This window comes from Eulemur rufifrons, chromosome 23 (assembly GCF_041146395.1).
Source record: "Eulemur rufifrons isolate Redbay chromosome 23, OSU_ERuf_1, whole genome shotgun sequence".
NCBI lineage: Eukaryota > Metazoa > Chordata > Mammalia > Primates > Lemuridae > Eulemur > Eulemur rufifrons.
This window is the reverse complement of record NC_091005.1, coordinates 28,817,478-28,961,656: the sequence shown is the minus strand read 5'-3', so window position 1 is coordinate 28,961,656 and position 144,179 is coordinate 28,817,478. Positions and strand designations below refer to the sequence as shown.

Sequence of the window (144,179 nt, the reverse complement as noted above, 5' to 3'; positions counted from 1 at the left end):
GACAATCCTATCAAGAAACTGCTTCCCGCCTCTCTGTGGTGGCTGCACTCTCAGGCAGGCTCCCTCTCCCCTCCTCTGGATTGTCCCTCCTCAGTCCCAGCTCTAGGATGACATCCTAACGGAAACGGGAAACGGTGCACCTGCCTGGTTCCCAGGAAATTCTAGCTTCAAAGTCCCGAGGCGAGCTCTCATTGGACCAGCTGGAGTCACAGCCCCATCCCTGAACCAATCAGCAAGGCCAAGCCAATGGGATATGCTAATTGGCCGGGCCCATGTCACATGACCACCTGTGTAGCCCTAGGCTGGAGAAGTCAGTGCTTTGGGCTGAGAGCTGGGAAAAGGTGGTTCTCCAAAGGGATACCAACGCGCTGTGCGCAGAAGATCTCTGCAGACGAAAATAAGAGATGTTTCTTGCAAAAGGTGGTGTTTTTGTTATCCTCAGGTTGCTTTGTGTTTGTCTGTTTTGGTTCTCTCATGTCTATGAGTTGCTATTTTATGCCAAACACAGAAAAAAGGGGTAGCACCAGTTTGGCAGCCCGAGGACTGAGGCCCCTGGCACTGGCTGCTTGGACAAGGTCCCAGGGTGGGACTCAGCCACCACTGAGTCCACAGTCCCAGGACACCAGGCTTTTGCCTCACGTAGATCTGGGGCTGCCCAGACACCCCCCAGCTCCCTGCACAGCCGGGGTCTTAGGACTGGCGCCCAGGCCCTGGCACCCTGGGGCTGCAAAGCCAACACAGCTGCATCTTCTGCTCCAAGAATTAGTTCAGGTGCACTGTGCTTTTAGGAAAAAGAATAATCTAAGATGCATACTTTCTCACATGACATTTTAAGGTATACTAAATTAGAATGTTTTACAATTATTGTGCATCTTTCATGGCGTGATAGTTCTTTTTCTCTTCTCAGTCCCTTCCTACCCACCAATGAAATCTCTGATTAGGTAGATGAGATCTTAGCAGCAAAGAAGTAGGGTATAATTTAAAAAATAAAAAAAAAACCCTAATGGTTCTGGTTGTAGAAAATCCAAAAGAATTGACAAAAAAACAAAAACAACAACAAAAAAAAAAACCCAAAATAAAAAACCCTGGAATTAATAAGCAATTATAGGAAGGTTTCAGGGTACAAAGTTAATATACAAAAGTGAGTCACTTTCTTATATACCTGCAATGAACAAGTGGAATTGAAAATTAAAAAACTCAATAGCATGTATTAGCACCCAAAGAAATGAGGTAATGAATTATAAATCTAACAAAATATGTATAAAATTTATATAAGGAAAACTAAGAAACTAAAGAAATCAGAGAAGGACTAAATAGGTGGGAAGATATTCCCTGCTTACGGATAGGAAGCCTCAATGTTGTTCAGATGTCGGTCTTCTCAAAGTCTACAGATTCAATGCAATCCCCACCAAAACTCCAGCAAGTTATTTTGTGAATTTCAACAAACTGATTCTAAAGTTTTTATGGAAAGGTAGAAGACCCAGAATAGCCAACATTAATATTGAGAGAGAACGAAGTCAGAGGACTGACGCCACCCAATTTCGATACTTAGGTTTAAAGCTACACTAATGAAGACAGTGTGGTATTAGTGAAAGAACAGACAATGAGATCAATGGAACAAAATAGCCCAGAAATAGACCCACATAAATAGTCAATTGGTCTTTGACAAAGGAGCACAGGCAATACAACGCAGGAAAGACAGTCTTTTCAACAAATGGTGCTGGAACAACGGGACATCCACATGCAAAACAACCGACTCTAGACATAGACCTCACAGCCTTCACAAAAATTAACTCAAAATAGATCAGGGATCTAAACGTAAAATGCAAAACAATAAAATGCCTAGAAGATAACATAGGAGAAAATTTAGATGACCTTGGGTTTGGCAGTGACTTTTAAAATGCAACATCAAAGGCACGATCCATGAAAGAAATAATTGATAAGCTGGACTTCATTAAAATTAAAAACTTCTGCTCCATGAAAGACACTGTCAAGATAATGAGAAGACAAGTCAGAGACTGGGAGAAAATATTTGTAAAACACCTATGTGATAAAGGATTGTTATCAAAATAAAAAAAGAACTCTTAAAACTCAGCAATAAGAAAACAAACAACCTGATTAAAAACTGGGCAAAAGACCTAAACTGACACCTCACGGAAGAAGGTATACAAATGGCAAATAAGCATATGAAAAGATGCTCAATATCACATTTCATTAGGGAAATGGAAATTAAAACAACAACGAGATACCACTACGCACATATAAAGGCCCAAATCCGGAACACTGATGCCAAGTGCTGGTGACGGTGTGTAGCGACAGGAGCCTCATTCTCTGCTGGCAGAAACGCGGAGTGGTTCTGTCACTTTGGAGAACAGTTTGACAGCTTCTTACAAAACTAAGCATTACCACGTGATCCAGCAATTGCACTCCCTGGTATTTACCCAAATGAGTTGAAAATTTGTGTCCAGACCAAAACCTGCACATGGACGTTTATAGCAGCTTTATTCACAATTGCCAAAACTTGGAAGCAACTGAGATGTCCTTCAGCAGGTGAGTGGATAAACCAACTGTGGTACGTCCAGACAGTGGATTATCATTCAGTGCTTAAAAGAAATGAACTGTCAGCCACGAAAGGACATGGAGGAACCTTAAACTCGTATCACTAAGTAAAGAAGCCAATGGTGAAAGGATATATACATATTAGATGATGCTACCTATTATTAATACGTGACATTCTGGGAAAGGCACAACTACAGACACAGTGCAAGGATCAGTGGTTGCCAGGGCGTGCGGTCAGGGTGGGGGAGGAATGAACAGGCAGAGCAGGATTTTTAGGGCGGTGAAGCTCTGCGTGATACAATAGTGGGGGATACAGGTCATTACCTATTTGTCCAAACTCATACAACGTACACCAGGAGTGAACCCTAATGTGAGCCATGGACTCTGGTGATAATGACGTGTCATTACATGGCCATCACCTGTATCGAAGGTACCAGTCTGGTGGATGATGTTGACAACAGGGGAGGCTATGCTTGTGCAGGAACTGGAAGTATATATATACTTCCATTATATGTATGGAAAATCCGTATCTTCTGCTCAATTTTACTGTGTACCTAAAACTACTGTTAAAAATAAAGCCTATTTAAAAAAAAAAAGAGAAACTGAACATTCTGACTTTCTACTGCAGCATAACGAACCACTGAAAAGTTAGTGGGTTAAAACAACAACTGTTTTTGTTGCCTGTCATGGTGCTGGGGCCTGACTGGGCCCAGCGGGGCGGTCCTCACTTGGGCAGTGTCCCATGTGCAGTCGGGTGGTGACGGGGGCTGGAGTCATGGCAAAGGTTCCCTCACGCACATTTAATGCCCTAGGTCCACTGGGACCTCAGCAGGGGCTGTCAGCCCACACACCCACACGTGGCCTCCCACGTGGCCTGGGCGCCCTTGAAGCATGGCAGAGGTTCCAAGAGGAAGGGAGGGGAGGGAGGAGGAGGGAGAGGAGCTGGCTTACGACCGACCTCAGAAGCCGCGAGAGTTGCAAGCTCACATCGCAGGAGAACACGAAGGGTGGGAGGCAGTCATAGCTCCCTTTAGAAAATAAAATCTGCCATACTGATCCACCTTCCGCTACGGCTGAGGTCAAGGTGCCGGCTGAGCGGGTCACAGGTTTGTTTCCCGGCCTCCTCCCGGAAACTGCGCACCTACTGTCTACCTGACTCCAGCCCAGGTGCCCTGAGCCCCGTGAGACTCCCCAGGGAGAGGAGGAAGAATCCCCTTTTCCAGATGAAGTCTCATCACTCGGGCCTGACTGCGCCACAACGGGAAATCTGGGTCCCTAGGCGTGAGGCCACCTCCCTTCTAACTGCCGTGCTGCTCCCCTGCCCTCCCCCTCTGGCCACCCCCCTGGAGCTGCCTCCCTGTGCCCTTGTCAGCTCTTTCCTTGGGTGCCCCCCACCCCCACTCCACCCTTCCCGGCACCCATGGGCACCCCGGTAACCACAGCACCTCGCTCAGGGCCTGGGAGGCAGCGCGCAGCGACTGCCCACATTCCCTCTCATGCCAAGCGTGGGCGCGTCCCCAGCTCATGTGGCGAGGCCCCCCTGGCCCTCCCTCAGAGTGAGCTGCCGCGTCCTCATGGCGTCTGGGCTTCCTCCCAAAGCCTCCTCTGCCAATGACTGCGCACCGGCCAGGCCCACGGTCCGCGGAAGCCATCTGTGTGCATGTGCGGCCACATGCGGGACGGTGGGCTTCCGGGGGACGCGGGCATGCCTGGTTTCCTTCCACATCCTCCGGCACTCAGAGACTCGCCCCCTGAAGGAGCGAGGGCCTGACTGAATGGGTGGGCACACGAGCACACGAGGCCTCACGCCTGAGCCTCGGTCTGCCCAGGGAACTCCGAATCCCTCCCGGCCCCGCCACACCTTCCGGTTTGCTTCCAACTGGGCCGAGACCTGCTTGCAGCTTTCAAGGTTCAGAACTGCGGACTTGGCAGAGCCGTCTCCCCCTCCCCTCGGCCAACCCCCACCGTTTCCGCCCACCCCCCACTCTGGTCCCCACCTGGCTACAGCAAAGCCACATGCTGGTCAAGTGCGAGTCATTTTGCAGCTCGGGTTTTTAAAATTAATGTTTGTTTCTTAGGTATGCCTAAATAGGTACTATAAAATTTTAAAGAAAAGAAAAGAAAAAGATTACAGAATAAAATTCACCCATATCGTTATAATTACCATGAACATTTCTGCATATTTTCTTTCAGCATTTTTCAAAGCATAAATATATTTTACACAGTTGAAATCATCCTGCCTATGTACTTTGTAACCCACATTTCAACACATGCTAACATAAATCCTAGCATTAAATTGTCTCCCTAAATTTAATTCTAACATATGCTCTAATGGCTGCGTAATACTCCGCCTTAGGAATGGGCCGTGATTTAAGCCACTCTCCCCTTTTTCACGTGATGCGGGGAGGGGGTCGTGGGCTTCAGCAGCCTTCGCCTGTCCACAGCCACTCTTTTTTTGGCAGGAGCAATACCCACCCCCCCCTCTCCCGTCACCGCCGAGTCCCCCTGCCTCACAGCGTGGGGACGACCTGGTTCCCGGGCCCTGGGAAAGGGCATGCGACCGAGGCCTGACCAAGCCACTTATTCCATCCCTCTGGCCACAGCAACTGAGTCAGGGTGAGCGATGGCCCAACCCAGGCCAGAGCCTCGGGGTGCCCTCGCTTAAGAGTCAGGCCTGGAGCCGCTGGCAGGCGCCTCGCCACCAAGAGTGCATGCAGTGTGCCGAAGGGCAGATACTCCTAGACACTTTTTTTGTCACATGAGCTAATAAATTCCCAGGTTTGCTGCAGTTTGAGTTGGGGTGCTGACCTTCAAGCCTGTGACAGATTTGTCAGACACATTTTTGTCCACAGTTCAAGTCCTTCATTTCCTTAAGAGATGTACCCAGAAGTGGAAATCATGGATCAAAGCAGAATGTTCTTAAGGCTCCTACTATGTACTGATAGATTGTTTTCCAGGAAGTCTCTGCAATTGACCCTCCTGACTCAGTAGGAAGAGAAGCCCCTGCCAGGCACGACTGGACTGTGCTCCCCGCGTGTCCTCTGCACGTTCAGAAACCAGCACACGGGGATGCGGTTGCCGTAGGTGACCAGCACACGGGGATGCGGTTGCCGTAGGTGACCAGCACACGGGGATGTGGTTGCCGTAGGTGACCAGCACACGGGGATGCGGTTGCCGTAGGAGACCAGCACACGGGGATGCGGTTGCCGTAGGTGACCAGCACACGGGGATGCGGTTGCCGTAGGTGACCAGCACATGGGGATGCGGTTGCCGTAGGTGACCAACACAAGGGGATGTGGTTGCTGTAGGTGACACAGTGTAGGGCGGGCATGTGGGGGCTGAGGAGGGCCCGGGGCAGCCTGAGGCCACCTCCATGGGACCCTGAAGCCACGTCTGGCCCATGGGTGGACTGAGGGAGACGGACAGGCAGGCGGGCAGATGGGGCGGGGCACAGGAAGTGACAGCTCCCAGAAACCACTTACCAAGTCACTCTGCGCTGACAACCACACATTGCAGCCCCCCAAAATGGTTATTTCTCCTTTTCTACTAATTCCTCCTGCTCGACTTTTTGGAGTGATCCAAAATCCTTTCCCCCCCCCCAGAACTGAGAGCCTAAAATGCATTCTTAACGAGTGAGGACGTATACTTCTAGGGAAATTCTAGAGGCAGTATCGTTGGCCAGGGAAAGGCTGCCAGGTCGCAATGTGATTCAGAAACATCAGAACAACCCACCTGAATCAGAGTGCGGAGCCGGCCCACTTTTCTGCCTGCATTGAATGGAAGGGCCTGGACGTGGGTGCCTGCTGGTTCTGCAGCCCGGGGCCAGAAGCAGGAGGGTCCTCACCGCTGTGTCCCATCAGGTGCCCGCCTGTCTGTGTAGCTGCACCCCTCCCCCAAAGGACAGGCAGCAAGCCCAGCAAGATCCGCGTTGTTTCCTGCTTGCCTGCTCTGCGCCTTGGGAGTGAATGCATTGCCCAGTGCCATTCCTGGGGGGCGCAGTGTAGGAGCAGACACGGGGGGCTGGGTGGGAGCGACTGGGTGGCTCCCAGGTTCTGGCAATGGCTGCCCTCCTCTGCTGAAGGCCACAGGCTCCAGGCAACCCTCCTCCCCCTGCTCCAACATGCACCGGGCGCCGGGAAGTCCACTCCCTGCCCTTGACCCCCCAGGCCTAGTGGTGGTCACAGCTTTGCCTTGTCCCTCGTCCCTGGTCCCTGAGTGCTTCATCATATGTGCTGGGTTCCCATACTTTTATAACTTGTCCTTCCATTATTTCTTCTTCTGTCAAAACCTTTTGAATGTACCACGTGTCCCCTAACATCAGAGTAGCTCCAACATCCCAGGATTCCAGCACACGGCCCTCTGAAAGTCCCAGAGATGACAGAAATCCTTTCTCATTGTTCACATGGGAAAACTGAGGCCCAGGGGAGAAGGGATTTGCCCATGGTCACACAGCGTGGTTTGTTCCCCTTCTGAGTCGCCCTGCTGATGGGACAGGGGTTAAACTCTAGGGTTTGCCTCCTCCCCCAAGTCTTGTCGGTGACTGTGAACTCCGTGAGGTCGGGGACCACGGTCCCAGCAGAGCCCAGGTCGCCTGCTGAAGACTCTGCACATGGTGGAGAGGAGGACACAGAGGGGGCGACCCTGGGGCTGGAGGGAGCCGTTACGTATTTGTCGCAGCCCTCGGGGCTCCAGGCGCTGTTCCAGGAGCGGGGATACAGTGACGGGGGAGACAGAGGCCTTGGCCTCAAAAAAAAATAAATAAACAAAACAAAACAAAAACACAACCTGTTCTGTGCTTTGCTTTTTTCGCATACCAGCATAACATGGCTTTCGTTTTTCTTAACCTGTCTGAAGGACTTGGGCATCAATGCCCTTCCGTGGTGAATGAGCTTGTGACAAAGTGACCGACCGGAAGCGCCTCCCGTCACGTGTAGGGCAGTTTTCTGTCCAGCCGCCAGGCCTCTCTGAAAGGCGTCTCTAAAACAAGACCTCTCCAAAAGGGCCCATCATTTAACGCAAACCCAACCTGCCGCAGGACCCTGAGGCAGGGTCTCACTCTGTGTCCCGGGCGGGGCGCAGTGGGGCAGTCACAGCTCACTGCAGCCTCACACGCCGGGCCCAGGGAGCCGCCGGCCTCAGCCTCCCCGAGTGCCAGGATGACAGATGGGAGCCACTGCAGCCGGCCTAGAACGGCGTTTTAATACTCTTATTCCTGGAAAACCAGTGGGGACACAGCTGTATATTTGTACAGGGGAATTTCTAGAGGAAAACAAAATGCTGCTAACAGTGGTCGCCTCTGGAAGGAAGACTAGGGTCTTGGGGAGGAGAGAGATTTACTTTTCGTTCTAATTTTTTTTAATCATTAGCAAGTTTTCCCATGAATTGCTTTTCCAATTAAAATATTATAAAGGGTAGAGAAAATTAAGACAAAACAATCAAAAACAGTAAACAGTAAACAGTAAACTAAACAATTCCTTTTTGGATTTAGATAATTTCTCTTCTCAAAAGCCCCTATATTATGTGTCCTACAAAAGAGGCAGAGATGGTAGCAGCTAAGAGGAGGTTTCGGAATTGCTGTTGTTGCTGTGCGTTTGGTCTGGGCCACGTGGGGGCAGCTCCTCACACAGCTGACGGAGCCTCGGCCGACAGCAGAGTCTCCGTTCTCAACTGTTTCCACAGTTCCACGTAGGCCCGGTCACAGGACGAAGCCGCTCCTCCAGGCGCAACACTTAGACACAGTCACAATAAAACAGTGGCTCCACTTTCAAGTAGGCCTGGTAACTCCTCTATCTGAAGACACAATCTAGAAATATGTATATGTATCCAAAGGCCATTAAAAATGGGCCCATCAATCTCCACTCCAGGAATTTATCGTAAGAAGAAAACTAGTGAGAGGCATAAGATTGGCACAAAAATTAAAAGTGAAAAAAAATTAAGGCACATTCTTATAACAGAATACTATACAGCCGTTAAAAAGATTAACTGGATCCATATTCATGGATGTGTAAAGAGCAAGCTGTTAAGTGGAAAAGTAGAGATAAAATAATAGTAAATACTTATACGGCCCTTGCTGTGTGCCAGGGCTATCCTAAGCTCTTCACATAGTAAATTATTACATTTTTATTATCACTTTATGAGGTAGGTTCTTTTATTGTCCCCATTTTGTAGATGAGGACACTGAGGCATTAAAGTGGCTTGCCAAGGTCATGTAACTGGCATGTGCTGGACGGGGACCAGGACCCAGACAGTGCGGCTCAGGTTTGTGTTCTTAACCACCGCTTCCCAGCAGGAACAATATGATCCCATCCACAGGAAGCTTAGAGGACAGTCACCCAGCTATTCACATTGCTTCCAGATTGTAGGGCTGGAGATTAAGTTTCAATTTTCTACATGAATGACATTAATCTATTCTTAGTTTGGTTTTTAGAAAAAGCGTGCATTCCCTTTGATTCAAAAACTCTGTTTCTCATAATTTATCCTCAGGAACTTATAAAAGAGATGCCAGCAAAGATGCGTGAATGAAGACGCTTATTGCAGGATAACTGCAGTAGCAAAACACTGCAGCCAAACTAAGTGTTCCGTAAGGGATTGATTGAACGTGGTACCTACGTATGGTAAAAGAATAAATACTGATGGTGAGATGTTTGTGCTCTATTGATGAGTGAAAGAAACAGTAAGCTACGTTAAGAAATAGAGCCATATATGTGCTGAGGAAAAGCGTAGAAGGAAACAGAAGAAAGAGGCGTTAGCAGCTACCCCAGAGTGTTAGGATTGTGTCTTCATTTGTGATATTTCTGGATCTTCCACGTTTCTGCCTTGAGTGATATTACTCCTCTAATAGCGGGAAGATGTTATTTTTACAAAACAGCTGTCACTATTACCCTTCTCCAGTACAAGATCTTAGACAACAGAATCCCTAAGGGTTGCGCTGTCCTTCATTGATTCTCGGGAAAGACCATGACGGGTTCTATTAGCAAAAGAAGAAAAAGCACTTCACATTAAAATAATTTCTACCTAAAAAGACAGGCCCTGCCAGATGCCAGAGGAGTACGAGAAACAGGCAGACCCAGACGCAGGAGCCGCTAAGGCGCCATCTTGAGCCAGCAGCTTTGTCTCTCCTGCCACAGCCAAGGCCACCAGGCAGCCCTGCGCCAGCCCAGCGTGCCGACGCGTGCAAAAGGTTGATCAAATAAGGATGCGCAATTCAAATATTTACTTTTCAAACATCTTTGGAAAGTTTATCATACACAAACAAGCACAGGAGAGAGAAGGTTCAAGTTCAAGCCAACTCATTTGCACAGCGGCTCCAGGGAACGCAGGCATCATACAGTGAGTCGGCCACAAAGGGCCACGGGGGTGGTTCCCTTTGGCAGCCAAAGAGCGTGGCTGGCAGGAGGCAGTGGCTTGGCTGTGAAGAATACCGTGGAACGCGTATAACCACAGTCAGCACGAGAAAGGTTACGATGCCAAGTGAACACAAGAGCATCCTGCACTGGGAAAATAACTCAAGAAAAACCTCAGTGTGTCCAGAATAGTCCACAAGAAGCTCATGCAATGTATTTTGACAAACGCTCTGATATCATATCCAAGTGAGGCAAAATTTTAAGGAAAAACTGCAAAATAATATGCCAGCAATGCATCTTTGGAATCTTAATCAAAAATTCTGATTTTTTTTTTTTTTTTTTTAGTAAGACAGTTCCCATAAAAGAAGAAATTGGAGTCATTGGAAGTTTTCTTGCTGATTTGCTTGAGTTCTTTGTAGAGTCTGGTCTTCAGCGCGTTATTGGATATGTAGCATGTGACAACCGACCCTGTAGGTTGTCTGTGCGCTCTGTTGACTGTCTCCTTGGCTGAGCAGAAGCTTTTTAATTTAATCAGGTCCCATTTATTTATTTTTGTTGTTGCTGTGATTGCCTTTGGGATCTTCTTCATAAATTCTTCGCCTAGGCCGATACCTATAAGAGTTTTTCCAACCTCTTCTAGAATTCTTACAGTTTCATGCCTTAGTTTTAAGTCTATTATCCATCATGAATTAATTTAACAACCCCATTAAAAAGTGGGCAAAAGACATGAACAGAAGCTTTTCAAAAGAAGATAAACCAATGACCAATAAACATATGAAAAAAATGCTCAATGTCTCTGATCATCAGGGAAATGCAAATCAAAACCACAGTGAGATATCACCTACCTCCAGTGAGAATGGCTTTTATCAAAAAGTGCCAAAACAGCAGAGGCTGGCATGGATGCAGAGATAAAGGAGCACTTATACACTGTTGGTGGGACTGCAAACTAGTTCAGCCTCTATGAAAAATAGTATAGAGGTTCCTCAAAGAACTAAAAGTAGACCTACCATTTGATCCAGCAATCCCACTACTGGATATTTACCCAAAGGAAAAAATTTAGACATTTTATGAAAAAGACACTTGCACTTAAATGTTTATAGCAGCACAATTCACAATCGTAGAGAGGTGGAAACAGCCCAAGTGCTCATTAATACATGAGTGGATTAATAAAATGTGGTACATGTATACTATGAAGTATTACTCAGCCATAAAAAAAATCATGAACTAATGTCTTTTGTAAGAACCTGGATGGAACTGGAGATTGCCTCCTAAGTGAAGTATCGCAAGAATGGAAAAACAAACACCACATGTACTCACCATTAAATTGGAACTAAACGATCAACACTCATGTGTACATATGGTAGTAGAATTCAACAGAAATCAAGCAGGTGGGAAAGGGGAGGAGGGGTGGGGAAATTCACACCTAAAGGGTACGATGCACACTATCTGGGTGATGCATACGTAACTTTGACTCGAACTGTACAAAAGTAATTCATGTAACCAAAATGTTTGTACTCCCATAAAATTCTGAAAAAAAGAAGAAATTGATCTGACAGGGTTGAACAGAGAAATCATGCAATGTTATCCGAGACAGACAGTCAACCACAGCGCAAATCTCCCAGCTCCCTGAGACGCAGGGGCCGAGGCTGTCACGGGAAGAGAGCTCCAAGGGTATCTGGTGCAACCGCAAACTCCCAGTCCTCAGCAAAACATGCGACACGTGTGTATCAGGCACCTGTCGGATTCCAGGCTCTGGGCTAGGTGTTGGGAATACAAAAAGGCAGACAGCATAGTCCTGTCCCCTGGGGGCTCACGGTCTGCTGGGGAGACAGAGAGGTGGACCCTTGATGACATCCATGAGATGCTGTCACCGAGGGCATTGCAGGAACTACAGAAACTCAGGGGGAAACGTCCACCTCTGGGAAGTCTGAGCCACCCTCAGAGAGGACCGGCCGAGCCTGGACAGGTGGAAAGGATGCGTTAAAGGGTGTGGGGGCAGGGAGGATCCACACGGACAGGGCTTAGACTGTCCATGGAGAGGTGACCATGCCCCTGAGCAGGGCGGCCCCTGTAAGCCGGGCTCAGGGATGTGGCTGTAGCCGTGGGCCAGTGCTTCTCAACCTGCATACACACGCGTACACACAAATGTGTCCCCAGCCCAAACATGAGAAAAACACTGCATGACCGGTTAAAACTCTACCACTTTGGATGTGCTCCTGGCCCCAAAGCAAACCCAACAGCAATGCGGACACTGAAATCGCACAACAGGTTCTGCTATCAAGTAGTGATTCTGATAATCCAGCATAAGCTTTCGTTAAAAATGTCTCAAAGCTTATCATTGAAACTGAAACACAAAATTAAAAGATCCTTACAGAACACACGTTCACCTTGGTACACGTCTGAAGACCCCCGGGGGCTGTGTCTCTAATTTGAAAAACACTTCTATAGGCGGTAAAAGGTTTTCAGTGTGTGGGGTGCGGCAAAGCACGGGGGTGACTGGATCAGATGCACACCGTTTCCAGAACACTGAGTCGGTGGCATAAAACGACGCCACGGCAGTCACTGGGGCCTGGAGTGCCGGCACCGGTGACATCAGGCAAACGGTGACGCAGGCCTGAGGGGAGGCAGCGTGGGGACAGGCTGCAGTTTGGGGACACCATCCGTGCTCAAGGCCAGAGCTTCAGTGCAGACGCTGAGGAATGAGAGTGCGTCCCTGCCCGCCTGGGACTTGGAGCCTACTTGGAGACCTAAGACACGAACCTCACCAAAGAAAAGACTGAATAAATCATTCAAAAAAACTCTTGCGAGAAAAAGCAGCATTCTATTTAGGCAGGCGGTGGCGGGCAGCCAGCCGGCCTGCTCCCAAGGGAAGGAAAGGCTTCACGGCGAGGTGGAACTTCAGCAAGACTGGAAGCCCGGAGGACAGAGGCGAGAGGGGCAGCAAAGGACACAATTGACAGAACGAAGAGACAACACAGACTGGGAGAAAATACTTACAAACCACGTATCCGGTAAGGGGTTAGTATTCAGAACCATAAGAAACAAATAAAGTAACCCAATTAAAAGATGGGCAAAGGACCTGACTAGACATTCCTCAAAAGAAGACATACAAATGGCCAACGAATATATGGAAAAATGCTCAGCATTGCTAATTATCAGGGAACTGCAAATTAAAACTACAATGAGATGTCACCTCACACCCTTTAGAATGGTTACTATCAAAAAGACAGAGATAACAAGTGTTGGTGAGGATAGAGAAGGAAACTCTTGCGCAAGGCTGGTGGGAATGTAAATTAGTACAGCCATTATGGAAACCAGCATGCAGCTTCCTCAAAAAACTAAAAATACAACTACCATATGATCCAGCAATCCCACTACTGGGTATATATCCAAAGAAAAGGAAATCAGTATGTCAAAGAGATATTTGCACTCCCGCGTTTAATGCAGCACTATTCACAATAGCCAAGATATGGAATCAACACAAGTGTCCATCAACACACGAATGGGTAAAGAAATTGTGGTGTATAGACACAAACAGAATACAATTCAGCCACAAAAAAAATAATGAAATCCTGTCATTCACAGCAACATGGATGAGCCTGGAGGTCATTATGTTAAGTGGAATAAACCAGGCACAGAAAGATAAACACTGCATGTTCTCACTCATATGTGGAAGCTAAGTAAGTCGATCCTATAGAGGAAGCCGGAGTAGAACCGTGGTGGAATCCAAGCATAGAAGCAGAGAGCAGCATGTGGGTTACCAGGGGCTTGGCGAGGGGGGATGTTGGTTGCAGGACACAAAATTAAGTTAGACAGGAGGAATAAGTTTAAGAGATTTACTGTACCATGGTGACTATAGTTAATTGTTTATTGTATTCTTGAAAATCCCTGAGAGTAGATTTTAAATGTTCTCACCATCAAAAATGGTATGTGGGTAATGCATACATTAATTAGCTCCATGTAGCCATTCCACAATGTATACCTACTTCAAAACATCATGTTGTACATCATAAATATATATCATGTTTTTTAAAAAGACCACCTGCATGGGTGGGCCTGGTCTAATCGGTTTAGCTCTTTAAAGGGTGAAGCATCAGAGACTCCACTGGCCCGGAAGAAAGCGCACTGCCCCGCTGGAAGAGAAGGGGGCCACTCGCAAGGCCCGAAATGGCCCCTAGGGGCTGGGCGGGGTCTCCAGCCAACAGCTAGAGAGAATACGGGGACCTCAGTCATCTGACTGAGGAAATTAATTGTCAACAACGGGTGAGCATCTCAGTCCCTGCTGACACACTGATTTTCAGTCTGGTGACACCGAGGACTCAGCTAATCTGTACCTAGGCTCTGGACCATGGACGCTGTGAGATGATAAATGTTGGATGTTTTAAGCGTTAAGTGTGCAGTAATTTGTCACACGGCAACAGGAAACTAAAATACCTGCGTATCAAAAGACCCTGAGTGATCTGGACAAAGGTTCCAGCCAGGCTCCCACAGCTAAAACCGGCTTTGTCCCCAGAGGGATCTGAAAGAAATCAGAGGCTAAAGTGGAAAATGAAAATATATTTTGTGGACTAGAGAAATCCAGTAAACTCTTTCTTGTCCCAAATCCATACAGGATAAATCAGAGTCTATTACATTAACAATACCCCAAATTTTCTATGCCTTGGACCTCCTTTCCAAATGTTAGCCTCATCTACTAATTTACAGCCTGAAGACTAGCAAGAGTGTTTTGCCAAAGTTGTAAGATACTTTCATTTGTAAAATTCATACCATGGGTTAGTTGTCTTTTTATTTCCATCTAACAGCAGAAACCCAATTTCATTCTTTCTTTCTTCTTTCTTCTTTTTTTTTAAGGGTCTCGCTCTGTTGCCCAGGCTGAAGTGTAGTGGCATCATCACAGCTCACTGCAGCCTCCAACTCCTGGGCTCAAGTGATCCTCCTGCCTCAGGCCCCTGAGTAGCTAAGACTATAGGTGTGCATCCCCACACCCAGCTAATTTTTAAATTTTTTGTAGAGATGGGGTCTCACTATGTTGCCCAGGCTGATGTTAATTATTTTTTCTTTCTTTCTTTTTTTTTTTTTGAGACAGAGTCTCACTCTGTCGCCCTGGCTAGAGTGCAGTGGTGTCATAGCTCACTGCAACCTCAAACTCCTGGGCTCAAGCAATCCTCTTGCTTCAGCCTCCTGAGTAGCTGGGACTACAGGCACATGCCACAGCACCCAGCTAATTTTTCTATTTTTAATAGAGACAAGGTCTCACTCTTGCTCAGGCTGGTCTTGAACTCCTGAGTTCAAGCGATCCTCCCACCTCGGCCTCCCAGAGTGCTAGGATTACAGGCTTCAGCCACCTCACCTGGCCCTGATGTTATTTCTAATTGAGTAACAATTAGGAATGACTGAAACTGGCCCTAAACCTTATTGCTCTGTAACTGAAAAACAAAACCAACTTACATCAAAATAAACTCCCTTTTGCTTAAACAGCAAAAGATTAGAAATGACCTAAAATGTCCATCAATAAAGACACGATAAAGAAAATTATGGCACATTTAATACTCTGGAATAATTTGCAATCATTAAAAAGAGGCAATGATATATCTGATGTACAACCATTTCCAAGATATAGCAGAAAACTATATAAAGAGGTAGACTAGTGTTCATGGTATGTGATCATCTGTGTATGAGTTACATACACTTGCACGTGGACAAATATCTAGAGAAAGATGCAAATGTTAAGCTAAGAAACATAAGTGGAAGAATTACTTTTTACTGTTCAATTTTGTTTCTTTTGAATTGTGTACCGTGTGCATGCATGTATAACCTATTTTTTAAAATATGAATTTTTAAGAAAGAAACAAGCCAACATCAGGAAAATCTATGCTTTTAAAAAATATACAAACTGTCTTCAAAACCTTAAACATAAGTTACAAATCTTGTTCTACTAAATTATTTAGATGACTATAAGAAAATAAAAAGTCTCTCCTGTAGATGCTAGTGATTCATCCAAAAACTCTGGGTGTCTCCGGAAAGTGAATGTGCATTTATGTGCAAGGGAGGGCTCAGGAGCCCCTCAGGAAGTCTCTGCAGGACAGCAGAAGGGCTTGGGGACTAACACCCAGCTGACACTGGCACCTGGGGCCAGACTGCAGGACAAGACGCAAGGGCTCTGCTGGAGTGAGCTTCTCAACCTCCTGGCCCTCTGTCACCTGGTTTGTGGTCACTGACTGGGAGTTCCACCATGCCACATGTCACCCATGTCATAGGATAACAGGACACTAAATTAAATGTCAACAGAGCAAGCCGAAAAGCCCCCAGGCCAGATGAAAGATGTCACAGAGTAAAGGAAAAGACCTAGAGTTCATGTAACCTAAGGAGACACTTTGAGCCAAAGGGCAGAAAATTTCTTTTGGAAGTTGTAGAAAGACATCCATCCCAAGATTTATATCCTCATATAAAATATTCTATAAGGCCGGGCGCAGTGGCTCACGCCTGTAATCCTAGCACTCTGGGAGGCCGAGGCGGGCAGATCGCTCGAGGTCAGGAGTTCGAGACCAGCCTGAGCAAGAGCGAGACCCCGTCTCTACTAAAAATAGAGAGAAATTATCTGGCCAACTAAAAATATATATAGAAAAAAATTAGCCGGGCATGGTGGCGCATGCCTGTGGTCCCAGCTACTCGGGAGGCTGAGGCAGTAGGATCGCTTGAGCCCAGGAGTTTGAGGTTCCTGTGAGCTAGGCTGACGCCACGGCACTCTAGCCCGGGTAACAGAGCGAGACTCTGTCTCAAAAAAAAAAAAAATTCTATAAAACATTCTTAGTAGCCCTCCATAATCCCCAAATGAAAAGATAAATTAATTCATTTCCTTATTACTGAGTGTTACGGGTTGAACTGTAGTCCCCCCAAAAGATATGTTGAAGTCCTAGCCCCTGTACCTCAGAATATGCCTTATTTGGAAATGGGGTCACTGCAGATGTAACTAGTTAAGATGAGGTCATACTGGAGTAAGGGCCCCGAATCCGATGGCTGATGTCCTTAAAAGCAGAGGAAAATTTGGACGAAGACGCATGCACAGAAGAAGGGTGACGTGAAGACACCAGGAAGACGGCCTGTGATGATGGAGGCAGAGACCGGAGTGGTGAATCTCCAAGCCAAGGACCAAATGCCAGGCTATAAGTGTATGCAGACACCAGAAGCTGGAAGGGTCCTCTATAGGTTTTGGAGGGAGCACAGGCCTGCTGACACTTGATCTTGCACTTCCCAGCCTCCAGAGCAGGGAGCCAATGAATTCCTCTTGTTAAGCCACTCACTTTGGAGCACTTTGTTGCAGCAGCTGGAAGAAACTAATACACTGACAAAGAAGTCTTTGTAAGTCTTCCCTAACCCATTGCTTAAACAGATAAACAATGAAAATGAAAAAGGTACTCAACTTCATTAGTGGTCAGAGAAATGCAAATTAAAACAATGAGACACTCGAAAGGCTAAAATCCAACAATGACAACACCAAAGTGGGCGAGGGCACAGGGCACCCGGAGCTCAGACACAGCTGGTGGCTGTGTGACAAGGTAGAGCCACCTAGGCGATTCTCACTAAAGTAAGTCCACATCCGCCTGGTGACCCAGCATTCCACTCTAGGAATTTACCCAAGAAGTGAAAATATACTCAAAAGATGATCTGTCTTTTAAAAAAAAGAAAAAGAAAGACATACATCCACAAAAGGACACATACAAGAAGGTTCACAGCAATCCTACAATAGCCAAGAAGCAGAAACAACCACACAACCCGAAAGTCCACCATCAGGAGAGCGGCCACGCAGACCGCGGCGTATCCACACACTAACTTCACTTATGCAAAAGAAGCCAGTCTCAACAAAACATATACCGCACGACTCCACATAAACAAATTATAGGAACAGACAACACCAAGGTGATGGAAGTCAGGGAAGGGGGGGCGGGGTGGTCAGTGCCTGGAGAGGGACACAAGGGGGCGCTATGAAGGGAGGGAAACATCTGTACCTTGTTTTGGGTGCAGGTTACAAGGATATAGTTTTCAAAACTCACTGAGATGAACATTTAAGCTGTTCTACCTCAATTAAAAGGGAGGGAAGGTCCAATATAACAACTGAGTGAGGCAAAAATCATCAATGGACACAATTATGTAAAAGTAGGCAGGGAACAGGACAATTGCTTGACGCCAGGGAAAAACCTACCTGTACCGGGCAGTCACCACCTCACCCAAGGGACTGACCATAAGGATTCTCCCAGAGGACGACAGGTGCCTTCTGACACGATGCAACAGGGACGGGCAGCACCTCCCACGAAACAGCCTTGCCCCAAACCATCTGGGCCTGAATCTAACCCAGCCTCTGGACCGCACTTCCCGCGTACAGAACATACAGGGACCAGAGGAACAGTCAAGTGATACTGAGAAAAAAATCAGATAAATCCAGACGTAGGATATCCTACAAGGCTTAGACTCAAAGTCAGCATCATGAGGGGAAAAAAAGAGGTAAGAAGACAGTTTTAAATTAAAAGAAGTTAAAGATACATAAAAACCAAATGCAATGCACAAACTTTAATTATAATAAATTCTGGTTCAAAAAGAAAAAGCACCAGGTGCGGCGGTGCGTGCCTGTGGTCCCAGCTACCGAGGGGGCTGAGGCAGGAGGATCCCCTGAGCCCAGGAGTTTGAAGCCAGCCCGGCCAACATAACGAGATCCTGCCGCTTTCAAAAAAAGCAGGCAATAAAAGCATTCTGGGGACAACTGGAGAAATTCAAATATTAAAACTAGATATTAGATATTATAGAATTATTATTAATTTTTAAGGTATGATAATGATATCATAATTATGTAGAGTGTTCCTATTCTTAAGAGATGCATGCTAAGGTATTTAAAAGTAAGATATCATGAACTCTACAACTTATCTTCAGGGTAAGATTAGTAAAACATTATATTTATACCGACACATGTATAAATTTAAAAAAAAGCAAAATGTTAATTGTGGAATCTAGATACAGGATATATGTGTGTTTACTGTACTACTTCAAATTTCTTTATATTTAAAATGTTTCATAATAAAAAAAGAAACTAGAACATGGCCAGGTGCGGTGGCTCCTGCCTGTAATCCTAGCAGTCTGGGAGGCTGAGAAGGGAGGATTGCTTAAGGTCAGGAGTTTGAGACCAGTCTGAACAAGAGTGAGACCCTGTCTCTACCAAAAAATAGAAAAAATTAGCCGGGCATGGTGATGCACACCTGTAGTACCAGCTACTTGGGAGGCTGAAGCAGGAGGATCACTTGAGCCTCTGTCTGGAGTTTGAGGTTGCTGTGAGCTATGATGACGCCACTGCACTCTAGCCAGGACAACAGAGCAAAATTCTGTCTCCAAAAGAAAACAAACCAAACAACAACAAAAAAAAAACCCCACAAAAAAACTAGAACTTAATAAAGTAAAAAGGGACCTAAATGCAATGTGGTACCCAGAATAGGATCCCAGAAAAGAAAAATGACATTAGTGGGAAAACTGGTGAAATCCAAATAAAGCCTGTGGTATAGTTAATATTACTGCATCAACATTAATTTCCTAGTTTTGACAAAGGTACCATGGGTATGGAAGATGTTAACATTCAGGGGAAGCTGGATGAAGGGAGCCCCCTGCACTATCTCTGCAAATTTTCTGTAAATCTAAAATTATTTTAAAATAAAAAGTTTTTTTAAAAAGGGGAAACCAGTATGTAAAAACTAGAAGTTTTTATTGTATTTTAATATGCATATAACTGAACAACTTCAAGGCTCAATGTCCACAACAATGACTTTCTACAAATGTCTGGTTTGGCACAGACTCCAAAGTGAAAAGGTTTCCATGGGACCGTGTATCAGACCGAGGGGAGTCACATTTGTACCCATGGCTTGGACATCAGTGCTGCAGGCCAGGGAGGAGCCGTGGTCCTTGGAGGAGGGTGAAGTCACCATCTGGGCAGCAGCCACCTTGCTCTCCGGGCTCAGCGGAGTTTAGTTCAGCAGAGACACGGGTAGAGCTGCCCACTTGGGTGGCACCGACTGCAATGGAACTGCCAAGAGGAGGAACACGGCAGTGTTAATTCATGTCCAAGTACCGGGCTTGACCCGCGTCCCGTAGCCACACCAGCCAGCTCTCGCACGCAGGAGTGGGTTAACCACGTTGCAGCACCAGCAGACAGACTTCTCTGCAGTTCTTGGGGAGTGCACAAGATTTCATTTGTATTATCTCATTTAATCCTGGTGACAGCCCTTATTTTACAGAAGAGGAATATGGGACATCTACCTCACTCCCACTTCAACGAGTCTTAAACACTCGTTACTTGAGACAGTCCTTCTACAAAAGCAGATCATGGTGCCTCTCCCCTCCAGGTACCCAAATACTCGACTTCCTCCAAGGCCAGATCTTCCATTAGGCTTCTGTGACTTCACCCAGACCCACACTAACTGCAATCACTCCTTCCTGCTGAATTTCTGCAGCCCTTACACTGCAATGAATCAGAACAGGTGAGTGATGTGAAAATGTTTTTGACCTTTGGTCAAAGGCAAGCTGTGGATGAGAGGACATGGTTGAAATCCAAGCAAAAATCTAAGTTTTTTTTTTTTTGAAAGCAACATCAACTTTATAACATTTATGTGCCACTGGGACTGTGTGGTGGTTAAGAGCACAGGCTGTGGGGTCACACGGCCAGTGGGCAGTCTCGGTTCCACCAGGCACTACCGCGTGACCTTGGGCAGGTTAATACTCTCTGTGCCTTAGTGACTCATCGAGACAGCGGAGGTGCTGGCAGTACCTAGCTCGCAGGGTTGTTACAAGGACTGACTGAAACACTCTCAATGCCTGGCCACAATGAGAACTCAACACACGCTATTATCGGTGCACCTTGCACAGCAATGCTTCTTGTTTCCTTTTTGGTTTTTTAAAAAAAGTTTCTCCCAAATATTATTTCTAGAATTGGGCGGCTGAGAGGGTCCTCAGAAACCAGGGAGGCCCATCTTAGGGGTAAGGAAAGTTCTTCAAATTTCCCAAAAGGTGGTTATTTCACTCCAGTCTGTTAGATGAGGCTCTTCAGAAACAGACAGATTATCTGGGTCCCCGGGAGAGCGCCAGTCGCTGACCTATGTTTGTTTCATGTCTTGCCGCCATTTTGTAAAGGTACTTTCTTTATCCACAACCACAGCAATGTATACCTCGCAGAAGCATGTTTGACTAAAAATAGAGGGCTAAAACTTTAAAATGGCATTAAGTATCATGAAAAATGTCACTTGCATGAAGAACAGAGAGGGGACAAAGGGCCACTTTCCTAACAGGTGGGGCTTTAGCCTCAAATCTCAAAACAAAACTCAAGGGAACTAAGACAAACCCTGGGCAGTATCCTTACCTAGGCTTAGTGGGCCCGAATGACTAGAAATCACTGACTAGAAGCCAGCACAATGCCCACCCGGTCACGTTCCACCCCAAGTCAGAATGCAGCCCCAGCTGTGACCCATCGCCCTGGGAGAACAGCCAAGGGTGGTCTGCTCTTGTGCCTTAGAGTGTGGGGGCAGCCAGGAAGCCGCTGGCCTCATCTGCCCCAGCCATCCAAGAGGGAGGCAGTATCTGAGAAGGTAAGAGCTGGCCGGGTCTGCAACGGGAAGGAAGACAGAGAGCCTCTATTCCTGCGCAAGCTCTGACCGAAGGCTGGGTGTCAGACCAGACCCCCGTCCTCCTCCCAGGCAGGGAAGGAGCTGCGTGCCTCCCTGAGCCAAGCGGAAATGGAGCACGCACTTCTCCAAAGCATTGGAGATTCACAGGCACACGATTAAATGACATTCAACCTCGTCAGAAGACACTCCCTTTGCCAGCCTCCTGCAATCCTCCTGAATAAGTACAGGGGAGAATTTCTAGTGTGTTGGCAAGACATTAACGCCTCCTTGATCCTTAGTAATCCTCATTTTTAACCACGAGAGAAAACCTTAAGGTTTAGGCTTAAGAGACTGAGGCAGGCAATAGTGTCTGGCAGAAATTTCGTAACACTGTTTTGTGTTCTCTTTTTTTTCATGGTTACCTTTTATTTTAGAACAAATGACAAAGATATCCATTTATGAAAGAGATATAATATTTCTTCTTTTTTTTTTTTAAGAGACACTGTCTCACTCTGTCATCTAGGCTGGAGTGCAGTGGCGCAATCATAGCTCACTATAACCTCAAACTCCTGGGCTCAAGTGATCTTCCTGCCTCGGCCTTCCAAAGTGCTAGGATTACAGGTGCATGCCACTGCACCCAGCCAATATTTCCTTTTTTAAGTGCATATGTGACTTTACAAAGAGGAGGGAGGGGAGAAAAAAACTAAGAAATAACAGATTCCTACTTGGTAAAAACATAGCATACCTCCCTACCTATTGCCACAGCTTCTTAATACCCCCAACACCCTAGAACTGTGCTGTCCATTATGGTAGCCACTATCCACGTGACTATGGTCATTTAAATTAAATAAAATTAAAAATCCAGTTCCTCGGTCATATTCACCGCATTTTAAGTGCTCAATAGCCATATGTAGCTAATGGCTACTCACTGGACAGCACAACTATAGAACATTTCCATCATCATAGAAAGTTCTATCGGACATGAGTAGCCTAGAATGTCACTCACAGCTCTCCTGGCCACTCACCTGGTGGTGGTGCTAAAAGGCCTGGCTTCTCCCCCGGCAGTGGATGCCTGGCAGGCTTGGGAGGGGCCATCCCAAAGAAGTCAGCCTCTTGGAAGGGTCTGCTAGAAGCAGAGGGAGGAGGAAACAGACCTTTGGGGTTGACCAATCCTGTAGAGAACCAAAACCAAAACACACACAGAAAGACACATGATGAACCCAGCTCTAGCTGTTCTCCCCAAAGGGCTCTGTCTTCATCTTTAGAGGGAGCTGAGCAGGGAGTAACCTGCCTCTCCTAGCAGGCTCAACCTTAGCTCCAGAAAGCTCTACCAAGGCTTCTTTGGACCCAGATAGTTCCTCAGTGGTCCAGGGAGAAAATGAGAGGCTGGAGACCAAATCAGTCCTGTCTGGTTAGGCCTCCCAGCTAAGAATGGTTTTCTCATTTTTAAATGGTTACCTTTTAAACAGTTATATAAATACGTACATAATATCCTTGATTTTGCTTCTTGGCCACAAAAATCCTAAAATATTTACTCTCTGGCTGTTCAAAATGTTTTAAAACATTGCAACCCCCTTGTCTATCTGAGCCTGTCCTAATGTCCTTGTTCCCCCTGCTTCTTACAAGTGGGTTTTGTGCTAAACGTCCCGTTTTGAAGCTATTTTGACACTTGGGAAACATATTCTCGCCAGCCAAAGCAGTGGGGTTCCCAGACGGGTCATAAGGGCTGACCCATAACATACTGTCCATCCACTGCCCAGCACCCTGTCATGTCCCCCTTGGACAGGCAGGCTGTCCTGCACAGGACATCTCCTCACAGTTCTTGCCAAGGCCCCGAAGCAAGCACCGAGCCCTTGGTGAAAGTCTGAAAGAGTTTTGCTCTTAAACTAATGGAAGGATGGGAAGCAAATCAGAGCAAAGATTTCTTCCTGAACCTTCTCCATTGACTTGTCACAGGAAAAGACCAGGTGGTCACCTGGGTCTGTGGGCAAACCCAGAAGGGGCCTATAGAAGCAGACAGACCCAGTCACGGGGCTCTGGGGCCTGTTGGAGTTGGGGGGCTGGACCCCGAGGCCCGGGGAGGGAGGGTGAGCACATCAGGAGGGGGAGGAACCAAGGCCAGGCAGCAAGGAAGCACAGGCTGGGGTGGGAACAGAGAAGACGCAGAACTCGACTCTCACCCCAAAAGTCAACAGGTCAAGACGGGAGTGGGGCACAAAAATGCTCACCCCTAAAGCTGTGGATCTTTACTCCAGACTGACCTTGATGATCAAAGACAAACAATGACATGTACACGTGTGGCTACCAAAGCAACAGGGCCCATTCCCTCCATGTTGGTCCACAGTAAAATTCAAGGTAGAAATGTTGTGCTCATAAGAAAGATTTCTGGCTAAAATAATCCCTGCTCACATAAAAGGTCAAAATAATATTTGACTCCTATGACAAAGACATCCCCAGGTCTACCTTTTATTTAGGGTCCAATGAAAGCCACCTTTCCACAAAGACTTCACTGGCAACTGCCTTGTGAACGTGGCAGATTGAAAACATGCTCACCTAGTTCCTTCCCCTTCCCACTGCCAGGACACAGAAGATAGGAGAGGGATGAGAGTACAGCAGAGATGCCAGCAAAGATTAGGAGGAGGAAGACGAGGGGGAAGATCGACTAAGTGAAGGGAGCTGCATCCTAGGTGCCTCCAAAGGGGCTAAAACTCTTTACCCCAAAGCCGGGACAAGCTCAGACAGTGGGTGCAGCAGGCCCCACAGAGGCATGAGTAAGGCACGGGGCTGAACACCGGACTTAGAGTGCACATATCTGCACCTAAGTGCTTAGACTCCCCCAGGCCTCCCACAGGTGAGAGATGGAGTTCTGATGACCCCACAGGAGCAAAGGATCCATGAAACCCAGTTAGTTAATGCCTGGAATTCCCAGTTACACCAGCCAAACTAGTCTCTCTCTTGTTTAAGGTAACCTGAGTTGGGTCCCTGAACTTACAATAGAATAAATCCACAGCAATTATACAACCTCATTTTAGGCCAATGTTGCTACTCTGAAAGAAAGCCTCAAAAACACTACTGAATTCAGAATGCTTATTATGGGAACTCAGTTTAAGTGGCTCCAACTGTGGCCACAAACCTTGGGCCACAGTTTGAGAATTGCTCTCAAACCCTCCCTGCAATAAAGCAGGCAGCTCATTCAAGAGGAACAGCGCCTACTGAAACCTGAAGTGTCTCTTCTGGTGTCCTGAAATCTCAGCATTCATCGCCAACATGACAACACACGCTGCCGTTGCCCTAACCCGCCCCACTCCCAGGGCAGCTCTCGGAGAAGCGGCAGGGCCACACGTCCCTCTTGCTCCCAGGGGGAAGCACTGACCTGGCGGCGGAAGGAGACCTCCTGGCCTGTCGCCTAACAGAGGGGACCTGCCAGGAATGGGGGTAGGAGCACCTGAAAAGAGCCTCTTGCCAGTGGGTGGAAGAAGGGGAGGCGGCTTGCCCACGACGGGGGTGTTCCTGCCTTGAAGTGAGGCGTGCTCGCTGCTGGCTCAAGGGTTCAGCATCTCCAAGCCTGGAAAATGGAGAAAACAAACAGTCAGCAGAAGCCGCAGACAGGCCAGCAAGCTGCGTAAAGAACTCAGGCTAGCCGAGAAAGACCTTCACTTCTACTGACTTACAGCTTCCTGTAATCAAAAACAAGACTGGTGTGTTTCAAATGTATGGGTTCTGGCATCCTGAGAAAGTGAGTGTAATAAAATCATACAAAAAATAAAATTCTATATTTTATAAGACGAACAATTTCTTTAAAGCTTTAACATGGTCCTATAACATAAGCAGCTACTTTTTCCTATAAGGGACAAGTAATTATTATTTTCTTCTTACCTACTTGAAACAAGCAAACTAAAAAGTCACTACTTTAAGGAGTCTGACTTGTCACTGGAATGCTCTTTAAAATCTTTAAGATTAGGAACTGCGTCCTCACATTTACCACGTACTTGAAGGTCTTCTTACAAATGTCTCAATTAACAAAAACTGAAACCTCAAATCAGGAAAATGAACTGTCAGGGAGGGAGCGATTTCCTACGTGCCCATCTATATAGAGAGGTCATTCTATTTATATACTAAAAATCTGGTTTAGGAGCATAGATTCAGGGCAACTTGAATCTATGTTCCAGGGCTTAAAAATTTTTCAAATAAAATAAAATGTAAAAATCTGGTTCAAAAGAAAATTTAGCTTCAGAAGAAGCATTTTAGTCTATAAAGGTTAAACATTAAAATAGTGTATTCCTACGTGAAACATGTTCAAATCAGCTATCTTTGTACTATATACATATTACTCTCTCACTGAATGAAAATTTTCTAGCTTGCTTTCGTACGTGCATTTGCAGGAGCAAGACTCTCTGGGGTTTGAAACGGGGAAGGAGAAGGGACAGTGCCAAATACCTTCCGGTTGTCCTCTCCTGACGTTCAGGTCGTCAATGAGCAGGCTCAGCTCCTCCCTGTACAGATGTCTTCCCTCGTTTAACAGGAGGAGAAGGTGCCGGATGCCGGAAGGCACGGAATAGCCGGCGAGGCGCCCCGGTGCCAGGACGCCCCCCGCCAGCCCTCTGACAGCCACCGGCGCATTCCTGCCACTCCCGCTTAGCGAGAACCCTCTTGAATTCTTCAGCCACCAGCCCCAGCGCCTTCTCCAGGGGCATATGACGACGTACTCGGGACAGGAAAGAGCCTACCATCACACAGGCGCCCTGATTTCTCAAAAGACACATTTACAAAAAGATGAGAAAAAACAATCAGAAAACATAGCTAATCTAACTTCAAGTTGTGCAGACTGTCACAGCTTTTGGTACAGATGTGACTGTCTACTGATTCGAGTGCCTGGGACCCTCAACAGCAGGTACCCCATCAGATTTCAACATCAAACATTATGTTCTGTTTCAAAATTATAACACGCTGCAGCTGGGCTTCCCGTTTCCACGTGAGCCCCCGTTTCGATCCTTGCGTCTAAATAAACCTGGCCTTAAAAAAGGACGCATGCTGCTGGCTACTCGAAGAGTACAAGCAAACAAACAACCTCTAAAGGCAAAGATGTTTTATTTGGTTGCGGCATCGGGGTACACGACTGAGATGAGCGTGATTCGCAGAAGGAACGACCAGGAGCAGAGAACGGCAGAGCCTTTGGAGAGTACAGTGGGCTGAGATAAGAGCGCAGCAAGGGACTGCTGCTTTCAGCATAAACCCTGTAGTGCTCATTTCTCTTCTTTGTACAGGCAATACATTAACAAAAGGCAGACAGACAGACAGACAGACATGCTGGTGCCAGGCTTCCCAGCACTGTCACTGCAGTGTGTGAGCAACCCGCGTCATCTGCATGGGTCTGCTGTCTTTGACTCAGCCCTGTGGCATCTTGCACCACGTGAAAAGCCCTTCCAGGTCAGGTCAGCAGAGCTCCAGGCTCTAAATGTTATGCATAAAATAAACGCTAGGTACCAAGAATGGCTTCCCCATAAGGTAGTGGTTATAGTCAAGGCACAGATGTCTTCTAATCTCTCCCAGGTTTATCTGCTGAGAATACGACTTACTGAAAGTTTAATCTCAGATGGGCGCCCCTGACCCTGTCTTCCCATGTGTCACTGGGTTCTGAACAAATTTGGCACCCAAGGGGCACTGCAGAGCTGCAGGAGAGATTGCAGTATTTGGCTAAATCTTAAACTGTGCTTATGAAGGTTACATCTAGGAAGAAATATGAATATATATTTGCCTTCAGGCTCTGAAGTTTCATTGTTTGACGATTTTAAATGTTCGTCTCAGCACAGAAGCAGCACCACGCATCTCTGCGTAACGGCTGCACGCAAAGTGTGAAACAGACTGTTAGCTACAAAGCACCGTGCAAGAGAGTCCAGCTAAGACCAATGGTACTAAAAGAGATGTAGCTTTAGGAGAAAACAAATGTTCTTTTTATTTATTATTTGAGTTCAGTAATTAAATTCATGGACGACAAACGAAGTATGTTCCTATTAATACCATTCCGGACATGATGAAACTATTTTCTGAATTTGTAACATGTTAAAAATAGATTATATACTTTTTGAAGTAGTACTCATTTTTTGAAAAGTATTTTGGTATCCAACAAAGTATTCAACCCATTTACTTTAGTGATAATTTCCTAAATGACCTTGCATAAATGTGAACACTTAAGTAACGAGATGTAATTAGTCCTTTTCACAATCAGTTCAAATTAAACTATTCCCCATTCCCACCCCAGGAGATTGGGATTTGTATTATATTTACTGAAAGTATGTGTTCTTTTGCATTTTCAAAACTTATGCATGATATAAATGTGGGTTAGATTTATAAATTAGCCACTTATTGGCTTGGAAAAACCATAATTTCACATTCTCGAACACAGTACTGAGCAAGAGCTGGCCTGCTGGGTCTGGGTGTCCCTGTAGAAGCCAAGCAAATGGAACAGTCAGAGTAAAAGATGTCCTGGCGTCCCTGAGATGACGGGAAGCAAGTGTTCTTTACTGTTCTCTTTTCAGACCCAACATTATGGCTGGGATGTGTGATATGTGTGAAGAACACTAATCTTATATTCACTTCTCTGCAGGCCCTGGAAGCTATAGGTATGATATAAATCTCTCCCTATGCTTAAGGGAAAAGTCTCCCAACTTAGCAATGACAACCCAGCACTGCTAAGAATACATGAACCGGGACGGATGACCCAGGGACTGTCGGAGAAGCCTGTCTGACCCGGGCAGAGAAAGGAAGCAGGGTTGGCCTGACATCTTGCACAGTGCCTGGCATACAGAAGGCACTTCGTATGTCTGGACTGAGTAGAATAGTACCAGGAACTTCTGCAAACCAGAGAGGACTGGGAAACCCATGCTTGTCTGGGTATGACCATAGGTGAACTATAAAGGTGGCCCTCCACAAGGCAGCCCTCTTTCCTCTTCAAGGGGAGAGGTAAGTGCCTGCAGCAGGGAAGAATACCATTCCCAGTGTCCATCTATTGCCCAGGGCAGGGGATGGGGCGAGGACAAGATGGAAGCAGCAGATCTGACCAGGAGAGAGAAGAAGGTTGGTCCAGGCCGTGCATCTTCCTAAGTCTACATATTCTAGGGAGGAAAAGGGAGCTAATTTGTGTGTATTCTCCTGAGTCTAAGAACAATGAAATGGATGAGATATCACAGAAAAGGCGAAGTTGGTAATAAAGGGAGTCTCAGAGAATGTGGGGATCACTCAGGATAGAAAAGCTAGTGATGAGAGTTGGTCAAAAATTCTACATGAGAGAACTGAATCAGTTACATAATATTTTGGATAAGATGCTTTGGATTCTTAAGAAGCAATAAAGATAAAACTTAAGTTTCAATCATCAGTAATACACAGAAGAGTGTTTTGTGACACCTACTCAAATCTTTCGTTCCTCAACTAGGTTCAATTTAGTTACTGACCAACATAAACCATCAAAGTTTCCCAGCGTACGAAGAAAAAACATTACATTTTTAAAGCAGGATATATTTTAAGTGATAGGGCTAGATCAATCTAAACTTACTTTTGATAGACTCATGAAGCATAATTTACGGTGCAAGAAAAAAACTTTCCATTAGACTGTTCGACAAGAATGCAAAATGGGGAACCATCATCCTTCACTTCCTGGAGTGTGCGAGTGAGCGCCGACGCAGACGCAAGGTGGAGCGTTCCCACCGCAAGGCCCTGCTCCTGCAAGCGGTGACCTATGACTGTCATATAGTCCCTTAAACAAAACAAAACACACACACACACACACACACACACACAAGAAAAAGGCAGGTTACTTTCAATCAACAAAAGAATCTATGTCACCATGCAATTATTATGTAAATACTTTTATGTACCACAAATTTAAGTAAGGGAGAGCTAAGATGTTACATTTGTACTATGTTTCTAGGTAAGATGCTATATTTCCTGTTAAAGTCATGTCCCACAACTTGTTTTCACTTGTGGACACACTTTAAAGATTTAAGGCTGTGCAATCTGTCTGGTGGAATCAGTTAAAAGAATCAGAGGCAACTCTGACAAAAATGAAATTTACTTTTTTGAATGCAATGTCCTCATATGGTTGCCTATGTATACAATTTTACAGAGAAAGCAGAGGATGTGTTTTTGCTTGATATGTTACACGGGCTAAGCACCATGAATGTCCTTTTTCAAAATGGAAGCTTTCAAGTGCTATTTGATGAAGTCATTTCAAATGAAAGACCACAAAAGAAAATTAAAGTTTTAAAGAACAGATGAGACCATTATATTCAAAAACATGAGAGAGTGCTCATCTCCAGTTAGTTCCTGGGACAGACCCACACTTGTGGGTCTACCATCAAGACGATTCCCCGCTAACGAGTGGAGGAATGACACTGGAGTAGCCGTCTCAGCCAACATCAACCACGCTGTAACTAATCTTGGATCAAAACCTGAAGTCATCTCATCTCTATTTCCTCAGCCCTGGCTTCAAGTCCCAAGGAATTTGTCCTAGACTTCTCCATTGAGTTTAGCTTCCATTCCTGCCCAGTACTTGCTTAGAAACCTGCAAAAGCTGCTACCACATATTCTATCTGCAATTCCTTTTCCTGCTCCAATCCATCCTATACTTCAGCCCCTAAGTAATCTTGTTAAAAGCATTATTTTCAAAAATGCCATAGTAACTGCTCAGCATCCTAAACTCCTTACCCTAGCACTCAGAGTCCTGGCAAGACACAGGTTCAACCTATCTGAACAGGCTCTGTAGCCCATTGAGCTTCAGACGTCCTATTCTCTTCCCAAATGTAATTTCTTGTGATCCTTGGACAATAAACTCTCCCCACACTTTTCTTCCAGCTGTTCTCCCCTCCCCACCACCTGAGACAGTTTGCTGGACACTTTCCAGCCCTCACCTCAAAGGCCCAACTCAAATGATATTATTCCCTGAAATCTCCTCAGACCACAAAGAACAGTAATCCACTTTCCCTCATTTGTGTACTCTGTTTATAGCACATTTTATCTTACTAGACTACACATTCTACAAATAGGAATTGTTACCTAATTATCTTTATGTCCCTTGCTGTGCCAGCATAGAGCTTTACATATAACAGGTGCACATTAAATGTATCTTTTGTGAATTAAATATTACCATGATGGCCCAGCATGTGGTGGCTCACACCTATAATCCTAGCATTGTGAGAGGCTAAGCCAGGAAGATTGCTTGAGACTGGGAGTTTGAGACCAGCCTGGGCAATGTAGTGAGACCCTGCCTCTACAAAAAAATTTTTTAAAAATTAGCTGGGGATGGTGGTGCGTGCCTATAGCCCCAGTTACTCAGGAGGCTAAGGTGGGGGGATCACTTGAGCCAAGGGCTCAAGGTTACAGTGAGCTATGATGATGCCACTGCACTACAGCCTAGGTGACAGAGTAAGACCTCATCTCTTAAAAAAAATTACTATGATGACACAAAAAATGCTTTCTGTCAATTTAGAAAAGTACGGATGATTTCAGAAAATAAATTCAAGAGGAAAACAAGGAAAACAAGACACGGTTCATATTTATAGAGTGACAGCCTATAATTCAAAAGTATCACAAAAATAATTCATATTGGATGACATGATTTGAAAATGAATTACTGTTTTGGAGTATAAAGGAATGAATTAGCCAGCTAATTTATCACTACAAATCTTCCTGACATCAAAGTGACAACAGAGCAAGCGGCGTGCTCTAGTTCAGAGTCCCCAGCAGCTGCGGATACCCAGCAGCAGAAGATTCCTAAGCTGCATCCACCCAACTATCCTAATCCATGGCCGGCTGCCAGAACTGCGGAACGCCGGGCAGAGGCTGGGGGACATCTGAGCAGGAGCTCTAAACGCCACTCCAGATGGAGGGGGAGAAGAAACGCAACCTCCAGTTCCCCTCTTCACTACAAAAGACTGCCTCAAATTAACGCCAGTCGGCCTGGCTCTGGAGATGGGGAGGTGGCAAGAATACCAGGGTTATGCAAGTCCAATGGCAGCTGGAATCAGTGACAATTCTAAAAGAATCACAAGATGCTCCAAGTCAGATGTGATGCTTGCCACAAGTTTTGAGAAAGCTAATCTAGTCAAACATTAATGCAGTGGCCCTGGCTGATACAGGGGATGGTACCAAAGTCGCTAAATGTTATGGAAACAAAGCTACTACGCATGCTGAGTCTTTACTGCCTCTGGGTTCAAAACTGGTTTAAATTACAATATGATCAAATTAATCCGGGGCACGTCTAGTTGTCTTTCAATTATTAAAGGGAAATTCCATCATTTTCTAATGTAAAAGGAAGTGTCCCCTCCTGTCCTCCCATGCTGTGACTGACCTCATTTATTCTAGTACACTGTCTCCCAAGCTCCAACCCAAATACCCTCCAAATGAGATGGAGCTATAATGCTGCCTGCAAAAACTCTCAGAGAAAAGATGGTATCTGCAAATAAAGTAGATCTCTGTAAAGGGGATATCAATGAAAATTCTGAGTCATCTTAATTTAAGATCGCAGGTTTTCATATACAAAAGTGAGAAGGCCCAATGCTGCCTTGATGCAGAGCTGTGTTTTGTGTTTGTGTGTGCCTGGTCCCCTATACTGGGTCATCGGTATCACTCGGTGAGTAGCTACCTAGCTTGGACTGAGTGTGCATCCCTCCAACCACCTGTTCGTCTACATGCCAGGCTCTCTGCCAAGAACTGTGAAACCTGACATAATCCAGAGTCACAGTTTTCATCACATATTAAGTTCCTGTCTGCCCTCAGGATGGGGGACAGAAGCAAACTCGCAATGCTGACAGCACGGCAAGTGATAGCCAACGGCGCCTGACACCAGGGCACCACTCGGGCCTGACGGAGAGCTGGACACCGCCCAGAGGGCAGGCGCAGCAGGGAAGGACTCCCCAGGGACCAGGCTGCCACTGGGCTTGAGTGGCTCACATGAGTTAGGCAGGTGGAGAAGAGGGAACAGACATGCCAGACAGAAGAAGAAACAGCATGGATAAAGTCTGGGAGGAATTCAAGAAGTAGTTAAGGAAGGAGGGGGACCCTTCTCTGAAGGTTCAGTGAAGCCACCTTCGTGGCACATGTAGTACACTAGCCTGTCAGCGCCCTGGGGCCAGGGTGCTGTCTGCCATGTGCAGTAAAGTAGCCCCAGAGCCCAGAATAGTACCTGGCACATGGTATGTATCCCTATACCCCAAAATAGCTTTGGTTCTTTTCTGATTAAGAATTGATAGATAATCATCACAAAATACTCAAGCAAAGCAGAAAAGCTGAATAAGACAGTAATCTTCAGAAATGTCCCCACCGGTTTGGTCAACCCAACGGCATCATTCTTGCAATTCCTGAAGCAGTGTTCTGACAGAGCATCTCAGGAGGCCCAACTCTCATTGACTCACGTACCCAAGGCTGAATACTTATTCAGTTTGTTCACAATCTCATTCAACACTAAAAAGCAGTAAAGCTACCTCTGTTCTTTGTCGATAGAAACAATAATGCAATCTGAAGGCCTCGCTCGGTCCCGCTCTATCTGAACCACTCGATCAAAGTGCAGGAAAAGCTCCTCTCTCCAAGTGTTCCTGCCGCTGGCAACATCTGAAAAACATGGGTGCATTCATGCTTTTGCATGGCCAAACAGAAATCTTTTCAGGATCTTCTAACAAAAGCGTAAATGAAAGACAACATGGCCACAAAGACAAGAAACTATAATTAGAATTTTGCCAGGACTCTTACCTAATGGAGAATACTGGTATTCATCATGATTATTTTCATTCCCTTTTGAATAATCAGCCACATTCCCCCATAATTCTTCAATGCTGTTGGATGCATGAAAGTATTTTTTTAAATACTGTGTAGATATATTTCCCTCCTAAACGTACCCCCAAAAACCAAAAAACAAATGCCAGATCACGTGGCACAATCTACAGTCACTTAAGGCTGTGTCTTCTTAGAGGTGAGATGACACTAAATAATTTCTCATTTTAGAATATTATGAATTTCTAGGATTTTCTGCCTTTTCCCATTCATTTCCTCTTGCTTGCTGTGATGAAAAGTACTATTGGGAGCCACTGATCCTTGTCAAGTAAGACTCATAAATCAGATAGACAGAGGTATATATTCATACTTGGGTGTTTAAAGGATCTGAGATAATTTTATCAGAAATGTTCATCTTTCAAAGAGGGGGCGCTCATCTCTGAAGGTCTTCACTGGATATGGGTGAAAACTTAATCAACAAGAACTGCTCCCTTTACTCCCAAACACCCCACAGCGCCTGCGAGGGAGCGATTTCCCCTTGCTCAACACACGCAGAACAGCTCACAGATGCTGCGGTGTCTATTAGCCGCCTAGAGCTGTCCCCTTTGCTGTGATTTAACAGAAGAAAGGCGGAGCTGGATGCACTCTGTCCCCTAGACCAGGCGTTTTTCCTGCGGCTCCCCGGCATCCAGACACCTGCGTTCCTGTCCGCAAGGTGCGTCCTGACAGGGAGAGCAGCGCCCGGGCGGGCGGGCGGGCGGCCACTCGCTGTGTCCCCGCAGGCGGCGGGCGGGTGGCACAGCGGCCACCAAGCGCCCTCGCCAGGCCGTGACTACCCAGCAAGCTGCCAACAGACATCCATCCCTTCGCTTCCCCGCTTTGTGATTTGCGTTCGGGTTGTCCCCATCCGGCCCTGCCAGGAGCTTTCGTGCAGAGCTTCCGCCTGAGTCCCGCCCCAGGGCCCCGCACAGAGGGCGTCCCGCACGCAGGCGGCCTGTCGCTGCCGCTCTCTGAAAACACTGGCCGCTGCTTCTGGAGGCCACCCTGTCAGCCCCCTGCTCTCTCTGACCCCTGCTGCCTTCTCTTCTTGCTGGCCTTGCCTCGAACTTCACACACTTTATTTTAACGAAGTGGCGGGTAAACTTGCCGCCGCCACCGGGTAACTGGAGGCAGCTGAAAGGCCCCCGAGAAGCCGGTACCGGGTCGTACCGGGTCGTCCGGGAAACGCAATGTAACGTTGAAGTCGCAACTGTCTGGCTCTGAATCTCAGCCGTCGCCTACAAGCCGGGTAACCTTGAATAGTTACTTAGCATCGTCATGCCTCAGTCTCCTCACCTGTAAAATGGGGATTACCAGAACTTCCCTCTATGTGTTACGAGATTAGGTGAATGCACACAGGTGACACCCTTGGAACGGTGCCATCATTATCCACCTCTGCCTTCAGGTTTCTGTCAGAGCGGGGCTAAGAAAATCTCCTTCAGAAGATCGCCTACCAGTGCGGCCATTCTAGGTCTCATTTCCAGGAAACGCTACCTGAGAGAAACTAACCTCCATTAACAGTCACTCCTGAATTCTACACTTCCAAGTGCTTCCGCAGTGAGGAAAGCATTTTTCAATTTTGAATTATTAATCTAATCTGACACAAATCTCATCTTTAATGCAGGCAAGAGAGAGGCCCTGTCAAGGTTCATATATATAAAAATCAATTCAAATACAGTTCAAGGAAAACTGATTTTGCCAAAACTACAGAGAAAGATCCAAAGCAAGAATGTGGAACTGCCACGTTGATTTACCTGTCTAGTTACTTGGAAGAGCTCCACTGCTGAATATAAAAGAGTAAATGAAATAAAGTAGCCTTCGAAAGTGATTTACATACTCCGGAATACCACACTGTGGTCCAGAACAGCGAGGATGAATTATCCTCCGTGTTAACTCTACACCGTTAAGTGAAAAAAACAAGTTTCAGGATAATATACCAGTGTAAGCCATTTAAGTTAAAAACAAGAGAGAAAAACTGTAAGAGTTCTGAAAAGGGATTTTCACTTTTTAATTATCAGATGTTTTTACATGTCTGTGCATTCCTTAGGTAAAAAATAAACCATTTTTAAGGGGTTTATATCTATATTTGGCTCTAGAGTACTGATTTTCCTCATAATAAAATAAACTTGCATTTTTGAGCACAAACCAGTGGTTAGATGGTAGCACAAAAAGGGTGTGGAGGTGGAAGAAGGGACCGAGGGCCTGCTGCAGATAGCCCTGCAAGTCGGTAGGCCCCCAGAGCCCACCGAACACCACCACAAAGAAAGGGCTGGGGGGCCGAGTCCCTTCAGTCCGCAGGCGTATTTTAGTTACTGGCATCTAAATGACTATGGAAAGGTAGAAATTAAAGCAGAATAGCTTAATATGATCAACCTAACCTGAGGGATGTCCTAAAAGCAAATATTAAACGACATCAATTTTAAGAAACACCTAAGTCTGCACAGTAAGAACGCATCTGAATTACCACTAAAGCTTTTAGCAAACGGAGCCACACAATAAAGTTTTACCTTGGCATGTCTTCACCCTCCTTTAAGTAGCCCTCGTGGGGAGAATAAGAAGTTGGCAGAAAAGGTTTATATGGCTTGCTGCTAAAAAATAAAAATAACCCAACAAAGACAAAATTACACTTAAGAAGAAATTATTTCCCATAGTTCATAACATTAGTTTCCACACTTCTGGTACACTCAAAGGTGATTAAATCTTCAGTTAAACTGGATTTTAAGAACTCAAACAATGGCTTTTCTCAAGATTTTTTTTTTTCAGAACCTCTACTCTATTTTGTAATATCTATTTTCTCTTTTTTGCCTAGTTTGTTTGTTCAAGTGCTTTTGCAGAGTTGACAGTTGAAAGCACAGCCTGTCACAGGAAAAGACCATTCACTATAAACTCACCAAGAGAAAGGCGCTTCAGCACGACACATCTGATTTGCCCAACTCAACTAAACTAAACCTAAAAATAAATACACAATGCTGATAGTAGCTGGGAATTACAAAAATAAGGATCATTGATTTTGCTTAAAACTTCTCTTTGATAGATGCTCCACCAATATCACTATAAATTTTTGGGATTGTCTCCCACCTTTAATGTATCTGATACTGACTCCACGATGGAGCTTATAAAAGAAAATTCTTACATGCCTCATGTGCATCCATTCCAAGTGTTAAACATCCTCGGGTAAGACCACTGTTTTATATATGTACATGCTGAATACATTTTGACGTACATGTCACCATCCTCCTCATTTAAGAGTTGTGTGATTGATGTAGTTCTACATCTAAGACAAAATAAGGGACGAACCCTAAGAAGAAAATGCCTGCTCCAAATTGTTAGCTGAAAGAAGCGTGGGTCTGAGCAGGATGAACTATTATAAATCTGGACTGAGAGGGTTAAAGAGTTATTAGAATGCATTCCACTTCCAGAAAGGATGAGCACAGATGCTCCACTCGACCCTCTTCCCGATGATCCTCGCCAAGTTTGAAGGCCATGAGAAGGAATAAGCAGATGGTTCAATGTGAGTAAGTCAAAAGGAAGTTGCATTCGCCTTATTCGGCTTCCTAGCAACTAAACTGACTGATGCCAAGAAAGCCAGCCGGCTCTAAGGAGAAACGCTGCAGGGTATTTGAAACCCAGCGGTCAGGCGGAGCAGAGAAGGCCTCAAGACACCCCCACCTGGCAAAACAAATCCCGTGCCTACCAACACCCACCCTTCCCGGTTCCCTCACATTTCCGGCCCCCGCCTACCTGACCATGCTAATGTCAATCGTCTGACTACTCATTTCAGGACAAGCTTTCAGACTCCAGTGACATCAGATAAGCAGCCTGGCCCAGCCAGCAAAGACTAACTCCCCACTTCTCCACGGGAGGGAAAGCCCCAGGCACTCTGAGTGCACTTCGGCCAGCTGGACAAAGGATTCTGCAGGCCAAAAGGCAGCGTCCTTGCCACCCGTCCTCAAATGCTGAGGCCCAAGCACTGGGAAAGGCAGGCAGCATACGCGGGCTGGAATCCCAGAAGCCCGAGAAACATCCCTCTTGGTGTGTTCCTGTTCTCCTCCCTAAAAACAGACTAAGCCCCTAAGGAGGCTGGGGATTCCCAAACAGGATGCATCCAGGAATCACACTCAGGCAGGAATTGCCCTGCTGGAAGTATATAATACGCACATGAAATACATCCCCACTACGGCACAAATGGCCAAACCTGCACAAACATTGTTAAATACTGTAAGGTCACCCTGAGCCCTGGCAACATCACTGTATTAATATTTTGCCATATTCTCTGTGGCTTCCCTCTAACTGGTGACACCCATTAAAACTTCAGTTCCTCTCCTAGTCATTTAGTGGGCGGTAGCAGGTCAACCCTGTCAAATAGAAAATGGAACTTATAATTACAAATGTGTCTTGGGATATTAATATATTATCACGAATGTTTGATGAAGATGTTTTCAATGTATCATATTTAAGCTTTATAACACTTGTGCAACCTGGGTAATATCAATCTCTCCACACACACTTTTTGAAAACAGACAAGGAGCCGGGTGCAGAGCCACATGCCTGTAGTCCCAGCTACTCAGGAGGCTGAGACAGGACGATTGCTTGAGCCCAGGAGTTCAAGGCTACAGTATGCCACGATCGTGCCTGTGAATAGCCACCGCAACTCCACCCTGGGCAACATAGCGCGATCATGTCTCAAAAAAAAGTAAAATAAAAATTAAAAAAAAAAAAAAATGAGGAAACATAGGCTCAGGTCACATGACTTGTCACACAGCTAAGCTGCGAAGCCCGAATTCAAATCCAGGTATGTCTAACTCTAAAATCCAGGCTCCTTTTTAATACTGTATAGCCAAGAAACTCTGGGCTCTACCCAGAAAGTCTGCAAGTTAAAAAAAAACTAGGAAAAGCAATGAAAGAAGGACAACTCAGAGAGAGAAAGATACTGTCATTCTAAATTTTCATGGAAAGTAAATTAACATAGGCACAAAATGTTTCCTTTGAGAACATACAGAGTATGCCTGCTCGTGGCTCTCATGGCCACACCACAGCAAGCCATGAGCCTCTGGGTGGGACACCTAAGTAAGAGCAATTCCAAATTCAGGCCTCAGGACTGATGTGGATAGCTGGGCATGGTGGTGCGCACCTGTAGTCCCAGCTACTTGGGAGGCTGAGGCAGGAGGATCACTTAAGCCCAGGAGTTTGAGTTTGCAGTGAGCTATGATGACACCACTGCACTCTAGCCCAGGCAACAGAGTGATACCCTGTCTCAAAAAAACAAACTGATGTGGAGGAAATGGAACTGTCATATGCTGCTGCTGGTGGGAATAGAAAATGGTACAATCGCCCCAGGAAACAGCTTGGCAGTTTCTTAAAAAGTAAAACTTACACCTACCATATAACCCTGCCAGTTCACTCCTAGATATTTATCCAACAAAAATGAAAGCATATGTCCACACAAAGACTTGTACATAATTGTTCATAGCAAATTGTAAAAGCCAAAAATGGAAACAACCAGAATGTCCACCAACAGGTGAATGAAAAAACAAGTTGTGGTGCATCCATGTCTTAGTCGGCTTGGGCTGCCACAACAAGTACCGTAGACTGGGTGGTTTAAAAGACAGAAATTGACTTTCTCACAGTGCTGGAGGCTGGAAGTCTGAGATCAGGGGGCCAGCACAGGCAGGGACTGCTGAGGGCCTTCTCGGCTTGCAGTCAGTGTGACCTCCATGGCACAAAGAGAGAAAGAGATCTTTCTCTTCCTCTTCTTATAAGGCCACCAATCCTAATGGAATAGGACCCCACCCTTATGACCTTATTTAACCTTAGTCACTTCCTAAAAGCCCTACTTTCAAATATAGTCACATTAGGGGTCAGGGCATTAACATATGAATTATTGGGGGGGGGGGAAGGACACAATTCAGGCCACAGCACCATATAGTGGAATACTACTTAGCAATGAAGAAATGAAGGCCTGATCCACCCAACAATATGTAGCTCAGGGTAATTATGCTGAAAGATGCCAAAAACTGGCCCCCACCAAGAGTTGTTTCTGTATGATTCCATTTATATAATTTTTAAACACACTATATACAAATTTACATAATAGTCTAGAAAATCCAAACTATTATATAGTGATAAAAGCGGCAGATGACTTATTGCCTGGGGATGGGTTACAAAGAGGCCTAGGACACTGTGGGAGGTGATTGATGTGTGTAGTGAGTGTGACATCCACAGGCCAAAACTCAAATCAGTACACTTCAAATATGTGCAGTACATTATATGCCAATATTATAAATCAATAATTATAAAATTATAATTTCATAATTTAAATTATTTTTTAAAAGCTGAAAAAATCCAAGCCTCTTTCCTGTTCCATTTTGTTCCTTCTTTAACATCAATAGGTTTCAACATGTTTCAAGTTTTTGCGCTGGTCAGAAATCATTTAGATTCTGACGTCTTAAATATCTCCAGAAAGAGAGTCCACTGAAACACTTTCCTCAAAATTTCAAATTAAATGTACCTGTCACTCCCAAAGCCTCCAGGAATGCTAGTATGATTATTTTTAACTTTTTACTGTTGTATCTCAATTACCTCAACTTATAAGACAGCTGATCTATTAAATTCTCAGGGTAGGAATCACTGGGGATAAATTTTAAAATTAAAAAGATTTTTAAGAATCTGCTCTTAGAAGTTCCATCATAATTTTAAATTTCACTGAAAACAATTTGAATTTTAATACTCCTCTGGAGAAATTTCAATCAAGCCGCCAGAAATAGAAGAAGAGTAACATAGCATTGTCAAAGAGACACAAACCAAAAAAGTCATCACTTCCTTCCTTAATACTCTAAAAAGCAGCGGTTGGTACCCAGCTAAACACAGTCTTACTATGCCAGTCACACTCCTAGGTATTACCCAACTGATCTGAAAACTTATGTGTGCACAAAAACCTTCATGCAGATGTTTACAGAAGCTGTGTTCATAATCGCCCCAAACTGGAAGCAATCAGGATGCCCTTCAACAGGTGAATGGATGAACAAATCGTGGTACATCTCTTTCATGGAATATTATTAAGCAATAAAAAGAAATGAGCTATCAAGCCATAAAAAGACAGGAATGAATCTTGAATGCATATTACAAATGAAAAGCCTGCCTAAAAAGGCTATTACTATATGATTCCAATTAGATGACACCTGGAAGAGGCAAAACTATAGACGGTGAAAAGATCGATCAGTGGTTGCAGGGGTGTGAGGGGAAGGGAAGGAGCTGAACAGGTGAAGCACGGGGTTTTTTTAGGGTGGTGGAACTATTCTGCATGGCACAGTAATGGTGGATACATGACCCTATGTGTTTGCTGAAACCTATTGACCTTTACAGTATAAAAGGTGAACTTTGAAGTACACAAAGGAAAATCACTTAGGAATTCAGGAAGATCCCAGAATGGGACACAGAACGGGACAAAACGATTATATTTGTATTACAAATGTATGAAAACACCTCACTGGGCGGGGAGTGGGGGAAGAAGTGCTGGCTCATCTCTGTACAGCTTCGTGGAAAACCGGATGGGTAGGATTTGGCCCAAGGGCTGCAGGACGGTAGGTGGCGGATCCCCTGCTCTAAAGCTCAGCGACGCCCTCTAGCGGCAACTCGCAAAAGCCGGTGACAGCAGGGCCACGGTGATGTGGGCTCTGTGCCACAAGAAAGGCCGACGGCCTTGCCCGAATCTGGCCCAGAGTCACCGCCCAAGTCCTCATTGGGACCTGGAAGACTCCCCATGATCTAGGGCCCTGGGGTCCCACCACTGTCCCCACAACTGCCACCAACCCTAGTTATTGTCTAGTTTTCCTAATTGTTCTCTCCCGCAGGGCCTTGCCACTGGCTGTCCCCCAGGTAACCACATGGCATGCTCCCTCCCTTCCAGCCAGGGCTGTATCCAAATGTCACCTTCTCAGCAGAGCCCTCCTCACCTTCCCCATGTGCGCCCCCTGCCCCTCTGCCCAGCTTCCCGTTTCTCCAGGCCACTATCCACATCTGATACCCGACACACACACACACACACACACACACACACACACGCGCGCGCACACACCACCATCGGCATGAACCGGGGCCCGTCATTCATCAGGTTTCCTCCGTGTTCACCTAATGTCACCGTGCCTCCTTAGGCTCCTCTTGGCTGTGGCAGTTTCTCAGGTTTTCCTTGTTTTTGACGACCTTGATACCGGTCACATGCTATGTATTTTCACTTATTTGTGGGTTAACTGATCCCAGAAAGACAGGGACTGTTGTCGGTCTGTCCACTGCTGTTTCGCAGCAGCTGGAACGGTGCTTGCCACGGCACCGGTGTTCCGTGGCTGACTAGCTGCCGCATGAATGCATCTGCTAAGTGGATGACTTAGATCTCTAGGTCTCAGAGAGCCCAGACCTTCTCACGTTGTACATACACAGTCAGGTCTCGAAGGATTAAGCAACTTGCTAGTCAGAGGAGCCAGGGCTGGCACCTCCTTGCCATCTGTGACCACCTCATCCAGAAATCCCATGCTTTGCTACACACCAGGACCCCTCAACCACCACCGTCTACCACGAGGGGACCCACAGGGAACCTATGAGTTGATGCACATTCTCGCCAACCTTAACAGCTTCCTTTGTGTAACAGAGTTTAAATGGGTCAGCGACTTGAATATTTTCTTGCGTCTTGCCCTTATTATTTTATAAATGGAAATGGAAACGTAGAAGATAGAAAATGCTGACACTAGTAATTGGGAGAAGTCATCTACGGAATGCAGACGATGAATCGGAGATTTTTCAGGCCAAATCACATGCTTCTCAGGCTCTGGTTGGTCACCTGAAACCCTAGAAAGAAATTATCTGGCCAACTAAAAATATATAGAGAAAAAATTAGCCAGGCATGGTGGCATATGCCTGTAGTCCCAGCTACTCGGTAGGCTGAGGCAGTAGGATCGCTTAAGCCCAGGAGTTTGAGGTTGCTGTGAGCTAGGCTGACGCCACGGCACTCACTCTAGCCTGGGCAACAAAGTGAGACTCTGTCTCAAAAATAAATAAATAAATGAGACTGGAGTCCTAGCTCACACAGATGTCGCTAAAACAGGTATTGAAAAGTTGCCAAACAGGTATAATGAGTAGGGAATCCCTGGTATCTCTTCCTGAAAAGGTACTGAGGAGGACTGGGTAAAAACCCTACCAAAGCGGTGTGCAAATGTAGACACATGATGAGGGACTGGATAGCATTTCCTCCCATGTATCTACTTTTTACTCAAAGTCCATCAGTATAAATGTTAAATGTTAAAGGGATTAATAATCAGAATATATAAAGGAACTCAAACAACTCAATAGCAAAAACACAAAAAATCCAATTAAAAATGGGCAAAGAACTAAATAGACATTTCTCAATAGCCAAGACATACAAAAGGCCAAGAAAAAATGCTCAACATCTCTAATCACCAGGAAATGCAAATCAAAACCACAACGAGATATCATCTTACCCCAGTTAGAATGGCTATTATCAAAAAGACAAAAAATAACAAATGCTGGTGAGGATGTGGAGAAAGGGGAAAGCTTATACATTTTGGCAGGTGTGAAGAGTAGTAAAGCCGTACGGAAAACACTATGGAAGTTCCTCAAAAAACTAAAAATAGAACTACCATATGATCCAGCAATCCCACTGCTGGGTATATATCAAAGAAAGGAAATAAGTACATCAAAGAGACATCTGCACTCCCATGTTTATTACAGCACCATTCACAAGAGCAAAGGTATGGAATCAACCTGAGTGTCCAACAATGGGTGAATGGATAAAGACAATGTGGTGCACATACACCATGGAATAGTATTCAGCCATAAAAAAGAATAAGATCCTGTCATTTGTGGCAATATGGATGGAACTGGAGGTCATTATGTTAAGTAAAATAAGCCAGGCAAAGAAATGCAAGTATCACATGTTGACACTCATATGTGGGAGCTAAAAAAGTTGATCTCATGGAGGTAGAGAGTAGGATAGTGGTTACCAGAGACTGGGAAGGGAAGGGGGCAGGGAATGAAGAGAAGTTGGTTAAAGGGTACAAAAATACAGCTAGATAGAAGGAATAAGTTCTAGGATGTGATAGTATAGTAGGAAACCATAGTTCGTAATTTATTGTATATTTCAAAATAACCAGAAGAATTGGAATTTTCCCAATACAAAGAAATGAAAACATAAATATTTAAGGTGATGAATATCCCAATTACCCTGATTTGATCATTACACATTATATACAGGTATCAAAATATCACAGGTACTCCAAAAATACGTATAACTAATATACATAAATTTCAAAAATGTTTTTAAAATGTTAATATCATCCCAAAACACCCTCACAGAAATACCCAGAATAATTTTTGTCTGTTTTATTAGTTACAGATGGGGTCTCATTGTGTTGCCCAGGCTGGTCTCAAGCTCCTGTCCTCAAGCAATCCTCCCACCTCAGCCTCCCAAGTAGCTGGGACTGTAAGTGTGAGACACTATGTGTGGCCCAGAATAATGTTTCACCAAATATCTGGGCACCCTGTTGCCCAGCCAAGATGACACATAAAATTAACTATCATACATACAACAGAATACTATGAAGCCTTAAAAAGGAAGGAAATCCTCTCAGACACTAAAGCAAGGATGAACCTTGAAGACGTTATGCTAAGTGAAATAAGCCAGTCACAAAAAGACAAATACTGTATGATCCCACATACATGAACTACCTTGAATCGTTAAATTCATACAGGCAGAAAGTGGAATAGTATCTGCCAGGGCTGGGGGTAGAGGAAAATGAAGAGTTATTGTTTAACAGGTACAGAGTTTCAGTTTGGGAAGATGAAAAAAGTTCTGGAGATGGTTGGTGATGATGGTTGCACAAAAATGTGAATGTACTTAATGCCACTAAAAATGGTTACAATGGTAATATTTATGTTATATACGTTTTATCACAATAAATGAGAGCCATCTAACAAATGTAATACATAGACTTCATTTAAATAAATTATAAATTAAAATAAATTGTAAACAATTGTATAGGCTAATCAAGAAAATGCAAAGTGGATATTTGATGATATTAAATTATTAATTTGGGAGAGTTGCATTAGTAAACTATGACTACATAATAAAAATGGTCCCTTATCTTCTAGCAATACATATTAAAACCTATATAGATAAAAATATGTTTGCTGAGATTTGCTTCAAAATAATTTCAAACTGGGGGACCAGGGAGGGTACAGAGAACACAAGATTGGCCACGCGCTGGTATTTCCTGCAGCAAAGTGATGGGTACACAGGGGTATATGATACTGTTCCTCTACTTCTGTTTATGTTTGAAATTTTCCATAAGAAAGTTTTTTAAAATGAATGGCATCTTAGAATCAAAGAAATAGGGTAACTGCTGCGTCATGATGGAATGATGCTCTCAGGGGCTACTAAAACCATTTGTCCTAAATGGCCCATGACAGGCAAAAGATTATGGCCCCCAAAGACGTCCCTTCCTGAACCCCTGGGATCTGGGAATGTGTTAACTTATAGGGCAAAATGGACCCTGGAGGTGTGACTAAGGTTACAGATTTTGAGATGGAGGGTTGTCCCGGATAACGGAATGGGCCCAATCTAATCACAGGAGGCCTTAACGCATAGAACCTTTCCAGGCTGTGGTCAGAGATGAGTTGGAGAAGGAGGAGAGATCAGAAATGTGAGAGGCATGTGCTATTGCTGGCTTTGAAGACGGAAGAAGGCAGCCTCAAGCCAGGGAATCCAAGTGGCCTCTAGAACGGCCCTCAGCTGACAGCCAGCAAAGAAATGGTGACCTCAGTCCTAAAACCACAGAGAACTGAATTCTGCCAACAATCTGCGTAAGCAAGGAAATGCATCCTCCCAGGCAGCCTCTCCAGAAAAGAAAGCAGCCTCCTCACACACTGATTTCGGCCCAGGGAGACCCACCCATGCTGCACTTCTGACCCACAGAACTATAAGATAAATTTGTACTCTTTTAAGAATACAAATGTGTGGAAATTTGTTTTGACAGCAATAGAAAACTAATATGTGGTCCAAATGCCTATGATTTTGAATGTTTCTGTCTGCATTTTACATTTTTTTCTATCCCCCTTTGATACAGGCTAGACGGCAGTCCCCCTTATCTTTGAGGGACATGTCCCAAGACCCCCAGTGGGACTGAACTCTCTATATACTATGTTTTTGCTGTACATACATACACTATGAGAAAGTTTTATTTATAAATTAGTCACAGTAAGAGAGTAACAGTAATAACTAATAAGTAGAACAATTATAACATATACTGTAATAAAAGTTATGTGAATGTAGTTTCTCCCTCTCTCGCAAAATACCTTATTGTCCTGCACTTCCCTGTTTTCAGACTGTAACTGCAACCCCGGAAAGCGAAAGCAAAGATGCGGGAGCACTATTCAAGTCTTCATGAATGCTACTTACTACCACGTCAAACGTGCCAGAGGAAGAAAAAGCACATAAATATTTGTTCACTACTCACACTAAGGAGCCAGAGTACCTACTCTGTACCAGGCAGGCCACAAGGTAGACACCGGGCCGCCGTGGGGCCAGCCAGAGAGCCTGATGTGCACAGGCAGAGCTAGAGCAGCACACCCACTGGCTGGTATTACAGGCACCCCGATTGCAGCCCCGAGCAACCAGCCAGGCCTCGCATGCTGGCTGCAGCTGGGCTTAGCGGGCTACAAGGGTTCCCAGAGAATTGGTACCAGAAATTTGTTGGTAAAGGATTCTTAAAATGATTCCAAGACTAATAGTGTGAGTCACCTCAGCTGTATACTGAAAAACACTGGGCTCAGACTTACAAAACAATAGGAATAGGGCCTGGAAAACTGCTGCATTTTTTTTAAGAGACAGGGTCTCACTCTGTCACCCAGGCTGGAGTGCAGTGGCACAATCATAGCTCCTGAAGCCTCAAACTCCTGGGCTCACGTGATCCTCTCACCTCAGCCTCCCGAGAAGCTGGGACTATAGGTACGCACCACCACACCTGGCTAATTTTTCAATTTTTTTTTAGAGACAGGGTCTCACTATGTTGCCCAGGCTGGTCTTGAATTCCTAGCCTCAAGGAATCCTTCTACCTCGGCCTCCCAAAGTGCTGGGATTACAGGCATGAGCCACTGCACCTGGCCTTGGGAAACTGCATTTTAACAAGCTCTTCAAGTGATTCTTAGGCATCCAGAAGTTTGTGAAGAAAGGCTACAGTGTGTTGGGAGGCTCAACTCAGGCTCTTTGGGAGAAACTAGGTTCGGAGTGAGGGCCACAGATCTCCTAAATAGTGTATGAAAACAACAGTGAAGGCCGGGCGCAGTGGCTCACGCCTGTAATCCTAGCACTCTGGGAGGCCGAGGCGGGTGGATCGCTCAAGGTCAGGAGTTCGAGACCAGCCTGAGCAAGAGTGAGACCCCGTCTCTACTAAAAATAGAAAGAAATTATATGGACAACTAAAATATATATGCAAAAAATTAGCCGGGCATGGTGGTGCATGCCTGTAGTCCCAGCTACTCGGGAGGCTGAGGCAGTAGGATTGCTTAAGCCCAGGAGTTTGAGGTTGCTGTGAGCTAGACTGACGCCACGGCACTCACTCTAGCCCGGGCAACAGAGTGAGACTCTGTCTCAAAAAAAAAAAAAAAGAAAACAACAGTGAAGAAAAAAAAGGGCAGATATGATAGTATATATTTTGGTGTTTGCAGAGGTGAAATGACAATGAGTATTCATAAGCAATTAAGTTTGCAGACTACCTTAAACACATTACTTTGTTTATAGATTTCTCCAGCAATATAAAAAAAAGGTTTAGAGAACACACATCAAACTGTTAACACTGACAAATGCTGAAGGGTGGGGTTATAGAGGATCTGTACTTTTTTGTACTACACATTTTAGCGTTGTTTGAATATTTAAAAACAAATACAGTCATCCATCACTTAACAACAGGCAGCGCAGCGGGTTCGTTTACACCAGCATCACCACAAGCACGTGAGTAACACGTTACACTACAACATCACAGCAGCTCCATCATCGGGTGATGGGATTTCCAGCTCCATTATAACCTTTTGGAACCACCTTCCATGGGCAGCTTGTCATTGACTGAGATGTTGTCATGTGGCACGTGACTGCATTTATTGCAACTCCCTGTGAGTCTACAGTTATTACAAAATGAAAAGTTTAAAAAAGTATTACTTCTGCAACTGGAAAAGGTTTTAAAAGATGTAGTTTTTATATTTATGTAAACTAAAATGAAAGTGAAATCAGCAACAACTGCCAAAACTAAATTTGATATCTGCATGTATGTCTTCATCTAATTTTGCTGTTTTACCCTGGGAACACTTAAAAACCAAGAAATACATTTAAAAAACATTTCGCTTTACCTTTTAACTTCTGAAGGTCTTCCATACTGTCCTCTATGTTGCCAGACCAACGAAGACATCTTAAGTCCTAGAGAAACACATATTTTTAGGATTAAATCAGAAAACCATTTTTGCAATATTAATAGCACAATGAAACTTGGAGGCAATGCCTGCTTCCACCCTGCCACGCACACACCCACACACCCCATTTTGGCCAATTTTCAAGTAAACATAACAATGAAGACCAACTAATTACAACCCAGAGATAACCTCCCAAATCTATTTCTCTGCTTAAAAAAAAATTAAAAAGTTTAAGTCAATAAAACCATCTACAAAAGATCAAGGGAGTACTGGTTGAATGTCCCATGGAATGGAGCAAAGGAAAAGCAGTAAGTAGGAACTAAAAATCCACTTACATGCAATATCTAGAATAGATTCCAAATCATGGGAACAGAAAGTAGAATGGTGGCTGCTAGAGGCTGAAGGAAGGGAAAATGGGGAGTTATTTAATGGATGGAGTTTCAGTTTTACAAGAAAAAAATGTTTCACAACAATGTGAATATACTTTACACTACCAAGGTATACACTTTAAAATAGCTAAGATGGCAAATTTCATGTTAGGGGTGTTCGTACCACAGGATGAGAAAGAATTCTCAACTCAAAGATTAAGGTAGGTTTTAAAGTAAGTTTATTTTATTTTACAAGGGAGGAAAGGGCACAGCATGAAAGAAGAAATGCCAGCTCCAAGGATGAGTAGCTTGGTTTTTTACTAGGGTCATAAAGAGAAAAGCAGTTATTATCGCAAAAGGCAGGTTGTTTTCCAGAGCAGTTGTGGCTGCGAAATGATAACAGAAGGCAGTTGTTTTCCAGAGCAGTTGTTTTCTGTTACGCTGGTCTTATGTGACTTTTTAGAACAGGGTCTGGTAGGTTTTGGAAGGGATACATGCCCCTTTTTCTGTTTGTTCAATATTGTTCCAGTTCTGTAAAACAAGCCCTTAAAAAACAAGTTAACCCTCCCCCCAGGTGGTCAAGAAAGAAGCAAACACTGGGGCTAGCACACCATTGTGTGCAGTGATATTTTTGTGCTAGATGATTTACTAGCAATGCCATCCTTTCAGTCCTTCCTTCCTGTGGTGAGAATTGTTATTCTTATTAAGGAACTGGGAGACGAGGGTGTTTGGACGGTGGTCAGTTGCTCTGTAACTGCCTTCTGCTGCCAAGGGTCGTGGAGTGGCCCCTACCTGAGAGTCCAATCCACGGTCGCTAAGAGAGAGAGGCTGAAATCAAATGGTCTTAAAAGCCAGAGGGGAGGCGGGATAGGGATTTTGTTGGAGGAGAACAGAAAACGCTCAAATTCAGTTTTGTATGAACGCTATCAAATAGCAAAAAATGCAGGGTCCAAAAATGAGGATTAAAAGTAAATCTGCTGGGGGTCCTAAGAGAGGTGTTAACCAAGAGAACCATGACCACACATGGAGTTTGAAATTTCACCAATCACATCCACCAGCATTACCTTTTTCATAAAGGGTTTTGGCTTTTTTAAGGATATTTTGTAAATTAGTTTGAGTTTTTCCTGATTGGTTAACACACAAACAACATTCCTCTCCTATGAAAGCACAGGTGTCTCCCTGGTTAGCTGTTAGTAAATCTGTAGTTATTCTATTTTGTAACACCACTCCTGCCAGAGACGTGATCTGCTTTTGGAGTATATTGATTTGTTTTGTCAGGTTGGTGACTAATTGACTAATTTCTAGGGAAAGTTTTTGGGCTGTGAAGATAGAGTTAAGGAGGCCCCCAGCCCCGGTAACGATTCTGGCAATAATTCCAAGCAATGCTGAGACCCTCACTGCTCCTCGCTTAGTTCCATAACTAGAGGTAGACAAAGGGAGTGGGATAGGAGCGGTGGTAAGGGTTAAATTAGAGATGATATGTACTGAAGTACAAGTTCCAGTCTAGTTAGCAGGTTGGCAAAGATATGTGTTAGCTCTGTATAGAAAATAGGTTTTATCATTTGGGTAAATAGAAGGGGTAACGGATAAGTTAAACCATTTATGTTTTCCATAGACTCCAAGGTAGGTGGATGTCAAACTGGCTACAGTTAACAGGCTGAGGCAGGAGGCCATCTGGGGAAGAGGGGAGGGAAGTATTTTGTCCCTAAGAGTAATCAAGGCCCGGAGTGGTGGCTCACGCCTGTAATCCTAACACTCTGGGAGGCCGAGACAGGAGGATCACTCGAGGTCAGGAGTTCGAGACCAGCCTGAGCAAGAGCGAGAACCCGTCTCTACTAAAAATAGAAAAAAATGATTTGGACAGCTAAAAATAAATATATATAAAAAATTAGCCGGGCATGATGGCACATGCCTGTAGTCCCAGCTACTTGGGAGGCGGAGGGAGGAGGATTGCTCACACCCAGGAGTTTGAGGTTGCTGTGAGCTAGGCTGACGCCATGGCACTCTAGCCTGGGCAACAGAGTGAGACTCTGTCTCAAAAAAAAAAAGTGCAATCAAGAGTGGTCAAATCCAAGCTCTCCAGGTAAGAAAGCACTCTGGCATTTGAGGCAACTGGGGGCATGTAAGTGTTTGTGGTAAAGAAGGCAGACTGGCAAGGGTGTTTAGCTCGGGGGCAGAGTGAACACGGTGAGGAGTAGTGGTATGACCACTGTGTCCATGTAGGTAGTGAAAAGTGATAAGGGGTGGGGAGACATACATCGAGAATGCCTGAGACTGGGATTCAGTGAGGCGTGTGTCCTTTCTCAGGAGGAGGTAGGGAGTTTAATATACTGTCTGGCAGGGTTTAGAGAGAAAGTGTGGTTGTAGGGCCAAGGAGGAGCTTGGTCAGGGTTGAGGTTGGAGAAACAAACGGGAGCTGGGAGTTGAAGTTCAACATTAGAAAAGACAGGTCCTTTGATAACAACTGGAGCCTTTGGAAGTCGTTGAAGTAAATGTTTGCCTCTCCAGGATTGGAGGGAAATAGTGGGCTTTCATCCATCTTGATGGGGTAAGTGGTGGGAGACCCGTGGTTCAAGTTGGGACCAGTATGTGGGGGAGACACGGATGGCCACAAGCCCTTTTTAAAGGGAGGTGCTAGTGCATATCTGGTAATTGAAATATTTACTTTGATTATGTTTAGATTGTTGTAATAAGATTTTCTTGGACCATAGACAGAGAGGGGTGTTGCAAAATACTCTTGGCTGGGGATGTAGAGAGTGGGACTATCACTAGGGTTTGTGGCTTGGGCAGAGAAGAGATCAGCCTGGGACATAAGCTGGGTTGTGGCAACATTCGTAGAAAGACAGAAGTATAAGGAGAAAGACAAGGAAAATAAGGAGCCATGCGTACCGCAGCGTGTTATCGAAGCTCACAGTTTTGGGGGCTTCTGTCGAGTGAATCGAGTCTGGTATCCGTGATGGATTGGCAGGTATAGGCTGGTGGATTTCCAGGGAGTTTGCAGTGGTGGAAGTAGGTTTCTCTGCAGGATCAGTAGGTTTAAGTCAGGAGAGATGAATCCAAGATGGAATTCTCAGAAGTTTAGCTGCAGTGGGAGCCGTGAGGATGACCTGAAAAGGACCTTTCCATGAAGGTCGGAGAGGCCCCGTTTGTCCTGGGAGAACTTTAAGTAAGACCCAGTCTCCATGATGTAAATGTTGACATCCCTTTAAGGGGTTGAGGAGGGTGGGTATCGAAGGAATTGTCCAGTAAGCTCGGCTGCTGGCAAGTAAGTGTGAGTGGAGGTGGGGAAATTGACGTGAAAGACGACAAGAGAACTGGACATCTTTACCTAAGTTTAAAGGCACTCTGGGGGAACGTGAGTCTGAAAAGAGCATAGGGAAGGAGGTTTATCCAGCTTTGGTGTAGCTCTAAGGAAAGCTTTGTAAGCTGCTGTTTGAGAGTTGAGTGAGCTCTTCCTATTTTTCCAGAGGATTGAGGGTGATAGGCTGAGTGTAATTTATAAGGGCTTCCAAGACCTGTTGCGTGATTTGAGAAATAAAAGTAGGTCCATTATCACTTTGGAGAGAAGCCGGGAGTCTAAATCGGGGAATTATTTTTTGGAGAAGAACTTGGGTGACTTCAGAGGCCTGCTCTGCTTTAGTGGGGAAAGTTTTTAACCAACTCGAAAATGTGTCTATTGGAGTTAAAGGGTATTTATATCCTTGTGTGGAGGCGTATGTGCGAAGTCTGTCAGTCTCATCCAGGGAGATGACCTCAGAGCTGACAGGTAGGAAGAAAAGGAGGAGGTTTGAGTGGCCCTGAGGTCTGACTTGTCAACAAACACAACAGTCCTTAGTGATTTGTTTTAATTTTCCTTCTAAGTTTTGACTATAAAGGAGTCAGGATGAGAGGGTTTTTTTTTTTTTTCATGGAGTACATGTTATATTTTGATACAAGCATATAACATATAATGATCAAATCAGGGTAATTGGGACATGATTCACCTGAAACATTTATCATTGCTCTATGTTGGGAAGGAAGGGAGGGTTTTTAATGGTCGACTTCCCATGTGAATTGAGTTACGAATATAGTGAAGGATGGAGTTTTCTTGTGTGGGTAGAATAAATTTGTCTTTATAGAAAAGCCAGGGTCCGTTCCAAATGGCCTCTGCCTGTATAAACTGGGAGGTCTCTCCAGCTGAGTAGTTTGGGGACAGAGTTTGAAAGGAAAGGGCTGAGTAGTTGGGAAGGGAAGCATTGCTGCCCATTAGCCTGTCTGCCCTGCTATTTCCTAGGGCCTCGAGGGACCGAGAGGATTGGTGTGTCTTGTAGTGGATAACAGGTACCTGTTTGGGAATTGAGCTGTCTGTATGAGTTGTACGATAAGGTTAGCACGTTTGACAGAAGTATCTTGAGCAGTGTGGAGTCCCCGCTCTTTCCAGATCGCTGTATGAGAGTGTAGGATATGGTGGGCATATTTAGAGTCAGTGTAAATGTTGAGTCCTTGATCTTTACAGAGTTGTAAGGCTCTGATAAGGGTGATTAGCTGTCTTTTGAGCGGAGGTGCCTGATGGCAAAGATGCAATCCCCACTGTATGAGGAGTTGTACCCATAGTGTCTCCTGCTCTTTGATGGCCTCAGATGTAGCCACTTCCACTGATGCACCAGTTATGAGCTGGGGAGGGTGGCTGGGAATGAAAGAGTGCGGCCCAGCTGTAGTGGATTGTTCTAAAACCTCTGAACAGCAGTGCTCTGGGGGCTCAGGAGAAATGGGAACCAGAGTAGCAGGGTTAAAGGCTGAACGTGGGAGAGGTGTAATAGAAGGGTTATTTAAAGGTAAGGTTTGCTACTGAGTAATGTGGCTAGAACTTAGGAAGTGATAAGATCTGTTGTTTAAAATATCAAGAACCTGGTGAGGGGTATAAACCTGAGTCGGTCGCACACAAGTGAGCTTGTTAGCTTCTCGGACAAGGAGGGCTGTAGCTACCAGGGCTCTTAAACAGGATGGCCATCCCTTAGCAGTCTTATTTAAATTTTTAGCAAAATAAGTGACAGTCTTAAAATCAGGGCCTGACTTTTGTCCTCATACTCCAAGAGCAACTGTTCCCCGTTTATGAATATAAAAATGGAAAAGTTTTTTTACATAGTGTGAATGTTAGGAAAAAACTGGAAAAGTTTGTTAAGGTTAAGAAGGACTAGAGTGGGAACTTTTACTAGTGCTGTTTCTAGGTTCTTAAAAGCTTACTGAAGAGGGGATTTGTTATCTAACGGTTCTTGTTCTGGGCCCCGGAGGGCCTCATACAGAGGTTTGGCAATGAACCCATATTGGGGAATCCACATACGGAAGTAGTCTGTCAACCCAAGAAAGGCTCTAAGTTCCCTTTTGGCTGTCGGGGTTCCATAGAAGAGATAAGTTGCTTGTGCTGGGTGGAGGTAGCTCACTTTCCAGGAGATAACGGGAATCCCAGGTAAGTGACTGTGGGTTGATTAATCTCAGCCTTTCCTGGCAAAGCCCCGTATCCTCTATGTGCTAATGTGTGAGAAGAGCTACAGGGTGGTTGGGTGAAGTAGGAAGATCAGAAGGAGATCACCAACTCACCAGAGAAGTGAGCTGCCAGACAGAGAAAGTGTAGATAAGTCCTGGGCAAAACCTGTCCGGGGGGGGCTATCTCGGAACCCCTGGGGCAAAGAAGTGCAGGTGAGCTGTGAATGATTCATGTTGGGGTCGGTCCAGGTGAAATAAAAAGGCCTTGGGAAGCCGGAGAGAGAGGTATAGTGAAGAAGGCATCTGTGACGTCAAGTACAGGGAAAACTTGTGTACTGGCTGGCATAATACTAAGTAGAGTGTAAGAGTTGGTGACCACTGGGTGTAAGAGGATAACTGCTTTACTAATAATATGTAGGTCCTGGACTAAGTGGTAGGAACCACCAGGCTTCTTAACTGGGAGGATGGGGGTACTACAGGGAGAGTTGGTGGGACGAAGAAGGCCGGACTGGAGAAATTTAGTAATAAGAGGCTTGAGTCCCCTAAGGTCATCTAGCTTAAGAGAGTATTGAATTGTGTAAGGGACATGAGTAGGGTCGTTAGGGGAGATGGAAATGGGGTGTATGTGTTGTGTTTTTTCTGGGGTACTGGTGTCCCATACCTCAGGTGGTACCTGTCGACATATCTCGATTGGAACAGAAAAGGGGAGGTCCTGAGAATGGTCCAATAATAGACCGAAAAACCCAAGGAAGGGAACCTGAGAGGTTAGAAGAAACTGAGTGTCTAATCTGACTGTAAGACTTTTCCCAACAGCGTGGTAGGGCAATTGGGAAGCACTAAAAGGGAATGAGCAAAGACCCCGGCGAGAAGGGGAGCTGTGAAATACACAGGGGGGGTTGTATTTTACCTTAAACTCCAATGATGGAGATAGGGGAAGGAAGTAGACGTCTCGAAAATTCAGGAAGAGCAGAATAAGTGGCTTAAATTACAAAATCCACCTGCTTACCTATGACAGAGAGTTACCCTAGGCTCGGCCATCTCGATGTTGCAAAGTGGAGTCAGTTCCAAAGCCAGGGGCCATCGGTCAGTCTGAAGCAGTCCCGGAAGATGCATGGGTGTGGAGGATGCCAGCGCAGGGGGCCGCCGGTTCCAGAAGGCAAGTGCAGCTCCCTGTCTCAAGGAGAGGGCACACCCGCTTCCAGTGTCCCTCCCTTTTGTAGAAAGGGCACGGTCTCAGCGGAGCCCGCTTCCTGGGGCAGTCCTTATTCCAGTGACCCAGGTGGTTGTCGTTGAAGCAGGGTTTGGTTCCTGGAGAAGGGCGGGGTCCTGGTGTCTTCTTGTCTGAGCCTCTCAGGTAAGTCTGTCTCTGAAAAGCTCCCCTTATAGCCGGAGCCACCGTTTGGAAAACTTCCTTCTGCTCTCAAGCCCACTGTCGGTCTCATTTTCTTTTTTCTCTCCTTTTTTCATCTCAGTTATTAAAGACCTTGAAGACCAGGTCTAAAAGTTCTGCTTGTGGAGTCTGAGGCCCCTTGTCAAGTTTGTGGAGTTCACGCCAAATATTGGGGGCCGACTTGGAGATGAAATGCACTGTTAAGATGGTCTGTCCCTCCCTGGTGTCAGGATTGAAATTAGTACAGAGGCAAATGGCTTTCGACAGTCGTGAAAGACAAAGGGCTGGGTTTTTATCTTGGCCCTGAGTAATTTTTTTAACTTTATCATAATTAACAGGCTTAGCAATGGCCCGTTTCATCCCTTCTGCGAGACAGGAAGGCATACGGTCTCGCTGCCCCTACGAGGAGATCCCTGTCGGTAATCCCAATGCATGTCCTGTTCTGGGACTGCCGTGGGGCCAATAGCATAAGTGTCAGGCTGTCTGCGAATGAGGTCATCTGCGTACTCCCGAGCCTTGGGCCAAATACGGCCCCTCTCCTCAGGAGTAGTGTAAGTGGAGAAAATTATATGGATATCTCTCCATGACAGGTCACAGCAGGAGGTGAGATATTTGAACTTTTTAGAGAACTCTGAAGGATCAGCCTAGAAACTGCCTAGTTTGGTTTCTATTTGAGACAAATCACACATAGAAAAAGGGACATTGGGCTGGGCATGGTGGCTCACACCTGTAATACTAGCACTCTGGGAGGCCGAGGTGGGAGGATTTCTTGAGCTCAGGAGTTCAAGACCAGCCTGAGCAAGAGCAAGACCCCATCTCTACTAAAAATATAAAAATTAGGTGAGCATTGTGGTGTGTGCCTATAGTCCCAGCTACTCAGGACGCTGAGGTAGGAGGATTGCTTAAGCCCAGGAGTTTGAGGTTGCTGTGAGCTAGGCTGACGCCACGGCACTCTACTGAGGGCAATGGAATGAGACTGTCTAAAAAAAAAAAAAAAAAAGAAAGAAAGAAAGAAAAAAGAAAAAGAGAAAGGGACATAGACTTGGACAATGTCTTCCAAGCCAGTAAGCTCCAGAAGAGGGAGCTGGTGTATGGGCAGGGAGGGATTTTGGAATGGCTGGCTGGAGCAAGTGTGGCCGGGCGAGAGCAGCAGATGTGGAGAAGAGGAAGAAGGGGCAGGGAGAAGTAGGGAGAAGCGAAGATAGTGGAGTTAAAAGGGTAGATGGTGGCACCAAAGGAAGGAGGTGATATAGGGGGAGAACAGGGGGAGCCAAGAGGGAAACATCGTCTGGGTCAGAGGAGGATGAGGGAAGAGATGTGGAGGTAAGAAGTAACATGCTGTAAGAAGATCAAGATGTTGAGCAAGTTCAAAGGAAGCCTGAACGTAGGGAACTTCAGACCACTTGCTGAAACGGTGGCAATAAAGGTAGAGTTGTAGAATGGTGTTATGATTAAGAGATCAATTCTCAGGTCAAATCCCTGGTCACCTAATTTATATTGTGGCCAAGCTGTATTGCAATAGAAGACTAAACGCTTGGGTCAGAGGCTGGTAAATCCCAAAGTTTTCAAATTCTTAAGGAGACATCCCAATGGGGGAGTCTTTAGGTGAGGCCAACTGAACGTTGCCCATGGTAACCAGGAGAAAGAAAAGGAAAGAACTTTTCAGGAATGGTCATATGTCAAAAGAAGAGGGTCCAAGAGGGGCGTCCCCAACTCAGACGACTAGATCTGATCAAACTGAGTCAGCCTGAGGTCTGATCAGACATTGGCTGTCCCCGAGTTCTGACCCAGACAGAGACCTAGCGATCTTTCCCAAAGCCAGGCATCGCTGGGTCTGGGTGAAGACCAAGAGAGGTGGTTAGGAAGCATCCTTCTAAGGCACCTCCTGAGAGTGGTAAACCCAGCGCCAGGTTTTCCATCCTAGACCAAACTAGAAAGCTACCACTCTTAGCCTAGAGCATATGACCATTCCCGGATCCCAAGAGACTCCCAAGTTCCGAATGGCATTGAGGATGCCGAGAATGTTGTCTTGGGAGCTGCACAGCAGAGGAGGGAGCAGCCTTGGGACAGGTAGAACAGTGAGCTCCCCCTATGGGCCACCAAAATGCTAGTGGTGTTCATACCATGGGATGAGAAAGAATTCTCAACTCAAAGATTAAGGTAGGTTTTAAAGTAAATTTATTTTATTTTCCAAGGGAGGAAAGGGCACAGTATGAAAGGAAGAAGAAATGCCAGCTTGAGGATGAGTAGCTTGACTTTTTACTGGAGTCATAAAGAGGAAAGCAGTTGTTATTGCAAAAGGCAGTTTGCTTTCCAGAGCAGTTGTTGCTGCGAAATGATAACAGAAGGAAGTTGTTTTCCAGAGCAGTTGTTTTCTGTTAGGCTGGTGTTATGTGACTTTTTGGAATGGGGTCTGGTAGGGCTTGGAGGGGCTACATGTCTCTTTTTCTGTTTGTTCAACACTTTTCCAGTTCTGTAAAACAAGCTCTTAAAAAAACAAGTTAACGCCTCCAGGTGGTCGAGAAAGAAGCAAACACTGGGGCCAGCACACCATTGTGTGCAGCAATGTTTTTGTGTTAGATGATTTACTAACAATGCTGCCCTTTCATTTTATTTTAAATGTATTTTACCACAATAAAAAACAACAATCCACAAAGAGGAAAAAAAAACACAACAAGATACCACTTCACACCTACCTAACATGGCTATAATAAAAAAAAAAAAACAAGTGTTGGTGAGGACATGGGAAAATAGAAACACTTGTATATTGCTGGTGGGAATGTAAAGTGGCACAGGCATTTTGGAAAGCAGTTTGGAAGATTCTTAAAAAGTTAAACATAAATTTAGCATATGACCCAGCAATTCTACTCCTGTCTACCCAACGAGTTCATACTAAGACTTATATATGAACGTTCATAGGGGCACTATTTATAATAGCCAAAATAGGCAAATAATCTAAATGCCATCAACCTGTAAATGAAAAGAAGAAAAATATGGTATAACCAAATAATGAAATACTATTTGGTCATAATATGGAATGGCATATTGATCCATACCAGAAAGTGGATGAACTTCGAAAACATGCCAAAATAAAAGCCAGTCATAAAAGGCTATATATGATAAGTTATGATTCTATTTCTAAGAAACAGATAGAAAAGGTAAATTCATAGAAATAGAAAGCAGATCACTGGTGACCCAGGGTAAAATGGAGACTGACTGAAAATGGGCACAGGGTACTTTTCTGGTGTCATGAAAATATTCTAAAATTGATTATAGTAATGGTAAATGTAAGTTTACTAAAAAGTCATTAAATTTTAAATGAGTGGCTGGGTGAGGTGGCTCATGGCTGTAATCCTAGCATTTTGGGAGGCCTTGGAAGGAGGATTGCTTGAGGCCAGGAGTTTGAGACCACCATGGGCAACATGGTGAGATCCTATCTCTACAAAAAAATTATTTTGAAAAATTAGCGGGGCATGGTGGTATGTGCCTGTAGTCTTAGCTACTCAGGAGGCTGAGGCAGGAGGATCACTCAAGACCAACAGTTGGAGGCTGCAGTGAGCTGTGATCATGCCACTGCACTCCAGGCTGGGCAACAGAGTGAGACCCTGTCTTTAAAAAATAAAATAAAATAAAATTAGTGAATTTCATTATATGTAAATTATACTACAATAAAGCTTTCTTTTTAAAAAAATGAAGTCACACTTCCAAATGAGACAGGGAGGTCCTTAAAAATGGTTAAATGCTTTGCCAGATAATTTCCATAAACTAAATTAGCTCAATGTGCAACTCTTAAATTTTGCTCAAAATATAATTAAAACACATATATAATAAACACAAGATAGGATGGTAATGATAGTCTTTGCAACTCTTTAGAAGTACAATAAAAAATACTTCAGCTGTCAACTTGCAATTGTGCAAGAGGGAAATTCAGGTTTCCACCAAGAGCTTGGGAACAGAGTCACCTCACCAGTCAGCCAACTCCCATAGGAACTGGCAAGATGATACCTCACCACAGAAGCTAGCAGTCACCCGCCCGAGATCAAGTGCAGGGATTCCAGTGCATTCTCAGCCTAACGAAGGGAGCCCTTAGAAAGCCAATATTGAGCTGCAGGTTGCCTCTTTTTACCCTCCATCATGCGAAAGCCATGCAGGAAGCATTTACCTTGCAATACAATCTTGGCCTCCACTGCCCCTGGGCCTAGGACAAAGCTACAATACAAAGATAACAAATAAATAGTTTTTAAAAAGTTTGGGTCTTTCATGAACCCAAGTCCTTGAACAATAGTATTTACTTTGACTGATTTTCCATGGAGACTCGGCTCCCACATGAGACCCAACCCTGCTATACAGCAGTCCCCCCTCAGCTGAGGCAGATGTGTTCCAAGACCCCAGTGGATGCTTGAAACTGTGTATAGTGCAGAAACCTACATATACCATAATTTCTCCTATACATACAGACCTATAATAAAGTTTAATTTATAAATTAGACACAGAAAGAGATCAACAACTACTGCTAATAAAATAGAACAATTATAATAACATACTGTAATAAAAATTATGGGAAGGGGTTTTTCTCTCTCTCTTAAAATATTTTAATATTCTCAGACTGCGGGTAACTGAAATCAAGGAAAGCAAAGCCATGGGTAAGAGGGGAACTACTGCACTTGTTGAAATGCCTTCTTTAGGATTTGCCAGAGAAGTGATGGGAAACACCAAAAGTAAGGAGAGGGTTCAAAACAGCTTGCCTGGCTGGGGACTGGCTGAGAGCCAGGAGAAGCCCACGGATGCAGGGAAATAGTAAGAAAGAAATCTCCAGGGCTCCACATTCTGTGACAGGAAAGCCCCCCAATTCACACAGGCCTTGGGATAACACAGGGAGCTGCCTAGGGACTGCACAGAGACATTACTCCAGAAAGGGAACCTACACAGAATCCCACAGGCATCCAAGCCTCGCGCACCCCCAGCTGGGTGCCATTCTGAGAACCTAGATCCTGAGGCTCTACAGACGTGGCTGCTGCCACTGCACTCCTCTGAGGAGGGACAGGGAAGACTGGGGACTCCCACACAGCTCTGAGAAGATCCCCATCCACCTGCTGGGCCCTGCTGCTGAGACCGAAACATGAGCAGGTCGCACTCCCCACAGCTGCTGTTTTCCTGGAAGGGGCCCCTTCCTCCCGGGTCACAGGCCCACAGCCGGCACCATCTTGAGAGTTTAACACTGGGCTGTGCCCCACCCTCAGGCCAAGTGTGGGCTGATGCAATTGCAGTTGACAACCTGCTAAGACGGGACAAGAAAACCAGGCTCTCCTACGCATTCCTAGGACAACACCCACCACCCTGCGACAGGCTGCTGTGAGACCAAGATGCCAGTAGACCGCACTCCCCATAGCGTCTTGCCCAGGTTTGCTTCTCTCGGAAGGGCCCCACCCTCTTTGTTCGCAGGCTCAAGGCACCATTTTGAGAATTTTTTTTATTTGACACAGTATTGCTCTGTCACCCAGACTGGAGTGCAGTGGCGCAATCATAGTTCACTGCAACCTCAAACTCCTGGGCTCAAGAGATCCTCCTGCCTCAGCGTCCTGAGTAGCTGGGACTACAGGCACGCACCGCCACCGTGCCCAGCTAATTGTTTTTTAATTTTATAGAGACAGAATCTTGCTATGTTGCCCAGGCTGGTCTCAAACTCCTGGCCTCAAGCAATCCTCCCATCTCGGCCTCCCACAGTGCTGAGATTACAGGTGTGAGCCACCTGCCCCATTTTGAGAATTTAATGCTGGGCTGCGCTCCACCCTTAGGCCAAGTTCAGGCTGGCATGGTTGCAACCATCACCCAGCAGAGGAGGCAGGGAAACCAGGGTCTCCTAGGAGAAGCTAGAACAATATGTACTGTCCTGCCAGGGCTGCTGTGAGACCAAGACACGAGTGGAATGCACTCCCCACAGCTCCTTGCCCATGACACTTGCCCAAGTGGGATCCCACCCTTTCTAGTCACAGGCCCACAGGCAGCACCGTTTTAAGAGTCTAATACTGGACTGCGCCCTGCCTTCGGGCTGAGTTTGAGCCAATGCAGCTGCAGTTGCCACCTGGCTAAGGAGGCACAGGGATGACCAAGCTCTCCTGAGCACACTTAGGACCATACCCACTGCCCTGCTATGGGCGGCTATGGGACTGGAGACCAGTCCACCCAGCCCATCACAGCTACCAACACCCCCAGCGTGGACCGTTTGGGTCCTGCTGGGTTGCTCCACCACTGCTGTTGCCATCACACTAGTTGCCCAGGGACCTGAGAATCTGCCCCCACACCTGGGCTACTGCTCCCTTTCTTAGCTTCTCAGCAAGTCACCTGGAGGCCCCAGAATTGGCCCTCCAGGACCCGCTAACACCAGGGCCAGCTGCTCTGGGGCCTAAAAACAGCCATACTCAGCCCACTACTGCCACCACCAGGGCCTGAAGATTGGCTCAGCTGGCATCCAATCCCCAGCAAAACCGCACCACAGTCTCAGCGAGTAACTGTACCCTACGCCACGAAGGAAATCACAGCTAACACTGACCCTGTGTACTGCTGAAAAAGTCATATAAAGATCACACTACCGCAGGTACCCAAAATCAAAGCCAAAGTGTCCTACTCAACCAACAACATATGTACAACTTCAGGAAAAAATTCTCCCCTACCGAAGTAATTTCAAAAAAATTGGAAGAAGTGACTGCTACACCAGATATGCAGGTATCCACAGAATGACACAGGAAACAGGAGAAAGCAAGGAAATATGACACCACCAAGTGCCCATAACAATCGTCCAGCAACAGATCCCACTCCAAAAACCTCCTCAAAATGCCAGATAAAGAATCCAAAATATTGATTTTAAAGAAGCTCAATGAGATGCAAGAGAAATCTGAAAACCAATATAGGTGGTCCCTGAGTTACAGACAAGATATGTTCCTGACAACGTCTTTAGGTTGGATTGGGATGTAACCTGGATCCCTGATGAACAGCACATATACGGTAATAATAACAATAATAACAATACTATAATGGCTCATATGTGGTAATAGTAATATAGTGTAATACCATAACAACAATAATAATAATACCCCTGTACTATAATAGTAAGTTATAGAGACCATTGTGCTCTTTCTTTTAATTCCTAGGCTAATAGGAATGTTACGTTTATTCTGATCTCCTAACCAAATCAATAGTAACCTTTCCATTTCAATAATTAATCCACTATGCTGCTTAGTAATAATTGATGCTTTCATTGGAGGATTGCCTTTCACGGGTTCCATTATTTTCACTTTATCCTTTTATAACTGTTCTGATAGTCGAGTGACTGAAGTCTAATGCTTTCTCGATGAATGATGGCATCTGGCCTTTCTCCAAACACTTAATGAGTTCTACTTTTGTTTCCACTATAATCACCTTTCTCTTCACCACAAGCTCACCTGGACTTGCAGTTGACTTCTGCTTTGGAGCCGTGGCCTTAAAGGTAAACACAGACTCACAGAATTGAATAAAATAGAATTTAAGTCAAAAATAGTAAAAAAAAAAAAAAAAAAAGACAAAGAAGGTCATTATATAATGATAAAGGAATCAATTCAGCAAGAGGATATAACAATCCTAAATATATATGCACCCAACACTGGAGCACCCAGATTCACAAAACAAATATTACTAGACCTAAAGAAAGAGATAGACAGCAACACAATAATAGTGGGAGACTTCAACACCCCACACGTGGCACTGGACAGATCATTGAGACAGAAAATCAGCAAAGAAACACTGGACTTAAATTGGACTTTAGAGCAGGTGGATTCAATAGACACTTACAGAACATTCTACCCACCAGCTGCAGAACATTCACTCTTTTCATCAGCATATGGAATATCCTCCAAGATAGACCACATGAAAACAAGTCTTGACAAATTTTTAAAAATCAAGATCGTATCAAGTATCGTCTCAGACCACAGTGCAATGATGCTAGAAATCATTATGAAGAACTTTAGAAACTATGCAAATACCTGGAAATTAAACATGCTCCTGAATGATCACTGATCAACGAAGAAATTAAGATGGAAATTTTAAAAATTTTTGAAATAAATAAAACTGAAAACACAACATACCAAAAAACCTGTAGGATACATCAAAAGCAGTGCTAAGAGGGTAGTTTATAGCATTAAATGCCTACATCAAAAAAGTAGAGGGTACAATGAACACTATCTGGGTGACAGGTACACTTTTAACCCTGACTCAGACACCTAACATTGCACCTTAAGGAGCTAGAAAAACAAGAACAAACAAAACTCAAAGTTAGCAGAAGAAAAGAAATAACAAAAACCAGAGCACAACTAAATGGAAGAGAGATCTCCAAAAAAATACAAAGGATCAAGCTGGTTCTTTGAAAAGATAAACAAAGTTGATAAACCACTAGTTAAACTCACCAAGAAAAGAAGACCCAAATAAACAGAACCAGAAATGAAAAAGGAGACATCACAAGTGATACCACAGAAATACAAAAGATCAACAAAAACTATTATGAACTATACATGCATAAACTGGAAAACCTAGAGGAAATGGGAAAATTCCTAGAAACATACAACCTCCCAAGATTAAACCAAAAAGAAACATAACTCCTCAACAGACCAATAATAAGTAATGAGATTGAATCAGTAATAAAAAATTTCCCCCCTCAAAAAAAAAAAACAAAACCCAGGACCAGATGCATGAACAGCAGAATTCTACCAAACATAAAAATAAGAAGTAATACCAATCTTCCTGAAACTATTCCAAAAAATTGAGGAGTAGGGAATTCTCCCCAACTCATTCTACAAGGCCAGTTTCACCCTGATACTAAAACCAGACAAGGATACAACAAAAAAAAGAAAACTACAGACCAATATCCCTGATGAACACAGATGCAAGAATCTCAACAAAATACTAGTAAGCTGGATCCAACAGCACATCAAAAAGATAACACATCATGATCAAGTGGGTTTTACAACAGGGATGCAAGGATGGTTCAACATACACAAACCAATAAATATGATACATCACATAAACAGAATTAAGGACAAAAGCCATATGATCATCTCAATAGATGCAGAAAAAGCATTTGATAAAATTCAGCATCCCTTCATGATAAAAATCCTCAAAAAACTAGGCATTAAAGGAACATACCTCAAAATAAAAAAGGCCATATATGACAAACCAACAGCCAACATCATACTTAAAGGGAAAACCTTGAAAGCATTCCCCCTAAGATCTGAAACAAGACAAGGATACCCACTTTCACAACTTTTTTTTTTTTTTTTTTTGAGACAGAATCTCACTCTGTTGCCCGGGCTAGAGTGCCATGGCGTCAGCCTAGCTCACAGCAACCTCAAACTCCTGGGCTCAAGCGATGCTTCTGCCTCAGCCTCCCGAGTAGCTGGGACTACAGGCATGCGCCACCATGCCCGGCTAATTTTTTCTATATATTTTTAGTTGTCCAGCTAATTTCTTTCTATTTTTTTGGTAGAGATGAGGTCTCATTCTTGCTCAGGCTGGTCTCGAACTCCTGACCTCGAGCGATCCACCCGCCTCAGCCTCCCAGAGTGCTAGGATTACAGGCGTGAGCCACTGCGCCCGGCCACAACTCTTATTCAGTATAGTACTGGAAGTCCTCTCTAGAGCAATCATGCAAGAGAGAAAAAATAAAAGACATCCAAATCAAAAAGAGGAAGTCAAATTATCCATGTTTGCTGATTAGATGATCTTATGTCTAGAAAACCCTAAATATTCCATCAAAAAGCTCTTAGATTTGATAAATGAATTCAGTAAAGTTTCAGGATACAAAATTCACATACAGAAATCAGTAGCATTTCTACACACCAATAATAATCTAGCCAAGAACCAAATCAGGAAGGCAATCCTACAAGAGCTACAAAACATTTTTTTAACTACCTAGGAATATAGTCAACCAAGCAAGTGAAAGATCGTTACAAGACTACAAAACAATGATGAAAGAAATTGTAGATGACACAAACAGGAAAAACAACCTATGCTCATGGATCATAAGAATTAATACTGTTAAAATGACCACATTGCCTAAATCAATTAACAGGTTCAATGTAATCCCTATCAAAATACCAATATCTTTTTCACAGAATCATAAAAAATAATTCTAAAGTACATATGGAACCAAAAAGGTGTCCAAACAGCCAAAGCAATCTTGAGCAAAAAGAACAAAGCTGGAGGCATCATATTGCCTGATTCCAAATTGTACTACAAGGCTATAGTAACAAAAAAAGCATGATATTGGTATAAAAACAGACATAGATCAATGGAGCAGAATAGAGGACCCAAAAATAAAGCCACATACTTATAGCCAATTGATCTTTGACGAAGTTGATAAGTATACTGGGGAAAGGATACCCTTTTCAATGAACGGTGCTGAGAAAATTGGGCTGCCATATGCAGAAGAATGAACCTGGATCCCTACTTCTCACGTTATACAAAAAATAACTCAAGATGAATTAAAGACTTGAATGTAAGTAATGAAACTGTAAAAATACTAGAAGTAAACCTAGGGAAAACCCTCTGAACATTGGCCTAGGCAAAGAATTCACGACTAAGCACTCAAAAGCATAGATAACAGAAATAAAAATAAACAAATGGGACTTAATTAAATTCTAAAGCTTCTGCACAGCCAAAGAAATAATCAACAGAGTGAACTGTCAACCTGCAGAATAGGAGAAAATATTTGCAAACTCTACATCTGACAGGGACTAATGTCCAGAATTTAAAAGGAACTCTACAACAAAAAGATAACCCCATTAAAAAGTAGGCTAAGGGCTGGGGCGCAGTAGCTCATGTCTGTAATCCCAGCATTTTGGGAGGCCGAGGCAGGAGGATCACTTGAGGCCAGCAGTTCGAGACCAGCCTGAGCAACATAGTGAGACCGCATCTCTACAAAAAATAGAAAAATCAGCCGGGCATGGTGGCGCATGCCTGTAATCTCAGCTACTCGGGAGGCTGAGGTGGGAGGATTGCTTGGGCCCAGGAGTTTGAGGTTGCAGTGAGCTACCATCACACCACTACACTTTAGCCCCGGCAATGGACCAAGACCCTGCCCCCGCCCCCCCAAAAAAGTGGACTAAGGACATGAATAGACATTTTTTAAAAGAAGACAAATGGCCAACAAGCATATTAAAAAAACGCTCAACATCTCTAATCATGAGAGAAATGCAAATTAAAATACACAGCTCCTCAGTGGTCCACCCAGATTCCCGTCTAAGGCTGACTCCAGCAGCGTGGCGTAATCGTGGAACTCGCCGCCCCAGCAAATACCGAAAGAAGGAAGGAACGGGGACCACCGCGGGAGGCTGGCAAGCGGAGTTCCCCCAAGCCGGTAAAGGCACCGCTGCCGGGACACGGCTGACCCCGATGGCACCGACCTGCACGTGGTGAGGACATACCCAGGCGGAAAAGCCGGGGACAGGCCAGAAGGCTACAGAGGAGGCAGGGGGGCCCCTGAGCAGCTAGCTGCTGGAGCTTCCCCGAGTTCTGCGGTCAACGCGCCCATTTCTCAGCTGGGGAAACTGAGGCCCGCAAGCAGTCGGAAAACCGAGGATCTGGGGCCCCGCCTGGGCTTCCCAGGCTCTCCGTCAGTGAGGTGGTCAGGGTCGCCGGGGTAGCCCGTGCCGGCCCGGTGCCCTCTGCCTCTGCGCTCCCAGCTCGCCCCGCGCGCCCGCGGCCCACAGCGCCCCCTGCCGGCGTGGAGGCGCGGGCCCGCGCCGCCTCTGCCCGCCTGCCTTCCCTTCGCTTTTCCCGCCACTTGTGCCTTTCCCGCGCTTTCTCAGCCACTGCTTTCCCCTCCCCTCCCCCTCGCCTCCTTTGGCTTTCGTTTTCCAACCAGCTAATCCTCCTTTCATTCGTGCAACGTCCGGTACGTGCGTGCCGGCCACCGTGTGCACGCTGGGCCGTGGCAGAGAAGGCTGTTCCGGCGCCGTCGCGCTCGGCCCAGGGACACCGGCGGGCCCCGGCCCGGCACCCGCGGTCCCGCACCTCCCACGGCACAACCCGGCACACGCTCAGACGCACCTGCACGAACTTGAGACTCGGGCGTCACAGGGCAGCGCCGACCTTGCAGACTGTCCTGCGGCCGCGCAAAGTGACTTAACTCCTGCAGTCGCGAGACCCCCGCCCCCGCCCCCGCCCCCGCAAGCCCCGCCGGGCTCGGACCGGGAGGCGAGGACAGAAATTCACGGGGCTGGGGTCTGGGCGCAGGTGGTTCAAGGCAGGCCTCTCAAGGGAGGAATTGACTGGGATTTGGGCAAATTTCATGACATAGTATGTCAAGAGTGGCGAACATATCAAGGCAAGGGTCTTAAGGCAAGTCCTGACTGGTGAAACTGCCTTGTGATGGGCAAGCCGCTTTCCCAGACGAGCCACCTATTGTCCTGGTGGGACAGCTCGCTCAGCAACCGCCCAGACACACGCGTGGGTGAATTCCCTAAAGTAAACGGTTCAGTTGTTTACGGGTTTGCAGCACCATTACTGTGCACGGAATCATTTTTGCTGTGTTCCAGAGCAAAAATAGCAAAGACCACCCAGATTCAAGAGAAAGGGAGTTAGACCCAGCCCCCAGATGTGAGGAATGTCAAAGAACTTGTGTCCATCTTAAATTCTCCACACAGGGGTAATTTGGAAAACGAGTTCCTTTTGAGCTAAAGAGAGAAGAGGCAGGCTGCAGGGACTGCCTGGGCGTGACCATTAACCTTTCCTTGCAGCATAGCGTCCTGAGTGTAACTTCTCTTGCACTTGAGCATATCAACCTTGGATTTCAAGACTGGCTCTGGTCTTCCCGAACACTTTCTCCTACTCTGGGGATCGCATCATAAGGTGAATTAGGCCGGTGTTCCTCGGGTCTATGATTAGAGCGACTACCAAAGAAGTTGTCTTTTTCCCCCATGTTCTTGTCTCTGAACTTGTGCTACTTGTTCAAGCTATGGAATTGGGAATAGCGGTAGGTGATTAGCCTACAGAGGTGAAAACATACATAACGATCAAATTTTTTTTTGAGGATTGTCTACTGAATGAGCCATTTGTAACGAGCTATTAATATCATACCCAGAAATAAGCAACAAAATTCATAAAGCTAGAGAAAAGTTAAACAAAAGCAACTCTTTCTATCTTTACAGTATAGTAAATGGGAAGACAATGATGAACAGCATGACTAGAATAAGCAAAGATTTAAAAAGCAAAATGAAAAAGTCAAGGTGAAGCTTCGATCCAGAATTTTGAGTGAAAGCTGTCTGTTTTGCATGTTATCTACTTGATCTTGTGGTCTTACATAGCTGTTTTTCTTCCCATTTGCTTCTAGAGGAATCTCTGATGGCTGTCAAATTGTCTGAGGGTGAAACTGTGTCTTTCCGTCCAAGAGATGTGAATCCGGGAATGGACACCCTGGAGCTTAACTTCTCTGCCGGTGGTCCCTGATGGGTGAAGGTGTCCTAGAGTGGTTTCTTCCTGCTCCTGCCCTTAAGCAAAACACCATATCCGGAAATAATGCAATGGAGAACTCTGAAAGATGGTAAGAAGAAGGCAAACTGGTTTGGGATGCTAGGACGGGAGGATCAACACAGCAGGGGGTCATCTTATGTTCCCCCCACATGCAGCCCAGTCCTGGCATTTCCCAACCCACAATCTTGCTACAGAATCAGCCCAGATATGCTCATTTCTCCCCCCAAGACTGAACAGGACTACCTCTGACAGCATCAAGTGAGCCCAACACCCCATCAGGGGATAGATTAGGAGACCTACCAACAGTAAGCACCAGGGAAGCATTCCCTTTCCCCACGGGGCCTGCGGCTCTGCCCCGCTGCCCGGCCACACACCGCAGGCAGCCTGGTACAGGAAGCCTTTTAGCCCCAAGGAACTAAGACTCCATTTCCCCACAGGGACACATCTGGGCGAGACCTAGTAAGAGGCGCACAGCCAGAACAAGCATTCCAGCTCTGGAAGCCTCTTGGTGGGCCCGAGACTCTCCTTCCCTGCCCAGAAGAAACACTGAGGCAGCTGGGGGTCACTGGTAGGGGCTCACAGCGCAACAAACACCCAGCTCAGCAAACAGTGTCCATCCCCCACGAGGCCAGCCAGGAAAGCCTCTTTGTGCCATGAGCCTGACAACTCCCCGTCTCCCACCACCTCAGGCAGCACAAGCAGAGACTGGCAGCAGCCCCAGGGCCACAGAAAACCACGCAGGCCTCTAAGACACTGAGCTAAACTGTCATTGGAACCACAGCCCGCAGAAGTAGCGAGGACCTCAGAGCTAAACATAAAGACGGGTGCCTGCTTGCTAAAATAAAGGATTTAAATAGAAGCCAGAGTGTCCTAACATAACATCTAGTTGACAATCCAAGTCTCCCGTCATACCAAAACCCAAGAAAAATCACAATTTGAATGAGAAAAGACAATCAAATAACACCAACACCGAGATGAATCAGATGTTAGAATTATCTGACAAGGATTTTAAAGCAGCCAACGTAAAAATTCTCCAATAACCAATTACAAATTCTCTTAAAACAAATGAAAAGTCTCCTTATAAAAAGAACCAAATGGATTCGCTCCTGGATGTACACACAAAAGAAGTGAAAGCAGTGTCCAGGCCCGTGGCATTAGGAGGATTCGCATGTTCCGAAAGCGTCACCACCGTCCATCTCCAGGACTCTTTTCATCTTGCAAGCTGAAACTCTGTTCTCATTAAACCATAACTCTCCCTCCCCTGAGCCCCTGGCAACCTCCATTCTACTTCCTGTCCCTGTGAATTTGACTACTCTAAGGACCTCATATAAGTGGAACAATACAATGTTTGTCCTTTTGTGTCCAACTTATTTCACTTAACATAATACCATCAAGGTCCATCTGTGTTGTAGCATGCGTCAGAATGTCCTTCCTTTTTGAGGCTGTGTAATATTCCATTGTGTGTTGCTATGGATGTGTGTGTCCCCCCAGAATGGATATGTTGAACCCAAGCCTCGCCTGGCGTGACTGTATTTGGACATGGAGCATCTGAGGAAATAATTAAGGTTAAATGAGGTCAAAGGGTTGGGCCCTGATTGCACATGATTGGTGTCCTTGTAAGAAGAGACACCAGGGAGCTTGTGCTCTCTCCCCCCATGTGCTCGCAGCAAAGAAAAGCCACGTGAGGACATGGCAAGAAGGCAGCCACCTGCAAGGCAGGAAGGGCGCCCTCAGCAGAAACCAAACCACCTGGAAACTTCATTTTGGACTTCCTGGGTTCCAGAACTGTAAGAAAATTAATTCCTGCTGTTTAAGCCACCCAGCTACGGTATTTTGTTATGGCGGCCAGAGCAGACTAATACACGTGCATATACCACGTCTTGTTTATCTGTTCATCTGTTGATGGATACTTGAGGTGCTTCCACTTTTTAGTTATTGTGAATAATGCTTCTGTAAACATGAGTGTACAAACACCTCTTTGAGACCTTGCTTTCAGTTCTTTTGGGTATATGCCTAGAAGTGAATTCCACTGGAGTTGCTAGATCATATGGTAATTCTAATTATAATTTTGTGAGAAACCACCATACTGTTTTCACAACAGCTGCACCATTTTACATTCCACCAAGTGTGCACAGGGTTTCAGTTTCTCCACATCCTCACCTCGCCTTGTCTTCCTGGACGAGAGTTCCCTGGAACAAATAATTAATCCAAGTGGCCTCAGCTCTCAGTCTCAATATGTAAGCAGTATGAATGTAAGTCATCTCAACTCTCATCCTTATTGATTGTGACAGATTCCAATATTTTCTATTTGATTTTTTTAAAACTTTCTATCTAAAATTTTGGAGGCCAAAGCAGTAGGATCACTTGAGCCAGGAGTTCAAGACCAGCTTGGGCAACATAGCAAGACCTTGTGTCTACAAAAAAGAGTAATAATATAAAAATTTTGGCCAGGCACGGTGGCTCACGCCTGTAATCCTAGCACTCTGGGAGGTCGAGGCGGGTGGATCGCTCAAGGTCAGGAGTTCGAGACCAGCCTGAGCAAGAGCGAGACCCCGTCTCTACTAAAAATAGAAAAAAATTATATGGACAACTAAAAATATATATATAGAAAAATTAGCCGGACATAGTGGCGCATGCCTGTAGTCCCAGCTACTCGGGAGGCTGAGGCAGGAGGATCGCTTGAGCCCAGGAGTTTGAGGTTGCTGTGAGCTAGGCTGACGCCACGGCACTCACTCTAGCCTGGGCAACAAAGTGAGACTCTGTCTCAAAAAAAAAAAAAAAAATTTCAATGCTGGTCCCAACCCACTATATTTCATAACTCACTAATGGATCATAACCAGAAGCTAGAAAACACCACTAAACTAGATCATTTCAAATGTGTAAGTGTTCGGAAAATCAAAAAACAAGAGAGGCCAGGCTCATGCCTGTAATCCTAACACTCTGGGAGGCTGAGGCAGGAGGATTGCTTGAGCTCAGGAGTTCGAGATCAGCGTGAGCAAGAGTGAGACCCCACTTCTACTAAAAATAGAAAAAATTAGCTGGGCATGGTGGCACACACCTGTAGTCCCAGCGCCTTGGGGGTCTGAGGCGGGAGGATTACTTGAGCCCAGGAGTTCAAGGTTGCTGTGAGCTAGGCTGATGCCACCGCGCTCTAGCCAGTATGACAGAGCAAGACTCTGTCTCAAAAACGACAACAACAACAACAAAACACAACAGAGGACAATGTGACAGAGTAAGTAGTAGGTTAGTGGTGGCCCCCCAAAAATGTCCACCCGGAACCTATGAATGTGACCTTATTTGAAAAAGGGTCTTTGCAGATGTAATTAAGGATCCCAAGATGAGATCATCCTAGATTCTCGCGGTGGGCCCTAAATCTAAGGACAAGTATCCTTAGAAGAGAAGAGGAAGGGAGAAGACACAGAGAGTATGGTGATGTGAGGATGAAGGTGCAGACTGGGTGATGCTTCTACAAGCTGAGGATCGCCAAGGACTGCCAGCAGCCACCAACACCCGGGAGAGAGCGTGGAACAGGGTCTCCCTCACAGCCTCTAGAAGGAAACAACTCTGCCAACACCTCAGCTGGGGACTTCTGGCCTCCAGAACTGTGAGTGAATAAATTTCTGTTGTTCTAAGCCACTCAAGTTGATTGTAGTTTGTTAGGGCAGACAGCGGCTGTAGGGAATAAATAAATACAGGGGGCATGGGAAGGTCTGATAAACCTTTCTGAGGAGGCAACAGTGAACATGGCAGCCTTACGAAGAACGAAAGGAAGGAGATCCTGGCAGAGGGAACAGCAATTGCAAAGACGCTGAGGCTGGACAGGATGGGCATATGCCAGGAGCTAACAGAAGGCCCAGCACACCTGAAGAACACAGGTGAACCTACAATTCCACATGAAGGTAACCCTTGCTGTGAAGAGCAGGGTGTTATGAAAGAGCATTAAACAGGAGAGTCTGGGGGGCAGAAATGGGGAGATGTTGGTCAAAGAGCGCAAACTTTCAGTTGTATGGGGTGAATAAGCTCTAAGGATCTAAAGTACACCCAGATGAGTGCAGTTAGCAATACTGCATTGCACACTTGAAATTTGCTAGGAGAGCAAATCTTAAGTGTTCCTACCAGGAAAGAAAAAAATATAAACTCTGTGAGATGCTGGATATGTTAATTAGCTTGATTGTGGTAATCATTTCACAATGTATATGTATCAAAACATCATGTCATACACCTTAGACATGAACAGATTTTGTCATTTACGCCTCAATAAAGCTGGATAAAACTGTTAAATCAATAAAATTATACTTGATTCTTTTAAAAAATAAAAAAACAGGAGACCCAATTTTGGTTAGGGGGTAAGTAGGTAAAGTTGCATACAAGAGTAACTAAGCAAAGGTGTTATGAGGGAGAAGTGAATTCCAGGCTTCTAAAGAGGTGGTACGTAGGTCCTGAAGCAGAAAAAAGCAGAGATTTAGAGAAACATATATATACTCAATGGGGTCAGGGTCTCACATGCCCAAACTCACTCTCATATACTGTTAGAGTTTGCATGCCTTTGTCTGTAGCCTCATAAAGGTATCATATCCCTTGAAATGGTAGTTACCCTGCTAGAAATCTAGTTCATATGAAAGTTGATACATTAGCACAAAAATATGTGTTCATGAACGTAAGGGTTACTTTTATGTCAACTTAACTGAGCCAAGTTACCCAGATATTTGGTCAAACATCATTCTGGATGTTTCCGTGAAAGTGTTTTTGGATAAGATTAAGATTTAAATCGGTGAACTTTGAGGAAAGCAGATTGCCCTTCATAATGAGAGTGGGCTTCATCCAATCAGGTGAAGGCCTGAATAGAACAAAAGACTGACCTCCATGACACTTGTTATTATCTGTTTATTTTATTTTTTTTTTTTTTTTTGTTGAGACAGAGTCTCACTTTGTTGCCCAGGCTAGAGTGAGTGCCGTGGCGTCAGCTTAGCTCACAGCAACCTCAGACTCCTGGGCTTAAGCGATCCTACTGCCTCAGCCTCCCGAGTAGCTGGGACTACAGGCATGCGCCACTATGCCCGGCTAATTTTTTCTATATATAGATTTTTAGTTGTCCATATAATGTCTTTCTATTTTTTAGTAGAGACGGGGTCTCGCTCAGGCTGGTCTCGAACTCCTGACCTTGAGCAATCCACCCGCCTCGGCCTCCCAGAGTGCTAGGATTACAGGCGTGAGCCACCGCGCCCGGCCTATTATCTGTTTATTATTATTTTTACAATCATCCTAATAGTTGTGAAGTGGTATTTCACTGTGGTGTAGGTTTGATTTGCATGTCCCTGATGGCTAATGATGTTGAACAATTTTTTCATGTGCTTGTTGGCCATTTGTGTATCTTCTTTATAAATATTCAGCTCCTGTGTCCATTTTCTAATTGGGTTACTTATGTTTTTATTGTTGAGTTGTAAGAGTTTTTTAAAAATAAACTCTGGATGCAAGTTCCTTACTAGGTATATGATTTGAAATATTTTCTCAGGTTCTGTGGGTTGTCTTTTCACTTTCTCTGTGGTATTCTTTGAAGCACAAAAAGGTTTTAATTTTAATGAAGTCCAACTTGCCCATTATTCCTTTTGCTGCTTGCACTTTTGGTATTGTATCTAAGAATACCAAGGTCACAAAGACTTACTCTTCAACTTTCTCCTGAATAAAGTGTAGTTTTAGCTTTCATATGGTCCATTTGGAATTAATTTTTGAGTATGGTATAAAGAAGGGCCACAACTTCATTCTTTTGCATGTGGATATTCAGTTGTTCCAGCATCATTTGTTGAGAATACTATTCTTTCCCCATTGAATTATCTCAGCTCCCTTGTCAAAAATCAATTGACCATAAATATGAGGTTTATTTCTGAACTCTCAATTCTATTCCATTGATCTCTATGTCAACCATACACCAGTCCTATACTGTCTTGTTTACTAGAGCTTTGCAGTAAGTTTTGAAGTTGGAAAGTGTGTATCATCCAACTTTGTTTTCCTTTTTCAAGATTGTTTTGGCTGTTTTGGGTCCCTTGCATTTCCAAATGAATTTTGTGATCAACCAATCAATTTCTGCAAAAGAATCCAGCTGGGATTTTAATTAGGATTGTACTGACTATGTAGATAATTTGGGGAACTATTGCTATTTTAATGATATTGTCTTCCAATCTATGAACATGGGATGTCTTTCCATTTATTTAGGTCTTTATTATTTCTTTCAATAATGTTTTGTAGCTTTCAGAGCACAAAATAATAATTTTTTTTAGTTTTGCCCTTTTTTGTTAAATTGATTTTTAAATATTTTTTCTTTTTGAAGCTATTATAAGTGGAATTGTTTTCTTAATTTCATTTTTGGATTCTTCATTACTAGTGTAGAGAAATACAATTGATTTCTGTATATTGATCTTATAACCTGCAAGTTTGCTGAACTCGTTTGTTTGTTCTAATAGTTTATTGGTGGATTTTTCAGGATTTTACATATAAGACCATGTCACCTACAGAGAATTTTATTTCTTCCTTTCTAATCTGAATTTCTTTGATCTCATTTTCTTGATTAATTGCCCTGGCTAAAACCTTCAGTACAATCTTCAACAGAAGTAGTAAGAGTGTACATCTTGTCTTTTTTTTTTTTTTTTTTTTTCCTGAGACGGGGTCTTGCTCTGTCACCAGGACTAGAGTGCAGTGTCATCATCAGAGCTCACTGCAACCTCAAACCCCTGGGCTCAAGGGATCCTCCTGCCTCAGCCTCCCAAGTAACTGGGACTACAGGCACATGCCACCATGCTCAGCTGATATTTTTTCTATTTTTTATAGAGACAGAGTCTCAAACTCCTGAGTTCAAGCGATCCTCCCACCTCAGCCTCTGAGAGTGCTAGGATTACAGCGTGAGCCTTGGTGCCTGGCCTATACCCTTGTCTCATTCCTGATCTCAGGGAAAATTATCCAGTCTTTCACTATTAAGTATGATATTAGCTGTGGGTATTGTAGAGGCCCTTTATCACATCCAGGAATTCCCCTTCTACTCTTAGTTTGTTGAGTGTTTTTATCATGAAACGGTGTTGGATTTTGTCCAGTGCTTTTTCTGCAACTATTGAGATAATCATGTGGGGCTTCCCCCTATTTTTAAATTAAGATATAATTTACATGCCATAAAATTCACCCTTTTGAAGTGTACGATTCAGTGGTTTTAAGTATATTTACAGAGTTATGTCACCATTGTCCCCATCTAATTCCATATTTTCATTTCCCCTAAAAGAAGTTCTGTATATCTCATCAGTCATGACCCATTTTCTCTGTCCCCAAACCCTTGACAGACACAGTTCTGCTCTGTGTCTCTGTGGATATATCTATTCTGGACATCTCATGTGAATGGAAACATGCAATATGTTATCTTTTGTATCTGGCTGCTCTCACCTAGCATAATGCTTTTAAGGTTTATGCATTTTGCATTTTGTAACATGCATCAGTACTTCACTTCTTTCTATTGTTGAATAATAGTCTGTTATATGTTTACACCACATTTTGTTTATCTATTCATTAGTTGATGGACATTTGGGTTGTGTTCCACTCTTTGGCTACTATGACTAATGCTGTTATACACATTTGTGTATAAGTTTTTACATGAAATTATGTTTTTAATTCTCTTGGGTATGGAGTAGAATTGCTGGTTCATATAGAAACTGTATGTTTATGTTTTTGAGGAACTGCCAAACTATTTTCCAAAGTGGTTACACCATTTTAAATTCCCACTGGCAATGTATGAGTGTGCCAATTTCTTAACATCCTCATCAAATCATGTGTTTTTTCCTTTATTCTATTGATATATTACATTAAGTCATTTTCTGATGCTAAACCAACGTTGCATTCCTGGGATAAATCACACTTCATTATGGTGTATAATCCTTTTGTTACATTGCTGAATTTGATTTGCTAGTATTTTCTGAGGATTTGGGGCTCTATATTTGTAAGAGATATTCATGTATTTTTAAAGGGTTGATGGTGAATATCAAACTGCCATGGTATTTATATTCCATTGAATACATTTAAAAGAATGATGTAACAGCTTTATCTCCAAATGTCAGTATCTACACTATACCAGCAATTACATCTTTGACAAGTATTCAAACCCATGATGATGATTTCAGATGTCACTTTAAAAATGTGAGAAGTGGCATATAGTTTGTCAAAATTATTTTTGAAGGTACAGAAGAGAAATGGTATGAAGATCACTGCTGCAGTCACTTTGGGGAGACCTTGGAGGGTTTTGAGCAGAAGAGTAACATTATGCTTTAGTGTTTTACAAGCCCTGCTGGGGACAGGGTGGAAGCCGGAGAGCAGTTAGAGGCCATTGTCATAATCCAGCCTATGTGGTGGCATGGACCAGAGGACTAGTGTAGGTGGTGGGAAGTGGTTAAATTTTTAATACATGTTGAGAGTAGTGCCAAAGGGTTTGCTAACAGATCTGATGTACAATGTAGGAAGAGAGAGAAAGAGAGAAAATAACCCTAGCTACAGAGTTTGGGGCTGATCAACCTATCTACTCATCTCTAAACTCATCTCTAAAATGGATTTGATAACACCCCTTGGCCCATAGAGTTGTTATGGTGGGGTTTAATGGAGATATAATGCTCCTGAACTATAAAAGGCAGCGTGCCAGGCCGCCTGGTAAAACGTGACAAACTTTTAGCTATTTTATTGGATATCCCTCTTAGAAGCTGATCTTCTTGTCCCTGATGTTTTATGTTGTAAGAGTCGTTAGTATTTTGTCTTCTTTTGTTTTTACACTAAACTCTACCTTTATAAATAGCAAGAGTAAGTCTTACAGATCTTTGCATCCTCAGCTCACAGCCCAGTGCCTGGAACATGTATTCCTTAAATACCTGTTACTATCTTCTCCTCGCCAAATCCCATCAATAAAATGTTCCAAAATCTGTTCCCTTCTGTCCCCCGTTATCTCAAGTTCCAAATTCCTTAACCTGACTATAAGGCCCTATTTTCCTCTCTTCCTCCCTTACTGCCTCCCAAACCCCCATCATCCATAAATGTAGATAATGGCATGTTCAACATTTATTTTAACACAGTTGAAAATGAAGCCTGGAGAGGCAAGACCCCAGGAGGTAACCCTTACTCTTCCCTCTGTTGTCCCAAGCTCTTGCTAGAAACTTGCATACCCCCCTCAGGCAAACAAAAGCCCTGCAGTTAATGGATGGTCTCTTTTGAAGGCAAGTTAGCAGAGCTCTCACTTATCACAATGCTTTGCAGTGTCCTATTCATCAGTCTGGCTCACTCCTCACCTCCCCAGGATCTAGCCCTGGAGAGCCTGTCATATAACAGATGTTCAATAGCCATTCTCTAAGCACTGCTGGGTGCCAAAGGGAAATGTGATGAATTAGACTTGGAGATGGAGAAATGGAACATTGAGCAAGAAGTCAAAAAGGGTAGTTTAACTTGGGGCTTAAATTCAGGCTATGACAATAATTGCAAGATCTGGGAAAACTCATTTTTTACTTTTCTCAATTGCAAAATGGGCCTATTAATAGTAACTGTGGTGGCTTTCAAACTTTTTTTTTACTGGAACCCTCAGTTAGGTATGTGCGTTACAATGCGATGAGAACACATACACACTCACACACACACACATAACTGAAACACAAGGTCATGAAACAATACATATCCTCACTTCTAATGGTATTATTTTTATTTTAGCTTAATTCATTTTTTAAAAGTAATAATCATAACTGATCATATGGATTTTATGGCCCTCTTATGGCTTTTGACCATTTTTGATTTAGAAAATAATCACCTTGGAAGGTTAAATGAGATAATGCATGCAAAAGGTTTGGACAGAGGAAGCCTCTCTAAATGGGAAATTTTGAAAAGTGCTATGGTAGAGGAACCTACAAAGCGGGAGAGGTGTCAGTTAATTCTGCTGGCAAGTGGGAAGGAGGAAGGTTGAGGATGAATAAAATACAGAAAATACCAAGACTGAAAAAATTTCAGTGCTGCTTAGAACCTTCTCAGCCCTCATCTTTGCATGACTGGTTTCTTCTCATCCATCTCTGGGTTCTCAGGTTAAATGCCCCCGCCCCACGAAGCCCTCCCAGAACAATAGCTCCTGCCAACCTTCCTTTATCTTACTGTATCTTAAATTACCCTGTTACTTCCCTCATAGAATTATACTTATCTGAAATCAATTCCTTATTTGCATGTTTGTTGCCTGTTGTAACCCTTCCAGTTTGAGGACAGGAATCTTGTCTATCTTGCTTATAACTGTATCTCTGATAAACACATTGCCTAGCATGTTATGCAATAAACAGTTCTGGAATTAATCAATGACCACCACGAAATGAGCAAGAAGGCATTGTAATCAAATATAAATGTAATCAATCCCTTACAGATTTTTTTTAAGTGATAGGTATCGGGGTTTATATTTTGCCTCGTTTATGATTCATGAAAGTTGGGTGATGGGAGAAGAAAGTAACCAAGACAGAAATGCTTACTCTTACAAGGGGTTAGGTATCTAGGCTAGCATAATTAAGGAAATACATTACTTGGGGTTCTAGTTACTCTGATCACATTCCATTTCCCTTTGAGATCCTTGAGGGCAGGGCCAGCTCGTTGATTGCTGTTGCCCTGAAGGTAGTGGGCGCTCAATCAACATTTGAGGGACGAAAAAACCAGGCATGGAACCAACCAGGAACGTGTGAATGAGCGACCTGGCTCGGACAGGTTGCAGTTCCTCCCCGGGGCAGGAGGCGGCGCCAGCGTTACGCCAGCCCGGCCGCCGGCAGTTCTTGGTCCCTCCGGCTGACCGTCCAACGCTAGGCCCCGCGGCCAGTACAGGAGTTGGCCAATAGAAAACCGTCTTGGTTGGGAGGTCTGGCAAAAGTGTCCAATGAGCGTTGCGGATGTATGCAAGGGGCGGTGCGACGGGGAGGGGCAGAGCGGAGCGGTTAGAGGTGGGAGTTGGCGCTGCGGGCCGGGCGGGGGCCGCGGAAGCTGCGATGCGGACGGGCCAGCGGCAGTGACCCGAACTGCCGCCCGACATGAACTCGCTGGAGCAGGCGGAAGGTAGGGTGGGCCCCTGGGGCCCGTCCCAGGTCTCTCTCGGAGCCTGGCGGGGCTCCGGAGGGGCCGCAGTCGCGGAGACCCCGCCCGGGGAGAGGAGGCCGCGGAGGATGGAGAGATGGGGCCCGGAGCTGGGGGGCGCGGGGACCTGCCGAGGGGCGGTCGGACCTGGCCCGACGCCGAGGCTGGTGCGTCAGCTCTCTCCGTTCCCCCGACCCCTGCTAAAACCGTGGAGCTCCTCTCCGGGTTTCACTTCTATTTTCTGCTTATTGGCAAACACTTGCACGTCGTGCACTGTAGTGTGGTTATTCATTTTATCTTCGTTTTATTCTGACAACCCGACAAGTTGTCTCCCCGATTCCTGCTGTGGTTTCCGGTAACTGTCGGGGTCAGGACGTGCTTCTTGGTCTTTCATAGTTTAAAACACACCACTGTGGAAAGGATACCCCACCTCTCATTCAGAGGGAGCATCTTAGACGCCCCTATTTCTTAGAACTAGGTGTCGGCGCTTCGATAGTGCCACGAAGATCACCTGTAACCCATTTGGAGGGAGAAAAGGGGAGTGTCTTTCCACACCCACCCGTTATCAGCGTCAAGAAGTCTAGTAAGACCAGACCGCAGAGCCATTAATTAAATATAAGAGCTAGACACTAAGGTCCGGTAACTGAAGGCAAATAGACCTCGAAGACTTTGGTAGTAGGTAATAACGTTGTTCTAACAGAACGTTTTTGGTTCCAACAGAATTAAAACTCGACTTGATTTTGATCCTTGTATTTGCAACCCCCAAAATTCTAGCTTTTGGCGCCGGCTGAGGTTGCTGCTGATTTTCCACGTACCATTTTACGAAGCTTCTAAAAGTGAACCAGCCAGTTTCCTTATATGTGAAATTGGAATTAAAGAAACCTAATTTTTTGTCAAGTGCTTAAAGCTGTCATAGTAAACGAAGTAAACAGTGCAGTGATACATGTAAGTTGGTGTGTAAGACCTGGAGCAGTTAGAGTATCTTAAATTTTGTCTTAATAGACTCAAACTAGTCAAGAGTGGCTAATTAGAAAATTGAAATCTTTTTATCTAGATCTCAAGGCTTTTGAGAGGAGACTTACTGAATATATTCATTGTTTGCAACCTGCCACTGGACGTTGGAGAAGTAAGTTCCAGAACGTTTTTTAAGGGAAAATAAACTGGTAGTTGATACTTTTTCCATATGTAGGAATGATTTGCTTTTTTATAAAATTTTAGATTAACAAATGCTTACTTTTAGTAAACCATAAGATTTCTTTTGGTTTAGACAATTTTTATATTTATTTAACATTGTAAACAATGCATTATAAAGAAATTTTTAAGAAAATAAAATCATAACTTGTCTCTATAAAAGAACAATCTATTTCTTGTAGTTGAATTTTTATTTTTCCATTAAAATACATAGACTTTAATTTTTATTAAACAAATATTCCAACTTTGATAACACGTAAAAATTTCAGTAGTCTGTTAAGCAGTTTTGCAATTTGCCTACAAACTATTGAATAAAGTTTTATTAAGACAAATCATATTACTTAGTGTATACTTGCAAAGGTTATGAAATTACCTGTAGTTGATTTTTAACAAAGCATAATTGTGTTGCTTTGGAGCCTGATATAGAAAAGAAATTCACATTATCACTGTGTATTCGTAAATATCATGAGTGCTTTAAAATAGGATTTGAATGAATTGTGGTTACTGCCCCATGGAAATATATAAGAAATTTGGACAAACATACAAGTGATGAGATCATCAAACAAAACACTTTGCTAACCTGCATTGGGACCAGTCTTAATTTCTTGGATGTTCATTATTGAAATTTAATTCCTGCCAAGAAGGAAGTACAGTAGCACACATTGAGGACATATTTTATTTCAAAGTGTAACTCAGTGTGCAGGAACAAAAGAGTACTATTGAAATTGTGGGGGTGGTGGTGGTTTGTTTTTTGTGAGATAGAGTCTCATTCTGTTGCCCGGGATATAGTGCAATGGTATCATCATAGCTCACTACAACCTCAAACACCCGGGCTTAAGCTGTCCTCCTGCCTCAGCCTCCCAAGTAGCTGGGGCTACAGGCTTGTGCCACCATGCCCAGCTAATTTTTCTATTTTTAATAGAGATGGGATCTCGCTCTTGCTCAGGCTGATCTCAAACTCCTGGCCTCAAGCAATCCTCCTGCCTTGGCCTCCCAAAGTGATAGGATTACAGGCATGAGCCACTGTGCCCAGCTGGGGATCTTTACCTGTGTCAAGATTTTTCGTGTAATTTTTATTAAATCGATTTACAAAGGTTTTTTGTTTTTTTGTTTTTGTTTTTTGAGACAGAGTCTCACTCTATTGCCCCGAGTGCCATAGTGTCAGCCTAGCTCACAGCAACCTCAAACTCCTGGGCTCAAACAATCCTCCTGCCTCAGCCTCCGGAGTAGCTGGAACTACACATGTGCTCGCCACAATTCCTGACTAATTTTTCTATTTTTAGTAGAGAGGGGTTCTCGCTCTTGCTTAGGCTGGCTCGAACTCCTGAGCTCAAGCAATCCTCCCACCTTGGCCTCCCAGAGTGCTAGGATTACAGGCATGAGCCACCATGCCCAGCCGATTTGCAAAGTTTTAATCATGTGCTGTGAGAATTCTGATTGGTCAGAATTTACAGATAATGATTTTCTCAGGTTTTTTGGCTTACCTATGAATTATCCCTAAAACCTTTGTTTCACTGTTACTTGAGAAAATGTATATGACGCTGTGTTCTCTTATAAAATGCAATATTGTGAATACACTTTACATTTTCTCTGACCCGTAGTCTCAGCACTTCCATATAAATGACATCAGTTTGGCTAATGTACCAGTCCAATAAAAGCATACGTATGAGATCCTTTCTAGGACCTTTTTGCTTTTGCTTCATTTAAGAAAAAAGTACCTGTGTAATAATGGTAAATTTCTGGAAATATAGAATTATAAGAAATTGAATTTAATCAGTTCCGAGCTCAGGACATGATTAATTAAATTCCTAAAATGAGGGGTTTTTTTTTTTTTTTCTCTGATTTACCTTTTCTCAAAGTACATCACCAGGAATTCTAGATAATTAAGGTTTTACTATATTTTTGTTGCTCTTTGAAAATGCTCTACATTTGAAAAAGTATGCATCCTAACTGAAAGGCAACTGTCACCATCTGTAGGATGTTAACTAGGTTTTCGTGCCCCTTTATTGTTTTTTAGTAATACTATTTCTTCTTAAGTTTTACTTATGGTTTATTTAGAATTTCTGAAATAATTCTGGCTTGGTGGGGAGAAAGAAACCTTTTCTAAATTCCACTAGCAGTAATTTCTACCCTGCCTTCCTTTAAGTCCCTTAAAGAAAACCTGAGACTGGCTGGCGTGCTCCATACTTCCTACACTGACCTTTGTTTAGCTCAGCAGCATGCAGTTGTCTGCAAGGCAGAAATCCTTTAGTTGGACTTCTTAGTACATTCAAAAAGGAGTCTTTGGTTTGTTGACTTTAGAAAATACGAGCTGGTTTTTTTTTTTTTTAATTTGGATTTATAAAATCTGCAAAATCACAGAAAGTAAAAGTTACATAACATAGAATCCTATATTGAAGTTTTACCATCTGGGTTCTTTTAATTTCATTAGTCTTCATAAGTTCTGACTAAGTACTAATAACAAGGGAGACAGTATCATCAATTACTAAGGTTGACAGTGTTTAAGGGAATTTCTCAAGGTCTCCTAATGCCCAAGTCTCGTCTGTGCATTTTCCATTTAATAAAGTGCTATATTTTTTGGCTGCCATTTATTAGGAACTGGTGGTGGTAGTATCAAATAGTAAAAGTGTATTTGCTTACTAATTTTGTGTTTATCTTTTATCAGTGCTTCTTATAGTGGTATCTGTCTGTACAGCTACTGGTGCCTGGAACTGGTTAATAGATCCTGAGACACAAAAGGTAGAAGTTTTGTTTTAAAATCTTTAGTGGATTAAGTGAGATAAGGAATACTGCTTTCTTATCCCTTTGAAATTTGGTAATTATAAAGTATTCAAATGTTACCTATTCTTACTACTAGTGATATTAATCATTATATTAAAAATATACCTTATATTAATTTGCTTAAGGAAAACTTTAGCTGGCTGTTGTGAATTAAGTATCTTTACAAGGGAAAAGACCTAAGAAATATTACTACATTTACATTATTTGTGAATTTGTATAGTTTTTACATAGCTTATTTTTACTTACTTCATTGTGAACATTCTTTGTTCTGTTTGTTCATTTAGTGTCATCAGTGCCAGCTTTCAAAAATCATAAAATAACATTTCCTTCTGAGTTATCTCTCTTAATACCTTGTTCTAGTCCATAAAGTATTTGAGACTTCACAGGAAACATAGATGATAAAATAGCAAAATATAAGTGTAATAAAAAGTAGGGACTAAATAAAAAACAGACTAGGAGGTCAAAACCAAGAAGGAAACCAGGTCACTGATATGTAGGCGGTGTGGTCCAGCACAGTTGCCAGAATTGAATTAGAAGTTACTCTCCAGGGCCGGGCACAGTGGCTCATGCCTGTGATCCTGTCACTCTGGGAGGCCAAAGCATGAACATTGCTTGAGGTCAGGAGTTTGAGACCAGCCTGAGCAAGGGTGAGACCCCATCTCTACAAGAAATAGAAAAATTAGCTGAGTGTAGTGGCAAACACCTGTAGTCCCAGCTGCTTAGGAGGTTGAGGCAGAAGGATCACTTGAGCCCAGGAGTTTGAGGTTTCACTGAGCTATGGTGATGCCTCTGGACGCTAGCATGAGTGACAGAGGGAGACTCTGTCTCCAAAAAAAAAAGTTGCTCTCAAAGTTATCTAATCAATGAAGTCACAGTTAATTCTATGATTTTCATTGTCTGTGAGGAGAAGTCCCGTATCAGTTCCTGGAAGCTAGCAAAGCTTTTCTTTCTCAGCATTTATCTCAAACAATTTCCTGCTTGAAGTTCCATATAGGAAACAGAGGGAGATCTCCCCTTGGGCACTGTGCAAGAATATTCCTATACCAAATGCAGTGACAGATTTCATAATGTTATTTCTTGAAACATTTCTTGATGGAAGCTGATAGCATGTTTTTCAAATTTCTACCTCTTCCTCCTAACTTGTACCTTAATTTCAAACTCAGGCTTTTGTATTAGAGAAGCAGTAGTCTTCAATTTTCCAGTGAAGATTTTTCCCCCATTGCAGTTTTATTTAGGTAGTCATGATGTACTTTCCACAAATCTTCAAAATCCCTTCCTTCTTTTTAAGCTATAATTAAGTAGACTATTCCCAGTAGCTTTATTTATTACCTTTTAGGTTATACAGAAGGAAAACCTAATAGTAAGGCTTTTGTCATCATTCTCAATGGTGGTTTAGACAGCCAGAGGTTTATTTAGCATGTGATCTCCCTAACTTGATCCACTGAGGTGGAGACAGAAAAGGATGGGAGCAGGGGAGGTTGGTGATGGAATTTTATGTTAATAGAGGATTTTGATGGCAGGCAGGAAACTCTCCTGTGTGTTCAGTTATAAAAATCTGATCTTAAGGCTCCACTTGGTACTCATCTTTAGGGGAAGATTGGAAGGAGGCTGGCAAGAAGATTGAAAAAGATCTGTCTTGGGAAATGAGTCTGACTTCTAATTGGGAAAAATATAAGCTGATTTCAGCTAGTTGAGATCTTAATAAAACACAGAATTAAATGTAATTTGAAATAGGCCCAAAACTATGTAGTTAATATAATTTTCTAAATTAGATGAGAGTATGACTATTAGCCTAAGGGTTGGCTCTTTAGATTTCAGTGTTTAATAACCCCAAACCTGACAAAAGTTTTAGCCAGCAATTGTGTCTGTAGCAGGAGTTGCCAACTCAGCCGCCCGTGGCTAGCTGGAAGAAACTAGGCAGAGAAAGAGTATGGCAGACTGGAAAGTGCATGGATGCCCGACGTGAGGGGAGAACTGCGGTGGGATGCGGTGGTTTACTGCCATGGAGGAGAGAAGGCTGATACTGACTAACCTGATTAAAATTAAGACATAAATCTCCTTATGCACTAACATTGTGCAGGCCTCATAAAACAGAGCTGGCTTGTGAGAATTAAGTTCTTCTCAGAGGTTTTAAGAAGGTATTCTTCTGGAATATTAACCTTTCTTCGGGATATCTTCCTGGGAACTTCTTCCCTTCTGATGTTTTCAGCCTCTCATTTCTTCACCTGACCAACTTATTTAACCACTACCATGTTGGACCATCTCCCTGGTGCTTTTCTCTGTCTTGAAATGTGTACGCATGTTTCGTTCTCTGTCTTGAAACAGGTACATGTGCATCTCTTGGTGTGAGAGTGAAGTGGGGATGTCCTTAGCTTGATTCTGTCGCTCCCATCTGATTACTAATCCATTTGATTCATTTTTCCAGGTGCTCTAAATGCTTGTCTTGTCTTCTCTCTTTCTCCAGTCTACCTGTCTATTCCCCCGTCGTCTGGCTTCAGTGCCCACTCTTCAGTATTCCCATCACGTATCCTGGGCCCTTGTCCTTCTACACAGTCTCAGAATTGTGTATTGTCGTGTTTTCTACTGTCATCTAATTACACTCAGATCTGAAATTAGCCCTTTCTTTCTCTTTAATTCTAGTTCTTTGTGGGCAGGTACTAATCATTTTTCCCTGCTTCAATGTCCTCTGGCCATCTAAACCTCAGTGGCTTCAAAACCAAACTTGTTTTTTGCTTCTGCAGGGAAAAAGGGTGATACTAGAGCTGCATGTTTTAAGGATGTGGCGTTAGCCAGGTAGAGGGGAGGGAGAGAGGTACCAAGGTAGCACATGTGTGGAAGTGTGGCAGGAGAGGAAAATTAGACTGGGACCAGGTTACGAATGGCAGAGTTTGCTCAGTTCTCTTAAGGAATCTTTTTAACAGGAAAGGTAACTAGATCACATTTGGCTTGTGTTTTCATTGAGATCAGAGGCCTCATCTTTTTAGCAACACAGAGTTCAGTGAATATCTTTGGTAGGGTTGTTTTTTGATTATAGGAATGAATTTGTAATGGTTCAAGTATTTGAAGTGGATGGAGAAAATGTTGCTAGACTGTCTTGCTATATAGAAGATACAAAGCATACACATAGTTTTTATTTTTACAGCATTGCAATACAGAGAACTAGGATTATTGGAAGTCTTCAAATCTTCATAGTTTAGATGATAAAAATATTACATATATTTATGTATGAGTGGGGAGGTAGGAACCAGTATTGTTCAACGATTGTTAACATTTTTGTATTTCAAAATTTTGTTTTACAGGTGTCCTTCTTCACATCATTATGGAATCATCCGTTTTTCACCATTAGCTGTATAACTCTAATAGGCTTGTTCTTTGCTGGAATACACAAGAGAGTAGTTGCACCATCAATGTATCCTTTACCATGGATTGAATTTTATTCCTTGGATTAAAATACCTTCTTGGTGATGTGGGTGATTGTTAGAAGCTTACTCTTGAAATGAGAAATTTTCCTTTGACCACATTTATTCAGTATAGCTGCTCGATGTCGAACGGTATTAGCAGAGTACAATATGTCTTGTGATGATGTAAGTATTTTTTTATTAGAAAATTATAGACTTGCATCAAAGGACTGAAGTGATTGGCTTTAGAAAAACAGACATTAACAATAAATTGTCTCTGTGGACTTAATAGTGGGAATATACTTTATAGCACTGATTTGTGACACTTTTTTTTACATTTTAACATCTCTACCATTGAGATACATCTAATCAATGGAGTCTAACAATTAAATTGGCAGAGTTGGCAATGACATAAAATCTTTGCTAATGACATAAAATCATGATGCATCTTACTACTTTTTTTTTTTTTTTTTTTTTCTGAGATAGGGTCTCACTGTGTTGCCCATGCTGGATTCAAATTCCTGGGCTCGAGTTATCCTTCTGCCTCAGCTTCCTCAGTAGCTGGGATTATAGACACACACCATCGTGCCCACTTAATTTTTTATTTTAATTTTTTCTAGAGACAGGGTCTCACTTTTTATTTTTTCCCAAAGAGATGGCATTCACTATATTGCCCAGACTAGACTCGAACTCCTGGCCTCAAGCAATTCCTCCCACCTCAGCCTCCCAAGTATTTGGGACTACAGGCGTGTGCCACTGCGCCCAGCTAAAATAAAGCCTTTTTAAGACACAAACAGAAATGCAACCTGGTGCAGTGGGTTGTAATCCCAGCACTTTGGGAGGCTGAGGCAGGAGAACTGCTTGAGGCTAGGAGTTTGCGATTGCAGTGAGCTATGATGATGCCACTGCACTCTAGCCCGAATGACAGAGTGAGACCCTGTCTCAAAAAAAAAAAAAGCAAAAACAGAAATGCCATAATGGAAAAAGTGGGATACATTTGATTGCACCAACATTTAAAACTTTTGTTAAAGACCTGTTAAAAATCAGTAAGAAACCAGGTGTGGATGCTAAGGCCGCAGGATCACTGGAGCCCAGGAGTTCAAGGCTGCAGTGGGCTGTGAACATGCCGCTGCACTCCAGCCTGAGCAACAGAGCAAGACTCCATTTCTTAAAAAATAAAATAAAATACAATAAAAGTCAATAAGAAAAAGACAAACAGTCCATTTAAAAAATGGGGAAAAGTATGTCAGAGAAGAGGAATTACAAATGGCCAAGAAACATACGTCAAGACTAGACAACCTCATTTGTAATCAGGGAAATGCAAAGTAAAACAGTGAGTTTTCCTTAGCTTTACCTGTCAGACTGGCAAATACTCTGCTAACTCGTGTTATGGTGACACTGGTATACCCACACACATTGTGTCGGCAGTATAAATTGGTACAGCCACTTTGCAGAGTAGTTTTTAATCATTCTTTTAACAGGTAAAATGTGCACGTACTGTGAGCCAGCTGTTCTACTTCTGTGTGGCCACCCTGGCTGGGGGCGGGGAAACCATGGCCCATGCACACAAGGGGGCGAGTACAAGGTGGTTCGTTGCAGCATCCTTTGCAGTAGTGAAAAAATGGAGACAGTCTTTACAGCGCTCAGCAGGGGAGTAGCAAAATAGGCTTTGGTGCAGCTGTGTCTTAGAAAACCAGAAGTAAGCCTTTATGTCAATTTGTAAGTAAATCTATGGAATATTTCCAAGATAAAGTGTTAGGTACAAAAAAAAGCACAAGTTACCGAACAATATACTCAGGTTGGTACCTTTTTCTAAAATTTTAATTACAAAAATTTTCAAACGTAATAGAGGAGTATAATGAACTCCCATGTACACGTTGACCAGTATCAGTAACCAACTCGTGTTTATTCTTGTGTCATGTGTACCCCTGCCCAAGACATCAAGGAATCACCAAAAACGAAGCCAAAATTTAAGTGAAAGTGAGAAGCAGGAGGTAACCAAGAATCCTGCCAATACTTTTGACCTGAGGATAAAAAATAAAGTACATTAATTAAAACCTCCTGGGAATCAGTCCAAAGCTAATCACTATGTTTTGAGTTTTGTTGTATGTTTTCATTGACCTTTTATGAAAGGAAGATGATACGGATTTTTCAAACTTGCTTCTTTGACCCAGCGTTAGGACTTAAGAGCTGCCAGTTACTGAACATTAACTATGCAAGGTCCTGCCTGGCCTTATCCCTTTGACCTACATTCTCTCAGTTGAGATCTTACATTCTTTTTTTTTTTTTTTTTTTTTTTAATTTTAAAAAATTTGTCCATATAATTTTATTTTCATCTTATTTTTTTGACATCTTATTTTTTTTTTTTTACATACTTAAATTCAAGTCTTCCATTCTATTGAATTGCATATTGTCCCATTTAATGGGTACATCATAATTTAATCCCCTATTGGACATAATGTTTGTTTCCCAGTAAATATCTCATCTGTGTTCCCACTAGAACTTAAGCTCCACAAAGACAAGGGTTTTTGTTTAGTTTGTTATTTGCTCCCTAGCACTTCACACAGGGCCTGGTACGTATTAGGCACTCAATAAATGTGGAATGAATACATTGATAACAATTCTGTGTACATCCTTACACTCACATCTGGTTTCCTCCAGATAAATTCCTAAAAGTGGAGTTGTTTGGATAATGTGGTATGTACTTATTATTTTTTAAATAAATATAACTCGGCCCATACCCCATACTGAATGCTTGCAGTGTGTGAGTGTCTGTTGCTCCAACCATTAGTTTACTCTTTAACTTGAAAAATTAAAACTTTATGTTGGAAACAAGTAATGTTTTGTTCAAATACATAGCTTTATTTATTATTGTAAACTTCATATAATAAGAAGTATAAATCTATATAAGTTGAAATTTTATTTTTGCTGTGGACCTTCTGAGTAAAAAAAAAAAAGGAAATGTTATTGTATCTGGTGGATTGATTGGCTTGATTTCTAGGTAATCGGTGGATAGGAAATTCAAATAAAGACATGTATGTGTGGGCTGGGCACAGTGGCTCACACCTGTAATGCCAGCACTTTGGGAGGCCAAGGCAGGAGGATCACTTGAGGCCAGGAGTTTGAGACCAGTCTGGCAACATAGTGAGACCCCATCTCTACAAAAAAATAAGAAAAATTAGCCAGATGACATGGTACATGCCTGTAGTCCTAGCTGCTCAGGGGGCTGAGGTGAGAGGATCGCTCGAGCCTGGGCATTGGAGGCTGCAGTGAGCTATGATCATGCCACTGCACTCCAGCCAGGATGACAGAGTGAATGTATGTTTTAAAGTAATAAAGAATTCAGAAGAAAGCTCCACACAAAGGAAACTGTGAAAACATAAGTATTAATTGTTTAACCTTGACTAAATATAGAAAAATTCCTGATACCTTGTGAATGCCCTTTAAGGCTTAGATATAGGTGGTGGCATTTTTCATAGAACTATGTATTGAAAACATTTTTTTTCATTTTTTACAGACAGGAAAACTAATTTTGAAACCTAGGCCTCATGTTCAATGACAATCTGCACTCATTGTTATGGGACCTAAAACAGCCTTTCTTCAAATAAGTGATACAGCAAAAAGCCATAAAGGATTCCTTTGCAGTTGGATATGTGAAGGTCATAGCAACAACTGACAAGAAGTGTGCAATATTTACCCAGATTATCTTGAGGATGATGACTCACGTTATCAGTGCTTTGGTACCATTGATTACCTGTGTTTCAGTATTAGCGTCACTTTAGTACTTCAGATCCTGCAAAGATTTTTGCAGGTGAAGTATGTATGTATGTGTGTTACTAAGTTAAACTTAGAAACAGAACCTCATTCAGTTTTTATAATGTATTTTTGCAGACTACTGTAAATAGCAAATCAATGCCAATGTTAAACAAAGAGGAAAGTGTTGTATGGACTCTGCTCCCCTGCACCAGTGTTTCAGGAACACCTGCTGGCCGTCCCACAGCTCTTTCACACCGGCTGTTATGTGTGCCTTTCATTCTTACACGTTTTTTTTTTCTTTCAAAAGAACAGATAAATGACATACACTTCTTTTAATCATACTGCGGAACAAACATTGGATTCATGAGGAAAACTCATCTCCATTATGTTGTAAGAAATCATAGACGTTTTGAGAAATACTTTTTGTTAAACTAGATATCGAACTCCAGCAACTATTGTGGTTATGTTTTCCAGTTGATTGTTTTCATTTAATGCTAAATATCCTTTATATTTTTTTAATAATTTTAAGAACACCCCAAATGCTTGTGAATATGCAAGTTTAGTTATAAATTATGTGTTGTCTGGGAATTTGACAGTCATTGTTTTAGATAACTGGATTTCGTGCTGTGGTGGACGTGCTAGTACACTGGTGTAATCGATCATCCCGCTCCATCACAGGATAACATGGGCGCCGTCCCACAAACCAGCCTGCAATTCTCACTGTTCAGAGAGCGTTACTGACATACTGTGTATGCATAATGGCCACGTGTACTATAGTAGCCCTTAAAATTAAACTATTGGGATTGCTGTAAATATTTTAAAGTGCTAGAGGTGCCTTTTACCTGTTTATTAAAAGATTTTGAAAAGGTTAAATTATTTCATGAGCAATCTTTTAAATTTCATTTAACATAAAGTTGAAAATTCAGTAATAAGTCAAAAACTTTTTAATAAGGCTGCCATTTAACTTAAATGTTCATCTTAGCTTTCACATGTATACAATTTTATTCTTTGAACTGCAGCAATAAAATCCTCTGTTCCTAAAAAGTCTTAAGAGAGTATTCTATATATTCTGCTTTGTTTTATTTTCTGTAAATTTTGTAGGTAAATATGTGCATAAAAATAAATACTTTATATATAACCAGTGATTGGGCTTTTCTTTGGTTTATTGTAAGTCTGTAACTCTGAAAATATTTTAAAACGTTGTATCAGATACAGCCTAGTTCCAACTGAAATATTTTTCTTTAACTCTGTGCTTAATAGAGCAAGTTGTAAGTAGCAATTGTAGGTGCCCAGTTTATTAGACTATTACTACTTTTAATATGTCCTATTCATGATAGTCTAACAACATTTGGCTTTTAATCATAAGATGCAGGTTTTCTCATATTGCTCTTTGCAAACTTGGATTGCCAGTTTCCTCCAAACAAGAAAGCTGAATATTTTTTTTTTTTTTTTTTGAGACAGAGTCTCGCTTTGTTGCCCAGGCTAGAGTGAGTGCCGTGACGTCAGCCTAGCTCACAGCAACCTCAGACTCCTGGGCTTAAGCGATCCTACTGCCTCAGCCTCCCAAGTAGCTGGGACTACAGGCATGCGCCACTATGTCCGGCTAATTTTTTCTATATAGATTTTTAGTTGGCCATATAATTTCTTTCTATTTTTAGTAGAGACAGGATCTCGCTCTTGCTCAGGCTGATCTCGAACTCCTGACCTCGAGCGATCCACCCGCCTCGGCCTCCCAGAGTGCTAGGATTACAGGCGTGAGCCACCGCGCCCGGCCTTTGAATATTTTATAGGTCTTTAATCTTTTTTGGAGTCATGTACTCCTTTGAGTATTTGATAAAAGACTCTTCTCCCCTATAAAAATACACCCGTGTACGTTCATATACTTTGCATGCATTTGCATCAGGAGGAAATTTCCTGATGACAGGCTACTTGGAATTCATTGACTCCCAGAGAAAACAGAATTCTGTTACAGTTCCAGAAATTTTTCATACTTTTACTTCTAGCAGAACAATTCATTTTTCGAGAAAGTCTTGATTGTATTGACCCAAGGATCCATGCCGCCTCAGCGTCTCACCACCCCCTCCATCCTCTCATCCCCTCTCCCACGCTGTTAGGAACTTACTGAGTCCCATCCTCTAATTTTACAGGTGGGAAAAACAGTCTCAGATTTGCAAATTGTGCTTCCTTACTCTAGTTCCCCACAACTTCTTAAAGACAGAGCCAGCAAGTATCTGGCTCATACTGAAAGGATGTTTATGTGTGTGTGTTCAATTTGTTAACTCGAGAGCTGTTACAATGTGAAGAATGTAGACTCTTAGGCCACACTGGATTTGAATCTCAGATCTGCTACTTAGTAGTTTTGTAACTTTAGGAAAGTTATGTAACAGTTTCCTCATTTATTAAATAGGCATAATGCCAGTCTACTAGGTATAGGACGATAATATATAGGTGGTAGGCATAATGCCAGTCTTCAGGTTTGTATTGAGTACTAAAGTGTTAATTCATATAAAGCACGTAAATAGTGCTTGGCTGCAGAATCAATGCTCACATTTTGCTCAGTAAACTTAGTCGTTAAGCCAAATCCTCACAGTATTAAAAAAAAAAAAACTCAAAATCTCTTTGTTGCAACCTTGCCCCAAGTCAACATCCTGGTTGAGATAACCTTGAGGAAATTCAGCTTATCTTTTGAACCAAACTCCTGAATATTGGATTAAATGCAAAGAGAAAGAATATTTGGCCTCTAATGATTAAGAAAATGGTGTTTAGCTGTCTTAAGTGTTTTCCTCTTCTTGAACGACCTCACCGAAAACATTAAGGCTGTAGCTACCTGCTAGTGCTGCTTTCTGAGGTGCTCTGATTGGCATTTTGTGGAGCCCATGCTGGCAGTCCTGGCTGACAGATGTCCTGCCTTCATCAGCAGCTAAGTGCCTCTGTCACTCCCTGTCCTGTTGAAACCGTAGAAATTTGGGTCTCATTTTCCAGATTCTGGACTTTTTATATGCTTGTACAAAGAGGAAATATAATTTCTGTCTTTTCCTCTCCTTTTTTCCCCCACTAAAAATAGGATGTAAGTACATCTTGTCTGCTTCAACATGGAGCACAAACATTTTAAAAACTAATGTTTTTAGTGCACAATTGATGTCTGCCATGCAAGTCTTTTTGAGTGTGTGAGAGAAAGTAAAACAATGTTCGCTACCTAAAAGTTTTGAGGCGTGTTCTTTCATCGCCTTTATAGACTCCCCTTTACGTGGCAAGTATTTGCTACATATTAAAAATGTGTGAGGGCCAGACACGGTGGCTCACACCTGTAATCTTAGCACTCTGGGAGGCTGAGGTGGGAGGATCACTTGAGCTAAGGAGTTCGAGACCACCCTGAGCAAGAGCGAGAGTCCGTCTCTACTAAAAATAGAAAAATTAGCCAGGTGTCATGGCACACACCTGTAGTCCCAGCTACTTGGGAGGCTGAAGCAGGAGGATCACTTGAGCCCAGGAGTTTGAGGTTGCAGTGAGCTATGATGACACCATTGCACTCTAGCCCAGGTGACATAGTGAGACTCTATCTCAAAAAAAAAAAGTGTGAGGAAGAAGTTCTGCCCTCTCAGAACTTGTTTGCTGGTGAGAAATACAGACCAATGGTCAGTTACCAGGTGGTTTAAGTGCAATGAAAGGTAAAAGTGTAGGATGCTATAGGAGCCCGTGGGAAGAGGCCCAAGCCAGACAAGTCTTTCTAAGGAAGTTAGAAAGCCAAACATAGCTGGTGTGTTTGGGGAGTGGGGAGAGCAGTTCTGGAGAGGGGTTGTGACAAGAGAGAAGATGGGAAGTAGGAACCAGAACATGGTGTTTCATGAGGGCAGTGGGAAGCCATCAAAGTGCTTTGAGTTAGGGAAGTGACTTAACTGGATTTGCATTTTGTGACGACTGAAGGGGCACGGCCTGGGGAGCCAGCTGGAAGCTGCTGCTGCAGTCCAGGTGAGAGATTCGGGCTCCTGGATTAGAGTGCAGGTAGTGGAGTCTGAGAAGGGAGAGTGGGACTGAGCAGAGGACAGGAGAGGAAGCAATTAAGCACAAAGCCTACCACGACCACCACCACCTTTCCCAGCCTATGTAACTTGTTACAGAAATAAAGCTTCTACGATCACGGCGTTTGGGAGCCATTGCACCTTCCTCTTGGAGATTCTGCTCTAAAGCATGTGAAAAGCTCCAAGTGGCCCCGCAGTAGAGAAACCTGTTTAACTGCCTGCTTTGCTGGCATTTCATGAAAGACCTATTCATTGTGGCTCTGTGGGTGTTTGTTGTGGTTTCTGTCTGCCCAACTCTTTTTTTTTTTTTTTCTTTTTTTAGAGACAGGGTCTCACTCTGTTGCCCAGACTGGAATGCAGTGGTACAATTATAGCTCCCTGCAATCTCAAACTCTTCGGCTCAAGCAATCTTCCCACCTCAGCCTCCTAAGTAGCTGGGACTACAGGTATGTGTCACCACACCTGGCTGATTTTTTTTAAATGTTTTGTAGAGATGGGGTCTTACTATGCTGTCCAGGCTGGTCTTGAATGCCTAGCCTCAAGTGATCCTCCCAACTCAGCCTCCCAAAGCACTGGGATTACAGACATGAGCCACTGTGCCCAGTCTTGCCCAGCTCCTTTGGAGTATCCTTGCCGGGTGCGGGGAATGCCAGCTGTCTTGGTCGATCCTCTCCCGTGACAACCCTGGAAATTTCCCTGACTCCTGCATTTGGGGCACAGGCACGTGGGGAGGCGGTAAAGCTGCATTTCTGTTGCAGGGCACTGGGTAGCGCTCAGTGGTGGTGGCGTCAGTTTCCCCATCTGGCCAGTTCTATGGGATGGGTGTGGGCATTTTTTTTTCTGGAACTTGAAACTGTATCTCTAGACCTTCTGAGGTACCCAATATCCTTTAAATAATTTGTTTTCTATCTAATCAAAGTCAGCTTCTCTTGCCTCCTTGACTGCTGGAGGAATATACACAGCAGCAGTGTTCCAGGAGCGCACGCGGAGGAGAGTTGGTCTGTGTGGCATACCAGAGAGCTGCGTCCAGCCAAGCCTAATGTCCCCTGACAGGTACGAGGGCTTGGGGTTGTGTGCAGGCTTGGCAGATCGATTTGGATTATAGTCGTGCTTCCTCCATTAGCCACTGGGCAAGTGACTTATTCTCTCTGAATCTTACTTTCCTCCTTTACGCCTATTAAATAGCTATCTTGTGAAATTGTTATAAGGATGAAATTTTTATTTTGCGTCCCTATTCTGAGACCTTGTCATGCATGTATCTTGAGTACCCAAGAGTGCCTGGCATATAGGAGATGCTCAATTCTTGTTGGTTGAATTAAGGAATGAATCTTGACTTTGGTATTGAAATTGGATTTGAACATAAATAACATTTAATCATAAGTATTTTACATCATTTGTTTACCTAGTGTGGGGTGAGGTTCTTAAGATAGAAGGCTAAGTGCTAAGAATTGTAACTTAAATAACAGTAGGAATACTAAGTCTATTATAAGTCAGTAAGTAAATCAAAAGAAATATATCTATATCCTTGCCAGAAGTTGATTTGTAAATTTTGAGTTTCCTATAATTATCTATCAATATCATCAGACTTATTTTTTCCCTGCTCTGCCATGAAAATCATTTTTAAAAATATCAATAAATGGTTACGGAATTTTTTCTTTTTCAAGACAGGATCTTGCTCTGTTGCCCAGGCTAGAGTGCAGTGTCATCATCACAGCTCACAGCAACCTCAAACTCCTGGGCTCAAGGGATCCTCCTGCCTCAGCCTCCCGAGTAGCTGGGACTACAGGCACATACCACCACACCCAGCTAACTTTTTTATTTTTGTAGAGATGGGACCTTGCTATGTTGCTCAGGCTGGTCTTAAGCTCTTGGCCTCAAACTGTTCTCCCACCTCGACCTCCCAAAGTGCTGGGATATCAGGTGTGAGCCACTGAGGCTGGCCTGTGTTATGGAATATTTTAAACACATGTAACAGTAGAAAGAGTAGTGTAATGAACCTTCTTGTACACATCACCCAACTTCAGTTATCAACACATAGGCAGTCTTGTTTCTTATACAGGTGGAGCATCCCTTATCTGAAATGCTTGGGACCAGAAGTGTTTCAGATTTCAGAATTTCTTGGATTCTGGAATATTTGCATTCTACTTACTGGTTGAGCACCGCAAAACTGAAAATCCAAAATCCAAAATGCTCCAGAGAGCATTTCCTTTGAGTGTCGTGTTGGTGCTCAAAAAGTTTCATATATTGGAACTTTTTGGATTTCAGATTTTTGGTTTCGGGATATTCAACCTATATATTCCCTGTTTCTATAATACTTACTTCCTCATGCCTGTAAAGGATTATTTTGAAGTGAATCCCAGATATCACTTGATATAGAAATATTTCAGTAAATATCTCCAAAAGATAAGAAAGTAGGTAAGTAGGATAAGTAACCACAGTACTGTATCATATACCTGAAAAATTAATAATTTCATACCATCAAATATTCAGCCTAAACTTCCCCCAACTGTCTCATAAATGTTTCTCTTATAGTTGGTTTGTTTGAATCAAGATCCAGATAAACTTGAATAGCAGCAGTGTTAGAAAACACAACCTGAGAGCTAGGTTTCTGAGATCCGGATTTCTGAATTGTATCTGACTACATTTGTCAACTCAACTTATGCACATGGAATACATTTCCAATAAATAGTGTGCAGTGACTTCTGCCAAGACCTTCCGCCGTAGAACAGCGGCACGACCATCTCCGCGTGCACTAACAGCCACACAGAAGATGGGGAATCAGTCGCACGAGCCACAGCGGAAGTCCAGGTTGAGCACTGCACCCTCAGAGAGCACCCAGTCCGGACGCGAGCAAGGATGTAGGAGAGAGATTTTGGGGAAAATAACTATAATAGAGTGGGTATGTTTGATCATATGGAAAACATTGTTGATAGATGAAGATGTTGGACATCAGGGAAAAAATAGTGACAGATTGATGAGAAATCAGGATAATGAAAAGAGATAATTTTACTAACTCCGAGAAAAAGGAAGGGTTGTACAAGAAAGGAGCTGTGGTTTAGTGGACTTCTTGGCTCAGCAGTGAGCAATATTTGCACTGTCCTAGCAATGTAGGCAGGGACTGTTGATGTATGCAAGAATCCTGGTACAATTTGGTTGGACGAAAGAGAAATGGGGGAGAGGGTATTAGAGAGCTAAGTCCTTACCTACCAGGCCAGGAAGTCGAGAGATGATATATGGTACTGACAGACTAGAAAGAGCAATAGCTCTTTGGGAACACAGAGATAACAACAGGAGAAACGAGTAGAAGGATCGAGAGCGTTTACTTCCTAGAGTAGGCTGGAGGTTGTAGAGAAGGCGAGGAACTGCTGCTTTTCCTTTTATAACTTTTCAAATTGTGTACGCACACGAAATGCTTGTTTTCAGTGAGGTAGAGTATGAGTTTGCCAGATGGAGGAGTTTATTTCACAAGTGGAGAAACAGGTATAGAGAGCATATTGCCCAATTTGGAGCCCTTCCTCTGCTCTTGTATTTAGTCCTTTTCTGCATTCCCCTCTTTGCCTGGTGTTATCTATTAAAACTTCCATTTTCTCATTTAATAGCTCTTAGGTAAATACCAACACATTCGGTAGAAGACAGTATATTGCAGTTATTAGAAACCAGACTCTGGAGTCTCACTGCGTAGTTGAATCCTGTCTGTGTCATTTACAAATCACCTGCCGTGCTCTCGGGCAAGCGGCTTGCCTGCTGTCTGCCTCAGTTCCCCCATCTCTAACGTGGGGACTTCAGCGTCGCATGGGATTGTCGGTGGGTTCAACGGCTTCGTGCAGGCAAAGCTCTTGGAGCAGCGTCCGGCACGCAGTGAGGGATCAATACAAGGTCACCGTCAGCAGGATGTTCACTCTCCAGATAGGAAATGGAACCTTATGATTATCAAGGAATCTGGGGAACTGATCGAAACAGAGATAGGTTCTATGGGCTTTTTTAAAAAGTCAACTTTATTGAGGTTAAAATACGTATAATAAAACACACCCATTTTAACTGTACAGTTCGATGAATTTGAGTAAATGTAGCACTCGTATAATAATCACTGCAAAATACAGAACATTTTCATCCCCTCACAAGGTTCCTTTGCCAAATCCCGTCCCCAACCCTGGCCAGTGGCCCCGGGGCAACCGCTGGCCTGCTTCCGTCACTGTGGATTAGGGTCATCTTTTCTAGAGTCTCATGTAAATGGAATCCTAGTGTGATCACACAGTGTGCTGATCTGGTTTCTGGCTTCTTCTGTTCAATACGTTGCTGAGATTTTATCTATATTACTATGTGTGTTGGCAATTTGTTGCTTTTTGTTTATCCATTTATCTGTTGATGGGCATTTTGGTTGTTTTCAGTTTGGGGCTATTATTAATAAAGTCTCCATGAATAATCATGTACAAGTCTGTCTGGATATATTCACTTTTCTTGGGAATATCTGGGAGTGAAATTGCTGGGTCATAGGCCAGGTGGAGTGTATGTAGCTTTATAAAAAACAGCCAGTTTTCTTTTACTTTCTTTTTTCTTTTTTTTTGAGATGGTCTCACTCTGTCACCAGGGTTAGAGAGTGCAGTGGCGTCATCATAGCTCACTGCAATCTAAAATTCCTGGGCTCAAGCAATCCTCCTGCCTCAGCCTCCTGAGTAGCTGGGACTACAGGAGCACACCACTATGCCCAGCTAATATTTCTACTTTTTTGTAGAGACAGGAGTCTCACTATCTTGCTCGGGCTGGTCTTGAACTCCTGGACTCAAGTGATCCTCCCACTTCAGCTTTCCAATGTGCTAGGATTACAGGCATGAGCCACCGAGCCTGGCCAAGAAACTGCCAAATTGTTTTCTAAAGTAATTGCACCATATTACAGTCCCACGTCAATATTTGAGTTCCAGTTGCTATAACCCACTAAAATGGCTAAAATGGGAAAGAAAGACTGATAATACTGCCATTGCCAAGGATACCGAACAACTGGTTCTGTTGACTTATAGGTGCATGGGATGCCCTTAAAATGTTTTTTTTTTAGCAAGCTGGAACTAGAGAAATTAATGCCTGTTTTTGATCATAACCATTTAAGATTTGTCACTTTCCAAAGTTTGGAGGAGTTAGATGGGATTTAGGGCAATATGTATTGGGATTAAATCCTACCAAGTAGATGTAACTTGTTCCAACCGAGGTATTTTTTTACAGTGTTCAATTTGGCCAGACAGCCAACAAAGCATGCAATAGATTTTAACAGTAAAAATGTAAATATTCTAAACACAAAATTGACCTGGCTCATTTCAAGCAATGACCACTTGATATCAGCTTTTTAAAACAAATCTTTTAAAATATTAGTTCTCTATTTGAAGAAATTTGTAACCTGTTAGTATAAAATAAAGAATTGAAAGGCTAGTCAGCAATTGGTGTATTTTTGTCCCTTCTGCTGTTGGTTAGTGAAATGAAAATGTTAATTCTGACCTTTTTATGGAGTGGTTGTATATTTCTTTCACAAGTACAATGTGGCTTCAGCAGCCAAGATTCTTCAGAGTTTACCCAACTTTGCATGCTTTATCACATTTGATACACATTCCCTAATGAATCAATCTGTAAGCTTTTTATACTATTTGAGATTCATAAAATAAGCCATCAGTCACTTTTTTTAACTCCTTACCTCCTCCATTTTTGCTTGAAAATTTTATAAATCCTGATTTTGATCTGGCATGGAAGGTAATGCAAAAGCAAAATTATGTAATCACTCTTGTAATCTCAGCACACAGGAGGCCCGGGGGGGGGGGGGGGGGGGATTGCTTGAGGCCTGGAGTTCGAAACCATTCTGGTTATACAGCAAGACCCCATCTAAAAAAAGAAAAAAAGAAACTGCAATATTGAATCAGTCTATTTGGAAAATTGTAATTTTTTTTAATGGAAAAGTTTATAAGAACTCTACAAATGTAAGATAATTTTATTACATGCAACTCTTGTGCTACAACTACCTGGGAGACAATGTCCAACAATATCAGATTCATGACATTGACATTAACAAAAAAGTGCCGGCCGGGCGCGGTGGCTCACGCCTGTAATCCTAGCACTCTGGGAGGCCGAGGCAGGTGGATCGCTCAAGGTCAGGAGTTCGAGACCAGCCTGAGCAAGAGCGAGACCCCATCTCTACTAAAAATAGAAAGAAATTATATGGACAACTAAAAATATATATATAGAAAAATTAGCCAGGCATAGTGGTGCATGCCTGTAGTCCCAGCTACTCGGGAGGCTGAGGCAGGAGGATCGCTTGAGCCCAGGAGTTTGAGGTTGTTGTGAGCTAGGCTGACGCCACGGCACTCACTCTAGCCTGGGCAACAAAGTGAGACTCTGTCTCAAAAAAATAAAAATAAAAAATAAAAAAAAATTAAAAAAAAAAAAGTGCCAAATGCTGATTCAAGACCTAGAAGTCGTGGGAGGAGCCCTGAATTTCATAGCAGCGTCTTCTGAGAACCAGTGGCGGATGCTGACTAGTAATGGGTGAGCGTGTGGGTCATAGGAAAGGAGGAGACCGGCATGGAGGAGGCAAGAATTGTATTTTATTTTAGAAAATATATATTTCATGGTTTTAATAAATTATGCAAAGATTACCTGCTTATTCTAGAAAACCAAATAAATACAAACAGGCAATTAATAAGATTTTTTAAAATCTCCTTTAATTCTGCCCAGAGGCCAACACAGATGTCATTGTGGTCTATAGACTTTCATACATTTTTCTATGTGTGTGTTTCCAAAAGTGGGATTATACTACTGATGCTGCTTTGTAACCTGCCTTTTTGTGTCACAGTGCCTGGTGAACACTTTCCTTTCCTTATAAATAAAAAGTGTCAAAGGATGATTTTCCAAAAGGTAAAAAAAATTGTTTTGTTTCTTTGTTTTGTTTTGTTTTTGGTTTTTTTGAGGTAGCGTTTCACTCTGTTGCCCTGGTTGGAGTGCAGTGGCATCATCATAGCTCACTGCATCCTCAAGCTTCTGGGCTCAAGCGATCCTCCTGCCTCAACCTCCCAAAATGCTAGGATTACAGGCATGAGCCACCATGCCCTACCGAAAAGGTAAAAATTTGACCGTCATAGACATGTTTAGTAAGCACGTGTCATGTTCTTTAATGAAGGAACAAAAGAATGGTAAATCTTCTTCAATGGAGGAACAGAAATTTATATAGTCAGTGAAGAAAAATGTATTTATTAATAAATAAGATTTCTAGGTTAGATATGAAATTGTTTAATATTTTACAAGGCAATGAAATTGTATCCTTTGGGGTTATTTTTTCTACTGGACAGAAATAATTTGCATCCCTACTGTACAAAATCATTTGCAATTTATAGCTATATAAATTCATATATACCTCATAGAGTCTCGGCCCTTAAGTGAATGGTCAGTTAAAGTATATTCCTCTAGGGCAGTGATTCTCAACAGAAGGTGATTTTGCCTCTCAGGGGACATTTGACAATGGCCAAAGACATGTCTGATTGTCACAGCTGGGAGGGGGTGCTACTGGCATCTAGTGGGTAGAGGCCAGAGTTGCTGCTAAATGTCCTACAACGTACATACAGGACAGCTCATCACAGCAAGATTTCTCCAGCCCAAACCGTCAGGGGCACCTCCTTCTACCCGTTAGACGCTAGCAGCACCCTCCACACTTGTGACAACCAAAATGTCTCCAGACATTGCCAAGTGTTCTCTAGGGGGCAAAATTGCCCCCAGTTCAGAACCACTGCTCTAGGGTTGCGCTCTAAAAATGCATAACCCCTCGCCACGTGTACCTATTATTTGTTTATTTATTTATTTACATGTTGTAAGTTGATCCACAAACATTTCTAGCACAATACACCAGCTCCAGTTTGTTCCATTTTTTGAAGAGATTGCTTCCCTTAAAATGCTCTTCATATCTGTTAAATGCATGGACTAACACATCCTTATTAAGCAGTTGGTGTCTTACAATTAATATAAAGGTGCAGCAAATCCAAATCCAAAGTACAAACTCATCATAATTAGTAATTGCCACTTGTTTTCCACTGAAAATGGCAAACTGTTCCCCAGGCCCTCCTCACAGTGGCTCCTATGGGCCCCGGAGGTTTGAACCTCCAGATGGCCTTGAGAGGGAGAACTGGGAGGCACTGCTTTGGGCATTGCTCAATTGTGCAGGCACTGTTTGAGTCAGGAAGTCTCAAAGTTTTGAACTATCCCAATCAAAAGAAGATGGAAGCAGGACAAGTTCCAACTGGTTAGAACCAAGATGGTGGAGAAATTGTCCATGTTTGACCTTTACAGCTTCATTATATACTTCATTACCATAAAAGTTTGTAAGAAAACTTCCCACTCCCATAATGGGCCTGACCCCATGACACTTCCTGTTTGACCATATTTAGTCAAAAGGAGGGGGTACCCTAATTCCAGGAAAATACGGCCCCTTTCCAACAAATCACATGAGTATTCTTCCCCTTGTTTAGCCTATAATTAAGCTGTTGCTTAAACAGAGGGGCTGCAGGAACCAGGGGCCGGTTCTTCTCCACAGGGACACCTGGCCTCTCTCTGTGGGGTAGATTTTCTATATGTCTTGAAAAAAAACTTGCTTTCACTTTATACTGTCGGCTCACTCCTGAATTATTTCTTGCAGGAAGCCACGGACCCACTTTCCTGTGTCAGCCTGTGCCCACATGTCACTGGTGAAGCTCTGAGAGAGGCACAGAGACTGGGGGTGGAAGAAATGGCAGCACCACGCCTATCCTTTTCCCACAACCTGGTCCCCCTGTGTGCACACATGTAGCTATTTAAATTAAAAATAATTAAAATTTAAAATTAAGTTCCTTGGTCCCGCCAGCCGCACTTAAAGTGCTCAGTAGCCATGTGCGGCTAGTGGCTACTCTACTGGGCAGGGCAGACAGAAAACAGTTACTCATCGCAGAAAATTCTGCTGGACAGCACTGCCAATATGATATTGAAATGATATGCAATCATCCTTTTTCCTTATTTCTAAGTTTTAGATAATTTTTCTTAATAGTACACTTCTATGGTAACTTTATTAAAGGCAGCATGGAGCTGCAGGACTAGATAGACTGTAAACCCCACGACATCAGGGACGGGGGCTTCGTTCTGTCATTAGCCCTAGCACCTAGTGCAGGGCCTGACACAGAGCACACACTCAATAATAGGTGCTGCTAAGTGATGTAGAATTTAATGGGCAGGAGACCCTTTTGCAGTGACTTCCTCGGCTTGGCTGTCAGGGAGTACACTGTCCTCACAGCCAGCTTAGCCAGTTCTGAGGACCAAGGGGAGATCAGTAGCAACCGTGCCTCTCCCAGGCTCTGACACCTGTTCAGGAGGCACTCGACATGAACTTTTCCTTCCAGAAATAATTTCCTTCCTTTCTGGAATTCATAGAAAGTTGTTGCAAGCAGAGAAAACTTCCCTCGATCGTACAGCCTGATAGTGGCATTTCTGGAACTAGAAGTCCAATGTCTAATCATCTTGCAGATGACTTTCCCAGCAACAGCATTCCTTGCTAGTCACTACCAAGTCACTCTGTGTAGGGCCAGCTGAGACAGAGGGCAGTAGTGTGCTGAGGGAGGGGATGTCCCAGGGACTTTAATTCCGCTAAGTGCCAGGCGCTGCTACTGCTGAGACTGTCAATGGCTCCTGCCCTCCTAGGAGCTTGCAGGCAGTACAGCCAGCTTACGCGTGTACCTTTGGTGACAATTAAAGGACAATTTGAAGAGAGAGGTACAGGTCACACAAAGTACACAGGAGGTCTGAAGGTGGAGCATCTGCTGGGATAGAAGGGAGAGAGAGGACAAAGGCCAGGCCTCATCTTTGGGGTTTCAATCTCCCATCCTTCCCACCTGAGTTCCTAAAACTCAGAGGAACGGTAAGTAGATCTGAGACTGTGTCCTCGGAGAATGGACATGACTAATGTGGGGCCGAGCTGTGGCAGCTTGCCAAGTTCTACAGTCCCCCAGGCCTAAGGAAAGCAATGTCCAGAGAAGTTTCCGGGAAGACTGGGAGGCTGGCCTGGCTGGGGACGAGGTGTTGGAAGCATGTGGCAGAGCTCTGTGGCCACTGATGTGACTCCATAGGTATGTGGGACTGTCAAAGGTTTTGGGAAACACCGAGCCAAGAGTGCTGGAGGAAGGCGACTCTACAAAAGTGGAAGCAGGAGAAACAGGAGTCTGGGAGAACTCCTATTTAAAAGAAAAATTAGTCAGACCGATAATTGATGACAAGCATTTTTATTTCCAACTTGTCTCAAGGGAAGAGGCCTCTAAGCAGTCTAATTCAGAAATTCCCTCTTGACAAAGATAATTTGTAGGAAAAAGGGATGGTTACATAACCATTGGTTGACTGGATTTTTAAAAATGACTGGTGAAGGGTTATTAGACTGGTTAGAGATCACTGGGCTGCTCCCAAGACTGCCAACCACCAGCGGCTCCCAGAAGGGCTCTTAAGCTCATTAAATAAAGCCAATCATTCATTTTAGCAGAAAGGCTAATTTCTCACTGGGAAGCGTAACTCATGATAACAGACTGCAAAGTGCTGCTAAGCTGTTTTTATTTTTATTTTTTTCAAAAGACTTTATTTTTTAGAACAATTTTAGGTTCACAGCAAAACTGAGAGGAAGGTACAGAGATACCCCATATACACCTCAGCCCTCATACATGCATAGCTTCCCCCATTATTGATGTCCCCTGCCAAAGTGTACATTTGTTACAACTGAAGAACCTATCTTGACACCTCATCACCCAAAGTGCATAGTTTACAGCAGGGTTCACTCTTGGTGTTGCATACTCTAGGGGTCTGGACAAATTATAATGATATGTAGCCACCATTATCATATCATACAGAGTATTTTCACTGTTCTAAAAATCCTCCATGCTCATCTAGTTAGGGTTTTCGAAACATTTTTTTCTTGTTCATCTCCACAGTGAAACAGCAGGAATCTGTTGTATCTTATCTAAATTCTCACCATCGTATTCCACCTAGATTGCATGTCTTCCTCTTTCCTGATGATGCGGCCTCCACTCATTCAAGAAATTGCACACCTATCTTGTGCCAGGCCTGGGGCTAGAGTTAGGGATACAGTGATGTGTGAAATGGGCACTGTCTTGTCCTCACAGGGGCTGGTGTTCAGATGGGGAGGCAGGCAATTGCATAACTGTACACAAAGAAATTGAAAATTACAACTGTGATTTTGAGCTGTGCTTTGAAGCAAAGAAATAAGGTACACGCAGTCTCAAGGGGGACCCATCCCTGACTATGAAGTCAGAGGAGGTGCCTATGAAGCAGTGACACTTGCAGCACTAGTTCAAGGGGGCTAGGGCTTGTGCAAAGCCCTGAGGCCCCACAGATGGTGGCTGAAGGAGATAGTGCAGAGATGGAGTGAGACGAGCCTGGAGGCTGCAGCGAGACCCTGCAGCCCAGCTAAGATTTTGATCTTCATCCTGACAAAGGGAAGCCATTAAAGGGTTTTAAACAAGGGAGTGACTACCATATAACAAGAAAGATGGAAGGGTATTTTGAAAGATCACTCTAGCTGCTCTATAGATAGGGGATGGGCAGGGTGGAAGCTAGAGACCAGAAGACCATGTGGTCAAGACAAACGAAGACAGCAGCCTGGACTAGGGAGGTAGCAGGAGATCCAGTGGCCAGATAAGAGAGATCTAGGGAGTAAAACCCACCGACATATATTTGGTGGCTCCAAGATTTCCTTGTACCTACAGTTGGTTTTTGATAGGCCTGAGCTTCCGTACAACCTGTGCTACACCTCTGTGATGATTTTCTAAAATTTGCTATGGTAATTAATGTTATTTCCCTTCCTAGACAGTCAACTCCTTGAGGGTAGTGTTGCCATGGGATGGAACTTTTCTCAGATACAAAGTTGCTCTGAAAGCTATGCATATATTAGGTACTCACTTAACTATATGTCTAATTATAAAGACTACCTAAGATTCTCCTGTACTTTTCCTTCCTTCTTAGCATGTATCACAATTGTAATTAAATAGTTATTCAGCTAGGGTGTGGTGGCTCATGCTCATAATCCCAGCTCTTGGGAGAATCCTTTGAGCCCAGGAGTTTGAAACCAGCCTGGGCAATATAGCCAGACTCTCTACAAAAAATTTTTAAAAATTAGCCAGGTGTGTGTGGTGGAGCAGAGCTGTAGACCCAGCTCTTTGGGGGGCTGAGGCAGGAGGATCACTTGAGCCTGGGAGTTGGAGGCTGCAGTGAGCTATGATGGAGCCACTGCACTGCAGCTTGGGGTAGAGTGAGACCTTGTCTCAAAAATGCAGTTACAAAAGCAAGTTTCAAACAAACGTTTATACAGTGTTTATTGTGTGCCAGTCTCCGTTCTTAGCACCTTAACATATTAACACATTTAATCTTAATAACAATCGCATTAGGTATATACTATTTATGTCCCCACTTCACTGATGAGGAAACCAAGGCACAGAGATTAACCTCTTAAGGACTTGTGTTTTATCAAATATAGATGGACATTCATTCTAAAACATCAGCCGGGTTCTGTCTGTGACAGGAGCTGTGCCAGGCGCTGGGAACACAGGATAAAATCGTGGTTAATATTTTTTGAGCATACGTCAGGCTTGGCGTTAGAGCTTTACATAATTTTATTTATAGACTCATAATAAGCTTGCGAGTTAGATATCCGTATATCGTTTGATTATTATGGGAATAAAGGTTTAGCGTGGTTCAGTAACTTGACAAACATCACCGGCCAGTGGCCGCGGAACGCGGGTTACAGTTCAAGCCAGCCGCTCCCTTCCCCGGAAAACGCACCGGCCCCGCCCCTCCTCCAGGGCTGACTCCGCCCCTCCACCAGGGCCGGCCCCGCCCACGCCCCTTCCGCGCCTGCGCACTCCCCGCGCCAGCCCTCTCCTCGCCGCGCGCCTGCGCATTGCTTCCCCATGTGTGCTCGGGCCGTCAGCCGGCCCGGCTGAGCAGTGGCACGAAGCCCCCTTGGCGGTAAGGCCCTGTCACCTGCTTGGCAGCCTTCTCCGCCTGCTGCTGCCCTCCTCTCTCGGCCTGTCCCCACAGCGCACATCGCCATGGGCAAGAGCCGGACGAAGCGCTTCAAGCGCCCTCAGTTCTCCCCTACGGGCGACTGTCAGGTCGAGGCTGCAGCGGCGGCGAACGGGACAGGCGGCGAGGAGGACGACGGGCCGGCGGCGGAGCTGCTAGAAAAGGTGAGGCGGGGGCTCCGCCGGGCCCGCGGGGGCTGGGGGCGGCGGCGGGCCGGCGCGGAACCCCTCGCGGCCCCGGCGAGCGTGCGCACTGCGCGCCCTCTGACACCTCGCCTCCGCCCGCAGCTCCAGCACCCGAGCGCCGAGGTCCGCGAGTGCGCCTGCGCGGGGCTGGCCCGGCTGGTGCAACAGAGGCCGGCGCTCCCGGGCCTGGCACGCCGCGACGCTGTGCGCCAGCTCGGGCCGCTGCTGCTCGACCCCAGCCTGGCTGTCCGGGAGACGGCGGCCGGCGCGCTCAGGTGAGCCGGGGGTCCGGGGCGGTGCCCACCGCGGCAGTCAGCACTTTCCATGCGCCAGGCACTGTGGCGAGCTCCCGTTCGTCTTCGGGCGCTTGTCCGCGATAGCTGGGAGGACGCGTAACCTGCCCCGGGACTCGAGTTTGCAGAGGGGGTAATTTGAACCCGTCTCCAGGCTCCAGAGGACCACTGGTATTCCACCTGTCCACCTGGCTGCTTCACCTTTCACCTGCAGCAGCCACCTACAAGGCGTCTTGCCCTCACGCCTGGTGCATATTTTGTCCTCTCCAAGAACCCTCCATAGAGTCCCCTGGTTGGAGGAACTCTTCCAGTCTGTGCCAGGAGTTGCTCTAGGTGCAGGGGATTTGGAATAGGCAGGACATTGAGCAAGACTGCCAGGATCCCTGTCTTGGCAGAAGCTATGCTGATGGGGAGGCAGAAACTAGTAAAAAGATAAAACATAGTATTAGATAGGATTACTATGGAAAATGAGATGGTGATGATTTGGGAGTGGGAAGTTTAAACTGGGTGCGGTATAGGTGTTATTTATGAACCTATATCTGAAGGACGCGAGCGCCAGTCATGGGAAAATAGGGGAAGAGCATTCCCCATAGAGGGAACAGCAATAGCGAAGAAGCAAGGCAGCAAGCGGCCTGGCATGGTTAAGGGGCAGAAAGCCTAGTGCGGCCGAGTAGCGTGGGGGTGGGCAGTAGAGCCGAGGCTGGAGAGATGAGATGAGAGATGGAGGATGGTGTAGGGCTGAAGGACTTAACGCTAAGCAGGAGAGTGAGTGACATGATCTAAATTACCTTTTGAAAAGACCACTCTAGTGGCTGTGCAGAGAATGGACTGTAGAGGGGGCAAGAGTAGAAGTTAATATTTTTAGTTCTGATAGCTCTATTTATTATTTAATGTTTCATCCATTGATTTAGCAAATATATAGCGAGTGCCTACTGTGTGCCAGGCATTGGGCTAGGCTGTGGGCATGAGATAGTGAACAAGACAGATATAATTTCTGTCCTTAATCTTAGAGTCGACTGAGGGGCACAAACATTAACCAAATAGTCACATAAGTGAATAATTACAACCGATGGTAATTACAGAGGACGCTATGAGAGGGTATAAATGGAGGTTCAGGGAAGGAAACCCTGAGTGAGTGGTATTTGAGGTGAGGTCTGAGCTGTGAGTGGGGATTAACCACTTGATGGGGGAGGGGTAGAATCCTCCTACCGCAGAGGAGGAAACAGCATGTGGGAAGTTCTATCCTTCCCCAAAAAACATACACAAACTGGGAGCTCCTGGAAGATTGTGGGGGCATCTTCTGACTTATCTCCGTATCCTTAGAGCCTAGTGCAGTGCTGTGCTCTCAGAAGGCAAGTAATGTCTTTCCAATAAAATTAAATTTAGCCAAGACTACTTTAGGAGGTCATTCCCAGTAGCCTCACCTTGCTGCCCTTGCAGTCTTGATTCCAAGAAAAGGTCCCTTCATGCACAATGTGATTTATTTATATTGAATGGGGAAAGTCTTCTCCCCTCTCCGTTTTCCGTGGCCATGCACATGTACTGTCTCAGACCTCAGAACTAAGTTGTTACGTGACAAAGTCTTTTTTTTTTTTTTTACATCTTGTACAACAAGGATCAGAACAGGTGGGAATTGTGTGGGTTGGTTCTCCAGCATATGACAGAAATAATCAGTGATTTCCTCTGGGAAACCTTAAGTATGGTTAAAAATAGAAATAAATTTGAGAGTTTAATTTTGCTTTGTGACATGAAAGTAAAACATGTTTTAAACTTCTTGTGTAGAAATCTGAGTGCTTGTGGAGGTTTTGAAGTGTGTGATGACATGGTGACTAAGGATATCATGACTCCTCTGGTTGCACTGCTAAAAGAGGTATGCAGTTTACAAAGTATCTTGATGGCAGCTTCCAAATGTAGCTTATAGGATGCACACCTGGGCCTTTTTTTAGTACTTTGGTGTTAGTTACATTTGTCTTCTCTTGTAACATTGTGTGGGAATTTCGTTTCTTGGAAACATAGCTCTACTCTCATTCATTCCAATCTCTATTTTGTATCCACTGCCTTTATTTATATGATAGTTGAAAAAGACCTTCCTAAAACTATACATACTAACTCCTTTAGACTTTAAATTTCTTACAGTGAAAATAATTAATACTTATTGATTGCTTATTTATGTGTCAGGTACTGTTTTTATGTTTTGCATATTATTTAATCCTATCCTTACAGTATCCTATGAGGCAGATATTATTCCCATTTTAAAAATGATGAAGCTGGGGCACAGACGTAAGGAACTTGTCATGAAGACTGCATTAAGTTCTCATATTTAATATCATGCCAATCTTACTGCGTAATATACTTCAGTGGTTAAGGAGCTCTCTCTCTGATGTTTCTGGTCCACTATTCCATATTTACGGGCAATTATCACTTAAAGCTATATAAAGGATATCCAGTTTTGATGAGAGGCATCAGTCCTGTTCTTTTTAGAGCAGTGATTCTCAGCTGGATGTGATTTTGCTCTGCAGGGGATGTTTGGCAGTAGCTGGAGACATCTTTGGTTGTTAGAGAGCCTGGGTGTAAGGGTTGCCACTGGCATCCAGTGGGTAGAAACCAAGATGCTGCTAAATATCCCACAGTGCACACACACAGAGTTATCTGGTCCACAGTGTTACTAGTACCTAGATTACAAAGCCCTGCTTTAGAGGGTGCCCTGGACTATACTAGCGGGGCTTAACAGTACCAGCTTTGGAGCCAGAATGTCTGGATCTGAATCCAGCTTCACCACATACTAAGCTATACGTTCAGCAACCTCCCTGTACCTCAGTTTGCTATTTGTAGCTGGAGATTGGGGATAATAGTTCATCTACCTCATAGATTTGTTGTAGAGTTTAAATGAGTTCATATATATAAAGTGCTTAGAATAGTGCCTTAGAAGGTACTATCTAGATGTTAGCTTTTATTTTATCTTTCTTTGCCTATCTTTTATTACCTTAGGTAAAATACTTTTTATTGACTTTTTGCTTTGATTTAAAATATGAAATGCTTCACATCTGGTTTTCACAATGACTTGAGGACCTTTCTTGTCTGTATTTCTTGCCAAAAGGGAAGCAGGGTTGTGAGAATTGCACTGCTTATGAGAATTTGATTGGCTTGTTAACCACTATAATTTTTGATGTTTAGTTTTTTGATTCATCACTATCATTAGCCTTTTTGTTTAGTTATTCTTTTGAGCCAGGGTGCTAATCATGATATTTGGTTACAGTGTAGTGCTGGACTGGATTCAAATGAGACGTCTCCACAGAAGAAAAAAGATCAGAACAGAAACTCTATTGAGAACATAGCCAATGAGGCTGTGAACGTACTATGGAATATATGGTAAGATGCTTTCCAAACACAGCCTCCTGCTACATACTACTCGGGCTGCTGCTCTTTCTGTTAAACTGCATAGGAATCTCTGTTCCCCTTGGTAGGTCTGTGAATCCGTGATGTTAATACTTGGTAGGCGGTGGTATCGGGTGACCTAAGATCACCCCTCCTTCCCAGTCCCTTTTCCTCATAGCATCACTACATCTTTTGTTTGTTTTTTGTTTGTTTATTTTAGATCTCATCTCTCCAGTCATTGCTGCTGACAAAAATAAGAGGAATCATGACCATTATCACCTACTGTTCCTCCTTTTGCCCCAGCTGCCTGCATGTCCTAAGCAGCATTTGTCTTTAAAGCTAGTTAGGCCCTAGTTTGGTAGCTGCTTTGTTTTGGCATCTGGAATGAGAAGGGGACACACAAAGGATTTAAGCAGGCCAGCTTCCCTGGCAGTTACCATGGGAGTGTACGCCTGAGTAGGAAGGCCCCATTAGGAAGAAGGCCACTTGTCCAGGTCATGATTGTAGCAGTGGTTGGGGTAGAGTTGACTTGCTGCTAGGAATGAAAATGGCTAGAAACACAACCTGGGTTTACTTTTTTCTGCCCCATTTTATGTCCCACATTTCTAGGAAGATTCTGTCAGAGTTCCTTATTTTCAGTCAGCAGCGATTATAATGGCTGATCCAAAAGCACAGGTGTTTCTTAGGGTACAAGATTAAGTTGGATCCAGAAAAGCTGCCTACATAGCAATTTGAACTTTCCTGTGATTTCATTTTAAACTAGTGGATACATTCCAGCAGAAATATTGGAGAGATCAGATTTGAGGAGATAGCATTTGAGCAAACTGATGGAGGAGGCTCTTTTTCTGTGCATCGGATAACTTTAACTTACATAAACTGTTGGACTTGGAAATTAAAGTCTTTTCTCTGAAAAGAGTCTGAATATGTCTCCAAGGTGATTTCTCTTTCTTGAGTGCCTGTGAGTCCTGTCTGAATCATTTATAGTTACCGTAGCTCTTGACATTTTTGTTTCATAGTTTATATTTTAGATTATCTTTACACATGTATGCCTTATCTTTCTCACTGTACTGTGGGATCCTTCAATGCTTCAGTAACTGAATATATAAAAAGATCGCAGACAGAAAATATTTTTCCTGAGATAACAGATTTAAGTTAGTAATTTAGTCAGCTGCGTTAGCTAGTAGCGTGTCATGTGTGTATGTGGTATATGTGGAGAATTACCTTTCTCTGGAAACATGGATAAATTATTAGTTTTATTTACACTGTATTTAGTGTATATGCTTTTATTAATAACATTGATAGCTTTTTGAGTCTTATTAAAATGTAATGTAATTTCAAAAATAATTATTATAGTAATTTCTCTGTTGCAGAGTGAAAATTCTGCTTGATGAAATTATAACCAAGGTTTAAAAGGAATGAATAAAATATGATTTTATAATATTTTCTTTTAAATTTGTGCTTTTTGTTTGATAAGTATGGAGGCCTTTTGTCCTTACTTTAATTTATTATTGCTGTGGTATGGTGGAAAGAAAGAACCGTAGGCTGGACCCAAGGAACCTAGACACTGGGCCGAGCTCTACCACTCACCGAATATGTGATCTTTGGATGGATCACTTCACCATTTGGGGCCTGATTCTCCTCATCTATAAAATGGGGAGTTGGATTACATGATTTGTAAGATCTCTTCTAGCTCTAACCTTCTGTAAGGAAACTGGCATCATGGTAAAGAGATTGGTTAAAAGGTCCCACCATGACAGAAATAAAATACAGATAGCCAGTTCTTCTCATGTACAGTGAAAAGGGATGGGCATTAGTTTCTTCATCTATAAAAATGGTGAGTGTTTGACTTCAAATCTCTGGTTAATGAAGCCTGATTTTTTTTTTTTTTTATGGATTTCTATGGTTGATTTCTTAATGTTAAAATGTGAATAGTAAAACTTTTTTTTCCCCTTCAATTTAGTGAATGCAGTAGTAGAGCAGTATCTATATTCAACAAAGAAGGGTGTTTGGAGATTGTATTAAAGTATTTAAGTAGGTTTTCCACCAATGTTGACCTGGCTATTTCAGTAGGTAAGTGAAGAAAAGGTGATGATTTATTAAGTATGTGTAGCCTTATTCAAAAATCTTTATTCAGATATAGTATGTTTATTCTGCAGGAGTGATTTTTTTTTCTTACTGTATATAAATGTGTAGCTGAGTTCTGTTTGTTCTTAGTCTTTTAAAGTCTGTGATTAATACTTAATACAGTTTTCCTGCTTTTGGCTCTGGAAGGGGTAAGGTAATTATGTGAGCATATTTGGTTTCTAGTCTGTTACCATTCTTAGAAGCCTTTATTGATTCTTGAAGTTTTCATCTCCATTTACTAAGAAACAGCAGCCTACAACTGCCAGGCCTGTAAGCCAACTGGAACCTAGACTTACTTAAATGTTTTGAACTACTGTCTCATAGTTCCAGCAGAAAACTGATAGCCTGCTTTTTTTTTTTTGAGAGAGAGGGGAGAAGAAGTGACTGAAATTTCACTTAGGCCCCTGTCCCTTTGAGACAGGGAGGCAAAATCCAGCGACTCCAGCAGCCTTGGCTGCCTTGCCTTCTCTTTACTGGGAAGGGGAGCCGCTGGGAACCCTCAGCTCAGCAGGGAGAGGAGACAGAAACCAGAGGGTGGGCAGCTCAACAGAATTCTGGGTGAGAATGGAGAAATCACTGATGAAAAGCATTTCTTTCCTACCCATCGTCATGGCGGGCATCCAGCTGTCGTTTAACTGTGCATTTCTCCTACCAAGGAAGAAGTACATTCTCCTTACCGCTGTTTCTCTTGGCTCTAATGGATACTTTTAAGAGAATAAAACAGAAAAAAAATAGTGGAATAAATACTGCTGGGAAAATTTTAAAAATCAGTTTTTCAAAATGGAATCCTGATGAGGGATGGGGGTTATAAGTAAATGGAGATTTTAAAAACAGTTCAGCTGTTTTTAGGAAATTGGTAGATGAGTTTTAATCTCAGGACAGTTTTTATTACAATAAGAGAATTTCAGGTAAGTTAATTCCTGCCTTTTAAAAGAAAAACTTCACTTCTATTATATTTTTGTGCCTTCAGTCCTGTAGATTTAGGAGTTTTTAGTTTTTCTTCCCCTCCAATAAACTTTTTTTAAATGAATCAGAATAAAGTCATTTTTGCCTGTATAATAGTGTTTTCCTTCTGCATTCATTTAGATTCATGATTTTTTAAACATGCTTCTTTTTTGAAAGTCAAGCAGGGCTTACTTGGCTGAGCCTGTTGGCTCACACCTGTAATCCCAGCACTTTGGAAGGCCCAGGCAGAAGGATTGCTTGAGGCCAGGAGTTCAAGACCAGCCTGGGCAACATAGTGAGAACCTGTCTCTATAAAAATTTTAAAAAAATGTTTTAAAGTAAAGTGAACTTAACAAGATTCCATCTATATATGTGTTAATATAACTTTCTTTGACCTTGCATTGTCTTTATGGTAGCAATCACAGCTCATCTTGGCTTTTTGCTAAAGTGAATTTAGTCTCTTAAAAAAAAATGACATTTGGATATATGTACATATATGGATTTGTATACAAATGTAATTTGGGAACCAAACTAGATGAGAGTAGTAGCATGCATTTGACTATCCATACTATTTTTACCTCTTTCTTGTCTTTTTTGTTTTTTTAGAGACAGGATCTTACTCTGTAGCCCAGTGCTGTAGCACGATCATAGCACACCGTAACTTTGAATTCCAGGGCTCAGGAGATCCTCCTGCTTCAGCCTTCCAAGTAGCTGGGACTACAGCCACATACCACCACACCCAGCTAATTTTTTTATTTTTGTTTTGTAGAAATGGGATCTTGCCCTGTTGCCCAGGCTGGTTGGTCTCAAACTCCTGGCCGCAAGCAATCCTCCTGCCTGGGCCTCTCAGGGTGCTGGGATTACAGACGTGAGCCACCAGGCCTGGCCCTTATTTTTTAATTTGCTCATATGTTTATGTAAAATAACTTTTATTTCTTAAAGAACCATTGATTCACCAGAAATAACCCTCAATTTTACAGTCATGATGAATTTAAAGGAAGCCAGAGTTCCCCCAAACCCTAGGACTTTTTATTTTTATCAACAACGGAATTACTATGAGTGTGGTCTGTGGCTGTTTGCTTCTAATCTGTGATAACTACATAAATTGAGGATAAACTTTTATAAATGTTTATGGTAATTTGACATTGCCACAATGTTTAGGAGCCCTTTTAATTGTACTTTATAAAAGTATAGTTCTTTAAAGGATTAGAAATTTTTAAAGAAAAGAAAAAAGATCTTTTACACTATTGATTTTAATAAACACATTTTAATAAACTGTCTTTGGTAAAGCGTATATATTCTACAAAAGCTACATGTGTCTACAGAAGTGGTAAAGGTGTGAATTTTTTTTGATGAGTTATGTGATGTAAATTATCCTAAGCAGAATTCACTTGTTTCTAAATGTTTATTTTTTTGTTTTATAGCATATTGTTTGCAGACAGTGACCGAAGATAACCCAGAGCTACTGAAATCTTTCAGTGCTGAAGCATTGCACGTGCTGGAATCAGCAATGCTCTCTCCTGTCAAGTCCCTGGAATACCGTCTGTTGAAAACATTGGTGGCAGGTAACAGTTAGCCTTGTGAGATTGTGTACCTCTTTAGTAACTCGGAATGGGTGGTGGGGGGTTCCAAAGTTGAGTCATTCTTTTGTTTCACCACATCGGGGTCTTTTGTGCTTATGTCTGTTAAAATTTCAATATTTAAGTGGAGACCCTCAATCCAAACAGTTGTCCATAGTTGTGAAGCCTTATAGAATAGATTGTTGTTTAATTTAACAAACTACTCTTATCTGATAAAGAAGTGCTGTTGTTAGGATCCCCTCTTATTTATGAACCAGTGATTTTAGAAATTCACTCTGGGGCATTCAAGACTTGACCACTTAGTTTTCCATAAGTTCTTTCCCACCAACCCTTTTGCAGAAAAAAAAATGATATGGTCTGTTTAGTAGGATGTACTTTATTCAGCTTTTGTATATATGTTCCTCTTGCCCTGTGGCCTTGAAGAGATAATTTATAGAGAAGTGGTTTTTTTTTTAATTGTGGCAAATACACATAAAATTTATGATCTTAATAATTTCTAAATGTGTAATTCAGTGATGTAAACTGTATGCAGATTGTTATGTAACAAATCTCCAGAACTCTTTTCATCTTGGAAAACTTAAACCATACCCTTTAAACAAGAATTTTTCCCGTTTTGCCCCTCCCACCGGCCCCTGGAAACCACCATGATTCAGTAAATTTGACTGCTCTAGATAACTCATGTAAGTGGAATCATTACAGTATTTGTCTTTTTGTGACTGGCTTATTTCACTTAGCATAATGTCCTCAAGGTGCATCCTACTGTAGCATGTGTTAGGATTTTCTTCCTTTGTAATGCTGAATAGTATTTCATTATATGTGTATACTACATTTTGTTTAATACATTCATCCATTGATGGACAGTTGGGTTGCTTCTACCTTTTGTCTACTGTGAATAAAAAACCTGCTTTCAAGGCCGGACACAGTGGCTCACGCCTGTAATTCTACCACTCTGGGAAGCTGAGGTGGGAGGATCGCTTGAGCTCAGGAGTTCAAGACCAGCCTGAGCAAGAGCAAGACCCCATCTCTGCTAACAATAAAAAAATTAGCCAGGCATGGTGGTGTGCATCTGTAGTCCCAGCTACTCTGGAGACTGAGACAGGAGGAACACTTGAGCCTAGGAATTTGAGGTTGCTGAGAGCTAGGCTGACGCCACGGCACTCTAGCCCAGTAGCCTGGACAACAAAGGACTCTGTCTCAAAAAAAAAAGAAAAAAGAAAAAAACATGCTCTCTGGTTTGTACATGAGACCTTGGAATGTTAGTACATTCCATTCTACTCTTGGAATATAAGAATCTACTGAGAACAGCTTAGGCTACGATGAAAGGAAGCAAGGCAACTCACTTTGTCATTTTGAAAGAAACTTGATTGGGGTTCTCTTGGTCTGCTGATAAATGGTACATCAGAGAAAGGCATTGTGTGCCAAAAAAGGGAGATGATTGTGAAGGGTTATAACAAAAGGTGCTACCTCTGTGCAATACCTTTTGACGTTTAATAAAAACAAAAGCAGATTTTTTGAAATTACACCTGAGTTAAAAGCACCAGTCTTGTGGAAACTAAACTTAAAGATTTCACAGGCAGTTCTTAACCTCGTGTTCATTTTTTACCAGGCACAATTTGGAATCTAAAGGACATTATTCCATGCAAGAGTCAAGCAGAAATCATAAATGCCATACTAAAGATCTTATCTGAAGTTTTGGAAATGGATGCTGGTGAAACGGTTATTCGAATGAAGGAGGCTGAAACTCAAAGGTTAAAAACCCTAGCAGAGACTGAGGAAATCTTAGAGAATGCTAATGGTGATGATTTGATTGAAGATGATGAAATGGAAGAAATTCCTCATAAGAGAAAAGTCAGAAGGAAAACTTTTGCTTCAGATTTACTTCCAGTAAGTCAAACCGATGCTCTCAAGCATGGAATAATACAGCTGTTTTCTTTAAATAGATATCCTTAGCTTTATAGAAAAATGTTATAGCAAAATAAACCATAAAGTGAATTTCCTTAAAAATCAGTCATATTTTCCCATCGACTCTCATTATAACATTAGAAATTTACTCCCAAGGGGGAAAAGAATCTCTTGTAAGATGATACTTTTACATACAGGAGAAGATTTCAAAGATGGAATAGACTTATCCTTTTGGAACACTTTAAAAGTACACAGTCATCTTCCTAACTTTTGTGTCTCCCCACTTCTGTTATGTACTGTGTGCCAGACCGTCTTCAAACTAAAGGAATTTGTACTTTGCCTGAATTGTCTCTTGCATTCTTGTCTCTTTTATTTTAGTGTTTAGCCTTATCACAGTGGCAAGCCAAACCATTTCTCTGCTACTGAGCAGAAGAGCTTGGGTGATTGTGCGTTAAATGTTTTGTAGTTTTTGCAGATTGGGCAATTGTGGTCCACTTGTGCTGGTGGTGTGATGTGGGGGTGAGGTGAGAAATCTTGGGTACAGGAATCGTTTTGGCCGAGACAAGTCAGCAGAGATGGAGCCATACTTTGGGAGAACGTTTCCCCTAAGGAGGAGAGCAAGTTAATAGGAAGACAGGACAGTGAGTTAAGCTTTATTTGTTCAGGTGCACGTTTACTGTGCTCCTAATGTGTGCCAGGCAGCATGGTTGATGCTGGCAATATAGAAAGATGATTAAGACATGTTTTTGGCCTCTGGGAACGTCCTGTGTGCTGGGAAGACAGATACATAAAACCGGGGTTATAGGCCTATGCTAAGAACAGTCATGGGGCTGCGCACAGATTTCTAAGGGAGGAGTTTCTGTAGATTAGGTACACTTAGCTCAGCCCTGATGGGAGAGGAAGAAGGAGGCTGTCAGAAGACTTTTTGGGCAGAATACCTCAGCTGTCTCAAAGGATGAGATAAGAAACTGCGGGTTAGTGTTCAGAGAGATCACTCGGGCAGCAGATGGAGGGAGAATGTAAGGGCCTGGCAGCAGGAAGACCAGCCAGGAAGCTGCTGAAAGAAGACGTTAAGTGTGAACTGGGAGAATGCTATTCATGTCCTCTCTGCTTTCTTGCATTCGTGACGTCCTGGTTGCTATTGTGAAAAGTATTCAGTCATTGAGTTGGTTCTCAGCTATTTGTGAAGTCTTGGGAAGTATAAATTGACAGTGTTTTAAAGAAATCATCCCCCTCCTCCGCCCCCATATGAAGAACGCATGAGTGCAAACCATCATGTTAAATGATGGGGCAAATACAGAAATGAGGCCATCTTGTCCTTAAGTTGCTGGCAAATCTTTTTATTTATTTTTTAAATTATGAGACAGGATCTCGCTATGTTGCCCAGGCTGGACTCAAACTCCTGTACTTAAGCAGTTCTCCCACCTCAGCCTCCCAAATAGGTGGGACTACAGGGGTGTGCCACCTCACCCAGCTTTACAAATCTTGAAGTGGCTTAAAAGTCATAGCACCCCCTTTTGGTGTGCAGGGCATATATTTGAACCCCAGATTCACTCGTCCTCTTACTTGTGCCTCTGACTTGGTTTAAGTACAATTTAAAATCAGTGAAGCAAGAAGGATGAAAAACGTGGCTATGCACCTTGTTCTCCAGGAGTGTTTGTAAAGAACCCTGTGGCCAGAGCTGGTGGCTCTCACCTGTACTCCTGGCGCTTTGGGAGGCTGAAGTGGGAGGATCGCTTTAGGCCAGGAGCTTGAGACTAGGCAACATACAAAGATCCTGTCTCTACAAAAAAATTTCTTTTTTTTTTTTTTAAGGCAGAATCTCACTCTGTTGCCCAGGCTAGAGTGCCGTGGCATCAGCCTACCTCACAGCAACCTCAAACTCCTGGGCTCAAGTGATCCTCCTGCCTCAGCCTCCCGAGTAGCTACAGGCATGCACCACCATGCCTGGCTAACTTTTTCTATATTTTTAGTTGTCCAGCTAATTTCTTTCTATTTTTAGTAGAGACGGGGTCTCGCTCTTGCTCAGGCTGGTCTCAAACTCCTGACCTCAAGCGATCCTCCCACCTCAGCCTCCCAGAGTGCTAGGATTACAGGCGTGAGCCACCGCTCCTGGCCTACAAAAAATTTTTAAAAATTAGCCAGGTGTGGTGGCACATGCTTGTAGTCACAGCTACCGGGGAGGCCAAGGCGGGAGGATCCCTTGAACCCAGGAGTTGGAGGTTGCAGTGAGCTGATTGCATCACTGCACTCCAGCCTAGGCGACAAAGCAAGACCCTGTCTATAAAAAAACAGAGAGAACCCTAGCAACATCATCTCTTCATCTGGAATGTGCTTGGTTTCATATCCGTATGTGGAAAACTAGGGGTGTAATCAATCAATGCTAATGGGGTCTTTTTCAGCTGTGGGCACTGACTGTACTGGTCAGGTTTGTTTATCCTGACTGCTCCAGGTATACCATGTTGAGGGGTCTGAAATCCCTTGCTGGGACTGGGAGAGAAGTAATACTTAAAAATGGAATTTTGATGCTTATAAAATACAATGTTTCTTTATAGTAAAAACTTGCTTTCTAAAGTCTTCTTAACATCACTGACTGGACTGGGTGATTAACATGCTGGTCAGTCAGCCAGCCAGTGTTTCAGTGCCAGTGGGGTGCTAGGCATCGTGCTCATGTGTGCCAGGAATACAGATTATAGTCAGCTGTGGTCTTTCCTACCGCCTGGTGGCTTTTGCAGGAGCCATTCAGAATACCCCTTAATTGCATCATTTAATTTAAGAAAGTATAACCATAAATATGTAAAAAAAAAAAAAAAAAAAAGGCAGTTCAACCCAAGGTTGTTTTTTTTTTTCCCAACACATGAAAAAGTAGGGTACCCCCTCATCCAGCTTCCCCAGTTAACCAATTTTCAAATCATGGTCTGTTTTATTTCATCCATTTGCCCAACTCACTCTCCCTTTTCTCTGCTAATCATTTTGAAGCAAATCTCAGATGTCATAACATTTCATCTAGATTCATTCTTTATGTCAACTTGATAACAAGAAGCAGGGAAATGTCTGAGCAGGTGTTACATAAAGAAGTAGACCTTAATTTCAGAGTTCCTGGTAAGCCAGAACATGGCTGTGGTTAAAAATATATGAAGATACATTTTAAGTGGGTGAGAACTCAGCAACAACATTTTTTATTTAGGTTTGAGTCTACGCTAATAAATGTTAGTTTAGTTGAATTATCACACACAAAGCAAATAGAAATGATTTTTATATTCTTGCTAGCAATAAATGGAATACAAATTTAGGGATCCTTGAGCTACAGCTATTAAATTAGCAGTTTGATTTTTTTTTTTTTTAAGAACATGGTTCAAAGTTGCAGTTAAATTGCTGCACAAAGTTGTTGTTGGTGAGATTATAAGTGTGAACATTCTGGAAAGGAAAATGGGAATATGTCACAGGATATATAAATGTGTTTTTAACCTTTGACCCAGTAAATTGGGGACATAAGATACCCAAGTAATCTGAAAGATTCCACGCTAGTGAAATGCTTTGTAAATTATAGTGCATCCATTTAATGGAATATTATGTAGCCACTAAAAAGACAGCAAGAAAACTGTCAAAATTTGGAAACATTCAACCAATAAAATATACATTATTTTTAGTTTATGCCCTATTTTGGAATATCAGTGTGGCTTTTTCACTTTTCACAGACAATGTGAGAGTTAAGATCATGTAAATTTATACTACCCTTTTTAGGAAATGTTAATTGATAAAGTTAATACTATGTATTTTCAGAGAAAAAAGTCCCCTCCTTTCTTAATTCTCAAGTGCTTTATTGTAGTCTTTTTTTTTTTTTTGAGACAGAGTCTCACTCTGTTGCCTGGTTTCTGAAATGAACTCATCTTAATCTTAGTGTGCTCAGCTCCTCCTTAACACATTTGATTAAGTTTCAGGGTGAATTCAGTTTGGAATTCCTGAATGTTTACCTGTTCTCCCCAGCTTGCTAAGCACTACTTAGAGAATAACTGCAGAGGATGGAACCCCAGTTAGCGATGGCGTGTGCTGCGCTGTGCCAGGAGCAATGACAGTGCTGGTTTGTAATTCCAGCACCTTAGGACTTTCTTCCACCTACCCCTCCCCCATGTGCTGTATTCCAAGTGCAAAAATCTTCTAGTAGGCATTAACTAAGGGAATTCACACAAAAGTATTTTCCTAACTATTGAGAATTGATTGTTTGCTTTTTTTTTTTTAAGCCCACTGACAAGGAACTGAGAGAGACCATAGCATTGCTGACAGCGCAGCAGACTGCTCTGGAAATTATTGTCAACATGTGCTGCAATGAAGGTTTGTTACCAGTTTGCATCTAGACGTTTATCCCCTGGGCTAAGAGGGGCTCCCGTGAAGATTTTCCTAAACATTCCAGGTCTGTGTGGTTTACACTCTTCCCAGATCCCTCCGATGATGAATGGGAAGAGCTTTCTAGCAGTGACGAGAGCGATACATTTATGGAGAATTCCTTCAGTGAGTGCGGTGGGCAGCTGCTCTCGCCCCTCTGTCTCTCCCATGAGATTCACACGGCTCTCACCAACTACCTCATCCCAAAGAAGGTAATCTGTTTTCTTTCTAGGCTTATCATGGAGCACGGGAAAGGCTTAAGCAAGCTATTCATTCTGTGTGCAAAAAAGAATTAAGCTCACACTTCCAGGTTGTAGATGATGGTAAGATCTGAGACACAAAACCACTCTATTAATAACAGTACTGGAAACAGGCTAAAAGGTTATTCTCTCCTTATCAATCCTAACCATTTCGCTTTGAAGTATCGTATGTTGGAATTTTATAAAGGAATCTTGTAAAATGACTACTCTTTAACCTTTGCTGTACTGCCTTTTTTAAATCTAGATTTTTGAGAAAACTGCCTTTCCAAACAGCATTGCAGTTGACCTATGTTCTAGAAACCCCACTTGGAAAACTTTGATTAGAAAGTAAGAACTTTTATATTTTCAAAAGCATTTGTGTTTATGTTATTATATGAAATCATGGACCATTAAATAGAAGATGCTGACTCCCCCTAAGACCTAGTTTCACTCCTGGGTATATACTCTAGAAAATATGTGCACATGTGCCCTGGGATACACATAGGAGGATGCCCATAGCAATGTGGTTCATATTGCCCAACCTGGAAACAACCTTGATGTTTATCAGAGTTAGAATGGGTAAAGAAGTTCTGAAATAATCATGCAGTAGAATGCATATAGTATGAAAGGATCTGAACTAGAACCATTCACAGCATGGAAGAAACTTACATTGAACCAAAGGAGCAAGACGCAAAAGAATATGCACACTGTGATTCAGTTTTTACAAAGTTCAGAAACAGGCAACACTGAACTATTTTGCTTAGGGATGCATATGTAGGTGTTAAATCTATTTACAAAAAAAAAAGGAAAGATGGGAAATGTTTACCGTGGAAGTCTAGATAGTGGTTACCTCTGCGGGTCAGGGAAGTGGGACATTTTAAGGAAGAGATACATGAGCTGCAGGGTGCCGGCAGTGTTTGTTTCTTATCCCAGGTCCGTGCATATTTGCTTCATCGACTGTTTGTTAAACTCTATATCTGTGTTGTATACTTTACCATATATTGGCCATATTTCACAATTAAAAATAATTTCAAAGATGCTACCTTGTGTAGAAAGTTTTCAGAAACGGATTCCTTATGACTCATGAATGAGTTGTGCATCAGAGGCCTTGAATGCTCAAGCAGTTTAATTTGGAAGATTAACAGTTCACCTTGCGCTTCTTAGCTAACTGCCATAGACCCCTTGTATTTACAGATATCCCCAGTCAGAACTTGAAGCTTAGGTTAAAAGTTAATACTGAATTCTGATGGGTGGCCTTGAGATAGATAGCATTATCTCACTTCCTTTCCAGAATGAACACTGTGCAATGTAGAGCCCTCGTGTGTCTCCAGAGTCTTGTGTCTCTCCTGGACGTGGACCACCTGGGAGGAGCCCCAGCCCTTCAGACACTCGCACAGCATCTGTCACAGCTGCTTTTTTCTCAGCCAGGTAAATGTTTAGGCCTTATTGGGAAAGACTGCTGGATGGAGCAGAACGTTGAAGGGGCAGGAACTTGGATTTTCTAGTTATACATTGTTTGTCATCCAACCTGCAGAAACCTTTCCCAGACACTGACAGTCACGTATTTATAGCTGCCCAGGGGTATAGAGTCAAGACAAGGTATGCAAGCAGGTCTGTGGGCTATAATTTTCTTTTTTTATTAAAATTATTTGCATCCAGTTATGTCAGGCCAATTAAGGTTGAATCATAAATATTATAAAGGCTTCATTAAGGCATTTGGGTAATTCTCTATTTTTTACTTTTATTCTTAATTATAAAAATTTAAATTTGATCGAGGAATACATATAGTACAAAATTCAGAAGTTTTAGACACTGTAAAGTAGAAATCCTCCCTCCTTTGTCCCCTATCTCCAGTTCCATTCCCAGAGTCAAGTCACTGTTGCACCAGTTTCTGGTATGTTCTTCCAGAGAGATTCTCTGGATATGAGAGAGGGTGCACCATGTGGAAGGCAAATGGTGGAATACCATCCACACAATTCTACACCTTGCTTTTGTCGCACACCTATCTTTCTTGCAATACCTTTGCATGGTAGGAGCTGAGTCTCTAGTTACAGGTCTCTGATAAGGATTAATTTCATGTGTACACAGAAGCCTAGAGAGATACTAGAGTTAACTATTTTTAAATGACCTAGCTGTACAGAGTTTGATGCGTGCTCTTCTCACACAGTTTCATAGTTCATTGCAGTAGACTCTCATTTAACTTCACCATGTTAAACTATGGGAGCTCAAACCAAACAAAAAAGATCGAGACTGAGAGAGGGGAAAAAGTAGTATTTTTATATATAGTAAAGGAAGTTTCCACATTACGCTGCCCAGCATGCGTTCCTGGGCAGGGGATAACATGGGAGATGTGAATTTGTTGCTCTCTCAGCTCCGTAGGCTCAGAGTGTCTTTAGGGATTTTTGAGGGTAAACTTGAAGATACTTGCTTTCTTTACTGAATTTACTTATTTATTTATTTTTAAGACAGAGTCTCACTCTGTTGCCCAGGCTAGAGTGCCGCAGCATCAGCTTAGCTCACAGCAACCTCAAACTCCCGGGCTCAAGCGATCCTCCTGCCTCAGCCTCCCGAGTAGCTGGGACTACAGGCATGCGCCACCATGCCCGGCTAATTTTTTATATAAATTTTTTTAGCTGTCCAAATCATTTCTTTCTATTTTTTAGTAGAGATGGGGTCTCGCTCTTGCTCAGGCTGGTCCCGAACTCCTGAACTCGAGCGATCCTCCCTCCTCGGCCTCCCAGAGTGCTAGGATTACAGACATGAGCCACCGCGCCTGGCCTGTTTTTTTTTTTTTTTTTTTTTTTTCCCCCTTACAGAAGTGCTAGGTATTCTTTTTAATGGTAGCATTTTAAAATAAGGGGAGAGAGAAGAAATTACATTGTACTACCTACTCAATGCCATAGCTTTGTGAGGCCCTTAACATATGTACATTAGCTCCTTTAATCCTCTGACATAGGCGTTGTGATCTTCATTGCATAAATGAGAAAACTGATTCAAAGCTATAAACCATGACGTGTGTGATGTTCGGCTCTAGTAAATGTTGGCCTCTGGGTTTGAATTCAACTTCAATTCCAAAGCTTATACCCTTTCCACTACCATGTGCTGGCCAGTATTTTATAAAATATTTGATACAAGGTAGATTTCTGTTATCCAGTGACCCGAAATACAGGTGGAAGTTAGGTTTTGAGAAACCTTTAAAGTGGCCCTCCAAAGGGTGTGAGGGGATTGCAAATGTGTGACTGATACCCACAGACTTCTGGCCCCCAAGTGAGCCATAGGGCTGCACCTTTGGGGCTTATATCACATCCAGAAGTTCCCTTATTTGTTCAATGAGGAGGCTAGATGAAGTGATTTCTGAAGTTTCATTGAGCTCCAGCATTCTGATGGTAAGAAGGAAATAAAACACAGATATAATATAAATTCCTTCCTTCCTTCCTTCCTTGAACTTCCTTCCTTCCTACATTCCTTATCTCCTTCCTTTCTTCCCTCCCTTCCCTTCCCTTCCCCATTTCCTTCCCCTCCTTTCCCTTCCCTTCCCCTCCTTTCCCTTCCCTTCCCCTCCTTTCCCTTCCCCCTTTACCTTCTTTTCCCTTCCCCTCCCTTCTTTTGCCTTCCCTTCCCCTCCCCTGCCTTCCTTTTCCCCTTTCCCTTCCCTTTCCCCCTTTCCCTTCCTTTCCCCCTTTCCCTTCCTTGCCTTCTCCCTTATCCTTCCGCCTTTCCCTTCCCTTCCCTCCCCCCTTTTCTTCCCTTTCCTTCTATTTTCCCTTCCCTTCCTCTTTACTGAATTTAAATTCTAACCACCAAGGCCAAGTGTGGTAGCTCATACCTGTAATCCCAGCACTTTGGGAGGCTGAGGTGTAAGGATCACTTGAGCCTGGGAGTTTGAGACCAGTCTGGGCAATATAGCAAGACCTCATCTCTACAAAAATTAAAAAAAAAAAAAAAAAAAGGAATCTAACCACCAAATAAAGTGACTCCATTGTGTGATATTCGGTGTATTCTTCAAATATTTCATTCTAAGCAGTTTAACATTTCTCCTTCTCAGATACAACATTAAGTCCAAGAACTGAATTCTTAAAAGATCAAAATATGGTTGCTTTGATTAAATACAAATTTCTGTATAAGCATTCATTCAAGAGTTGGTTCCCAGTACTTTTTTTTTTTTTTTTTGAGACAGAGTCTCACTCTGTTGCCAGGGCTAGAGTGCTGTGGCGTCAGCCTAGCTCACAGCAACCTCAAACTCCTGGGCTCCAGGGATCCTCCTGCCTCAGCCTCCCAAGTAGCTGGGACTACAGACATGCGCAACCATGCCCGGCTAATTTTTTCTATTTTTAGTAGAAATGGGATCTTGCTCTTGCTCATGCTGCCCTTGGCCTCCCAGGGTGTTGGCATGATGAGCCACCATGCCTGGCCGGTCCCCAGTTCTTCAGACATTTGTTTTGTATCATCCTGTCAAGTTCCTAAGAAGTGCTATGTGTTTACAAGTTCTAGATTAATTTTTTAAAAATTGAGTAACTAAATGTTCAGAAACCCATATATAGTTATTGAGCTGTCTCTGCTGCCCTTTCAACATTGGTCAGTTAACAAGTGTAGTTTTCAGGCGATCTCCGGCTATTTGTGTATTCTTTGGTCGGAGTGGTCACATGAAAGCCATGCCCAGCCATACCCAAGACAGGATATGGACATTCCAAGCCAGGACTGGACGAGCACTAGAGTATGCGAGCAAGCCAGATTATGACTATCGCTCTGTATTTCTCTCCCAGCCTTCCTATAAACCTGAAAGAGATCCGGATGGTGTGAGGCAGGACATGCTTTCCCTGACTTTTGCTGGCATTCTGGCTCCCATCGGCCCGGCAAGATGTCCTGTGGGCTGGAGAGTGGGAAGCTGCTGGTGCTCAGGCCTGCTTCCATTCACCCATTCCCAAGGGCTGAGGCAGGGAGCAGGGCCACGCGGGAGTCCCCAGCCAGGGCCCCAGGTGAGCAGGACCCACCCGAGTCTCTTACTGCGTCCAGGCCTAGCTTAACCTTGAGATAACCCTGTTAGCCCTAGCGCCACAAGCTGCCATCTCTCGTCGCTGGTCATTTCTCAGTGACAGTCTGATCACAGTGCCACAGGCCCCATCCCCAGCCGGCACCAAGAGTTTATTTCACCTGAAATAAATGCACATATTCTGTGCCTCTGCTATACAGAAAGCACTTGGGTCTGTTTCTCCCCGTTTCACTGGCTATTTGGGGTCACTGAGGCTCCCACATTCATTACCTGCAAAGGTCACCGGAAAACCTTACCAAGCTGGAAAGTTTCTGGGTTGTAGGAAAATATAAATAAGCACTTCGATTTTAAACAAATTCTAGTTTCATGGCTATTCTTTTTTTTCCCCCCCCTAAGCCTACCAGAGAAGAAATCATGGCTATTCTTGACATGATCTTTTTTTCAAAAAAAAAAGGTTTAGAAATGTGACTTGGTATTAGGTTAAGAACACTTTTATTTATCGTGATGTTATTTTTATAAAAATCCTGCTGCAGTTTACTGTCACAGCAGTATTTTTGAAAACCTATCCATCCAATGACATGGGCTCTGTTATTTCCAGGGATTTGTCATCTGAATTGGCCTTGCATGTGTGATGGGTTGGAGTTGCCAAGAATAGGGAGGAAGTTGTTGCTGGGGGAAGGTTGCCATTAAAATGCCTCCAGACTGTCCACATTGCTCAGGGTCCGTTCTCGTATCTGTCAGCACTGGCATTCAGAAAAATGGAGGCAAGAAGTAGCTTGTAAAGTAGTTATTTATTTTAGAATAATTTTCTTATCAGAATGAAATTTGATAAAGAATAATTGCTTATATTTAGAGAGGATATTCTAAACATTTGGGATTTATTAAATAATGTAATCCTATGGGTTCTATATGGATAGTGTGAACTATTATTGGGTAATTCGGTGGGAAGGATGGGGCTAAATTTCTTTACATTTTTGTGGTTACAATGTTGGAGAGTTCAATGTATGAGGATCATATAGCTCTATCTAATTCTAATTTTAATGCTAAAATACAGTTCTGGATATAGTAGTTATAAAATTTGTGGTACTCTGTACATACCTACATTATGTTTGTGGATAACATCAGGGATAAAAGGAGAAAATTTTAATAGAATCTGGTCTTTGCATTCAACACACCAATATCTTTGTCTCTTTCATTAAAAGCTATTGATTTTCAGATCATCAAGAAATTTTTAACAATGTTGTGTTTTCATATTGGGTCAAACTGTCATTTTACTCCATTATATGAGTTCTAAAATCATTTAGGATTCCCTGTTTTCCCAGATTTGGGGAATCAGAAAGCTCTTTTTCTGTTACAGTTAGAATGGCAGCATCTCATTCTGGGATATATTTTCTGTTCCATATCGGAATCTTGAAACTCAGTCTGAGCACTTCAGCTAAGTGTAATTTGCTGCTTGATTACCTGTGGGTTGATTATTTACCTGCATTTAGACATGCTACAAATTCTTGGATACTGTACAAAGTTGTGGAGGGGAAAGACATTTTGAGTCACCTCTTTTATGTGCATGCAGTTCATGAATTTCTAGGGCTACATTTGGATCTTTATTTTTTTTCCCCAAGCACCAAGTTTGGATACACTTAGATCTTTAATCAAATATACATTTCAAAACCAATATAATAACTTTTTGACGTTTAATAGTAACAACTTCACACCAATTTTTGAGTGCCTGTTAGTGCTAGGTTTTATGAGATCAGCATTATTGCTTTATCTTTCTGATGAGGAAGCTGAGATTTAAATAGGTTAAGGAACTTCTTCAAAGTCATTCATTCTTTTAGCATGTGTTTATTGAACATTTACTCTGTGTCAAACACTTTTCTAGGTCCTGTGGTAACAGGCATGAATAAGACAGAGGGGGTCACCATGTTCATGCTCTTGCATTCTAGCATAGACGTTTTGTTTTTTTGAGATGAGGTTTTGCTATGTTGCCCAGACTGGTCTCAGATTCCTGGGCTCAAGCGATTCTTCTGCCTCAGCCTCCTGAGTAGCTGGGATTACAGACATGTGCCACTGTGCCTGGCTGGTATATATAAACGTGTTATGTGATTTTGGCTATGAAGAAAAGCATAAAAGCAGAATGGTATGAGGTGCTGCACTGGGCAAGTTAGTGTGGAAAGGCCTCTCTGAGAAGGGGTAACATTTGAGCTGAGACCAAAATGAAGTAAGGAGGGGTCACAAAATGTAAGTGACAGGATTCCATCCCGGGTCTGTCTGGTCATAAAGCTCTCCTGTTATCTGTTCTGTGGTAATTGCAGGAAATCTCTTACTTTGGTGCATAACATGTATCTGAAAATGGGAGAGCCAAAAGTAAAATAAGCCTTGATTAAAATTTGTACAGAAACTGCCTCTCTCTCACCCAGGCAACATAGAGACCAGAACTGCTATTGGGTCCCAGGCACCATAGGACAGGAAGCCAAGGTATCTACTTAACCAATTGCCTCAAAAGTTTGTGGCTTAAAACAACAATAAGCATTTATTATTTCCCACAATTTCTTTTCTTTCTTTTTTTCTTTTTTTTTTGTTTTTTTTTGTTTTTGTTTTTGTTTTGTTTTTGAGACAGTCTTGCTCTGTTGCCCTGGGTGGAGTACAGTGGTGTCATCATAGCTCACTGCAACCTCAAACTCCTGGGCTCAAGCGATCCTCCTGCCTCAGCCTCCCGAGTAGCTGGGACTATGGGTGTGCACCACAACGCCCAGCTAATCTTTCTATTTTTAGTAGAAATGGGGTCTCACTTTTGCTCAGGCTGGTCTTGAACTCCTGAGCTCAAGCAGTCCTCCCACCTTGCCTCACAGGGTGCTAGGATTACAGGCGTGAGCCTCTCACACCAGCCGCTTAAATTTCTTTAGGTCAAGAATTTAGGCAAGGCACAGTGGAAATGGCTTGTCTCTACTGCACAATGTCTAGGGCAATGGTTCTGCACTAGGGGCAGTTTTTCCCCCTGCCTCCCCCAGGGACATTTAGCAATGTCTGGAGATATTGACGGTTGTTACAACTTGGCAGTTTCTGCTGGTGTCTAGAGGGTAGAGGTCAGGAATGCTGCTAAACATCCCACAATGCACAAGAGACCCCTACACACACAACGAAGAATTATCTGGTCCAAAATTTCAATAGTGATTGAGAAATGCTAGTCTAGGGCCTCTGCTGGAAAACTTGAAGGCTGAGAGCCAGAGTCATCTGAATTCTTGTTCACGCACGGGTCTGGGGTGGGGGTTGTCAAGCAGAACACCCATGGATGATCCCTTCATGTGACCCGGGCTTCCTTGTCACATGGTGGCTGGGTTCCAAGGGCAAAAGTCAAGAGAGAAAAGAGCATGCACACGTGAGTCAGGGGTGGAAGTCATAACTGCCTTTTATGACCTAGGCTGCCGCTTCTTGTCCTATTGGTTCAAGAAGTCAGAGTCTCATCCAGATGCAAGGAGTTGAGAAATAGACTGCACACCTTTATGGGAAGTAGAAGGGATTCTAGAAGAGCATGCAAGACTGCAAAGGTTGCTGCGGGCAGTTTTGGAAAATACAATCCACCAAACACCAAGTGAATCGCTTTCCCTTCCCATAAAAGTTAAGAAGTCAACTCAGCTGGGTGACCCTCACCCTTGTGCATGACTGCGCTAGTGTTGTGGTTTATTGCTGCTCTTCTGTTTGTTCTATGTAGGACGAAGGGACGGTAAGAAAAGAGTGGAGATGAGGAGCAGGAGTAGGGGGGGAAGGTGGGTTTGTGGAAACCATGGAGGCATCGTGCTCTGGCCCTGCCCCAGCAGCAGTTCTTGGGTTGGCAGAGGGCTGGAGCTGGCAAGGAGGCACTCGGATTTAACAGATGACTCTACCATAGGTCTGCCCAGCACCATGATGGAGATCTATGAAAGACTGAATCCAGTCTACAAAAGCTAGCTAAGGTTTACCATGTGCTAAAGTGTGAGTCAAATAAAAACCCAGTGTTTGGAAGTCAAGGATCATCCGTAGAACACATCCTTATTGTCAGGCAGAATGAGTGACCTCTTCATGTGACCTGGGCTTCCTCATAACATAATAGCTGGGTTCCAAGGGCAAAGGTTCCCAGGACAACCTTGGTCACTGCCAGACGTGGGTATATAATGTACGGGAGGCTGTTAACTAAATGTTTTGGGTTAAATGTCAAGTGTTTTTATTAATAATAGCATATATTAACATTTAACATGGTTTTGTTTTGATTCTATTTTCTTTTTCTACAAAATAGCCTATCTTGGAGAAAGACAAATTTTATATTTCATTTTTGTATTTTAGACTTTGCTAAACATGCTGACTTTCTAGAAGCCATAAGTAGTGCCTTGAGGGCCCTTTTGCAAACAATGGCCTCCAAGAACATTTCTCAGGTAAGATTTTAAAAAAATTTTTATGTGAAACTTGCAAAGTTTCCATATTATGGTGGCAAAATTCATTACTTATTTTTTTTTTAAATACATATTTCTATTACAAGGGTAATATGTGATCTTTGTAAAAAGAAAAAGGTAGGCCGGGTGTGGTGGCCCATGCCTGTGATCCCAGCACTATGAGAGGCCGAGGTGGGAGGATTGCTTGAGGCCAGGAGCTCAAGACCAGCCTGGGCAATGTAGTGAGACCGTGTTTCTAAAATAAATAAATAAATACGTTAGTCAAGTGTGGTGCCACACACCTGTATTGCCAGGTACTCAAGAGGCAGAGGCAGGAGGAGCACTGGAGCCCAGGAATTCGAGGTTACTGTGAGCTATAATTGTGTCACTGCACTCCAGCTTGGGTGACAGAGCAACGTGCTGCCTCTTAAAAAAGAAAAAAAAACAAAAGTGCTTAAAATAAAGAGTAAAATCTCTTTCTTCTCCCCACCATCAGCAACACACACAGGTGCTTTTTTATCAGTACAACTTCTTATTTTATATATATGTTGTAAGTATTTTCTCCAAATGTCATTGGTCTTTTTTTAAACACTTTATTATAAAAATTTTCAAGCATGCCCTCCTGACCCTCCACAGTGGTCAGCCACACCTCTCTGATAGGTGCTTTACCACTTTTATTTGTACTTTTCATAAGGAAATTTTCAAGCATTCCTAAAAGCAGAGATAATGCTATGAACTCCCACGTGTCATCCTGAGCCTTCACAGGTGATCAGCATCCCGCCGTTCTCGTGCAGTGGCCTCTCCTGCACTCTTACGTTTGTTTCCTGGAGCATTTTAAAGCAGACCGTATCATTTCCCTCAAATATTATAGTATGTACTTCATTATGTATGTCTAACAGAAAATTAAATTTTTTAAAAACTTAACCCCAATTCCATTCATTACCCTCAATCCCAAAATTAACAGATATTTCTTATTATCACTGGGTATGAGTTCATTTTTCCCAGATTGCCTTAGAAAATGCCTTTTTACAATTGGCTTGTTGAAATCAGGATTTAAGCAAGGTCCACACATTGCTTTTGGTTGATATGTTGGTCTCTTAAATTTTTTTTTAAATAGCTTTATCAAGATTTGATTCATACACCATTCAACTTACTGATTGAAAATATACAGTTTAGTGGTTTTGGTATATTCACAGATTCTTAAGTCTCTTAATCTATAACATTTCCCCCAGCTATTCCCCTTTCCCAGTACCTTTTATTCATCGAAGAAACTCATTTTCTGTAGAATTTTCCCCATTTGGAGATTTGGCTTATTTGTCATGATGGTTTCATTTAACAGGTCCTCCTAGCGCCCATGTTTCTTGACGACTGGGAGCTAGGTCTAGCGGCTTCGTTAGATTCAGGTTCAGATATTTTGGCAAGGTTAACATAGAGTGCTATGTATATTTCCTACTTTTATATTACAAATCATACAATGTCATAAAATAGCAATATTAGGATTAATCAGTGGGTTCGCTTACTGGTTTTAGCAACCAGTGATTGTGGTTGCCTAGGTCCATTATACCATTAGGGGCTACAAAATAGAGATACTCTAATTTTTTCGTTCCTTTTATGTTTATTAGCTGTGATTCTTCTACAAGTAAGAACTGTCTCATCAATTGTTTAGTAACTTTGAAATAAAGGTCATATGAACAAGATAAGTGTATGATTCTCCCTGACCCTTTTTTCCAAAACAATGAACTGATAATCCTAGCAATCTTTAAAAGTGACCAGTGAAGATTTTTTTAAGTGGGTTTTTAAAAATATATTTGTGTTTCATTCCATTATAGTCTTGGTTTTTGATACAAAAATTGTACTATGTTTAGGTAGTAGGAATCCTTCCTTTGGCTCCTGTGTCTCTTTGACGGGAATCCTAGGTTTTTGATCACTTTTGCTTCCAAGCACAAGATATCCCAGGCTTAACTTGCAATTTTCCTGCTTAAAATATGGAATCAGTTATTTCTCCAAGAAACCTTGATTTCTTTAGTGGGAAATTGAATTTTGGAGTGTTTATTGTTACCATATTGTCATTGCTTCTAGGTCCTTTTAGTGGAAATAGCTAGGAAATAAGCCTTTCTTAGGAAGAGAAAATTCTTAAGTTTGTTCTGATATGTCCCACTTAAATTTGAAAGGGTACAGTGTTAATAACACTATTGAATGTAGTTTAATATTTCTTTGTGGTGTTTTTTTTGTCCTTGGGATATATCCCTCAAAAACTAGTCATATTGCTGTGTTTTAAAGTTGAAAAAATTCTGTGTGTGGCTTATTACAAAGTTAGCTTCGGTTTTTGCTTTTTAAGGGATTGCTTTTTGTTTGCTTTAATTTTTACTTTTTAATTATATAAAATATTGACACAGTTTTAGAGTTAACACTGTAAAACAGGATCTATTCAGAGAAAAATATGGTATACCATGCAATGGAATGTTATTCAGCCTTAAAAAGAAAAGAAATTTTGACACGTGCTACAGCTGGGATGAAGCTTGAAGACACTGTGTATGCTAAGGGAAATAAGCCAGACACAAAAGCACAGGTACTGCGTGATTCCACTTGTTTGAAGTATCTGGAGTAGTTAAGTTCGTAGAGACAGGAGGTGGAACACTGGGCACCAGCGGGGCAGGGGCAGTAGGGAGTCACTGTTTCCAGGCTCCAGAGTTTCAGTACCGGATGATGAGAATGTTCTAGATACTGACAGTGGCAATGGTTCACATCACATGCACAACACTGTGAATGAACTTAATGCTACTGAGCTGTACACTTAAAAATGGTTAAAATGGTAAATTTTGTGTGTATTTTACCACCAAAAAAATATATATTCAGAAAGATCTAGTTTCTATCCCTTTGCTCTTGTTCTTTGATTTCCACTATATTGGTAATCATCCTTTTTAGTTTTTATCATTCTGGTTTTTTTTTTGTTTTTGTTTTGTTTTTTTTTTTTTTGAAAACATAGGCAGTTTTTGTTTTTGTGGGTTTTTTTTGGTTTTTTTTTTTTTTGCTTATTAAAAAAATAGTATATAGCTGGGCATGGTGGCTTGTGCCTGTAGTCACAGCTACTCAGGAGGCATAGAGATTTTTCTCATTTCTTTTTTACACAGTCTGCTATTGATAAACAGTTGTTTCCAGTCTTTTGCTAGTCCAAATAAACTGGAATGAACTTTTTTACACATTATGTTATATTTTTGCCATTGTGTTTTTGGAGTAGATTCCTAGAAGTGAACTTGTTGCATCAGAGAATAGATGCATTTATAATTTTGCTAGTCTCCTTCCTAGGGTCTGAGCCATTTTGCATCTCTACCCACAGTGCTTAGGGGTGCCCATTTTGCTATAGCCTCGCTAGCAGCATCTGTTATCAAAAGGTTGGATTTTACCACTTGGATAAGTGAGAGATTATATCTCAATTTTAACTCAACATTTCTTTTATTATGAGGAGTCTGGACATCTTTTCATGTGTCTAAAGGGCTTTTTGTTACTTTTTCTGTGACTGTTCTATCTTGCCCATTCTTCTATTGGATTGGTCCGTTTTCTTCTTTGTATTAAATATACAAGGACAAGTTCTAGGGCCTCACTCCTGACCTGCTGAAAAAGAAACTTTGAGGAGGGCCCAGCAATCCATGTTTTATCGTGTTCTCCAGGTGACTCGCATGCATGATAAAGTTTGGGAACCGCTGTTCTAACACATTCTCTTTGTAAAATCCTCTAGTTGTTAAAATGTCTAATTAACGTGTCATTGGACCATACCACCCACTTCTTTTTTTTTTTTTTGAGACAGAGTCTCACTCTGTTGCCCAGGCTAGAGTGAGTGCCATGGCGTCAGCCTAGCTCACAGCAACCTCAAACTCCTGAGCTCAAGCGATCCTCCTGTCTCAGCCTCCCGAGTAGCTGGGACTACAGGCATGCGCCACCATGCCCGGCTAATTTTTTCTATATATATTTTTAGCTGTCCATATAATTTCTTTCTATTTTTAGTAGAGGTGAGGTCTCGCTCTTGCTCAGGCTGGTCTCGAACTCCTGAGCTCAAATGATCCGCCCACCTCGGCCTCCCAGAGTGCTAGGATTACAGGCGTGAGCCACCGCGCCCGGCCCACCCACTTCTTTGGTTACAGTCCTCTTCCATCCCCTGGGGCGCTCCTCTCTCCTTGAAGGTTCCTGTTGATGGGTTCTGTTCCTGTTCGCTAGCCCTGTCATAATTTTAGATACCTTTAGTATCCACATAGGTGATCCTTCCAGTAACCTGGTTTTGCAGTTCTTTGACCTCCTTTTCTCCAGTGGCCTTTCTTTCCGTAGAGACAGGGTCTTGCTATATTGCCCATGTTGGTCTCAAACTCCTGGCCTCAAGTGGTCCTCCTGCCTCAGCTTCCCAAAGTGCGGGGATTATAAGTGTTAGGCAGCATTTTATAATCTTTAATAATTTATGATGAGCCAGGCATGTTGGCTCACACCTGTAATCACAGCGACTGAGGAGGCTGAGGTGGGAGGGTTGCTTGAGACTAGGAGTTCAAGATCATCCTGGGCAACATAGCAAGACCCTATCTCTAAAAAATGGTTTAAAAAAAAAAAATTACCTGGGTGTGGTAGTGCACACCTGTAGTTCTAGCTACTCAGGAGGCTGAGGCAGAAGAATCACTTGAACCCAGAAGTTCGAGGCTGCGGTGAGCTATGATCATGCCACTACACTCCAGCCTAGGTGACAGAGTGAGACCTTGTCTCTAAAAAAATAATTATGATAACACAAACATCTCAAAGTAAATTCATACTTCGCCTATTTTTATTAAAGCTAAATGATCCTATTTGTACTTTCAAAACCTTTTTTATGATTAATATTAAAGAGAGATTAGAATCTCTTTAGTCTGTACATGTGGAATGAAGGTTGTCTTTAAATGAAACTTAGGGGACCTGGGGCCCCTTTTATAGATTGGATATTGATATCAACATAAGCAGGCCTCATCTTAATTCAGAATTACCGGCTATATTGGGGAGTAATTGGGATGTGCAATGGCTTCTCTGCCAGGAGTTGATGTCACTCTTAGAATCACGCAGCCTATAAAAGAGATTCCTGTCAATCCTGTTTTCATGTGCTGGTGGGATTGGTTGAGTGTCACACTGCAAATACTCTCCTCTGCTCTTTCAACAGTGCCTGACTCCTGATCAGCTGATGACATTATGCAAAGCAGGCATTCATAGTAGTAACGTTGGGGTTCGCGTGAACGTTGTTAGCATTTTAGGGATCACTGGCAGCATCCTAGCCAAAGAAGATGGTACACTTGAAACTCTTAAGGTAAAACAACTTGCTTCCAACCTAACATGTTAAGTAATTAGAAGTGGGAGAAGAATAACTGTGAGTGTAGGGTTTTCTAAATTTCTGTGGACATGAAGAGAAGAAATATCAAGAAGTTGCTGATTAAGTTATATTATTAGAGTATACCATTTGGCTTGATCTGACTACATGCGGTAGGTAAGTACTTGAAAAGTTGAGCTGCATTTTGCAATTCAGCTTTATTCCGGGGATACTTTTTCAAAAGTAAAATTGTCTTCACTGAAAGGCCAAATTCAGAAGTTTCTAAGATGCCTTCTGCCTTTGCCATTGCATAAACCATATGTATGTTGTGTTCTGAACAATCCTCCCGGTTTTCTTTATACACCAGGTAAAGTATGTTCTGAAAAATGCCACACAGTTAATTCTAACATCACTCCATACATTTTAAGCAGCAACTCTGGTAGTGCCAATACACTAGGAATTCACTCAATACTTTGTCACAGAAAAATTCTTGTGTTGAAGAACTCACTCAGCACTTTATCACAGAGCAATCACTCACAAACTGCATTGCTAGAGATATAGCATGACCAGTGATTAAAAGGACGGAAATAGTAAAAATTACCCTTCATTGTGTTAATAATTGCTGAAGTGTTGATTATTGACCAGTGGGTAAGAAACTGATTATTATAAAGTACCTCTTAACCTGCTAATTACTTTATAGTGGTGACTGATGTTTTTAAGAATTTTGGGGGGAAAAAATGGTACATATATGTATATATACATATATCAAAGCATTTAGAAAAGTACAAAAGTGAGGGGCCGGGCGAGGTGGCTCACGCCTGTAATCCTAGCACTCTGGGAGGCCGAGGAGGGAGGATCATTTGAGCTCAGGAGTTCGAGACCAGCCTGAGCAAGAGTGAGACCCCCGTCTCTACTAAAAATAGAAAGAAATTAGCTGAACAACTAAAAATATGTAGAAAAATTAGCCGGGCATGGTGGCACATGCCTGTAGTCCCAGCTACTCGGGAGGCTGAGGCAGAAGGATCACTTGAGCCCAGGAGTTTGAGGTTGCTGTGAGCTAGGCTGACGCCACGGCACTCGAGCCGGGCAACAGAGTGAGACTCTGTCTCAACAAAAAAAAAGAAAAGTACAAAAGTGTATATAGTGAAAAGATTCGCCTCTGTACTTCTAAACTTCCAGTCCCCCAGTTCACCTCTGGAGAGGCAGCCACTGTTACCCACTTCCTCTGTGTCATTCCTGGGGCTTTTGCTACATACTAGGTAAATGAGAGCGCGCGTGGCTGTGTGGCGGGTATGTGCACACATGTACAGATGGCATGTGCGGGTATAGCCATTGCCTCCCCAGGACTGTAATTCCCAACGGCCGCCTTAGTGGAGCAGCATGTTTTTCCCAGACATAAGACTTAAAAATTGTTTTTATTTAGTCACATTTACAAGCATGTAGGAAAGCAGAAAGTACAATGAATTTTGTGTTCCTGTGAGAAGATTTAACATTCATTAATATTCTAGCATATGTACTCCATACAGTTTCTTTACTGGGTATGTTAAAGGAAATTAAAAACACACCATGGTATTTTTCCCCTGTTGGTTCAGGATGCTCCTCTTAAAAATGGAGGCAATTTTTTATATAACTGCCATTATCATGTTAATTACACAATTGACAGTCATTTCTTAACATATCTAATACCTGGTTCATATTCATAATTTTCCACTTATCTAAAAATATCTACTTACAGATAGTTTGTTTAAACCATAAGGCCCACACATTAGGCTTGGTTTGGTGTTTTCTTTGTCTCTCTTAATCTAGAACAGTCCCCTCCACCCCAAGTACAACCCAACACCACCAGCCTGTCCTCAGCTCCTGGAGCAGCTGTCCTGTATGATGTCCAACCTGGGTTTGTCTGGTTGCTTCCTTGTGGTATTAAGCGTATTCCTTTATCCTCTGTCTTTCCTGCAAACTGGAAGTTAGACCTAAAGGCGAGATTAGATTCAGATCAGTCCTTTCTAATGACACTGCTTCAGGGGTGATGCTGTGTGCTTCGTGTTGCATGATAGGATATTAAATCTGAATACAGTCTTAGACCACGTGTGTTAGATGAGAACATTGAGACGCAGAGAGGGCACCTGTCCAGAAGTCACTTGTTGTTTACGGTGGAGCTGAACTTTGGACTTGTTCTCTGCATTTCCACTGTCCCACCTGTAAGATCAGCTGGGACCTCACCCTTGAGACGTAAAGAGTTTACAGTTCTTTGCATGGTCCATTCATTAGCCAGCAAACTGCAGAAAAAAACTAGTGGATGTTAAAATTTAACCAATATAGTGGAGAAAAATGAGATTAAATGTTAGGGATTTTTTTTTTTTTTAATCTTCATATACTTTTAAAAGCAGATTTTTTTTTGTTATAGATAAGATTTCTATGCATTTTGACCTCATGCAAAAAGCCTTTTTGGGGGAGGTAGATGGGAAACTTTAATGATTGCCAGGATCCTACATCATTTATGGTTCTCTATTCACTTTATTTAGGGATATAAATTATAATGTTTTATTATCTGGCTTATATTGTACTTGGTATATTTATCAGTATTTGTCTAATCTTTTAAAAGTTTTAATTTTTCCCTGGCATTTTTATATAAATAGTATGCATAAATTATTGCCACATTTAAAGCCCATCCTCACTTGGGAGACTGACTTTCGTCACATCACAGTGTGTTTTGTTGTTTCCAGTCCATTGGGTGCTTTCTGCTTGAGGTTGCCACCAAGGATCCTTCCCTTGTGGTAGCAGGAGAAGCTCTGGATGCCCTCTTTGATGTTTTTGCAGATGGTAAAGAAGCTGAAAGAGCTTCAGTGCAAATTAAATTATTATCTACTCTAAAAGAATTCCAGCCAGTCTTCAAAATGAAGGTTTGTAGCCGTTTTATTTGTATGTGCATAAGTCTCAACATTCTGTGGGGATGAGGTGTGTGTAGTTACCACCGTGCAGTTTAGAGGCATGTGGATGGCGAATGCCTGTGAATCTCAGTGATTCACGTAGCGCTTCATCCCCGGGACTTGGGAAAATGCTTGCTGACCGAGTCATGGCTCGGCAGGGTCACTGTTGAATCACTGACACTTGAAGCCAACATGGTATCTGACAAGTCTCTCTCTTTTTTAAGTTTAGTTACGTTAACGGTGCTTCACATGTATAAATACTATAGTCTGTAGTTTACAAAGGACTTTCATATACATTTTAAATTTATTTTATGTCACGTAATACATTATAAGTTGATTTCATTGTTACGGACATTTCTTTGGTACTCTGAAAAAAAGAGCAGACTCCAGGCTGTTCTGCATTGGAGAATGTAGCTACTGCCTTCATTAATCTTTTTATTTATTTATTGTTTTGTCAGAAACACCAAAGCTAACTTTGAGTCAAAAATTAATTTCAAAAACTGTTTTGAGGCCAGGCACGTGACTCACACCTGTAATCCTAGCACTCTGGGAGGCCAAGGCAGGAGGATCACTTGAGCTCAGGAGTTCGAGACCAGCCTGATCAAGAGCGAGACCCCATCTGTACAAAAATATAAACATTAGTCGGCTATGGTGCTGCATACCTGTAGTCCCAGCTACTGGAGAGGCTGAGGCAGGGGGATCGCTTGAGCCTAAGAGTTTGAGGCTACGATGATGCCACTGCACTCTAGCCCAGGAGACACAGTGAGACATTGTCTCAAAAAAAAAGCGCAAAAAACAAAAGACTGTTTTGGTAGTAGGATAGGAGAACGTAAAAACAAATTTGAATTATGTGTCTATTTACAGGTTTACCATTCTCCTCTTATCTAAGTCCCAGTTTTAAAATTATATAATTTTGAGAAATGCAAATATTTATATTTTTAGATTTCAGATTAAACATTTGCTTCTAAATCTTTGTCAAAAGAATAGAAATTTACTTGGGAGGCTGAGCTGGGAGTGTTGCTTGAGTCCAGAAGTTCGAGGAAAAAAGAGTAGAAGTTTTGATGAGAGGTTTGCTTACTTTTGTTGTTTTCGAATATTTCTTTTATCCAATAAGCTCATAATGCAGAATTTATTTCTCATGGAGAGAACTATATAATGAATTTTTAGGTGAATATGATTGTGTATTTAGATATTTAAATTTTCTGAAAAATTTTTAAGGTATAAAAAATAGTTTTCTGGCCGGGCGTGGTGGCTCACACCTGTAATCCTAGCACTCTGAGAGGCCGAGGCGGGTGGATCATTTGAGCTCAGGAGTTGGAGACCAGCCTGAGCAAGAGCGAGACCTTGTCTCTACTATAAATAGAAAGAAATTAGCCAAACAACTAAAAATAGAAAAAATTAGGCAGGCATGGTGGCGCGTGCCTGTAGTCCCAGCTACCTGGGAGGCTGAGGCAGGAGGATCGTTTGAACCTAGGAGTTTGAGGTTGCTATGAGCTAGGCTGACACCACAGCACTCTAGCCCAGGCAAGAGAGTGAGACTCTGTCTCCAAAAAAAAAAAAAAAAAAATAGTTTTCTTTTCAGAAAAAAGGAAAAATAGCAACAAATGCCATGCACATTATCTATGTCATTTTTACATCTAAGCCAGTGTGTTTTTAAGAATATTAATATTGGTTTGTTTGTAACATATTTATGTTTTGGCATGTTGCCTTTAAAAATTTAGTAATAGCCAGGTGCAGTGGCATGCACCTGTAGTCCCAGGTATCAAACTCTGCAGAAGTAAATGCTTAGAAAGGAGTTAGGGTGCTCGCTTCGGCAGCACATATACTATAATTGGAACGATACAGAGAAGATTAGCATGGCCCCTGCACAAGGATGACACTATTTAAAAAAAAAAAAAAAAAAAAGAAAGGAGTTAGGTAAACTATGCACTGGGAAAATGGCCCCTAACCTCTGGAAGTTCTGCTCTTCTGATTGATTTTCCTACTTAGTGTACATTGCTGTGGTAATAACATTTAATCATTTTTCTATTCTCAAAAGTACAAAGCTCTACCCTAAGGAAATTTCTTTGTTATTCAGAGGCTAGCCTGGAATTTTGTTTTTTAAAGTCTATGATTCAGTCGTTTTTGTAACTATTATTTTAAAGGTGCACATTCTAAATTTGTATTTATTTTCCACTTACTGTTCCATTTACCTTGAAAGTAAAGATGTTTCACCAAAATCTTGCAGCCATCTTGTTCAGGAAATGGTTAAATGCACCCTAAATTACATACTTTCTTTCTTGAAATGAATTAGCGATATATACTACGTCACATGATTTGGTTTTTTGCAGATACGTAAAGAAGGGCGAGGTAAATACAGTACAGATCAGCTGTGTGTTCTCGACAATGTGAAGATGAATCTGAGAAGGTTTGTTGCTTATCAGGAAACTGTTGAGAAAAGACTGACTTCCTGAACCATCAAAAGAGAAATCAATTTTTTCCCAAAGTATTTGATGCAAAAAATACTAAAGGATTCCCTTGGACTGTATACATATCTGAAAATTATTTTTAAATGCTCATATTCTGTACATTAATTTGAAGTTCATAAAAGCTTCAAAACCTGACAGAAATGCGTTTTTAAGCTTTGGGAACTGTGTGGCATCTCTAGTGCTCTCTACATCATGCGTCCCGCACATTTTTAACCACTGGAAACACGAAGGGTGGAAGGGTGCAAATGCAAAGGAATCTCAGGTGGTTCTTAACTAATTCGAGAGCGGCAAAGAAATTTCAAACAATCATGTTTTCCTTGAATTTTGCCAAAAAAAGAAAATCCAAAGCATTGCTTGGTTGCTCTTTTAAGACAGTGTCATTTTATAGCAGCTGAATCTTTAACTGAAATATGAAGACAAGCTTTATAAAATAATTTTTTGGTATGAAGTATACCAATTATGTTTACCTTTTGTGAAGAAGTGAATGAGTTAAATTTGTATTTCACTACTTAGTAGATTATACTAATGAGCTAATGAGATAATTGCCATCCTCTATATGGGTGGATGTGATCAGTTATTGGATCACTCCTTGATTTAATTTGATACGGAATCAGAATTAGAAAATATTTTTGAATAAATAACTTTTTAATTTAAAGCCTTGTGTCTTAAAAATCTTTTTTAAGATACTAAATAAACCTATTCCTGGATGTTTGCTTGCTAGTGGATATTGATTTGAATGTATGTGAGATTTTAAAAAAAGCAGGATATTCCAGCATTACCTCTCAATGCCCTTGAAGTAGTAGGATGAAAGCAGGTCATTATCTCAGAGGGGCCCCGAGGGGCCTCCACTGTCCATCCATTTCCCTGAACAGAAGAGTTGGCGATGGAGAGTCACAAATTTCTGCACAGTTGATCTCAGTTGCCCTGATAAAGACCCAATACCCAGTATAGCAGTTGTTTTTTATTCACTACTTTCTGCACTGTGATGTATTTTACACTTTTTACCTCTATGTTATGGACTGTTGGGAAACCAAGATTGTTTCCTAGCCTTAAGGGTCACTGAGCCCATGAGACCAAATGAAATGACTAGAGTCTATACATGGTGGGAAAATGGAAATGGTATACCATAAACTAAATTTTGCTTTATTCTCCTTGATCATGGATTTTATGTTGTATATACGTTGTGTATGTTTAGTGATCATTTCAGCTAAATGATTGACACA

At 42.9% G+C, this 144,179-nt stretch overlaps 2 protein-coding genes and 1 non-coding gene across 4 annotated transcripts; all 3 read left to right on the top strand.

Annotated features, from left to right (window-relative positions):
- Positions 1-79,501: 79,501 nt before the first annotated feature.
- CNEP1R1 (CTD nuclear envelope phosphatase 1 regulatory subunit 1) lies at positions 79,502-91,847 on the top strand. 2 transcript variants are annotated; one of them, XM_069456369.1, is made up of 7 exons: positions 79,502-79,606; positions 79,941-79,982; positions 80,670-80,741; positions 83,472-83,545; positions 86,887-86,996; positions 87,117-87,171; positions 90,503-91,847. In XM_069456369.1, exons 1-7 carry the CDS (start codon positions 79,573-79,575, stop codon positions 90,542-90,544), a joined length of 429 nt encoding a protein of 142 aa, XP_069312470.1. In that variant the 5' UTR covers positions 79,502-79,572; the 3' UTR covers positions 90,545-91,847. The 2 variants fall into 2 exon arrangements, with proteins under 2 accessions (XP_069312470.1, XP_069312471.1); XM_069456370.1 differs by lacking the exon at positions 79,941-79,982 and having other exon boundaries at positions 79,502-79,597.
- Positions 91,848-107,737: 15,890 nt separating this feature from the next.
- HEATR3 (HEAT repeat containing 3) lies at positions 107,738-143,530 on the top strand. Its single transcript, XM_069497946.1, has 15 exons — positions 107,738-107,995; positions 108,119-108,291; positions 110,092-110,179; positions 111,566-111,678; positions 113,645-113,754; positions 116,178-116,318; positions 117,940-118,217; positions 122,477-122,567; positions 122,673-122,830; positions 123,123-123,205; positions 124,149-124,285; positions 132,165-132,253; positions 137,418-137,561; positions 140,285-140,461; positions 142,819-143,530. The coding sequence occupies exons 1-15, from the start codon at positions 107,858-107,860 to the stop codon at positions 142,939-142,941; spliced, it is 2,043 nt and encodes a 680-aa protein (XP_069354047.1). The 5' UTR covers positions 107,738-107,857; the 3' UTR covers positions 142,942-143,530.
- LOC138374091 (U6 spliceosomal RNA) lies at positions 142,290-142,396 on the top strand. Its single transcript, XR_011231361.1, has one exon. It is a non-coding gene; the product is annotated as a U6 spliceosomal RNA (small nuclear RNA).
- Positions 143,531-144,179: the final 649 nt, after the last annotated feature.

Bases quoted from the DNA above. Each gene is read 5' to 3' on its own strand.
- CNEP1R1 (XM_069456369.1), top strand. From the start codon at position 79,573: ATGAACTCGCTGGAGCAGGCGGAAGGTAGGGTGG. The intron at 80,742-83,471 runs GTAAGTTCCAGA...ATCTTTTATCAG, and splicing joins TGCCACTGGACGTTGGAGAA to TGCTTCTTATAGTGGTATCT. The intron at 83,546-86,886 runs GTAGAAGTTTTG...TTTGTTTTACAG, and splicing joins TAGATCCTGAGACACAAAAG to GTGTCCTTCTTCACATCATT.
- HEATR3 (XM_069497946.1), top strand. From the start codon at position 107,858: ATGGGCAAGAGCCGGACGAAGCGCTTCAAGCGCCCTCAGTTCTCCCCT. The intron at 107,996-108,118 runs GTGAGGCGGGGG...CTCCGCCCGCAG, and splicing joins CGGCGGAGCTGCTAGAAAAG to CTCCAGCACCCGAGCGCCGA. The intron at 137,562-140,284 runs GTAAAACAACTT...TGTTGTTTCCAG, and splicing joins GTACACTTGAAACTCTTAAG to TCCATTGGGTGCTTTCTGCT.